This window comes from Hippocampus zosterae, chromosome 8, assembly GCF_025434085.1.
Source record: "Hippocampus zosterae strain Florida chromosome 8, ASM2543408v3, whole genome shotgun sequence".
In the NCBI taxonomy this organism is placed as follows: Eukaryota; Metazoa; Chordata; class Actinopteri; order Syngnathiformes; family Syngnathidae; genus Hippocampus; species Hippocampus zosterae.
Window position 1 is genome coordinate 12848846 of NC_067458.1, and position 144179 is coordinate 12993024.

At 41.0% G+C, this 144179-nt stretch overlaps 5 protein-coding genes and 2 long non-coding RNA genes across 29 annotated transcripts in view; 5 read left to right on the plus strand and 2 right to left on the minus strand.

The window, feature by feature from the left end:
• fam43a (family with sequence similarity 43 member A) overlaps positions 1 to 370 on the plus strand; it is a 2040-nt gene extending 1670 nt beyond the window's left edge. For 2 of the 3 annotated variants that reach the window (XM_052074642.1, XM_052074640.1), the window contains 2 exons: positions 1 to 102; positions 142 to 370. The exon at positions 1 to 102 is cut by the window's left edge. The gene's annotated coding sequence lies outside the window, so the exon portion shown is untranslated. Of the gene's footprint in view, positions 122 to 141 lie in introns of all 3 variants that reach the window. The other variant, XM_052074641.1, reaches the window with a different exon arrangement.
• A 56017-nt stretch (positions 371 to 56387) lies between these two features.
• Positions 56388 to 75576, minus strand: xxylt1 (xyloside xylosyltransferase 1). The gene is made up of 6 exons (XM_052074605.1): positions 75417 to 75576; positions 75058 to 75117; positions 73816 to 74418; positions 70906 to 71053; positions 64639 to 64771; positions 56388 to 59547 (listed from the first exon to the last, which is right to left on the minus strand). The coding sequence occupies exons 3-6, from the start codon at positions 74332 to 74334 to the stop codon at positions 59151 to 59153; spliced, it is 1197 nt and encodes a 398-aa protein (XP_051930565.1). The 5' UTR covers positions 74335 to 74418; positions 75058 to 75117; positions 75417 to 75576; the 3' UTR covers positions 56388 to 59150.
• LOC127606377 (uncharacterized) lies at positions 65486 to 66437 on the plus strand. Its single transcript, XR_007963776.1, has 2 exons — positions 65486 to 65817; positions 65922 to 66437. It is a non-coding gene; the product is annotated as an uncharacterized LOC127606377 (long non-coding RNA).
• A 331-nt stretch (positions 75577 to 75907) lies between the features above and the next one.
• Positions 75908 to 83620, plus strand: LOC127606326 (serine/arginine-rich splicing factor 11-like). Of its 14 annotated transcripts, none has more exons than XM_052074579.1 (13): positions 75909 to 77030; positions 77289 to 77558; positions 77730 to 79176; positions 79431 to 79540; positions 79610 to 79699; positions 80146 to 80192; positions 80281 to 80414; positions 80568 to 80649; positions 81152 to 81265; positions 82257 to 82343; positions 82486 to 82557; positions 82641 to 82818; positions 82901 to 83620. In XM_052074579.1, exons 4-13 carry the CDS (start codon positions 79457 to 79459, stop codon positions 83099 to 83101), a joined length of 1089 nt encoding a protein of 362 aa, XP_051930539.1. In that variant the 5' UTR covers positions 75909 to 77030; positions 77289 to 77558; positions 77730 to 79176; positions 79431 to 79456; the 3' UTR covers positions 83102 to 83620. The 14 variants fall into 14 exon arrangements, with proteins under 14 accessions (XP_051930538.1, XP_051930539.1, XP_051930541.1 ...); XM_052074581.1 differs by having other exon boundaries at positions 79063 to 79176; XM_052074580.1 differs by having other exon boundaries at positions 75909 to 76244; positions 76940 to 77030; positions 77289 to 79176.
• Positions 83471 to 103724, minus strand: ankrd13c (ankyrin repeat domain 13C). Of its 2 annotated transcripts, none has more exons than XM_052074566.1 (13): positions 103625 to 103724; positions 98529 to 98570; positions 94011 to 94115; positions 90320 to 90405; positions 89608 to 89653; positions 89102 to 89168; positions 88550 to 88694; positions 88282 to 88413; positions 88025 to 88186; positions 86867 to 86946; positions 86462 to 86560; positions 85784 to 85884; positions 83471 to 85385 (listed from the first exon to the last, which is right to left on the minus strand). In XM_052074566.1, the coding sequence occupies exons 2-13, from the start codon at positions 98542 to 98544 to the stop codon at positions 85255 to 85257; spliced, it is 1170 nt and encodes a 389-aa protein (XP_051930526.1). In that variant the 5' UTR covers positions 98545 to 98570; positions 103625 to 103724; the 3' UTR covers positions 83471 to 85254. The 2 variants fall into 2 exon arrangements, with proteins under 2 accessions (XP_051930526.1, XP_051930525.1); XM_052074565.1 differs by lacking the exon at positions 103625 to 103724 and adding an exon at positions 102437 to 103082.
• Positions 102988 to 103463, plus strand: LOC127606372 (uncharacterized). Its single transcript, XR_007963770.1, has 2 exons — positions 102988 to 103114; positions 103356 to 103463. It is a non-coding gene; the product is annotated as an uncharacterized LOC127606372 (long non-coding RNA).
• Positions 103725 to 106100: 2376 nt separating the features above from the next.
• On the plus strand, positions 106101 to 118713 carry cth (cystathionase (cystathionine gamma-lyase)). Of its 7 annotated transcripts, none has more exons than XR_007963767.1 (14): positions 106101 to 106379; positions 107957 to 108038; positions 109001 to 109096; positions 109178 to 109287; positions 109502 to 109636; positions 109737 to 109794; positions 110245 to 110322; positions 111905 to 112057; positions 112945 to 113066; positions 113309 to 113361; positions 113915 to 114081; positions 115644 to 115715; positions 116920 to 116977; positions 118344 to 118713. XR_007963767.1 is itself a non-coding variant. In XM_052074588.1 (14 exons), the coding sequence occupies exons 1-13, from the start codon at positions 106197 to 106199 to the stop codon at positions 116935 to 116937; spliced, it is 1308 nt and encodes a 435-aa protein (XP_051930548.1). In that variant the 5' UTR covers positions 106101 to 106196; the 3' UTR covers positions 116938 to 116977; positions 118344 to 118713. The 7 variants fall into 7 exon arrangements, 5 of the variants coding, with proteins under 5 accessions (XP_051930548.1, XP_051930549.1, XP_051930550.1 ...); XR_007963768.1 differs by lacking the exon at positions 118344 to 118713 and adding an exon at positions 117105 to 117577; XM_052074588.1 differs by having other exon boundaries at positions 113915 to 114062.
• The last annotated feature ends 25466 nt before the right edge of the window (positions 118714 to 144179 follow it).

The following is a 144179-nucleotide window of genomic DNA, read 5'->3' on the forward strand; positions in this document are numbered from 1 at the left end:
TTTATTAATTGGTGTGGAACCTGATATGGCATGCCAAGTGCATTTCCTCCAGCCTGCCATTGCAACATTTAACCCACACATACTCATAATATATGATAATAGGTGGTTGTATTTTTGTCAGGTTCCCCACCCCTGCCTTAGGTGGTTGTATTTTTGTCAGGTTCCCCACCCCTGCCTTAGTGGATCCAGACCTTTTTTCTTTTGTCTTTTTAGATGACAACCCCTTCTGTTCTTTAATTTTGCACTGTTGTCAACTTTACTCAAGTGTCACATTGACCACAATTTACATATTGTCTGTTTTTGTTATGTTGTCTAAAACATAAATGTCATATCTTTGCTGTGCAAAAGAAAATACAACTTTTATACAAGATGTTTGGTCAGATGTTTTAAAATATAAATATGTATTTTTTTCTGAAATAATACAAAATGTGGTTTGCTCTGTGAACCTCATTAATAAAAAAAAAAGACGTGATCAAATGTGTCAATTCATTTGTGTGGGAACGTACGCTCTTTTGTCATGTTTGCATCCAAAGAAAAGCACGTTTCTCCACTTTGGGGGAGTTTTTGTTTGGCATCCAAAACCAATTTTAAAAAGATTTTATTGGAAAGATACACTTTTCATTGTGCAGCAACTATACACTGAAAATGATTGAAGGCCATATTTGTATGGAATCAATATGGGTTGTAGAATAGACAGTCTGTTAATAGATATTCAATTATATTTACCTTCAATAGATTTTAGGGTGTTTTCCCCAATGGGAGCAGGCTGTTGAGAAGTTATTTTGCCAGGCCACTGAGGTCTCATTCATTGTCATCAGCCTCAGGGCATGGACAGAACACGTCACAGGCAGTTTGAACATTACGTGGCTCTGAATGACAGGCAACAGAAGCACTGGGATTAATAGAATGCTTAATGATTTTTAAAAAATTATTATTATTGTGTTATGTGCACAAAGTAATGTGCCACTTGATCATCATCGTCTGCTTTGGACAAAACAAGCAATTCCTCTCTTGAGTGGAACTTGTCCACAACTCAGAAATGACCCTCCCAAAAAAAAGGACAAAGTGGTTTGTGACCACACTGTAAAAAAACACAACATGTATTGTTTGGGTTAAAACAATAATTAAGGTTGGAAAAAAAATTGGGATATAAATGACTCAAATTTTTGGCAACATTGTTAGGTAGCACAACACAAAAAGCAAGTTGTTCTTACTTATATACTGTATCTACTGATATATATCTTTAAGTTGGGGTTCCATAAAAGGGTAACCGTTCTGAAAGCTTATTTCTTTATTGTGAAATTCAGAAAAGTCAATTTTGACAAGAGCAAAACTTAAAACATTCAGTCAAATTGCCCAATGTAAAATCTAATCAGAGTATGTTGCCTTGACATTTGTAGTTTAGCCAAACCTTTATTTTATTTTCATTTTTTTTTACAGTGCACCATTGCGTACAAAAAATGTAAATATCCTGTTCACTCACAATTGGCGAGCAACACAAATGTCAACGTCCACTTTGCCCCTCATTAGGCTCAGTGATATAACAACTGGACCAAAGCACACCCTATTGATATATTGATACATGTGGCACGACTTGCAGTACAGAGATGAAGCAGTGCACAGACACAGCAGAAAAAGCTGGCACGAGGGAAGCAATAAAGCCAAAAGAAGGAAAATATGCAAGATGGCCTTATCTTGGAAGGACAGCTGATAGAATCCCACTGGCCACGCTAAGTCCAACACTGAAAACAATATTCTCCCTCTCTATGAATTTAAGTAGAGATTCAAAGACAAAAAAAGGAATTTTGTATTTCAGCCACTGGCTTCATATACAAACAAACCCAGGGGTTGAAACTCTGCTGCCTGGCAGGACCTCAAAGTGAGTCATTGTTTGCTTGCATTGTGTTTTTCCTTTGCCTTTGTTGATCACCGACTTTGACATGATTGTCAATGCAATGTCTTTCCAGTGCAATGTGATTGTGGTTGAAGGCAAACTGCACATGTATCTGCGTCGACGAGGCGACATTGTCATGTGTCCCGCCAAATGTGATCTGTGGCCATGGCCCCGCGCACGCAAACAAAACACTTGTCGCCTGCTCTTGCCGTTAACAGCAGCTCAATACAATTCGAGTTGAAAGAATTTTTCCCGGACCTACATTTTCACAGCAACATCTGTTACACCTCAACAAAAATCAGCGTGTTTTCACACAGGCTTTGCTCAACTAAGGCCATATACAGACAGTGTAGCTATTAAAAATATGATGTGTTTGCGAGGACGAGTGCTTTTCAAACATCCAAAGGTGCCAATGTCTGTCCGACCTTACAGATAAAGAGAGTCCATCGATGTATAGTTGTTAAACAAACACCTAGATGTTTGCTCAACTCACTATTTGGCTTGGAAGCATGAAAGAGGCTTCCCATCTACAAGACAGTAGAAATCAAATATAAATCACTGGCTACATCAACTTGTGTTGCCATGTTCAATGTTATCGCTCTCAGTCGAGTCTTCAAAAAAGCACTCACGTGACAAAACTGGCCCTCAAGTTAAAAAATACAAGTTTGGAGCACTGGCATGTGTTTAGTCTTGTGTACAAAACATGGAAATAATACATGGCATATTTTAGAAGGATTTGTTCCCAAGAACAAACCCATCCATCCGTCTGTCATACAAACCGCTTATCCTCACCAGGGTCACGGGTGAAAAACTATTATTCACAAATTTAAATGTGAGTTGAATAATTAAAGGAACTATGAATTGTGATTTGTCCTTGTTTGCATCCATCCATTCTTTTTCTGTAGCGCATATCCTCATAAGGGTAACTAGTGCACTGAAGCCTATCCCAGAACTTTGGGTCAGAGGCGGTGTATACCCTAGACTGGTCCTTCACCAATTGCAAGGCACATGTAGTTTAGACAGTTTAGAACAGTCGTTCTTAACCTGACTTTCTCACACACACACACACACACACACACACACACACACACACACACACACACACACACACACACACACACACACGCACACGCACGCGGACGCACACACACACACACACAAACCCCAAATGAAAGAAGTGAAAATTTACTGCAACTTAATGTGACTTTTTCTGTTGCATTTCACCTTGGCAAATGGCACTCTGATATAATTTATGCAGCATACTCTACCCACTAACAGGACAAGCCGAAAGGGAAAAAAAGAGCACTTTTCTTGTTTGCTATGTTGTTCACTAGGACACATCCAGTGCAAATTGCCCACATTTGAATTCACTCTGCCAGCCCATCTCTTATTGCATGTGCTGTTTGCTGTCACAGCGAAACCGCTCCATAGTTGAACATTTTTCAACTCGAGGCGTGGTGCTTTGGCGTCAAGTGCCGTCCTTGAGCACAGCGACGCGTCATCGTGCCCTCGCAGCACATACACAATGAAGGGATTTGTCAACAGCACATTGAGCCCTGCTGTGTGCAGTGTGAAAAAGCACTTCTAGACAGAAGGATGGCTGCATGCACGTGCACTCATAAGTGAGTCAAGACATACATGCATACATATATATACAGGCAAAACATGCATGTTTTGGGAATTTGGAAAATGCAACTTGAGCACAGGGAACACATGCAAATCCCAAACAGAAAGGTAGCAACCCAGATTCAAAACTCCAACTTCAGAACTTTTTTTTGTACTATAAATGCATACATTTTCACAAATTTTCTGATCTTGTCCCAGTATTCTCCACAATGTGGGAAAAACATTATTATTACAATCGCTGAGCTTTGCATACATTTTCATGGTCTTTCTTTTCAGTTAAAAAAAAAAAAAAGAAGCATATTTTTAATTAAAACATTTTTATATTTCTATAAAATATTCATGAATTTCATGTTAGGATCTGATGAAGCAGATGTCACAGAGGCCTGAGTCAGAGCTGTCAAGCAAATGTACGGGAACATTTTCACAGATTGCTCATCGCAAGTTCATCCACACCCAGTGAACATAATTAGATGTTTCGTAGTGGCTGTTATGAAGAATTCCTGGCAGGTGCTGAGCTTGACGCTGTCATTTGTGACGACGGAGAGTGTAATTAAAACACACACACATTCATTAAAGGCACCCTTTGCTGGAGGTGATTTCAATGAGTCACAAAGGAGAATGATGAGAGGAATTACTGCATGTAGAGTGCTGATGGCAGCCACCTAGAAACAATGAAATCTAAAAGAGGCAACAACTCTTCTCCTTAATTTACACTTCTCTGTGAGACATCCTCAAGGACCTCACTGTGTGTGTGTGTGTGTGTGTGTGCGTGTGCGTGTCATTCAAATTTTAATTGAATATTTAGTGGTGTGCCTCAGTGAATTCCTGAGAAGTACCACCCACAGGGAATAATGGTCCGTCGATACTCCTTAAAAAATGTGCATTGCCTATGAAGTCATTATACTGTGCCTTAGCAATGAGTGTGGGAGGGGCGGGGGTGGGGGGTGATTTGTCCGAGATCTGCTTGGGAAAACATTACAGCTTCACTATATGAACAAAAGTATTTGGCCGCCTCACCATTCGTCATAATGGGCATTGCCAATGGTTGAAATCTGTGCTTTACGTAAACCTAAAAGTATTTGTTAGCGTTGAGGTCTGGCTTTTTGACGCACTAAACTCATTTACACTCACCTTTATGGACTGCTTTGTGGACTGGGGTATCGACATGTTGGAACAAGAAAAGGGTCTTTCCAGAAAGAGTTTCCACTCGGTTTGAAGTATGTATTTTTGTGCTTTTTTAAAATGTCGTCAATCTCTGACGCAGGGTAGGAAATGTGTGCAGGTGCAAAGCGGCTTCTACTTCCTTTCCCAGTCAAGCATGCACTTCCCAATACAGTGCACACAGTGTTCTTTTACTCCCCGCACTGTATGAGTGGTTGACATCTGAGAGGCTCTGACTATCATGATTTGACAACAGGTTTGTTCCACATACCAATAGCAAGCATAGGGCTAACCCCTGGGAACATACTGTTCCAGTGATGATGTTAACAGGTTTATCTTCAACAACACAATGTTTGCCAATCAGAACTGAGGAAACGTCTCATAGCAGGAATAAATTGTTGACAGAATCACAAGAATTAATCTCAGTTTTTATAGTGCTTGGAGCGTAATTACTTATATCCCCGTGTACATGTAAAATTACCAGGAACAATAATTGTAATATAAAGAGAATCAACTTAACAAAAAAAAATCACATTTAAGTATTCACCTTAAAAACATTTTCAAGTAACTTAATTTTAACATTGGTATAGAAAGCATCAAACTCAAGGTGCTGGTGCCAGATCCAGCAAGCTACATCATTTTATGGAGCTGCCAAAGGAAATTCCGTGCATCAACTTAATGTTTATGGCTAAAGTACCCAAATTGAAATTTTCTTCACTTTTAAAAGTGGTGAAATATTGCACACATTTTTGCTAACAAATCCCTTTTTAAAATAAAGGTACTATTTGAACAGACAGATTTTACTGGCCTCTGGTTGCAAAACTAATTATTCATCAATTTACTGAACAGGATAAGTGGGTGTTGAAAATGGACTGACGATGTAATATGACATTTATTTGTGTTCACAGTCAAAACGCCCCTCAGAAGGAAAATTATAAGCACGACGTGGACTGAGGCAAAAATGAGTTTGACAACCCTGCCTATTGCCATTTTTCTCCCTGAATATTACAACTTAATTCTTGTATTTATGTGTATTTATTTGGACGATATTCTTGTAGCATTATGCCTTTTTCTTGTCGTCATAATTGTATTCTTTTTAAGTTTATTTTTCTTGTCATGTAATTTTAAAAAATATATAATACAGATTTTAATATATATTTGCATGGAAAATTATGACTTCATTGTCATATGATTGTGACTTTCTCTTTTTTATAAAGATATTTGCGTCATATTGAGATATATTTTTCTTGTAAAATGTCAACTTTATTCTCAGACAGTCCAACTTTAGTGACCTAATTTTACAATATTATTCCCGTATCACTTCTTGATTGTCAGTGGCCCTTATATTCTTTCGTATTTACGTACACTTGGCTACATATTAAAGTAGTTCACTGCTTTCTGTCGCCATTTGAGTTTTGGACAACGCGAGGCCTTCGAGACATGATGCTGAGTGGCACAACTATCACAAGGTCTCCTTACAGAGTGTCTGGTGAAATAAGTGGTGTCTGTGTCCATGGACTCACCCCGACTAGGCTGTGAAACTTGATATGTGTCACAGTGTCCCATTCAGCGAGCGGCACACTTGTTTTCCACTTGCACCAACACAAAAGCGTTGCCCCTGGAGAGCCATAGATTTCAGCAGGGTTATTTTGGTCTTTCCGCTCACAGGGAGGAAATGGAATAATAACCTAGCATAGAGAAAAGAAAAATCACTGGCTGACCTCTCGGACGCTGACTGTCTGGGGGCGAAGCAACCTGAGGGGATCCTTTTATGAGTTGACCAAGATACCCATCAGTATGTTTTGAGCTTGCATTGTGCAGTAATGACAGCAAGGAGGGGAAGCAGGCTATGTGCGCGCTACCTCAGTTAACAGAAAGTCTGGCCTACTTTTCTCATGTTGAATCCTCATGTGTAATTTTCCTGATTTAAATGCAGACAGGAAATCTGTCCAGTGGGAGGCTTGTCACTCTTGTTCCACAGAATGAACCGTCAGTCTTTGGGTTTCTGCTAAGCAGGAATAGCAACTCAGGGGCAGTGCTCCTACTGTGGAAAGTAGCAGCACTGTACAGTATTTACAAATGTAAATACTCAGCCGATAAATTGACTCCATGATCGTGATGTGAAAAAGAAAGATAGCCGTTACCATTAAAGATAAGAGTGAGCCAGTCGGCCCTCTCCAACTCTTGCTCTTTTTTCTTCTTTGTATTTTACAATAGTGCTCTGCGGCACCATGCTGTCGCTCACAGGCCACTCTTGAAACAACACCACACATCTGTTTTGGGAGGAGACTTGTGATTCCCAGTGGTTATCTGGTTATATGTGATATGCGGTGTTGGTCATTTGGAGTACACCACACTCTATAAAAGCAGAAAGCACAAACAAAGCAAATTTTCTTTTTCATGCGTCGGCTCACATTTTAAAAGTCTGTTAAAATGTTTATGTCAGAGACATGTAAAAGTCCACACTGCTATAAAACATGACTTATCTACATTGTGCCGGGATGGTTCCATAAATGACTATCGCTGCAACACACCCCTGAATCTTGCACTTTGTGCTTGTTGTTTAATGTCTTCTGAAGATCAAGCTATTCCTCACTTGATTATTCATCAATAGACAAACCATCTGAACTCACTGACACTTTTACTGATGCACTACAGTATAGGGAGCAATTAGATTGGCATGGGTAGAATCAATTTGCCTTTTTTTTGGTTTGACTGAGCTGAACAGCACAGACTGCCGTCACCGATGGACGCGAGTTATCAAGAACACTCCATACAGGCTAACTGCGATCAACTCACTGTGGCAGTGAGAAGGGGATGTCGATAGAGAAACAGGCCGAATGGGTGCAGTCACCCGAGTAATTATACAAAAATATTTTTTTTAATGCACAGACACACGCGCGCATGCACACACACACACACACACTCTGTTGGATTCACCTGGCGCTTTAAGAAGGACGGGGCTGCCATTGACAGGTGACCGTTCGCGTGTATAAAAAGCAGCATCGTAGTTTGTTTCGTTAGTGAAACACTCACTTTGTCGTCGGCATGGCCCACTGGTAAGCTATGTGTGTGTCCGCTTTTCTTTACCAGATATGTAAAGAAAAGTGGACACACATCACTTTCCTAGGGAGATTTCCCTTTACAGGGGCTAGGCCTTTCGCCTCATTTGCTTTGTTTGTCTGCTTTGCATTGTGTCCATTGTGCTTTATGTTTGCCTGCTTCTGCTACTTCTGCGACTACTTCTGCTCCAACCACTAATACTGCTTTTGCTGCCAAGTGCTCCAATAAATGATCAAAAAGTACGGAACGAGTGATCCTTCTATGCTGACCGACGGTCCCTATTCAGAGGGCTGTGAAAAACGGAATTAACTGAATACGCACACACACGCACACACACAGATTCACACACAATGTAGACACAAATGTTTGAGCAGTTGAAACTCAATTCGGGTGAAAATTAAAAAGCACATATTTACAAAATTCCAGATAAACGTTCCAATTATGTTCAATGGCATCTCAGGCCAGAATCTCTGTTGCATCACACAGCAGCGAGAGAGTTATATGGTCGTGATTATTGTTGTGATTACAGCTACGTGCGTGGATTTGCAAATGTATCAGTTTGTCTTTGTATTTTCAACTGGCGTTTCAGTTCGGATCCTCTTGTATGACGTCTATTTCTATATGCTGTGTCAGAAAAGTTCAAGAACTAGCGTGACAAATGGTGTATTTAAAATTCTAACTACCACCTACCCTAACCCTTGGACTTGAACCCTTACCGTGAACCCTAACCCATTCCTAACTCTAACCCAAACACTTAATTTCTGCCTCTGGCGTGTAACACACTTTACCAGCCTTCTTTGCCATGCCTTCATGCACTCCTGGAAGAATTCTTCCGGGATCCTCAACCGCTCTGTTATCACGGCCATCTAAATGACATTGTGAAAACAAATTCTCTCAATGACCCACTTGAGCTTGGAAAGGGGAATAAAGAAATCACAAGGAATGGTTGGATGCTCAGGGTATTGTGAGCAGGCATGTTGTGTCATGCATGGTTGAAGCAGCCACAAGTGGTCCTGCCTCAACTCTCTCCTCTTCTCGTCCACTGAACAAAGCAAATTCTGCAGGCTATCTTTACCAATGTGCTGTTTGATTGTCTGGCCAACAATGGAAGGGAAAACTTGGGAGTCTATAGTTTTGGGTTTGAAATATATCTCTTGTGACACCAATCCTGACAGTGCTCTCAGAGAGAAAAACATACGCCTGTTGTTTGGCCGTTATGTAACATGCACGAGCTGGAGAGTCTTAAAAGCATCTTCCTTCCCCAAACCACAAGAGCAACAGGACTGAACTTTGGGTTTAGTCACATGAAAGGAGCAAAGACAGTTAGTTGTTAGAAGCGGGCAGTGCCAAAAATGTGTGCCCCTCCAAGGGGGAACGCAATAAAGAGCCCTTTAATTGCAGAGATCCTTGCAATGTTGCAACTCCATAAAAGAGTAGCAAGACTAAAAGTGTAAGCATGGAAAGTTGCCTCGGGTAAATTCAAGTCTGTACATAGTGCTTACAAATGATTGTTCTTGAACATCTCCATTTAATCTTTCCAAAAATAGCATTTAATGGAATTAGGCTTCTCACTCACAGCACACACATGTCGCATGGCACTGTTGTAGGCAATAGGTTAAAGAAGTACAACCTCACAAAAAACAAAGATAATATCTGAATTAACAAGTGCATCAGCAATAAGTATTAACCCATTTGGAATATTTGATTCAACGTTTCGACTTAGCTCACAAAAAATTAATTATTTCAGCTGTGCACCATTTGATTTGTGCTATACTCTCATTTTGTTTTCTTTTTTTATCATGATGGTACATTCTTAATTTCTTACATGCCTGAAATAAAACATGAATCAATCTAGTTATTGCCGTGAATACAAATATATCTACAGTACAATTGCAGGTTTATTTCTGGTTTGTTTGTTGCTGTCCATTTTCCATGGTACCTGCTGTCATTATGGTCACGCGTATGAGCTGGGGCCTATTCCAGCTGACTGCGAGCGAGGGGTGGGGTGGAATTGTGCATATATTTATATTTACGGTATTAAATTATATTTAGACTTGTATTATTCATATTCATTTTTGTTTAAAAGTCATACAAGAACAAAAAGTACATTAAGCTGTTTTTAGGGGACATTACATGCTTCCTGCAAACTAAAGTACACTAAAATAATAATCATTGCTATTATGATGATCAATTATCATTAAATATTTTTAGTAGTCATTTTAGTCATTGCAGAAGAAGGAGCAGATGTATTCCACAGTTGTTTCTAACACATAGATGAAGAAATGAAGAATGGCTCCTCACAGTATAATTGTCATTTTCTGATATTAAAATGTTTTTATTGTATTTTTGGTCATTTATTCAAATGCATTTATTTTTGTTCAATTCAATGTTATTTATTTATGTATTTGACTTGTGTTATTTCCAGTACTTTTTGTAGTTTACGGTTGTTTATCAGTGACATTAGAAAGACATGTTTCCTTGAACTTCACTCTCTAATTTATTTTGAAAGAAGAAAATCTTTCATCACATAATTCTTGTGAACTTGCAGCAAGCGGTATCAGCCGGCTATTTTCACCTCACTTGGAGACGAAGTGGCACAAAAGTTGAAAGCCCGGGCCACGTTTGTGTTCCGTGCTTCTTTTCAAACTCCTCACTGATATCATCTGTGTTGAAAGCACGTGTGATTGGCTGCACAGGGGTTTAGCCAGATGGCCGCTCATCTCTGCGAAGCCTCTGAAAGCCTCTTAAAACGAAGGGCACAAGCGCCAGGAGACAACGGAGCAACCGTGCCGCAACCGCTGTGGAATTAGCATGTCACTGGCTCTCAGGAGCCAAACACCGTTCAGGGAATGCTCAGCGACCTTGCCTGTTGCTATGGCCGCCTCCTTCACCTGGAGGCCAGCCAGCGTGTACTCATACAATGTGGGGCCATGTGTTACACTTCTGCTTTTGATCACAAAGGGCACATCCCCGAGTTTATAGCACAGCCTTTTGTTTGTTTAAAGAGATTGGAGCTGGGAGTAATCCAGAAGAGAGTGAACAGTAAATAGTTTATTTCACTGGGTCAAGTAGTGTGCTAATTGAATTAAACATTCTTCATCATCGTCATCATGAATAAAGTCACATGAGACGTCCATCGTCAGCAGTGGTGTACAACCAATGGTCCGTGGGAGGGTCCTGGTCCAATTAGGGCTCAACAAATTTGGAAAACGATGTCATTGCAATTTTTTTGCAAACATATCGCATAAGTGATACATCAGAGAAGAAGAAGAATGCAAACAAATCTGTGGTTTTATTTTGTCCCATTTTCATGTTTCGTGTGGAATGCACTTCTTAAGCGGCAATTTTATCTAGACACTGTAAAAATGAACATTTAAAATATTCATACATATAGGCCGATTAAAAATTTTTTTAAAAAATCAATCCTATCGTCCGACCAAAATAAAGCTGAGTCACTACTGCCAAATTGCATCCTGGAAGATTTGAAAATTGTATGCTACGACACTGCAATGTTGATTTTAATTTGATTAATTGTTCACGTTTTTAGAGTGGCCTTTTATTGTGGGCAGCCCAAGCCACACTTTTTTCCAACTCAGAAAATTTTGGGAGGAGCAGCCTGTCCCATGCAAATGAGACATTGCTCAAATCACACCCTGTTACCCTGATGACCAATAGGAAAGCAATTTTGATCACCAAATTTAGAATCTTCCAAGAAAAAAGGCCAGTGTGCAAACACCCACCATAAAGAGGAAATGCATTGATTTTCCCTAGTGGAGGCAGCACTTCATTATCAAGCTGCCAAATTACATATCTATACATGCAGAAGATACAACACCCAATACAAATACCGTAATGTCACACTTGATGAGCAGTCAAGAACCCCAGAAATATATTTTGGAGATATTGATAATTACATGCCTGACCATCAAAAATGCAAATACGTTTCTTTAAGATGTTTCTACAGATGGCAATAGAATGACATTCCCTGTCACAATCACAGCCTGTCGTCTGACATGATTTTAAATAATTCCCTCAAAACCAAACGTTCTTGGACCCCCCCCCCCCCAAAAAAAATTGCGTCCACACACTTATGGCCGCTTGTGTGTGAATATGCGATAACAACCATGCCAATGACATTCTTGAAATGGCCCTTGACCTTCCTTTGACATTCCTTACTTGTTTTTTGTCTCTTCCTTACGGCTGAATCATAAAGACCTCAGAGCAACTTCTCATTAAAGTGAGCTTGAAAAACACAAACTCCACAGGCACTACATTAAAGCAAACAATGGGAAATAATTGTGCATTTTTTGATGCAGGTTACTTGTATTGTTGTACTGATTGTTTGAGTCAACATTGAAACAACCACGTATGTTATCACTGTGGATAAACAGGTCTCATTTACTGCAGAGGCCGAAGGAAAAAGTAGGAAATAAACCAAACAAAAAAACCCAAACACATTTACCGTAGTCGACTAAACGTATATTTAAATAGATGAATTTATTTTAAATCAAGTACGGTACATACAAATGCATATACACAAATTCTGATGATTGGTATTTGCATACCGTGCTTATTGTACAAAGTATAAGGATGAAAAACAACCCCAAAAAACTCAGTCACAGCAAAACAACCAAATGAGATTTGTGACTTTTCCCCTCGATTATTATATGGAGATCTTGTAGCCTTGAAAGGTTCATCATTTACTCATTTGTCACAATGAAGACTGCCAACAAGTGTTCTTATTTATTTTTACATGTTTACAATTATCTTCATGTCTTTTTCCCTCTCCCTACCTTGTGGTTTCCATTCTGAACTCTGACTGTAAATTTCCCCATTGCGGGACAAATAAAGGATATCTTAATCTTAATCTTATCTGCTTTCCTCCCCTCATTTCTTTTCTTTATCGCGGCTCTTATGTCTGTGTACCAAACTTTTCATCCCAGTCACAACAACAACATAGCGTTCATGCGCGTGTGTGTTTGTGTGAGTCCAAGTTTCCACACAGGATGACAAAGGGAGAGTTGTAGTTGTGTGGCTTCAGAGGAAAGCCTTTGTCATTTCCTTCCCGTAATTTTATTATTTGGTCTCCTGCTGCAAACTGCCCCCTCTTTCCTCCACCTGGACACACATACAAACTAAATTCAAATGAAGTTGGGACCTTGTGTAAAACATTAATAATAATTAAAAAAAACAAAAAAAACAATGATTTGCAAATCATGATCAAAATATATTTAAGTTATAAAGAAGATATTTAATGTCAATGTTGACAACAAAGAATCATTAACGTAGACGGTACTTTTATGGCTGCAACATGTTAACCTTTTCTTTTGACAACATTCAATAAATGTGAGAGAACCGAGGACACTAATTGTTGAAACTTTGTAGGAGGAATTCTTTCCCATTCTTGCTTGATATGCAGCTTCAACCGTTCAATAATCCGGGTGCTCTGTTGTCGTATTTTATGTTTTATAACGTGTCCCACGTTTTCAAAGGGAGACAGGTCTGGACTGCAGTCAGGCAAGTCTAGTACCTGCACTCATTCACTACAAAGGCACACTGTTGAAACACGTGTGGAATGTGGCTTGGCAGTACATTTTTCTCCACAACCTGCAATGCTGTAACTTTCAGCATTAATGGTAACTTCACAATTTTAAATTGCCCATGCCATTGGCACGAACACAGCCTATAGCATCACAGATGCTGGCTTTTGAACTTTGTGTCCGTAAAAGTCCGGATGGTTCTTTTCCTCTTTGGCTCAGAGGACACCGGTGTCCACAATTTCCAAAAACAATTTGAAATGTGGACTTGCAGACCATTCTCAATGTGTCCAACTGTTCAGTGTCTGACACTGAATCACACAGTGTCGTGTGCAGGTTGCAACAGACAGATTGGAAGAGTCATAGAAAGGCATAGAAGCGGACTCCCATGGAAATTTTCATCAAGCACATGATGTAAAATTTGCTGGGCTGAGTGTTAGATTACAATGTGGATGGAGGACTTGTTATTTATAATTAATTATTTTGGCGATATTCCGCACAGCTTTCCTATGCCACCGAAAGTATTATGATTACACTTTTCCTCTTTGCTGTCACAGGTACCCATTCAGTGATTGTAAAGCACCAAAAGAAGCCGAAGAAAGTACAAAAACTTTCAAATGTTGTAGGACAACAGAGACATAGTTTTGACACAGTAAATTTTGACCATGACATGTGAAACAAATTTATATCTCATCAAGAAAGAGATGATGCATTTTCATGTGACCATTGGCACTGCTAATCACATCTTGTACAAGGAGGTGCCTATTGGTGATGGGAATGCAGAGGAACTGCAATACTCTGGCCTGAACACAAAAGATCAACACTAGGCTCTATAATCCTTTCATTTATGAAAATGAAATTGACAGATACTATTGTTTGCTCCAATAAGCAAAATACACTGACTTATCGTGACAGGAATGTTCCCAGTCAGGATACATTAGATTAAATGGGATTGTAGTTTGTGTGTGAGCGTGAGCATGTTTTGAATACTAGGTGTGAACATTGAGAATGTTTTTACTTTTGCTTTGACAAAATAGGCTGCCACAATCGAGTTTATAACCATTAAAACTTACATGAAATTTATAAAGCACATGCACACACACACACACACACACACACACACACACACACGCACGCAGCAAATATGGAAAATGATGTCATGTCAATCCACGACACTATCATGGTTCTGGCCTAGTCTGGAACAGTAGCGGATCCCAAACGCAGACATGGATAAAATTGAGTAAAAAAAAAAAAAGATTATTTACAAAATAAGGTTGCAAGAATGACAAAGTGAAACATAAATCGCTGGGAAAAACCAGGGCGAAATAACGCTATGAACAAAAAGAGCTTGCAAAAGGCAAGACAGATAAATAATTGTCCAAAACGACATGGAAAAGCCAATCAATGAAAAAAAAAAAAACGCACCAAGGATGAAAAGCCGTAAAGTGAAACAAACCAGAATACAAAATGGACTTCGAACGAGATCGAGAATGATGAAGGTCTAGAAAGTAGCTCTTGGACGTGAGACATGAGCAAAGCAAATATTCCGACAACTGGTGATGGCTTGGCAGTCTCTTACAACAGGTGACGGAGTGAGAGCCCTCCACTGCCACCTGCTGGAGACAAAACAAAACCGTGACAGAAACAAACATCAAGAATACAAAGGTCGCAATTTAAGGGAAATCCTGCCTTGTTACAAGCTGCACTTCATAAGAAATATAAGAGGCTTTACAATGGAACCAATTACTCCAAAGTGCTTGTTTAATCTGCCTCATATTTAATCCTAGCAGTGCAGAGCTAATGGGATTAACACTGTCATTTCATTTCAGCTAAATTGGGCAAAATACTGTACCTGAAGACACCGTCAGACATAACAAACAACATTAGCAACACATTCATCTCTGCATGAGGGGCCCCAAAATCAATCCATCCATCTATGTTGTATCCCACTAATCCTGTTCAAGGGCATGAGAAACCTGAGCCTATCGTAGCTGATTTTGGATAAAAGGCAGACGACACCCTGAACTGGTCGCCAGCCAATCGCCATACACGTTGAGACAAACAGGTACTTCCACTCACATCCACTGCATCACTGCGTGGGAATATGACGTGCACGGAGTAACTTCAGTGGCAAAATGCTATTTATATTTACTACAGAGGAGTTCTTCAACTGCCTGAATAGAAACTTGTCGCATACGTTATTTGGACAGGAACTCTACCCAGGAGCAAATCAACCGGTCAATGTGTGAATTGGAAAAACACTCCAAGTAATTTTGTGTTGATGCGCAAGGGCGGATCCTGGCATGTGCCACATCTGCAGCCACACAAGGCAACATTCTTGAGGGGGCAATGCTGGGAAGGGCAGCTTCAGCTTCTGCTGTAGTGTTGGGGAAGTTGTTTCTAGGCATCCTAACATCCCGAGCAACATTTGTAAATAGTTGTAGCTACACCCTCAACTGGATGCAGTTCAGAGTGTTTATATATATATATATATACACACTGTGTATAGTGGATGTAGCAGTCCCAAGTGATGGAAACATCAGAAAGAAGGAACACAAGAAACTCGAGAAATACCAAGGGCTCAGAGAGGAGCTTGAGAGAGCCTGGAAGGTAAAGGTGACAGTCGTGCCTGTGGTGGTCGGAGCACTCGGGGCAGTGACCCCCAAACTAGATGAGTGTTTGCAACAGATCCCGGGAACAACATCGGACATCTCAGTCCAGAAAAGCGCAGTGCTCGGAACAGCAAGGATACTGTGCAGAACCCTCAAGCTTCCTGGCCTCTGGTAGAGGACCCGAGCTGAATGAGGGACGGACACCACTCGAGGGGTGAGACGAGGATTATATATATATATATATATATACATAAATATATATATAAATGTGTGTGTGTGTGTGTGTGTGTGTGTGTGTGTGTGTGTGTGTGTGTGTGTGTGTGTGTGTGTGTGTGTGTGTGTGTGTGCAGTGGCGGATGCTGATCCAATGACTCGTCTCGTACACTGAACTCTAGACGCCCAGTGTCCGCGCGGTCGACGCTCAGCGTCCACACAGTTTAAAGCACAGTGAAGCTGCGGGAATGAATGAGGAGAGAGTCGCATCGTAAGCATTAATAAGAAACTGATTCGGAACAAAAGTTGACCGCGTTGTAGCGCATATTTAGTAAATGACATGTCAACCCAATTGTACGTACACACATATATTTGATCACTTACTTTTGGACATTTTAGGAGAAGCTGAGCTTCTGTTGCAGTCTGAGAGCAATCGCCTCTCTATAAATGAGGTCCTTGACTGGCTAGTGCGGCGGCAGCCTCACACTGCAGAGGTGCAGGGTTCAATTCTTATACATTATTTTCTTCTTTCTGATGCAACCGTATACAGTACAGTATACTAAAAAGATGTTTTATTTGCATGCACAGCAGGTCACAGTGACCAATGAACTATTTTAGTGTACCAAAGAAACAAACATAACAGGAGCGCAGCTAGATGAACATTCAAACTCTTCCTTGCTGCAATGTTCATCAATGAAAACATCCACAGTTGCTTGGCACAGCCAATGGCATGACTTTGATTGAATGTTCAAAAAATATTAAGAGGCAGTCCAAAGTTGCCGTCAAGCGCCATAAGCACAACGCTCCCTCCCATGGATGAACAAGGTAAAGAAGAATGACAATCAAGTTCGCTATTGCACAAGATATGAGGAGGCCACCAAAACACTGCACCGTTTCAAGTGTCGTCTGTTTTAGAGCAATTAAATACGGTGTGTTGATGATGTTGCCAACGACAACAACAACAGTATTACCAACAGGGTGAAACTATTACTCTGTTCAATTACTTTGGAGAAACGAATTCACACCCTCATGAAAGCTATACACGTCATCACTGCGTGATGAGAACTACTGTACTGTATGTACAAAGGTCACTTGAGTTGCAAGTCTGGCCACTTGTAACTGTTTAAATGTATCAGTATTTATTGATTATTATGATTTCTGGCAGCACGAAATGTTCTCTTGGTGATACAGTATCGTACCTTCTGTTGGGACAGGGGTTCCGAATCCCTCGTCCCCTGGTCCTGTGTGACGTTTGCACATCCTTCCTGCACTAATGTGGGTTTTCTCGAGTACGGTAACTGTACGCACGTTTCCTCCCACATTCCAAAAGCATACGTTTGCTTTATTGAAGATTTGAAATTATCACTTGGTGTGATTGTGAATGCGAATAGCCGGTTGTTTCCATTGTATATATTGTCACCCCGTTATCAGTCTAGGATGCATACCAGCATCATCTTTTAATCGGCTCCACCTTATCAAGCACCCTAATGAGACACCCCCCCCCCCCCCCCACACACACACACACACTATAAATCAAATGGATTGATGGATTATGATTTCATGTTTGTGTTTTGGTTGGTTAGTGGGGTAATGCAACAACTACCTGAGGTAATTCTAAGAAACTATTTCTCAAAATACTGCAAGATTGAGATTTTTATTTGTATTTTTTTGGAATCCTCACTGAATAATGCATGCGCCATTGGTAAATTTACACTCCAGGTTTAACTGCCAAATTCCAATTAACAGTTATGCCCACATTTGTAGATACAAGAGCATAACATAAATGAATGCTTGCTTGCCTCCGTGAGTGTCAGCCCAGTGATTGACAGGCAGTACAGACTGTACCCGTGCATCTTGCTTCACTGTGTCCCTAAACAAACTGCGTGTTATAGAAACTGGATGGAATTTCACAATGCGGAAATGTTTGTTAAAACTTCACACAGCAATGAACAATGATCTTCAAGCCAAGAGTTCTTCTTCAAATTCTTCTTTTTAAAGCCGGTGTACCATCAGCGTGGTCCCAAAGCTGCAGCAGTGTATGGGGCTTTACTATATGTGGGTATGCATATGCGCACACATACACAAACGTGTTTCGGGACCGGGTGAGCTTGAAAGAATGTGAGCGGGAATGTGCATGTTTGTTTTGTACGTGTATCTTCAGCGAGGCTCATTGTTGTTGAGCAAAGACTTCCTGTCAGCCAGAATAGCAGAAAATCTCTCATCTCCTCGAATGGATGGGAAACACGGCTTTAAAGCATTTGTGTTAGCAAAGCCAGAGCTCAACGCATTGGAACACACAAAGCTGACTCTGTCCAATATACAAGCGCAATTTTATAAACAGATCCACAATTCTATCTGTCGCCCGCCTTATTATCGGCTGTGCGAGTGTGAGGGTGAATCCCTTTGGAGGTTTCTTTGTCGTGTCGCTCCACAGTTCTCGCAATCAACAAGAGCAGAATCCTCCCCACAAAAAAGAGGTACAGCGCAACGACCAAACTGAACTCGATTTCTGAAGAAGCATTTTCACCATACAAATAAATGTCAAGTTAATTCATTTGACTTTATTTCATAGCACCCTTGTGGTATGAACGTTTAACACCTGGGATTCATTGCACTCAGTACTTAGTGTTGAAAGCAACTGTCTCTGTCATCGAATGCAAACTACATCAAAAATGTTTCCTTCTTTTCACAACTGTTCATTCTGTTAACGTTGTAACTGTTCGCTTGCTTATGTTTTATTGGATGATAAGTGAAGACTGTCAAAGATTTTGCACCATTGGTGAAACCGGATCTAAGAGACAATAGCTACAACATAGTGTCGTTACAGTTCATTCGTCTCCTTTCATTTACACTGTGTAATCAGTATCGGGGGTTACTGAAACTACCTTATATGGAATATACTACAAGCTATAGCAAAATATACCAGTATACTGTATATATTTGGGGGGAGGGGGGGGAGGTTGAACATCAACACTACTAATAGCGCCCATCTACATTCAGGTATACAAACCATTCCGGCTTGTATCTTTACAACTTCACCCACATAAAAAAGTCATTCCTGTCTTGCAAAAAAAAAAAAAATCATAAAATTACAATTTTATTTTCATAGTACCTCTCTTTTACTGTGACCTCGACACCCCAGCTGTCCAGTCACGTAGACATTTCGACAAGAGGCACTTTCTGCAATCAGCAGGATGCGCATTGGCTAGAAAGAGGAAGGAATGAATTTCACCATTACAGTGAAAGCACACACAAATTCAGACATGGCTCCCTTCCCTGTTAAAACAGCCAGATCATCTCAGTGAAATGGAACAGATGATTCGCACAGGAAATGGATGCGCGTTTTCGGACTCCTTAACACTGAGTCGATTGTTCCACTTGAAGGCCTCAAACACACGTGTGGACAATAGCGCCTCGCTGTCAACAGGAAACAGGACAGAGGTTTGGGGAATGTGTTTGGAAGGGGTGTTTGAAAGCTGGGTGACCTGCCATTGGCTACTTCTCTTCTCCTTTGTCAGCCTGTCTCGATGTATTTCATCATCTGCGCCTCACATGCGACCATTTAGATAAGAAGTGTCTGTGTGTGTGTGTATCTTACTGTATTTTTGGCTCAGTCTGTTTCCCTACAAGAGGATTACTGACCACACTCACAGTGCAACAACTTAACTGTCAGTTGGTGGTTGCTGTCGCGGTTGAATATGATAGAAAATAACAATTGGTTCAATGAATTGATTTCTACAATAATTCAGAGGGATCCATGCACGCTGTTGTTATGTGTACTATGAATTAAATATGACATCCACACCATACATCCATGGAGCTCCGAATCTACTTGGCTGTGCCTTGATCAAATCCACCACCCGAGCCACAACTTATATCTGCTTTTATCTGGTTTCATGTACTGTCTACTTTCTGTCACCAAACTGTCAAGTGCGCCGAGGCATGTCATAGAAAATGCTCTTGGTTGGCTGGAACCCTCAAAAAGGAGCAGCAAAGTCTGCCAAATTGCCAAACAAATGCAAACCAGACTTGCCCTGAGAAGACAATGAAGATGCGCCAGGCTTTCAGGTAAGCGCACATGCGCCCGTCTCCAGAATAAAGCCCGTTGTTTTTCATTCAACAGGAATTAGCTTCTTTTTCTGAATTGGGTTTCAATTAGAAAGGTTATAAAGTTACCTAAACAATCGCCTACTGTGCCGTTATTAAAAGTGCACATACATAGATACATACACGAACGACATTGTTCTTGATTTGCCATCATTTTACATGTGTCCCTTCCAAATTTCCTCTATCCTCTAACTGGTTAAATTGTTCTTTGACAGTTTTGGTTATAGCACCTCTTGCATTGGCATGCATTCGATAGCCTAAAAAAAGTGTTTCTAAAAGTTCACTTCCAACACCAGTGACAATTCCGTTTGACTCTGGAATGGAATTTTCTCAGCTTTGTATTCAACTTTCACAAAATCGTCACTGTAAAAATGACACAGCATCAGGAAGCAATCTGCGCTTCTCAAGTGTTCAAGGACACACGCAACACCGGCTGGCTTCCTTGTACATGACATACTGGAAAAGAAATGAAAAGCATCGTGAACACGTGCTCATTTCATTTAGCGAGCGATTGATTGTGCTAACTGAAATGTCTGACACATTCTATACAGTGAACATGAGAGAAAAAGAACACCGTGCAGGTGTCCGTGGGGTTGTGCTTTCCAAGTATGTTTGGCATTACAATACAGCGAGTTAAGAAACAATGGGCCCTGTCATGTATTTATTGATGACCACCATCACATGAATCCAATTGTGTCAGGGTGTTTATAACAATTGACATGAGGTGGAACAGATTCCCTATGCGAAAATGCTGCGAAATAAAATGCTCAGTGTTACCCGGTAAATATGACTGCAAGGGATATTTAGGACTGATGAGAGCATCATCGGTACCCCCGACCCACTCTTGAGGGTTTGTAAGACCTAAGACAAGATCAGGCAAAATCCTGTTGGACTGATGGCGCCACGGACACCATTTCTAGCTCCTTCCTGCTATCAAAACAACGCGCAACAAAAGCAGTTGCAATCGCACAAAACAGAATTAGGGTATTTCAATTAGGAAAATCTATATAAACTAACCACGTAATCTTTATTTAAAGAGCATTTTAACAACTGCAGCTCTACCAGGAGTACATTACAACGATACAACGGATAAATTGAGGAATGAGATTGTTATGGAACAAATGTAACTCTCGAGTTAAATTATCCCTATATGTTCTGAATGTATATTTTCTAACAGAGTATTTTTGCTATAATACTAGAGGGAGTCCCACTAATGAAGACAAATTGGGTGTTAACTCATACTTGGCCAGTTATTTAGATTCTGACAGGGTTTGGAAACGAACCAGATGGTATGTGGATGCCACAAACGCAGACCTGGACTATGAAAGAAAAACATTTATTTCGAAAAACGAAGGGCCGACAAAGTATAAACAGAACTCACTGGTGACAAAGAGCCAGGAAAACCAAGTATGAACAGAAAGCATTTGCAAAGGGGAAGGTAAATTTGACACCCGAGAATACACAAAACAAAATGGCAAAAGCCCAAGGACACCAAACTTAATTCAGACTAGAATAACTGGAAAACCAAAATACTTTCAAAACAAGGAACTATAGCAAAAAGAAGCGACTACAACCGCTAAGTCTAGAAAATATCTCTTGAGCATAACATCAAGCAACATCAATAATGCGACAATGACTCGGAAACTTGACAGCCCTTAAATACTTGGGAGGGCTTGATGGGGAACGAGAAACAGGTGCACCGCTGAAGAGGCACGCCCTCCACTCCAGCTGGTGCTGATAACAAAAATACAGAAACCATGAAAAACCATGACAGATTCCCGTTCCAGATATGCATCATAATATCTTGTGGTTTTTTTTTCTTCAAGACATTACACCTTTTAAATTGAATGAATACTGACAGCAATCGCTTCTTGAATTTGTGCTTGGCAGAATTAAACAAAAAAAGAGAGCCAAAAAATCATCTGTTATAGGCAACAGGCATATACACTTGGATCTCTGCTTCTATAGTTAGCAAAAGCCTGCCGTGCCTGGCTAAGGCTGATCTGCGTCTGGCTCCTGCAAGGCAACCTTCTCTGTCTCTGTTGATTAGGCAGACGACTACAGGGGTTTTGTCTCTTGGCTGAGACGTCGCCAAGAGCGATCTGCTCTGACTAGGCCTGCTCGTCTGGTCTATTTCGAGCTGCCGCCAGTGCAGGAGAGGAAAGAAATCAGAAGACTCCGGTCCTGGCTCGTGTCCCAACCTCCTCCGGAAGAAGTCCTCCAAAAGGTGTTTAAATCAGAGCAGCCTCTGACGCCAACGTCCTGATCATGAACTTGCGCTTTTGTTTCAAATGAGGTGGCGCTTTTTGATCAAATTCAACACAAAGAACGATTGAAGAGACAGGATGTTTGGTCATGGAATGATGCTGGCATCAGAACCAACAGCCTCTTTTGGTATTTTACTAATTTCAAGTTATCCTTCATTAATTGTGGACATACATGGTGGTAATGCAGGGACACCAGTGAAGAAGAGCATTCTCTTCTTTACTGGTGTCCTTATTCTTCACCATTTGCACCCACGTTTTCACACTCACAACATTTCTGTCCACCCGCAATGTCCTTGCCTGTACATCGTGTCATCCACTTTAATTACTAGTGGTTGCAAACAAGCTTAGCACACAGCTAGTTTCAAAAGCACGGGTGCATGTGCTTCCCTGCTGTGGATAGAAGTGGTGTCCTGTGTGTGTGTGTGTGTGTGTCTGGATAAGTGTGTGTGTGAGCAGTCTACACAGTATTCTAAGCCATAGGTTTAAGCAGAGGCCCGGCGGGCAAAGCTATGCATGGCTGTCCACAACTTATCAGACTTATCAGAGCTGTGCTCTGCTAATAACTTGCTGCAGAGGAAGGACTGAAGAACAGATTAAAATCTGAAAATGGGTCACTTTGGTTGATTTATGGTCCAGCCATCAGTTTTTAGAACTGCTTATCCTCACGAGGCTCACGTGCGATCTAAGCTGTCTTCGGGCGGTAGCTGGGGTACATCCTGAACTGGTCTCCGGCCAATTACAGGGCACACATAAACAAACAGACATTCGCACTCACAATCACACCAATGGACAATTTAGTATTCAATAAACCTACCATGAATGTTTCTGGAATGTGGGTGGAGATCAGCATACCCAGAGAAAACCCACCCAGGCACGGAGAGAACATTACTATTCGCGACAGATAGAGCTGTGGATCTATTCCTTCCTCATGTTGCAGCTTGATTGACAGAGCACTCCTGAATTGCTCGTCCGACTGGTTGTAATGCGTTCCCACCGCCTCCTCCATCTTCCCCGTTCACTACGTGTTAAGTTTCGAGATTTGTTCAAATGTACGCTACACATGCTGAGGTTTTATTCTCAGGCTCAAACCACTCTCCCATTGAAGGAAAATGGTTGGAGACTGTCAGTTTGTTATTATTTTCTTATCACATCTAAAATATTGCGCCGCTTACCAGAGAACTGCCAGGCTTCCCATTCTGTATATGACATTTTTAATGAAATGTTTTCCTGTATGTTAAGATTTCAACTCATATTGATCCTGGCTTCATTTATTTAATATTCATCTTGTTAACCAGCCAGAAACACTATTAAGTAGACTCAATACACGTTGGTGTCACACATTATGTAAAACTGACATCTGCCCTGCTGATGTGAGAAAATCCCATACTAACATTAGTGTAACATCTCTCTAATGTGAATGTTGGCAAAGTGAGATTATTGACACCACATGAGGAAAAACAAATTCAACAACAACAACGTTCCTGTTTTATGTTTTTTTCCATGTTGGCTTCCAGGACTTACAGTTGAGTGCAATGAAACATTTGTCACTTTTCTCTGTGCCAACTGACCCTCAGGGGCAGGGGGCGAGGCTCTGCATGCTTTCTGCACGACAACACACACCAGCAGTCCGTCACACAATGACAATATTCCTATCTCATTACACAGCACAAATCACTCCCATGCACATACTTCCACATGTTTTCGTGAAGTCTGACCCAGCAATTGTGCAAGAGTCAAAACTATTCTTATGTTTATCATGAATTCATGCAATGAATAACTGCTACTAATCAGTTTCCGTACTGGCTTGTACTTGGACCTGGTTTCAACCTTAGAGATGAATAGATACACAACAGGCTGTTAATAGCCAGGTTACTATTAAAATGGCTGAAAATGTATAGGATGATTACACTTGTTTGCTTATTGTCGCTGTCCACCCAAAACCATCCATCCACCTTTTTTTTAATAGCTCTTGCTTGTTATGTTCCTAGTTCTCTCCCTGCCTGTTCCCTGTTCTGACATTTTTTAAAATTCCACAGTCTCATTGCACCTGCTCTCTCTCTCGCACGCGCACGCGCACGCGCACACGCACACGCACACGCACACGCACACGCACACGCACACGCACACGCACACGCACACGCACACGCACACGCACACACACACACACACACACACACACACACACAAACCTGTTTCGAGATTAACAAGTACAACTTCATATTCACTCCCATCAAATGCTGACGTCGAGGAGCCATCGCCTCATTACCCCAAAATCTTTCTTGCTCCTCCCTCCTTGATGGAATTTCTGGTAGGAGGTGCTAGCACGTAAGCATAGAAGCGAAGAGTGAGGACTTGTGAATGTCCAATTAGAGGAATGAGATGAGCCCATAGTCAATGTAATCCGTTTGAAGCAACCCCAGTGTATATTCATCCCCATGGGACGGGTTTCAGTCAGTCATCTGTGAAACGGCAGTCCGTTGGACTGAGTAGATCCGTCGATCCAAGCCCGCTTTGGGATGATTTGAATAACTTGAAAAAAATCTGCTTCTGTTGATGCTTTGTCGATCCATTTTGTTTCCCATCACCCGTTAGCAAAATGGGAACTCCTCAGTGATGGATTGACGGACTTTTCGTCAGTACTGACGCAATGCCCACTATTGGTAAAAATTTATAAATTAGCAACATTATTGTTTCAGAGTTAGGGTTCAGAGTGTGTGAAAAAAAGTTGCATCATATAGTCCATAAAGTATGGTCATTTTTTTTTTTGTTGTTGTAACTGTATGCAGTATTTTTATCTTTTGTAGGTCAGCTCTTGATCATTCGTGAGAGACGACTGTGAGGCTGATCATGTGCTAACTGCATCAACACTGCTTCCAATAAAAGGGATCTATCTCTAGACACATTTACGGTCATTCTGATTCATTCGTTGCTCCAATCTTGTGAAATGGGAACTGGTCTGTCTTTAAGAGTGAATGTTGAGTCATGTTTCGTATCAACACAAAGATGCCATCGTTGTAATTGTTTTTAACATTTTGACCTCAATATTTCTTCATTTAAAGGAGACATAATAGGTATTTTCCCCAAAATTTATGACTGCTCCCAGGAGTATGTAACATGCTTTTGGCAAAATACCACAATGAAAAAGATTTACAGTGCACGATGCACAATTAATTTCTTGACTTGCCAAAATCACATATTTGAGAGGGTGACACATGTGTCACATACAAGTGCTGCTTACCAGAAGTTTGGTAATCCAGCAATTGAATATCAGTGCAACTCTGCTTAGTTTTACATTCCCGTAGAGTGCGTTACTCCTCCGTCCTCTGTAAATGAATGGTGCTTGTCAACAATGGCTAATTTAACCATAGCTATTAAAAATACTTTAAATGGGTTAAAATTTTGTATTTTTGTTATGTTAAGAAGATAAATGGAACTGAAAACTACAGAAAAAAAGGAAAACAAATGAAGAATGGAATGCCCATTGAAGAGTCAACTATGTCCATTTGTTTACATAAAGGGACTCATTCTGGCATGCATTTGAGTTAATGCGAAGTTTCACTGTTTGGAATGCAATTAATTTTGGACATATTCAAACATGTCATATATGAATATTTACTTTCCATAGTTGAATGTACAGTACAGTATTGTTCTTTCTCTAATATAGAATATATTGTGAATGCGGTAGCACTTGGCCAAAGTTTGTGAGCTGGAACAGGTGGTATCACTGTCTCCAAAATAAATAGCAGACAGATTATGCAAGAAAAAAAATTGGCCAAAATTGATGAAAGAGAGGCTCTTGAGTTTGTTCTGTTACATAATTACTTGATTTATGAAGCTTTTTTCAGTGTCAAAACTTTCTCTAGCCCAAAAAATGTTCAGTTTCAGATTCCACAATAAAGTATGAGACAAACAGTATGTGCACTTCTTCAAATGTGAGAGCTACAACATTTCGCAGTTAAACCGACCAGCTTTGGAATTCCAGCAACACCCCAATACTAACACTTTAGACTGGAATGAAACTTTTCACAGTGAACTGCTTTTTTTTTAAGCACCCAAGCTGTGACTATTTATTGGTTGCCAAGAAACAGATATCCCTTAAATCACAGCACAATGCAACAAAACAAGCATCTTCACTGTCAGTGTCCATTCAGCACTACATATTGTTATAAAACAGCAAATGACAACAAAACTCATTGGCCCACTTGCACAAAATACTATTAGAGGATTTATTGGTGCTTTGCTCCTGTTTATCTCGGGCTTTACAGAGAACTGCAAATGGAATGACTCAAAGGTAAACATGAGGTATATAATTGGACTAGCTGGTTCGCCGCCCTCCGGGCGGCTCATCAGCTAGTTCCTGCGGAAGGCTGGTAAGGTGGTGGTTCACCGCCCTGCGGGCGGCTCATCATCTAGTTCCTGCGGAAGGCTGGTAAGGTGGGCCTTCGGCCCACAAAAGTGTTGTTGCTTGGTTCAACTTTTTGTTCATCTTCATTGCTTATCGCGAAAATAAAGAGATGTTTAGCTCTACTAAATAACTAACAATTTCATTGCAATGCTTGTGGGTAGACAACATTTTTTCGCTAAGATGCCCGCGCGATCGTAGTGAGCCACTGCCTGAGCGGCGCAGTGGCGGCGCGCAGCGGCGTGGTGAAGTAGGTACGTTTTGAAAAGGGACAGACGGAAGGACAGACCGCGTGCGGGATGACGCGCAATATATATATAGATATACATAGAGTTGTATCATTGCATGGTACTGTTGAGGAAATCGAAATTTCTCCTGACACAGGTAGAATTATACTTGCAAGAAATATCAAGTAACCATGATTTGATTCCACACTGCGGCCACGTTCGATGGCGTAGACAAAAAAGTTTCACAATTTTGTGCGACCCACCTGTTGAGTATTCAACCGCTTCCGTCCATCCATCCATCCATCCATCCATCCATCCATCTTCTACCGCTTATCCGGGGCTGGGCCGCGGGGGCAACAGCTTTAGCAGGGAAGCCCAGACTTCCCTCTCCCTAGCTACTTCTTCCAGCTCTCCCCGGGGGATCCCGCGGCGTTCCCAGGCCAGCTGGTGACATAGTCTCTCCAACGTGTCCTGGGTCTTCCTCGTGGTCTCCTCCTGGTGGGACATGCCTGGAACACCTCACCAGGGAGGCGTCCAGGAGGCATCTGAATCAGATGCCCAAGCCACCTCATCTGGCTCCTCTCGATGTGGAGGAGAAGCGTCTCGACTCTGAGCCCCTCCCGGATGACCGAGCTTCTCACCTTATCTCTAAGGGAGAGCCCGGACACCCTGTGGAGAAAACTCATTTCGGCCGCTTGTATCCGGGATCTCGTTCTTTCGGTCACGACCCATAGCTCGTGACCATAGATGAGGATTGGAACGTAGATCAACCGGTAAATTGAGAGCTTCGCTCTTTGGCTCAGCTCCTTCTTCACCACGACAGACCGATACAACGGCCGCATCACAGCAGACGCTGCACCGATCCGCCTGTCGATCTCTCGCTCCCTCCTGGCCTCACTCGTGAACAAGACCCCAAGATACTTAAACTCCTCCACTTGGGGCAAGATCTCCCCCCCGACTGAGGACCATTGTTTCAGATTTGGAGGTGCTGATTTTCATCCCAATCGCTTCACACTCGGCTGCGAAACGCTCCAATGAGAGTTGGAGAGCCCTGTTTGAAGGAGCCAACAGCACCACATCATCTGCAAAAAGCAGGGATGCAATACTGAGGCCACCTTCCAATCGGAAGCCAACCGCTTCCGATTGGGTCTCATATTGCAACAGGAGTTTTTCATACTAATTCATGCAAAATTGCTACATCAACCCAAAATTCATTCATTTTCAGGCATAGGTCCTTGAGACTTTTTTGTGTGTTTTGTTACAATAGACATCCAATTTCGTGTCGATCAGTGAAACTGGTGTTTGGGGCTCGTTATTTTAAACTTTCTCAGGGGCGCTGATGAGTAAGTTTTGGGGGATCGTGTTGAGGACCCTTAAAATACATGTTCAGCAGGATACACGGCCTTGCATAAGATCAGTTCGTTTCCCGGCACGTAAATACAAAGATTCAAAGAGGGCCTTCACATGTCCTAAAGTTTGGGTCAGATATACATTTAGAAACTGTATTACCACACAAACACAGTACTCGAGTGTGGTTTTAACAAACAAAATGGTGCTAAACTGAAAGCTCCCTTTGTAAGCACTTTATCTCTCCTAAAATAATCGACCTCCCTCAAAGCAAATAATCAAGACGCCAAATAAAGAGTACAAGGTTTAAAGCAGGGGTGCCCATTAGGTAGATCCTGATCTACCGGTAGATCTAAGACAGGTCCCAAGTAGAGGAGGAGTGTCGAGAAAAAAAACAAACAACCATTTGTGTGTCTTTGTACATGTTAATAATATATTTTTGTGTTAATGTACACTGCACCCTAATAATCTTATCAGTCTCATTTTCACCCCAAAAAATATTTAAAAATAAAATAAAGCAGGTAAATCTTGAATGATTACGTCACTAGAAGTTGTTAGCAGTCTGGAATTGCAGCTTGTGATCAGAACTGTTGCGCTCTATCTTTTATTGTCATTATTCTCATTCAGAGTTTGCTTCGTGTACAATTCACCGAGGGCACGAGCAAAGAATAGGAATCTAGGAAGGCCCAGGGAAGCACTTTAAAACGGTACGTGTGAGCTACGATAGTTAACAGGCTGCAAATGTCCGTCGCATGCCTCAGTTTCAGGCTGTTTCTCATCAGGGCGTGCGTGTGCGTGAGTGCGTGAGTGCGTGTGCGTGTGTGTGTGGGTGCGTGCGTGCGTGCACGAGCGCGTGCCGGTAAGGGTGGATCCCGGGAGTTTAGTTGATCGAAAAGTAGATCTTCGATCCAAAAAGTTTGAGCACCCCTGGTTTAAAGGATTAAAATGCCACTCAGAAATGTGCTGTCTGTCTTCAAAAACACCTCTTTGAGAGACTACTTTATAATGCACTTTTAAGGTATTTCAAGGCATTCCCTGTCCATCTGTGAGGCATAGGTGTTCATTCTTATCACAGTGGCTTTGCACTCAATAGCAAAAAAGTTGACGTTGACAGTCAACTCTAGCCTGACATAAGTCATAAGCCCTGAAGAATGTGTACGGTATGTGTGAAACCATAGAAGCTATAAATGCTGAAAAGGAGCAACCCATTCGACAGATCAAGCACTACAGCAAATTGTGAAGATAGAAGAATGTTTGAAAGTCTGCAGTTTTCTTGCTCTCACACCGTAACCAAAAATCGAATCAAGGGGCCTCTCAGAGTGCGGTTGCGGGCCACATGCGGCCACTTGTTGCCCATACCTGATCTAGCACCTTCAACTGCTCAGCCACGCTATCGCAATTACATGACCAACAGTTGAAGTCTAACCCCCTGTGGCCTCCTGAAACTTGGAGGAATCCCGTATAAACTGCAGATTCACGATAATGCTGATGATCCACAACTGCCCATAAAAACTACCAGATAACCTTTATCAAGTAGACCAAGTCAAATGTAGCTCAAGCATCTTCACAATTTGTTCTAGTACGACTACTACTTCTACTTCTATCAGGTTAAGTTAGTGTCAGAGTTAGGGGTTGAGTTACGGTTAATAAAAATAATGCAAAAAAATTAACCGCCACCCAAAAATCTTTTTTTTAAAAACAAACTGTATTAAACATTCAATATAATGTATATTTTCCACATCAATGGAAAAAATATCCAGGTAAAACTTGTGAAAAAAAATCACCCAAAATATTGAAAAAAAGGGGAAAAATTGCTAATTGGTGGATGATGAACTGCCAATATGCAGAGGTCAACTTTAGTTTTAAATTGTAATATCTCTGAGCACCATTAGATGGCAGACATGTTTAGTGCCACTTAAATCAAACTGAATTGAATACAATTTTATTGGATCTTATGCCGCAACATGCACAGGCCGTATATTTTTTTGTGGATTTGGAACAGTATGCAGGACAAACAGAGTACTTCGATAATTTAAATACATTTTGAGTGAGTTGATTTTTGGGGGAAAAACGAGTGCTTGCACATCATGTTTTTTTTTCTTCAGCAGTTTTGTGCGGTCCTTAAATTGCCATTTTTATGCAAATGAGTCATTTGCACTGGATTTGTTTGTTTTGTTTTTGACTGTATGTGGTTATACAGGCATTGGAAAATGCACATATTTTGTAGGTATTCTGTCTGTATTTAAGTGTATTTAAGTGGCCCATCCCTGTGCTAGATTAAAACATTTGTTTGGGTTCAAATCCCACTGACGTCAGTGTGTTTTTGCGGGGGTTGTAGCTCATTTGTAAGGATTTTAATTTTGAAATAGAAGTATTATAATTAGTCTTGCAGTCACGGTCCTGGCAGAAGTCACTCTTACAGTCATTTCAGTGTCACATTGGTTAAATGTTGAGTACCGAGGAATTAAAAATATATTTTCTGTGTATGTTCTCAGTCGGGTAGAGTTGCTTGAACCTGTTTTTTTCTCTTGACTCAGACACATTCAGACCCCCCCCCGCCCCCCACCCCAATGGGATTGCAAGTAACCCAGAATAGACATGGGTATTGCGATATATTTATATATTTTTGGAGATGAGGATGTGCAAGATTAAGCAACCTGTCACAACCGTTACTGCGGAAGACCACAGTGTGCTGCTCAGTATCTTTGTGATCTGGAGTTATAACAATGTGGTTGCGGGCTATGTTCTGCTAAATCTGACAGTAACATAACACACACCGGCACACACAGACACAGTCAATTCTATTTCAAATTTCTCCTCCCAATACAAATCCAATACGTTGATCTCAATGAGCGGCATGACGACAAAAATAAAAAAGCGCACCAAAAATATAGTTCCTCCGCATCATGTTATGAGTGTCCTAAGATTTGACTGATCTTCACGCCTGATGATTTGTGAGTCTTTCTTTAAGCGTTGACTGTATTTGTCCGATGACCATCGTGACTGCAGAAATTTACAGCTAAATGATGAGAACTGTGAGTCATATTGCAACTCCGATCTTCACGCTAAAAACTACGGTAGAGAAATTGTTGTTTCATGTTTAGTTAGTTCACCCTAATACTTGAACATAACAGTAACTCTAAGCACCCACCCAACCCAAACATGTGCTTCTAAGCCTGGAGTGTCCTCTAAAGCTGAACCGTGATCATGAACACACACTGGGGACACGCATCTATTGAATCAGGGTGTCTGATGATCAGTGGCTGAAATATACGGTGATTTTGAGAAAAACTTTTGAATGCACAGCATGTTCAGAAAATACACCCATCCGTCTTCTAATCCGTCTATCTCCACAAGAGTCGCGGGCGTGCTGGAGCCTATCTAAGCTGTCTGTACACCCTGGATTGGTTTTCCAGAAAATACAATTGAAATACAATTAAAAATATATATTTTTAAAATTGAAAGGCTTAATCAATATAAAAACTAAAATAATAAAAATATCCATTCATTCATTTTCTATAGCGCTTGTCCTCACTGGGGTTCGTAGACACTTGGGGTTTGGTGAAACTGTCTCAGGGGTTCGACGAAGCCTGAAACCTCTGCCTGGAGGTTAAGACACACCCGAATCAACATGTCAATTAGTTGTGACACGCCCGCTTGGCCTTCATCGTCTGGTTCATTTTGTGCACAATTAAAAAAACATATACTTATGTCTTGAAATTGTATTTATGTTTCGTCTGTTTTTAATAAATGCGTTAAAAAAATGTATTTTTAATTTTCACTAATGAAGGGTTCGGTGAATGTGCATATGAACTGGTTGGGTTCGGTACCTCTAACAAGGTGAAGAACCACTGCTCTAAACGGAACTGACAACATGGGATCCACACATTTGAACGGGATTCTCCTTTATCACAAACAAAAATGCAAGTGAACAGAACGCTATTTCCGTATGTCTTACACAATGACAAAACTGCAGCAACAAATTGTCTGCTGACAAATAAAGTTTACCTGACTCATTGCAGGCGTGTGAACAAAACGTGTCCCTGAGTGTGACAGTCATTCAGGGAGCCACTCAATATTGTCCCACGTGTTCACACTGCTGAGAATTCCTCTGACGAGCACTTAATGGATTCTTTCACCTCCTACTGAGTCGACAAACGTGTCCACCCTGAAACAACACATTGCCCCTGCGCATGTTGTCTGTTCTACAACAGAATGTTGCACATAATAGGCTAGCACATCATTTACATGAAAACGGAGAACCTTTGTCTCAATTTTTTGTGACCCCATTTACAAAGTCATTACTCAAACACCGTGTTTATTATTAGACATTCTTCGAAGTGATCCGGGAGAAAATCATTCAGTGAGGCTAGAAATACCCACAGAGACAGGTGTACATTCATCCTTGTTAGAAATGTCACAAGACCTTTCGGTGCGCTGTACGCCTACACGCACGTGATATTTCTGCAGAAGAAAAACTCAGAAAAAGGGGGGCATGTCCTTGGCATGTGCACACACACATGCACACACGCACGCACACACAGACACACAGGCATCCTTATCAAATGCCGGAGCCAATTCAAATGGCTCCTCTCAATTCAGAGGAGCAGTGGCTCTACTCTGAGCTCCCGAACGAATGACCACCCATCTCACCCTATTTCTAAGGGCGAACCTCGACACTTCAAATCCCAGACTCTCTCTCTCTCTATATATATATATGTAGGACTGAACCCCCTAAGCCAAGTAATCACCAAGACAGGCTATGGATACCGCCTCAGAAATGGAGCTACAATCAGTCACCTCCTCTACATGGATGACATAAAGCTGTGTGCTAAGAGCGAAAGGGACATAGACTCCCTGATCCACACAACCAGGATCTACAGCAGCGACATTGGGATGTCATTCGGGCTTGAGAAATGTAGTCGGATGATGACCAAGAGAGGAAAGGTAGTCCGCACTGAATGGGTCTCACTCCCTGAAGGAACAATAGCAGACATTGAGGACGGCTACAAGTACCTCGGTATACCACAAGCTAATGGCAACCTCGAACTGGCAACAAGGAAAACGGCTACGGCCAAATACCTCCAGCGAGTGAGGCAAGTCCCAAGAAGCCAGCTCAATGGCAAGAATAAGACCCGAGCAATAAACGGCTATGCCCTGCCAGTGATCAAATACCCTGCAGGAATAATAAGGTGGCCAAAGGAAGAGATTCAGACCACGGACGTTGAGACCCGAAAGCTCCTAACCATGCATGGAGGGTTCCATCCCAAATCCAGCACCCTGAGACTGTACGCAAGCCGAAAGGAAGGAGGCCGGGGACGAGTGAGTGTGAGAGCCACTGTCCAGGATGAAACATCCAAGCTCCTTGAATGCATCAAGAAGAAGTCTCCAACGGATGACGTACTCAGAGAATGTCTCAGACAATGGGGAACAGAAGATGAGGCGCTGGAAGAGGGACCATCATTGGAGGACAAGCCCCTACGCGGGATGTACCACCGGACCATAACTGAAGTGGCCGATCTCAAGAAGTCCCATCAGTGGCTAGAGAGGGCTGGCCTGAAGGACAGCACAGAGGCAATCATCCTGGCTGCTCAGGAGCAGGCCCTGAGCACCAGAGCCATTGAGGCCCAGACACATACCACACCAGACCAGACCCAAGGTGTAGGTTATGCAAAGAGGCACCTGAGACGAGACATAACTGCAGGGTGTAAGATTCTGGCAGGGAAAGCCTACATGGAACACCATAACCAGGTGGCTGGCATAGTCTACCGAAACATCTGTGCGGAGTATGGACTGGAAACCCCAAGGTCAAAATGGGAAACACCTCCGAAGGTGGTGGAGAATGACAGAGCGAAGATCCTGTGGGACTTCCAGATATCGTGATCACAGATAAAGGGCAGAGGAAAGCCGTTGTAGTGGATGTAGCGGTGCCAAGTGATGGAAACATCAGAAAGAAGGAACACAAGAAACTCGAGAAATACCAAGGGCTCAGAGAGGAGCTGGAGAGAGCCTGGAAGGTAAAGGTGACAGTCGTGCCTGTGGTGGTCGGAGCACTCGGGGCAGTGACCCCCAAACGAGATGAGTGGTTGCAACAGATCCCGGGAACAACATTGGACATCTCAGTCCAGAAATGTGCAGTGCTGGGAACAGAAAGGATACTGTGCAGAAACCTCAAGCTTCCTGGCCTCTGGTAGAGGACTCGAGCTGAATGAGGGACGGACACCACCCGAGGGGGGGTGAGACAAGGATTTTTTTTTTTATATTATAATTTTGATGATTATATTGAGTAATGCTTCATAAGAAACAATCCAAATTAGGTTAGAATTGGCCCTCTGAAAAAAAATTGTATATTGCAAATATGATTGCATGAAATAAACGTTTCTATAATATTTGACTGTGGTGAAACACATCTGTGTGCAGTATACCGGTAGTACTGTATGAGCACGATAGCTTTCCCAATATGTCGCGCACCGTGATTTGTCCCCTAACATTTTTCCTCATAAAAATGCAGCTGTATCCAAGCAAATAAAAGAACATGGCGTGAATATACACTTCCTTGTATAGCTGCTTTTGTGTAACAATGTGTTGATTGTCACTTCCTCTCAATGCCAAAAAATGACCACACTTATAATTAGTGTACCAGCTGAAAGGGGATGTGTTCACTCCGGGCCACGCTCCTTTAAAAGTATTCTTCACAGCAAATCTAACTGTGACGGGGAGACCCTTGGGTGCACACTTGAGAACAACAACAACAACAACAGAGAGAGGAAACATCTGCGGAGCGGCTCATTGCGCATGCTGGAATGTAGGCATATGACTCACTGATGTTTATTTTGACTCGCATACTAAGCGCAATGTCTGATGTTTTGACACTTTCACGGAGCTGAATGAGGAATCCAGCAGCACAGCAAAATACAACCTCAATAGTAAAATGTGCGAATGAAGATCTCGAAATGTTTTTTAATTCAGTTGTTCTCAAACTTTTCACGTCAAATACCACCTAATAGAATACTCTACAACTACCAGGATAATGACCAAAATGTAAATACTGTTCCATAGTTGGGCGACATAAGTTAATCCAAAACAAGACAAAGGTTTGATAGTTGATGTCATGTTTTGTTCTTATGTACCTCCAGCAGGAGTGGGGGTGGTGTTGTCCAAGGGCTCTCCGGTTGAACAGAAACTCCTCCCCGGCGCTTTCTTCTCTCAAAGACTCACCCCAGCAGAGTCCAACTACGACGTGGGTGTTAGAGAATGACCCAGAAATATCATTCCAGAGCAGTATTTTGTGAGAATGTTACGGGGGGAGGTCAGGCAGAAGATTCAGGAGGCGCATGAAATAACCCATGTCCCCTATAGATGACTTTTTGCACTCATAGGTTCCTCAATGGGGGTACAAATCTAAGGTAGCACGGCATCCAGGAGTAAAGAGAACTATGCAAGTACCGTAATTGCACAAAGATTCTGGTGGCCGGAGCTTCGGGAGGACGTCGAGGACTTTGTCAAAGCGTGTTCTGCCTGTGCCTGTGGGAAGTCTTCCTACCAACCACTGACTTGCCGTTTGTTGCGACTGTTTCGACCTCCACCTCCATCACGGTACAGGACTTCATAACTGGTCTTCAATCCTCACGAGACAAGTCCATAATGCTTAGCATTGTTGACCGTTCCTCCATGTCCGCTCATGTAAACGCTCTTTCCAAATTTCCTTCCAATTTAGAAACTGCCAATGTGATTATTTACCATGTTTTCCGCATCCATGGGATCCCGGTGGGCATTGTCTAAGACTGGTGACCCCAATTCGTTTCTCAGGTGTGGAGGCGCTTTTATCGAGCCCTGGGAGCCACTGCGAGCCTGTCTTCCGGATACCACCCACAAAACAAAGGACAAACAGAAAGAAAGAACCAGGACTTGGACACTGCGCTCCGCTGTGTTTGCCTTCCTTAGTCTACGTCATGGGCCACCCATCGGCCCTGGGTAGAGTACGCTCACCACACCCTCATCTTGTCAGCCACGGGTTGGTCCCCATTCATGACAGCCTTCAGGTCTCAGCAACCATTGTCGAAATTCCATCTGTTCAGCTCCACTATCAGCAGGGGCCCACAAGATCTGGAGGGAGACCAGGTCTCAGACGACAACAGGTAATCAGAGGATAGAGGACCGATGATGACGTCTGGACTATCGCATGGCGCAGAAGGTGTGGATCTCAACCCAGGATCTTCATCGGGCTGGTACCTCGAGGGAATTGGGACCAGAGTTCACCAGACCGTTCGTGGTGGAGGCCATCATAAGTCCAGTTTCCGTTAAGAACCGGCTACCCTCCACAATGAAAGTTCATCCGGTGTTCAACGTAGCCTTGCTCAAGCCTGTTGCATCCAGTTCTCCATCTCACCTTCACCGCCGCGAGTAATTGACAGAGACCCTCTGTACACGGTGACTCTTTCTCTAGCGATAACCCACATACGAGTGATACCCGTGCCAGTGAGAGTGTTTCAATGTATTACGAGGTATTAAAACTACACGAGATCAGAGAAGATTTCCACATTTTGTTGTTGGAAATTTAATCCAAATTTGTTTGATTACTTTTTTTTCTGATTTGCAATAAATTTGCAAAAAACAAAAAAAAGTTCCAATTCAAACATGACCCCACTGAGGACAAGCACTATAGACATTGGTTGAACAATACTGTGACAAATTTATCATCGGCCATTAGATTTGAAGAAAATCTAATGGGCGATGTTCACTGCTGTTCCCACCACAGTGTTTTAACCTGATTTTCTTGACAGCATTCGAGGTAAGCATGTCCAGTTTAAGTCACAACAGTGTGTCAGCAGACAGGTTTACCTAGGATCAAATGATACAGCTATAGAATTAAAATTTGGATGCCCCACTTTCCCAACTTTGATCATGTTAGCACCTCAACTTTATAGCTTTTAGGACGCCATTTAATTAATCAAGTCATCTGCCCATCACGCAAGTGAGAGTTAACACTCGGTGAATGTCAAGATCACCACAGCGCAATGAGGACACAGCCGCTGCACGTGTCCTCGTCAGAGACACCTGAGCCTCGCTGTACACGTGCCTTATGACCGCTCATTTCAGCCATCATTTTTCCATCAGCGAGATGAATGTCATGCCAAATGTAGGTCAAAACACAGACCGAAAGCCTTTCATAAGAAACTGCTTTCCAGCCCAACTGCAAATAGGCGGATGGACCCTCTAGAGTGCCATTTTTCCGGCCTTATTTGAGACCGATGATCAAACTTAAAGGACTACTGTTAGCTGAGAAAGAACCATCTCATACAACCGTGCTTCAATTAACCAATTTGACAACTTTTGATGAAATCTGGTCATTCACATTAAGTTTCATTTTTGAGTATTCATAGGTGTAATTAAGAAATAAGGAAATATTCCGCATACATACTGTATAACGTAAGTTGTGTTTTGTTTTTTATGTGGGATTTTTGTGATCCCACCGAATATCAGAGAGCACTGGTGCAAAGAGAAAAATGGTGGTGACAAAAGACTAATAATAGAACTGCGGTATAGTGGGAGCATAGAGACAAAATTGGTACACCTATTTTTGCGCTGGCAGCTCAATAAAATAGAGAACAAGCAACAGAATATACACTGCAAAGCCAGCTATGTTTGAATGTCAAGAGACTCACCTCCCCAGGCACACCAGTAGTAATCGCCCTCTGTATATCTGCAGGCGAATCCCTGAGAAGTACATGACAAGTTTTAATATGCAGCTGTTAACTTCAAGAATTAAATGGAATAATTCATTAATATGACCCGCACCGTTTTGAGAGAAAACCTCATCAGCCGGAGACCGAAATGAGTCTCTTTGTGAACGTCATGTAACCAAACACAGAAGAGAGGTGAGTCGTGGCCCACGTTCGCAAGGCAGTTTGACGTCAATTTCAGTCGACAGCAGGGGGCAGTGCAGAATAAAACGTCAGTTCCCTGAGATGGATGAAAACAAGTGGATTAATCTGCCCAATTCTTATTCCCCAAATGCAACATTAATCAGATTACCAAATTCAGAGTTGCAAAGAAAAATTTTGACTTGAGTTCCTCTTTTAGAAATTACTGCACTGAGAACGCCAGTGACAGACGTCGTGATTGACAAGTTATGAATTACTCACTGACAAACCCTGTCATATTGGCGTTCCAGTGCTTTTCTGACAATTTTGGTATATCCACCTCTGGGGAAAAAAAAGCCCATCCCTTGTTGATTAAAAAGTGGGCAATACTTGCTGAGCGAAGGGACCTCAGTGGGGATTCAGAAACAAGAGGCCCGTTTGTATTTTTAATTGATTGTGCATTCCAAAACGTTAAAATTCAATGTTCCTCAGTGTTATAGTAACAATATACAGTGTTACAAATAATTCATGTTCCCAACATAGCAGCTGTGGGAACGGCTTGATCCACAGTGCTAATGCTAGCTTAGTATTGGTTGCAGGGCTATTTTATAGACACCAGGAAAACTGAAATGGTGAAAAATACTTTCACGCTAAATCCCCACAGATGAGTGCAACACAGTTCACAGTCTGCACGTTTTTAGCAATTATCATCAAACGAGCGGAATGCATTGAGAAACAAATCTCTGATTACACTTTACTGCGTCTTTAAGACGCAGTAAAGTCAGACAATACTCACTCATTAAATTGGAGACTGCGAAGTCATTTTTTGGAACCCCTTGCATATTAGAAACAAGAAAAACAGCACCATGTATGGATCTAGTGGGGCACGGCTCTGTAATATGGCTTGTCACATCCCAAAGCAGAACATTATTAACATATCCTTTTCTTGTTGTTTTGCAAAAGTGGCTAAAGTGTATTTGCATTGAGTACCTCACCCCAAACTCACTGACCCATTGCTAGAATCTTCCAACCACTCCTCGTTCACTTCTGCAATCCTGCATCTGCACTTGGGGCCGAAATAACCCCGCACCATCCGGCGGCTGACAAACGTGAGCTGCTAATCACACCGCCCTCTCTTTCTATTTTTTTCAAGCGTCACACACTGTGAATGAAAAAGGACGAAAACCTCTTTGTAAGACCGAAAAGCCTTTCAACCTTCACAAATGAGTCTACATTGTTGGCAAAGTTTTTTTCTGTCAAGTCTCCGGTGAATGGAAAATCAGTAAAACGAGAATGAGGACACACTGAAAAAGTTTTAAAATCAGTTTGATTCATGTTTTTTTGTGATAAATGAATCAGATACTGTATATCCTTGAACACCACGTGAACATCTAACATGTGGACATACTGTACAGCTTTCAAACAGGCACGCTTCTATCACAGCGGTTTTCAGTTTGTTTTCAAATAGGCAGGCCCTTCTTGGAAAGAAGTTGCTTCATACACAACAAGTACAACATTTATACTTACATTAGGCCGCTTTAGCAATACAACCACATTTCAGAATGGCTCTCGCGGGACTTTTTATTCTTTTCTCACTGGGAAATATTTGGAAAGGATGTGAGAAAAAGACAGCTGACAGGAAAAAACACACTGTTTTGTATTATTAATTCGCCGATGAAAGCAACCCATCACTTTCTGCCGACTCTGGTATTGTTCAAGAAGATGAGTCGTATGAGCTTTGCTGCATTTGCCTTTATTTAAAATAATATAAGGCAGTTTACTCTATTTTGTCTTGTCGGAAAAAAAAGTGAGTGTTTCATTTGTTATATCACAAGCGTGTTGAATTTGGGTTTATGTAACCCAAACACGATGCTTGTTGTCTGAATTCAAATGCTCCATTCAGTGTGAATGAGCCGATTAGAAACGCTGCTTATGTGATTTTGTCTGTTCAAAGGCTCATGCAAATGTTGCCACTGAAGGCTTAGCTTTCTTATTGTTGAGAAAACAAGCCAGTGGCGTAGACCGGTGGAGACCAACCACCTTTTGTTTAAAATGCATTCAAGCAATACTACTTTCCTAATACACGTATTCTATCTGCAATCTAGACAATACTCACTCATGCCAATAACATGAAACCTTTGCGGTCCTGGCGGGGGCGCCAAGAGATGAATCAAATGTGAACTACACATTTACTGTGCATGTATTGGCTGTTCAATGATACCCGTTTCAGTCTACTTGATGGCAATTAGGATTTTTTAATCATAAACTGTCTTTTATATTATCATCTATGTGCTGTCAAAAGGGGAGTTTGTAATAATAATAACAAATAAAACATTTTTTGAAATTCTTCTTAAAATAGCCAACGCGACCTGACAGAGGCGCGAGTAAAATCATCTGAAAAGAAAGAAAAAACAATGTTGCCCAGACTTGTACCGAGGGGGATATATTCCCTCAGAAACCATGCCACTGATATAATATTAGAGCGTCTTAATTCAAGTACTGTACATCTTTTTTTTTTTATTAGCAATTAACTTTTAGTTTTGAAGAATTTGGGGCTTTGGGGGCTTTCCTAAAACTGGGGCAGAATATCCACCTCCGGAAAAAAAAAAGATCATCCCTTGTTTTCCAACCACTGGGCATAAGACGAGAAAACAGAAGCCGACCAAAGAGACGTCATGCAACGGAGGATTCAGAAACAACATGTAACTAACATTTCTCCTAGACAGGTAAGGTTGTGTTTCTTCAATTGACCGTACATTTCAAAAGAGAAAACTTCAAACCGATATCATGTTGGATTCCATTTTCGGTGACGGGCAAAAATCCGGTGTGGGTTTGATGCATGTTGTTTACTCAGCAGTGCCCCATTTTTAGGGAACATTCATTTACAAGACGAGCAAGCAATGCCATCACCTCAACCGCTGTCCTGAAAGCTGGCATTGCAATGCATTGCCTATCATTATGGAGAGGCTTTGAGGGATGAGTTCCCACTGAATGTTTACGCATCCGTGGAGTATTCCTCTGACCTCTTCTCCTCTCCCCAGTGCATTCTTCTTTATTTGGAATATGAAGGGCTTTCTGCCTATTGCATCTTTCTGTCATTACACCATTGCTTTTGGGGGCCTTGTTTTGTAGCCTCCTGGGATTGAGAAAAAAAAAGGATGCAAATTGTATTCCTGAATAGAAAAAAAGATGTTTCTTGTGAGCACGTCCGCCTCACAGTGCAGAAGTGTTCGGTTCGATTCTGGTTCCTGCCATCCTGTGTGGAGTTTGCATGTTCTACCCGTGCCTGCGTGGGTTTTCTCTGGGTACTTCCTTTGATGTTCCTAAAACACGCGTGGCAGGTTAATTGAACACTAAAACTGTCATTAGGTGTGATTGAGAGCATTAATGGTTGTTCGTCTATGTGTGCCGTGATTATGATTGGCAGGCAACCAGTTCAGGGTGTACCCCGTCTACCGCCTGAAGATGGCTGGGATTGGCTCAAGCACGCCCGCGACCCTCGTGGGGATCAGAAAATGGATGGATGGATGTTCCATATGGCCGAACAGTAATCGTTCTGTGACCTCGGGTGTGGGGATCCTAGTTTACTATCAGTCTAGGTTTGGATGCCAAGTCTCCTCATCCAGTAAATAGCAGGCTGGGCAATCCCATCAGCAGGAAGTGCCATGCTGTCCAAAACTGTTTTCATCACTGGCTGGTCAAGTCAAGTCAAGTCTATTTATAGGGCGTGAGCTGAGCTGATTAGTCCTGTATGGAAATCCTGTAGATTAGAGAAAGGTGAAAGTGTTGTTACATGTGCAATATAGTTGGGGGTGGGGGGGGGGGGGTTCGCAGTTGTACACGTTTGTTGGAGCATATTAAGAAAAAGCCCAGACATGGGTAGAATATGCTAAAACAACACAGAAGTTAGCCATTAAAAGTAGCCTCTGCGTGCAATAATCAGGGAGGGGGCTGGGAGGGACGCTTTGTCAATGATGACTCAAAACAAAAGAGGATGAAAATAACTGTTCCAAACGAAAGCCCGCTGCTCTCTATAGACTGTATCATGCCTATTTGTCTCTATTGTTGTGCGTCAATGAGCTGATGAGTACCGAATGAAATTTCGTTTAAACAACGTACAATGAGAATGATGTCGTTTTCTTCACGTACCCCATTAGGGTTTACGTGAGGCTCAAGGCTACTTCAGCTGACTTTGGGTGAAAAGCAGACTCCACAGTTGCCACTTAATCACAAGGCATATCGAGATGGACAAACATTCACACGCATTTATTTCAACTACATCGAAGTTACCGGTATAGGAGTTCGACCACTGCATCACTGACGTCACATTTTGTACTTTCACTTCACTGCCAGTCTATGCCTTTTTGTTGTTGCTAATTGTGCTTTTTACAGAACTGAGTTCCTTCTGGCCAGTTCTTAATCTTTTAGTCTTGAAGTGTATTCACATTTCTGAGAGTCGCAAATGTTTTCAAGGTAAAATCAATTGAGGTTCTACATTGACAGAATTGATGCGTTAGGCAAGAATCCATTAGGTAATAAATACCTTTATTTCTTTGTTGTTCTTTATCCCGACTTGGCAGCATTCCAAGCCCTTGAGAAGCAATTCACCAGGAGCCACAGTTCATAAAGGTACGAAAATAAATAAATAAATGTCCATAATACTTCGCCTCCAGTCATTAGTCTTTGTCAAGATATCTCCAGAATGCTCTTCCTGGCACTAAACCGCCTAGTGTTTGTGTTTTTCCACTCTCATTGTTTTACTTGCGTCACGTTATTTTTAAGCATTGAGGCTAAATTTATCCTCCTAATCTTATTTTTCTAAATCAGGCGAGAGAGTGACAAAGCCATTAGTTTCACAGAGTTCCACTTCACCACCTGGAAACATCATACTGGTGTAATAGAACAACAAAAGTGAGTAAGTAAAATTAACCTAAATGGCTTTTTCCTTCATTTTTTGTGAGGTGGTTCAACACGCCATTTTTTCAGTTTAAAAGGTTAAATCTGTGTTATTCTATTGTTTATTAAATGGATGAAAAGTTTAGATTTGCAAATAACTTCCCTCTTGTAACAATGCATCTTTTCAATTCAATTCAGGACGTTGAAAATACCGGTACTTTGTTTTTCACTTTAAATTGTGTAAGGAATATTCATTTACAGGATGAGCAACAAAAACACACACATGGCCGATGCTGTCTCATCAATATATGAAATAGGTGATATAAAGAAATGTGATGGTTTATTTTTCCCTTTTTCACATTTTAACTTGATCTGCAATCTTAAAGGGAAGGTCGACTCAAAAATGTTCTTATATACACATATATATTCAATGCAACCTCACAAGTTTGAAAACTCTATGCTGATTAATGTTACATTTGTGGAATATGAATTACGGTAATCAGCAAAATCCATCTTAGGAGGCGGCCATTCTGCCACTTGCTGTCGACTGAAAATGACATCACAGTTGCTCAAGGCTCAGGGAACGACCAATCAGCTTGCGGATGTCATATGACCAAACTCTGAAAAGAAGTGACATTGTTTCATGCCATCTAATACTACTAACTACTACTAACTTTTGTGGTCATGAAAATAGTATTTTCAGGCTTAAGGTTTGCTCTTGATCTCATCTCTGACTTGGACTAGGACTGGGACTTTGTGGACTCGTATTTGACTTGGACTCGGACTTTTGTGACATTGACTTGCTTTTAAGTCGGACCTTTGTGACTTGCACTTGACTTGGACTCCATAAACGTGGAATTTGACGACAGCCCTGCTCAAAAAGGAAACATCCAGGAGGTATTATGTTTAGATTTCTTCTTCTGGATCTCACCAAAGGCAGACGCTTTTTTCCTCTGCTCTCTCCCTGCCTTATCTCCTCTGGAATGCTGACTTCAATCTTGTGTGCCTCGATCAACCTGAGCCTCTCACTGCATTTCCCTTAGAAATTTGAAAATCATGGAATTAATCAGCTGCGATCCAAAGATCAGACATACTGTAAGGGAACCGGCCCGTTGTGACACAACATTTGTGGCAGGATAGACAGTGGGCTCCTAGCGTTTTTTTCTGTCGAAGATGTTAGAGATGCCGACATCTTTGGAAATCTGATAACAGGCATTCTAGCGGTTAGAGTTGGCAGTTTACAGATTCATCGCATTTTTTCTCCCTTCATGAACCTTTTCTGACTCAAGATTTGGAGGTGCAGATTCTCATCCCAACCGCTTCACTTTTGGCTGGGAAACTCTCCAAGGTCACGGCTTAATGAAGCCAAATGAATCGGGGACATGGAACAGCTTTGGCAGAGTCCAAGCCTCACTAGAAATGAATCCGACTTGGTGCTGGCAATTCGGACCAATTCTGACACCAGTTGTACAGGGACGGAAAACCTCACATTACAGCAACCGGTCCCCCGTATTCCGAAGCCCACAAGATCTCCCCGGTGTGTTTGGGACACAAACCCCTCCACCTCAATAAGGTGATGACTCCATGACGTCCATACGTTAACTCATTTTACATATTTTTTTGTTACTTGATTGCAGGGGTGTCTAATTCATTTTTGTCGTGGAGCACATTGTAGTTACCGTTTCCCTTGGAGGGCCCTTATGAATTTGGGGAAACCGTATAGATGTTTAATCCCCTCCACATATTACACACAAATTAATGGACAACTAGTATTTAAATCAGAAGTCAAGAATAATGATTGTTATTGTGGAATACATATGACAATTTGAAGTTTTGGTTCAGACTTAAGGAAGCATCATGGAACTTGACATACCGTACTTGATTTGTTTTCACGGGCCACATAAAATGATGTGGCGGGCCAGATCTGACTCCCGGGCCTTGACTTTGATAGCTGAGCTTTATTGCATTTGTCCATTCATTCATTTTCCAAACCGCTGATTCTCACACGTATTTTATAATATTTGGGTCCCAGTAAGGAGCTGCATTTCTTATTCCAGCCAGAATACATTTGGGAAAACCTAAATTTGAGTGAAGAAAAAAAACTACTCAAAGAAAAATTAAAAGAAAGGAAAACATCTACTTTTGAACTTTCAACAGCTTCATATCAGTACATAAACATGGAGCACAGGAGTAAAAAAGTCTTATTATAACATTTGGACAGAATTAGAAAATGTTATGCAACTCCTCTCTAATGAGGCTTTGTGAGGGACTTTGTAGAGCATGACTAATGTGTGTGTGTGTGTGTGTGTGTGTGTGTGTGTGTGTAAAACCTTCATATAGAAACACTTCTACACGGAGTGAAAACACAAAGAGGGGGAATATAAAATGTGTATAATTGATATGATTGTTACTGTGGCTGCTAATTTGTGGAAAAGAATTGGATGACTTTGTGAGACAAATTTCAGTGGGACAAGGGGCCAAAGACCAGACAGCAAGCCCAAATAGTTTCTCACCATTCCCTCACAGTCATATTAAACCAAAAGCAGCAGCTTCATGAAATATCAGGTCAGGGTGTCGCTATCCCTGCACAATGAGGTCAGGCTGAACTCATAAAAATATGATGAAGACTCCTAAGACCTACAGTACATGTTGACTTTTCCAAGATGTCTGCTTAGACTCCAGACTATTGATCCAAGATTTAAAACCCAATCTTGCTCTTCCTTTCCCTCTCATCTCTACTCTCGTTTCTGACTTCATGCCTGTGAGCAAAAATCATTGGACCCTGCTGAATGACAAGAATAATATTGATAATTGCATTTGCACCATCAACACTCTATCAGGATTGGCGTGCTATTAATTCTCTTAGCTCAAACATTCAACGCCCAACGGCAATTTTGGTGCACTCTGAATAGCCGCCGAATGACAAATTTCAGCAAAGCTCTAAGTTTACAAATGGTCTCAGTGAACCGGTGCCCGCTTGGTGATTATTACCGAATGTGCCCTTAGTGCGCAAGTAACTGAAAGACTCATTTGGCTCCTGCTTGCCCTCACAAGCATACATGGGGTACAACTAAGGCACAGATACATCAACAGGGATTGTATTGGAACAGAATGGCTACTTGTGAACTGAAAAAAGGGGTTAACGTTTTTTTTTGTAACATAAAAGAGTACGTGAATAAATTGTTAGGAGTGGACTGAAGGGGTCTAGACAGATTTCTGACGGGGTATAGCCGCCTCTCGCCCCGGCGTCGCGCCGTGCATGCTCCAAGGCAAATAATAGGTTAGTTGGAGACTCTCTCGTCTCAAGTGTTGAATAATGTTTCCCTGACATCCTCTTTTCTCTATAGGCTTGCAGTGAATCACATGAAAAAGAATATTTTTTAGAATTGGAAAACCACCACATCCTTTGTTAACATGTAACTTACGTCTTAAAATCACCCACTCCTGACAATTGGTCCCAAACAACAGAAGCAGAGTTCAAAACCCTGAACCCTTTGACACAAAATCACCCAACTGCTGACTTTGACTCCTGCCTCGACTTTTCAAAGCAATTTTGCAGCTCACGTGCTGGAAAACAAAATTGCTTGAAAAAAGAATACTGACCCATTTTTAAACCTCTTATTTCCTGACCTTGGAGAAAGGAAACATTGAACAATCACAAATGGACAAGTGGAAATCTAACGTTGAAGCTCTAATATGTCAATCATAGACCGGAATATTTTTTTTTGAGAACAACTTTAAATCAGTTCAGGCTTGCATTTGGTTGTGTTTGACTGCATCAATTATTTGTCAAAAAACATCAAATTCAGTGGAGCAACAACGACACAAGTTCCAGATTTCTGGGCCAAGCCTGTTCTGCTCTGACCTTTGGTGTTGTGTTTTCTTAAGGATCCTTCATTAACTGCAAATTATTCAAAAACGTTGAACTAATCTAGAAAGAAATATCTGACACTGACTGAGTGACACCTGACAGCAAAAGACAATGATCCAAAAGAATAAAAGTCATATCTGTGTCAAGTATGTTGAAAGCTACCAGATAAAGTAGAAGTGACTTTCAGCTTTTCGCCAGAGCAAATCACTCGTGCAGTTTTTATGCAAGACACCATTTCCGAGGGTCGAAAATCATTTTGCAAAGCGATGGACAGATTTGATGAAGAACAGCATCAGCCTGAGGATGAGTAACATTACAAAAAATTGGATGTCCCTGAAAAGAACGTAGAAGAACTGCATGTACCGGAAAGGAAGAACTCAAAAATGACTCCATGTACGCATCCAAATGAAGAAAAGAAGAGCTTCGCCGGAACATTTTCGAATGACCCTGAGCTAAATCTAACTGATCTGTTTGGTAACTTGAATGGGTCTGTGCACAGGAGTTATGAGCACAATCTGACACATTTAGAGAACTTTGGAAAAGAAGAGTAGGCAAACAGACTTGTGATGAGTCATGCCCAATTTTTCGACACTTCCATAGATGAAAGCATCATTCAATTGTGTCAAAACCACCAAATTATCATGCCTACATTTATAACACAAATGTCTACATATGCCACACAATGAGTCACATTTTTGTAAGTTTGGTGCACTTGGGTAACAATAACAATAAAACCCCTCAATCTTGGATGCTGAGCAACAAAATGTGTGTTATTCTCATAGTACATAGTACAGTAAGTAGAGGTATTACTTATGAAATTAATTGGTTGTAGAAGAAATGCCTTAACTAGAACATTTTGTCAGTAGAGACGTGTTTTCCATGTAAATGCCTTAATCTGTTCCAAACTCCCAAAATTCAGACATAAATGTTTTCTAAAGCATAAAAATACATGTTACAATTAGATTATTGCACAATAACTGAGGGTTGTGCATAATGTAAAAAACAAAGAATGAAGAATAAAAATGGTCATTTAACTTTTAACCCCATCCTTATCGTTTTGCCCTTCTTTAGTTTATGCGCTCTCTCATAAGTGGTTTTTGACTGGTGCTTTGTAAACTGATCCAAGGAAGTTTGCTTTTGTTACCATTTAACAATCCTTCGAAAACGCTAAGGCAGCTATAGGTATGTTACGTTCAGGAAACTGAGCTGCGACTAGCACCCCATACTGTATTTTCTTACCTTTCATATCTTGAAATTCATTTTCTAACAAGAGGGATTTTTTTCCCGCTGAGGAGTTTCGTAACTTGAAATGTTTGTATGACGAGATGTTCGTAAGTAGAGGTACGACTGTATTGAATGGTGGCGATATAGCATTTCAACACAAGCTCCCACAAAGTAGCCAATTGGCAGCAACTAGCTTGCTATGCCTACAACCTAAAAATACCTTTACCCTTAGCATAGTTTGCTGGCATGCCCGCTTTTGACCTACTCATTTTCAGCTGTCAGTATGCGCAAGTAACACAGAGAATGACGGAAGAGCGAGGAGGTGATTCAGTGGATACGGCCATCGTGTTTGAGACGGGAGAGAAGAGCTTGACTCATTTTATATACTTGTTTTTTGTTTTTGAATCATTTATATTTGGCATGTTGTCACAGGGCATTTATTAATTGTCACATTTTGACACAAAACCTGGAATTTTATGCAGGGAATGTCACCCTGTTTGCAGAATTATAAGTAGTTTTAAGACTCATTCAGGAGGGAGAACACTCAAGACAATGTTACTTCCATGAGAACAGAATATAAACTTAAGAGTCAAAGTCAAAGTGCAGTGAAAGATAACAGAATATAAATGAAGTTGATAGGCTTTGCGGCCAACCACTCCAAGTTACCCTCGTTTTGATAATGAAATCTTGTGGAGGTAGTGAATAATGTTGACATTCAATCTAAAATAAAGCGAACATGACATAGTTGTCTCTACTCTCATAACATTTTCTGTTTTTCACTGAGAGGTTACCTCTCTGGGGGACAAAGGGCTCTTTGAGCGAGTGTAAACTGAGCGTACATGTGAGAAGCTGCCTTTCTAGAGTCTGTGCACAACCAACGATATTTGGAAAAAATATGCCTCAATACGACAATTGGCATTCCAACCATCATCATGTGTATTTACTTGTCTTTGTATTCTTATTTTTTGGCGATGACACAAGAGTGACGATGACCAAAAACAGATATTGAACTTTCTTACATATGTTCTGATTAGTACAACATGAGCAGTACAATTAAATCAGAACATTTTGGAAAAAAATACGTCAGGTCATGAACAGCTACAAATCTCAGGGTGTATTCTTATGCTACTTGTCCTATACTGTAGCCATAAAACCGCACTGACGGGTAACGATCTGCAAACACTTTTACGTTTTCTCTTTAGTGTCTATGAGGCATCTTCTTGAATGAGTACTTTTGTTTTAAGTTTGGTTAACCTCTTTTACACTAGTATGATGGTTAATAACGTTAACCAGTTCAAAAACAACTGCACACCAAACGAATGGACCCGCCCGGCCCTGAGCTCTCCATCAACCATTATTATCGACTAACAGCTGGTGACATCCATCGACAGTTTCTTTGGGAAGAGGTAAATGCCCAGCCAGCGGACAGAAGAGTAGCTTAGGACTTTCAAGAAAAGAAGGCTACGTTTGACAGTATCAGGAGTCCTACTTAAAATTCAGATTTATCTCAACGGGAGATCCCCAGGCACCAAGCCCACTTCTGCATAATATGCGACAATGGTGAGTCGTATTTTTCATGCACTTTGTATTTGCATCTTATTTCACTTTTCAAAACGCACTTCATGACATGAACTAGTAAGGTATTTAATTTTTTATGTATTCATTCATTTTCATTGTGTACAATGTGTCTTGATGGGAATGTGTGAATGTGTTTATGAGCCCTGTCAAGGAAGAATTTGTCGATCTATCCATCAATTCATCAGCTAACATGTTACTTGAGACATTGCTTCTATAATTACCGGTAGTTGTTCTCAAATGAGAATAACTTGCCAATCAGGAATGGGTTCCACTTTGGAGGATTCCACTTTATTTTTCATTTTTACAAAAATACAGGGTAAAATATTAGATAATAACGTTGTCTGTGAAATATTCGATCAACTCACAAACTACAAAATATGACCTACTTTGGGAGCACGTCGGTATAGTACGACTGGAACAGAAACGAAGACCGCACATACAATTAGGTCCAGAAAAAGTATGGACAATGACTGAGATTTTATGACTTTGCCTGGATATACAATCACAGTGAATTTGAAATTAAACGGTCAACATGTGATTGAAGTGCAGATTTGAAGTTTGGCATTGACCAATCAGGAATTCTATTCACTTTCGCGGTACGTGCACACTTTTTTCCCGTGTCTAGGTCTGTCCTTTGGTTAAGATGTTAAAAATATGTTTGAATTAATCAGAGGGGACAAGAGAGTTGAGAAGGACACGGGGGCATGATGGAAGGAAGACGACTGGCTAAACGCAGATTGAACCGGACAGAACCTGATAAGAAATGGATTCACAATGGGGAGGAAAATGTTCATATCTGAAGATTCACTGCAGCGGTGCCCCATTTATCATTCATCTGCAGAAAGCCTTAGAAAGCATTTGTGCACTTACACCTTTCCACAAAGTGGTGAGAACAGCATGTGGAGGTCAGAAAGAGTGTGTGAGAGAGAGAGAGAGAGTGTGTGGGAGGACTGGGCAGTGATAGAAGGACAAGAAAGTGAATGTAGGTCATCAATTTAGAAATGTATGTCAGGATGATGAGAGGAAGGACGGTAACCTCACAAAGCGAAGCGTGAGAATTTTAAAAAAGCACAACGAAACGTACAAAATTGTAAAAAGGGGGAAAAAACAAATGTTTCACAAACAAATTCATCCATCCATCCATCCGTCCATCCATTTTCTAATCCTCATATCTTCACGAGGGTCGCAAATAAAGTTGACCCCCAAGACAGCTATGGTACTGGCATTGTAACAGAAGATTCCGAAATAGATTATTTCAACCCATTTCAGATGTTTAAAAAAAGAATTGATGAATTAGCTGTCATTATCCCTATCATGATGATTTCTTTGTGTCACTGTGACCAAGAGTCATTTCATCCCAGCAGGAAGAAGAAGTTGTGCCGATGTGCAGTGGAAAACCACAGACTATTGTCTATTTGACTCTTGTCTACTTATAACCATTGTCTATTCAGTATTATTAAAGTCTCCTTGACGAACATGGCGACGACACTTGGAACTGAGAGTACAAAAGTAACCTTGGGCAAAATTACAGACATTTTTAGTCATCTTTCTATCTTTTCTGTGCAGCATAATACATATAAATGAATGAAAACATAACTAAAGAGAGGGTCGCACGGCAACTGGTTAGCACATCCGCCTCACTGAGTAGAGGTGCAGGGTTTGATTCTGGCTTTGGCCTTCCTGTGTGGAGGCCGCATGTTCTCCCCACGGCTGCGTGGGTTTTCCTTGGGTACTCCAGTCCCCACCCACATTCCAAAAACATGCATGACAGGTTAACGGAACACTCTAAATTGTCCCTAGGTGTGATTGTGAACATGAATGTAAGAATCTAACATTTAAGTCACAGGTTGAACCTGATTTAAGGTATGAGTGACATGCCGCATACATTCACAATAAAGACTCTCAAGCATGTTCTCGGGAAGCTTTTCAACAAACTGAAGTTATCACAAAGCATCCTCATCTTGAGCGAGATGAAATATGTAAGAAGTTTCATTCATGGCGCATGTGTATTCTTTGAATAGAAAAACATGGGTTCAACACACTCAAAGAAAAATAACTTCTTGTTGCGCTCGATTATTTTTCTTCATTTAACTCAGTTGCAAAACGAACGAGTGACTGAATGTCTCTTTCTTCTCCTGCACCGAAAGATTCATCGTCACATGAATTTGCGCCACAACAATGAAACATTGACCTACTGCATTGTGCAACCCCGTTCTGTGCACCTCGACATGGTACAAAGTTGCACAGGATGTACAAATTGACATTCATTTATTCTAGCCATTTATGCTCACGAGGGTACACATTTACATACACATTTAAATTAAAAACAATGTTTCAACATGCGATCTGTCCATTCAACATGTTCAAATAGAAGTTTAATTTTTTTTTTTTTTTTTTAATTTAGGTCACATCTCCACTCCAAAACACTCTATGACTAACAAACACTCTATGGCACTCTCTCGCCTTCCCTCCATCCTTCATGTAGGCTTCCAATTGAGAACACAGGCATCAGGCCAAGATCAACAAGTGTCATCCTAAATCAAAAAGCCTCTACTTGTCAGTATAATCAAGTTTGAGAACAGCATGTGCACAAGCGTGGTGGCTATTTGACTCAAGCGCCAATGATTCATTAGCACCACTCTAGCATAGAACGTGTGGAAACCAGCCACCGCCAATGAATGAGGACACACACAACTTGGTACACATGCACGGTGACAAGGTATTTTATACATGCTGCTGAAAATAGAACCTGGGTGTGTTGATGAGTGATCCACTATGGCACTCTGTGATGTGCTGGGCGTTTTGTATCATGCAGATAGTTCGAAAACATGTTTGTTCCAATGTTTTATGCTTTTTCATGCGCCACTGCTTTTTGCCTGTTTCTTCTGTTTTTTGTTTTTAACCAATTGTGACATACCGTTTGATGTCAAGTTCGGATAAGTGCAACCTGAGCAATCAAACTGCAGTCACCTCTGATGCATCCATCCATCCATTTTCTGATCCGCTTTATCCTCTCAAGGGTCAGGGGAAGGGGGGGGGGGAGTGTGTATGTGTGGGGGCGGGGCCAGCCAATCGCAGGGCAGACAGAGACAAACAACCATCCACACTCGCTTTCACGCCCAGGGATAATTTAGAGTGTTCAATCAGCCTGTCATGCATGTTTTTGGAATGCAGGAGGAAACCGGAGTACCCAGAGAAAATCCACACAGGCACAGGGAGAACATGCAAACTCCACAGAGGAAGGCTGGAGCCGGGATCGAACCCACGACCTCTGCACCGTGAGGTCGGCGTGCTAACCACTCGACCAAAGGTCGGGCCACCTCTGATACATATCAAATTTATAATGGCATATGAAAGAGGGGTCAGATTTTTTTAAATCTGAATTGTACTTATTGAAATGTTTTTATTAAAATGAAAAAAAAATCTGATACTTGACACATTGAGAAAAAAAATCAAACCTGCTCTGCAGTGTGAACATAGCTAGCTGCTAAAAGCAGTGGCACATGTCTGAAAAAAAATGTGGAGCATGGGAAAAAACCCACAATGAACTGAAAAACATTGAACTGAAACAAGGGAACGAAATATTTAGAGACAGCTGAACAGGACAAAGGAGGAAGTAAGACAGCAGAACACGCTCAATCAGCATAAACACAGGGAAACGCCAACCAGAAATTGACTATAATTCAACAAGTGCAAAAAGGCCAACGCAAAATGTCAGTCCAGAGGAGATTAGAAGATAATATGTCTCAATTAAAGTGGTTCTGGGTCCAAATTCTGCTCTTCACGTTACAAGTCTTATGATCAAGTGTAGATCTTTTTCTTATGACCGACTTATTTTGTATTGATTTGCAATGGCCTAAATACTGTCATGTGGTGCTGCGGAATTGGATGGATGTAGTGAAATTAGGTCAGCTTGTAATCATGAAAAATGGAGTTAGGCCTCTCTTCGACTGGCCATCTGCATTTGCATCTCACTTCAAATCAGTGTCAATGACTCCATTTCAATTCATGCCCAGCTCAAAATCTCAGAACCAAGTCTAATTTGTCTGACCTGGTAAATCCTCCGTAGAAGATCCTCCACTAGTGACCTCAGCACATCCGGTTCTTAAGTGTTTAACCCTTCCGAATAGACACAATGACAAAGCCTGGGTGGCACTTAATCACAGCTGGAGATAGTGTGCAGCTGCCTCGTTGCATGCGCTATAGCACACTGACCTACTTCTGCTTCTATTTGACGTCACACAACTGCAAACAATGAGCAGGTATCATGAAATTGCGTCTAACAGGCTTTTTCGTACTCCTTTCTGAATGTCTACCTCACAAAACAAGCAACGAATGGAGTGAGTAAGAATATGCATTTAGATTTGCAATTATAGTTTTTTTTAACCCTGTAATGCCATTCGTATCATATTAGCTACATGCATATTTATTAAGTAACCCATTCTTTATATTGCAATTCAATCATTTGTGTCAAATTGGTTACTGCAGGTTTAAATAAATAAGTCAAGATGGCGCCCGAGTAGGCAGCCATCAGCAAGTGCTCTCATGAGCCTTGCTTTTTTTGTTGTTCTTGTGTTTCTTTTGTCACTTTGTGTTTGTTGTTACGTCGTGTGGACTTGATGTGGACCTTTTTCAGCATTTTTTGGCCACGACATTCATCAAGGAGGAGACTCTGTGCTTGGTGGTTGCGCCTTCTCGGCAGCATGGGTATACCAGCACTGTTTTTGACTGGAGGAATGTCGGCGCCATTTGACTGTCGTTGCTGGACAGTCCCGGGGCGCTTGTGTCTTGCGCCTGTAATGGGCAGCATTTTTCACAGCCCCACTTTGTTCAGCGGAGAGATCGGTGCTGTTGAACGGTCTGCGGCTGGATGGATGGAGGTCTTGAGGAGCCGACGATGAGAAGAAAGGAGCGTTGGCGCGGAGTGCCGATGCGGATTTGGAGCTCGGAGTCGCGGCTTGGAGTTTGAAGCGGATTACGTGGGACAGGAGAAGTGAACTAATCTCTTTTCGTCAATGGATGCTACAGCTTTGTGTTTGCTTTCAAAACTTAGCTTGTAGCAGACGTGTGCACATTTTCAGCATGACGTCTCTGATCCACTGGAGAAAGGACACTTTGATCCTCTCCTCTTTCATCTAGAACTGCTTCAGACAACAAAGTGTATGCAGAAAATTGGTGAAGATTGAACGACTGTCTGTGTCCTATGTGTTGTCTTGTGTTATTTTTGTTATTTTGACTTCAAAATGGCGCCGCGAGAGTGGCTGCCTTTCCAGCAGCTCCTATATTTTGTTGTTCTACTTCTTACTTTCATAACTTTGCTGCTGTGAATTGGGAATTTCTCCATTGTGAGACTAATAAAGGTTTTTCTTTTCTTTCTTTCTTTCTTAAAATATGATTTTCTCTAAATCGTCATATCACATGTAATCTACATAATGCTTACTAAAATGTGATACAAAAAAAATCTCATAAACAAAATGATATAGCAAAAATATTTGTGTGGGTATTGTTATAAGGAACACCTCAGTTCCCCAAAATCTGAATTTTCTGGCTATTCTTTGATAGGTCAGGTCTTACAGAAGCTGAGAAAAAAAACATTGCCCCGCTCAAATCAAAGCATCAAAGAAAACAAACAAACAACAACAACAACAAGTTTATTCAAATTGAAAAATAAAATCATTTAAAATGAATTTAATTTTAATGGACTCCTTGAGCCAACACCTTATCGTGGTGGCAGGATTTGGGTATCCAATTGATCCTAGATGCTAAATTGGGTCACTTATTACAAACAGGTCTGAGGTGAGCGACCAAAGCACGATTCAAATATGATGAGACATTTTTTTAAAACTTGTTTTCCCTTACCTGGATGGGGGCCGCCGGGGCACCCCTGCGCCACAAGGCCTGGAGGTGAGGCTTTGATGGTGAGCAACTGGTGTCTCGGCCTACATCCATCAGGCGTCATCAGCACTGGCTAGAGTAGGAGTGGGACGTTGTTGACCTCAACTCGTGACATAAAATGCTCCTCAGTGGAAGGGGTCATGGATGAGTTCTTTAGCATAGAGTTCTTGAAGGCTAAGGATGTTGTGGCGCTGTCCTGGTTGACATGCCTCTGCAACACCGCATGGACATCGGGGACTTCTGTATTGGCAGCCCGAGCTGGTGGTCCTCCTTGTCGTCCATGTGCTTTAAAGCAGAACTTTGATATGGTTAACTCATCCAAAGTGAAGTAAATACTGTGTTACAACACCCAACTCAATTGTATTTACAGAGCACTTTAAAACAGCCATCGCTGTATACAAAGTGCTGTATATAAAGCAACGATCATCTATACACCAATAAAGCAATAAATCAGTAACAAAGACGGCAGAAAGCAGCAAACAGTAAAACTAAGGTCAAGTCTGAGTCAATACAACACTGCAACCGAAATACAATTTGCGCCTAAACAAGGGGTGTCAAACACAGTTCCCGGAGGGCCGCTGTCCTGCATGTTTTCCAAGTCTCCCTGTTGCAACACACCAGATTCAAATGATCAGATCATCAGCAAGCTCTGCGCAAGCCTGACATTGAACCTGTTCATTGGAATCAGGTGTGTTGCAACAGGGAAACTTGGAAAACATGCAGGACAGCGGCCCTCCGGGACCTGAGTTTGATAACCCTGGCCTAAACACTCTGAACGGGGCCATGTCCCATTCATTTGTCCCACCGTCTTTCGCATTTCAAATCGCCCAATCAAATGATGGCCAATGACACACATTCTTTAGGCTGGGGAAGTCCAAATCTGACTTCCAGGAAGTTATCAGAGGAAGCGACAGTCACTGACTGCCTGGGCAGAATATTGTGAGACACTTCAAAGCTACACTTCAAAGCGTACAGTTAATTTCGACATGAAAATTGGCGTCATGAGGTCAAGTCAAGTCAAGTACAACTTTAATGCCGTGTCACGATCTCCGTGGTCTGACGGAGTCAGAGGTTGGAGTGTTTGCTAAAGTTCGACGTGGAACCGGTATTCCCTCAGCAAGAGCATTCAAATGTCCTTTATTTTCTGTTATTTTCAAGGTTTGGTCTTTTGGGACTGGTGTTTATTTTAATTTTGAGTGGATTCAATGCAAAAAATGTTTAATAACTCGTCAGACTTTGCACTGACTTTTTTGATCTCAAATGCGTTGCAACATAATGGCAAAACTATGCCAATGCTGCAATGTAAATAATCATCCAAAGCCGAGGACAAATACAATTTCCTCTCATTGTCCCTCACGGACCTCAAGTTTATAGATCATTCTAAATACCAACACATGGAAGATCAAAGATCCTGACTGTAGTTATTCTAAGCGAGTGACAGAAATAGGTCAGCTCTTGTTTGCGAGCGAAAGAGGGTGTTTTTTTTTAAATAATGAGAAACAAGGGTTGCATACTAACTAACATACATAGTTTGTACCTTCTAAATGAATGTATGTGGAAACAAGTGCCCCGTCGACCTGTCCTCTGCACAAATATTACATGTCATTTAGTGACACAAACACAATGGATATTTTCCGAAAAGCTGACCACACAATCATCCGTCAAAGTTCAAAATCATACTGAATTAGAGTCCCATGGCTGACAGCTAATTCAACCAACACCATTTTTTAATGGTTTTTCTGTTGAGGAGAGAATCAATATTCAAGATCGAGTATTTGCATCTTAGATGAACCTATTATTACAAATGTTCAGTCATTGCACAAAAAAGACAACTAGGTGCCAGCACAGTGCAGCCAATCATCTGAGAAAACTATAACAATAACTTCTGATCGCTGTTAAAGTTGATATAAAAGGTGCCCCTTTTCTGTGACATGAAAAAGACCTCAGAATAAATAGCTTAAAAGCATTTTTCATCTTTCATGGAACCTGAAACCTGTACATCTCAAATCTTTTGGAGAGAGGACATTTGACAAACAATTGACGTGGCCGTGCCCACTCTCTTTACGTGTGGCCATTTTCACAATTTACCATTCACCTTCAAACTCATGATAAATGGGAGTGTAAACGGCGCCTCTGATTAACCCCAAATAAAGTTCAGTGTTCTAGTGGGCTTTTCCTGACATTTGTTGCCTTTCTACCAGAGGCTAGAAGGTTTTGTGCTAACACTGACTGGTATTTGGAACTCTTCATCGGCCCAGTTCTAGCTAAAGAAGAATAGCCCAAAAGCATGATGGTGCCAAAACCGTGTTTCACCACACGTATGGCGTTCTTTTGGTGATGAGCAGTGTTGTATTTGCGACAAACATAACTTTTGGAATGATGGCCAAAATGTTCAACATTGCTTTAAAGTTTTGGCAAAGCATGACTGAAATTTCACAAAGGGATGCATACAATTGTTTTATGGTCCGAGTGAAGCAAGTTGGTGGCAGCATAATTTTGTTGGAACTGGGGCCTAGGTTACAGTGGAGGGAATTATCGGTAGAAAAGGTTCCAAATCGGAATCCGTCTTTGCACAAAACAATTAGTCTTCTCCTAAAAAGAAAAAAAAATGTCAGGAAAAGTCGACGAAATGAATTAACATTCTGTGTCTCGATCAGAGCCACTTTAAATTGTGCAGGTGTGCACCGAGTGAAAATGTGTTATATATTTTATACGCCCTGTACTATAAACTCCCCTGCTCGAGAGAAAAAAAAACATGTTCCAGTGTAAGTCGGAATACAGATCCGTCACTCTGAAACATTCTGAAAAAGAAATGAACTGATGCTTAAAAAAACAGCATGAGTCAGCATAAGTGCAATCAAGACTTCACAATCGAGCCTTTTTAAAAAAAAATGAACAACATTGCTCAGCTTTAGGGTTCATTTGTGAAAAACGTATTGATTTGAAATGTTTCTTTTCAAGAGTGTTTGGTCGTGTGACTTCATGCACATCCTCTACCAGCCAACATCTCAAATATTTAGGTGATAAATATCGAGCGCTGACATTTATTTGAATCTGAGAGATCGATCAAAAGTGGGTCACTATTTTTCGGGGTGGTGATGGGGGGGTCAGTTAATATTTCTCAGTAAAATGCAGACAAAAAGCTAACAAAAAACATTCAAACATTAACAACATGTGACTTGAAGTGGAGTTTTCACGTGTAGTCGACGGAGGCAGTGGTCCAAGTTGGAAGGAAAAGTCAAGGTCTTAGCAGCCCGTCGACCAGCAAAGGGCAGTGAGTCAGTTACAACAATACCACCGTTGTTTTGTGAGCTACGCAGGACAGCGTCTTAAGTGATATCAAAAACTGCATTTTCAGTATCTGGGATTAATCATCTGGTATGGGGCTGTTACAGTTCCCGTGGTAGATATAGATGGGTCCATCACAGCGATAATACAAGTCAAAGACATCTCTGTAGCCGTGGTCTCTCCACCAAGTGCACAACTGTCGGTTCCAACCACAGGCCAGGGAGTAAAACAGTTCTGGGTGCTCCATACTGATCATGGTAAAGAAGTCCTGGTCCCCGAGGTGGCCCCTGATGCTGTACTTGTCAGCCAGCTTGGTCACGTTTCTCGTATCCAGCAGTTGGTTGTAGAGGGCGGAGGCCCTCATTGCGCCGAGGTCCAGTAACATCACGCCACTGTTGAAGCCGGGAAGACCCTCGGGCGGAGGGTCACCCACTCTGGTTTGAGGGTTTTCCTTGCGGTACTGCCAGAATGTGTGTCTGCGTGTGAAGAGGAGATGTCAGCTGACAAATGTCCAGTATGCTGGTAATGCAACAGTTCTGTTGTCTATGTCTTCAAACTTGGTGTTCTCATCGACATTTGTAAAGACGACCCCATGAGAAGAGTTCACGTAAGAGTGTAAATGGTATGGAAATCGTTTCCCACTGCACAGGAAGCGCGATGCGATATGGACCAAATTTTATATCCCAATATAGGTAATTTCATATCCTTGCCCAATGCCTTTGGTTAAAATGAGATAATTAATTACAGTATGAAACATGTTTTATAGAGAAAACACAATGAATATAAGACAAAAATACAGTTTGTGAGAAAGTATCTTGCCAATTTAAAGAGCACAGAGTACTACCTGGAGATATTTGGATTGCTAATGTGGCAACAGCAATAAACAAAGATTGGTTAAATGCTGTTATAAGCAGGGGAACAGCGGTGAGTCATTTGTCAACTAAATTATGATTCAGCAATTTTTTTTAATGAGCTGTTAACTACGAATGTGTTTGTTTGACCACGTTCATAAAACCGAGCAGCAACTCTGCTCTTCTTCCATTTGCTGAACAAAGAGCACAGTGGGTAGAAAACCGGAAGCTAGCAGGTCCAGGAGTGCTTGCGGTCCATGCCTGCTCAGCAGCCTTCAGTGCCGACATACCACGACTGACATTGGTTAATGCGTGGGCATCCATTTGGACATTGTACACTTTTAGAAGTCTGCTTTATTGTCAGCAAATCACAGACCAGTTTGTAACAGTTTAACTTTAGTTAAGCTTATCATACCAATTTTAAGATTCCATCTCAGAGGAAAGAATACATTTTGACTTTTCAAGAAGAAATACATTGTTTATAAGACAACACTGTTGTAAATATAGTTCACACACATGATTTTTCTTTTGTCCCGTCCAAGATATTAGATATATTTTTTGTTACTGTTGCGATTGGCAAACCAGTTCAGGGTGTGCCCCGCCGACTGCACCAAGATGGCTGGGATAGGCTCCGGCATGCCCGCGACCCCCGTGACGATAAGCGGATCAGATGATGGGTGGATGCACGCAAGGAATTTGTGGTGTGAAAAGAAATCTTTTGATTACGCAGGATAAGCAGTACAAAGAAGGGATGGATGAACATTTCTATGGGTCATTCTCACTCAAACAGGACAGTTTCTAAAACACATTGAAGCAAAAATGGAAATTACGTCCCAGTAACAATGTAAATACAAAGTAAAATGTGAACTTTGTATTTGTTACAGAACTGTAACAAATATTTGTATTGATATTGGAGTGCATCAACATCCAATATGCTGTATTTTTATAAAGCTCACTATCATGAGATGTATGCAGAAAATTGGTGAAGATTGAACGACTGTCTGTGTCCTATGTGTTGTCTTATGTTATTTTGTTATTTTGACTTCAAAATGGCGCCGCGAGAGTGGCTGCCTTTCCAGCAGCTCCTATATTTTGTTGTTCTACTTCTTACTTTCATAACTTTGCTGCTGTGAATTGGGAATTTCTCCATTGTGAGACTAATAAAGGTTTTCTTATTCTTATTAAACGTCTTATTCTTATTATCACCTTCGAAACACGGCCCCTTGCTCGTCTCTTTCTTTTCAGCAACATAAACATACCCGTTTAAAGAAAGTCATTTGTGAAATGAAAGGTTGATATGTCCATCGATATAATGTGCTTTCCACGAAGGTTGTTTGCCCGTCTGACAATCAATGCCCTTTTCTCAACTGCTCCTTCCAGGTCTTAAACTGTCTGTCTCTGTCACTTTCCATTCTGCTCTTGCCCTTGCAATCTCTCTCTCTTTAACATGCATTCTGGACATACATAGATTCATTTCAATAAAAAAAGATGATTTCAGGCGAGTGTTTTGAGTGCACCATGATGAATTTGCATCTAAAAGGCACCACGGGATGCGTACTGAGTGGTCCTTTGTGTGAACAATATGAAGTTGTTCTCATTTACTGGCTGGAGCTGATATACCTGCTTGCTCAACTGACCACGTTTCGTGATAAATTAGCACGTGGCCTCCTAAAGTTTCTCGCTCTGCTGTGTTTGTAACACTTCCATAAATGGGCCTCATCTCTTGGGCTTTTAAAACATGTTAAATGGAGCTGAAGTGTAAAGACATGAAGCCCCCCGCTCCCCAACATACACATACACACACACACATCTATTGAACTTCTCAGTTGCAGGATGTGGTCTGAATAGCAAGAGGAAGCATTGTCCTGAATAATACTCTGTCCATTAGCACCCAATACGAGTGGGAGCTCGCTGTTGAAAACAGGAAAGTTCTCCCGAGGAGAGGATGCACACTATGGCTCGCCAGTACATACGCAATGCTCTAGTTGGCTGTATTTCAAATGCTTTTCAACCTGTACTCAATTCAATACACTACAAAGACAAGAAAATTCATGTTCAAACATTTTGAATCTGATGTCTGCAACACAAACCGACAACGCTGGGACGACAAAAGAATGCTCGAAAAGCGCACCTGTTTGGAACATTTCCAAAGTGGAACAAGTTCATTACAGATGCACTCGCAATTGCAAAGAATAGAGTGATTTCATCATCTAGGGTCCATCAACTTATTCAACGTGTCATGATTGCGTACCAAAGGGGCAACGGCAAAAGCCTCAGTTGTTTGCAAGCAAGGATGGGGCAAGGTTGACCACACTGTGAAAAACTATGTGAGCAATAGTTTGGGTCTGTTTCTTAACCTGCAAATGCAAAGAAGATAAGATAAGATAAGATATCCTTTATTCGTCCCACACTGGGGAAATTTACAGCCTCCAGCAGCAAGAATGTATGTAGAAAGAAGAAAGGAGAAAGAGAAAAAAAAGATAGCGATTCAATCATTTTTGGTCCATTATATCATCCAAATGTGAAGCTGGACAAATCGCTTGTCTGATGAGTCCGCATTTCAAATTGTGTTTTTGGAAATCATGGACCTTTGGTCCTCTGGGCCAAAGAGGAAGAGAACCATTTGGATTGTCCAACTTGAAAGGAGCAAAGTGTAGTTATGTAATGCATTTTATATGACATTGCTAATGCGGATCGAATGCAGGCAAAAATGTAATATCCTCAGTGACGTGGACTACGTATTGGACACTTTTTAAATTTCCTTCAGAAACTATTTGCAGGAGTAGGGTTGACCTTATAGGACTTTGTTACCAAGTGTGGACCACAAAGACTTGCTCTTTGTGAAATACCTGTTTTACTGTGTTAAATGGAAGGGGTGTAGTCACAACAGGACGGCAGATGATTCAGCTATCTGCTACAGATACACACGACCCAAAAAAAAAATAAAACACCATTCAATAGCTGTGCCCAGAAATGGTCTTCACATATTTAGCTGTAGACGTTTAATAATTGTTATCCTTTAAAAACCTCGAGACCAAATTTAAATTTGATACAATGATCAAAACCTGGAGGAAATGAGCAGGCCATGTGTTTGCTCCAGTAAGCAGCTGCAATAGTAACTTTCCAGGTGATCTTACTTCACATCGTCAAATCATATTTCCCAGATACTAAGTTGTACATGCACTAGCGCACCGTCAAACTGATGCCCATTTTGATGGGCAGTGTGGTTGGGGGGAAAAAATGATGATATACTGTAATGGTTGCGTGACATGCAGATGTTGGAGGGGAGTGGGAAAATAGGAGAGGAGTAAAAAGCTTGTAAAGTGAAAAGCCTTGGCATACAAATAAGCACAAGCACACGATAACATTTTATCATCAGGGAAGACGACGTTTTGCAAAGTTTTTTTTTTAACTTCCTTGATCATAAAGTCAGTGTGTAGGTGGATTTAAAAAAAATGCCCAGAAATTGGAAAAAAAAAAAAGTTCAATCAAATGCACGTAACCCGAGTCTTGACGACTAATTCGTGCTTTCACAGTCATGCATCAGCATTTAATTCTTTCATGTGAGCAATGGGAGGGACTTTTCTATTGACAAAATGCAAACAAGCCAAAACATACGGACACTTTTTTTTCATACAGTTGATGCAGCAGGAGAAAATTTGTAATCCTTGATTGTGGTTTGTCAGGTTAGAGCAGTGAGCAGATTTTTGTTAATTTTAATTTATGTTAATTTACTCCAGAAAGGGAACAAAGACACAGAGGGCAAACGTCAATCAGAGTGTGGCAACAAAAGCCTTTGCTGGTTAGAAGCGTCTCTGTGCCAACTTCTCAGTAATCTCCCGAGAATAAAAGAGCAGACCGACATCACGCCAGCAGCACAGTGGGTGTTGATGAGCAAACACCTGAAGAACGGTCAAAAAAAAAAGCAGCAGATACACTAATTTGGCAAATGCCAATGCCATTCAAAACACAAATGTAAAGTACTTTCAGAAAACGGAAAACCTCACTCCTACTTCTGTAGCTAGTAAATAAATAAATAAAATACTCACATCATAGTCTGACTGATATGATAAGAACTAATAAATATAATCTCAGGTCACAAAATAATATATGTTGATCTCAGGTCTCAAAACAATGTATGTTGAATGAGCAAACGTTTGCATATTACTGGATACTTTTTATGGACAAAAACTATAAGCTCTTTTGAAAGGCTGCAAGCTAGAAAATGATGGTCCACAAAACCTGATTGATGCCACTTGAGGTAAAAAAAACCCCATGACATTTTGGACCGGTTGAAGGGGAGAAATGAGAGGAGCCGTGTGTGTGCGTGTGTGTGTTTAAATGAAACGCTTAAGCTCATGGAGGAAGCAACCAACCCTCAAATAATTTTTTCCTCCAGCAAACTTTGCGCCTAGAGTCACGCAAGCTAATATTAAATAAATGATACTTTCTCAATTCAATGTTATCTACGGCCAAGTCAAGACATCCGCCTCAAGTTTCTGAGGTTGGGAGACCTACGGTAAATTGTCCTAAATGGCGAATGGGCGTTTGTTTGTCTTTATGAGCCCCAAGAGTGACTAGCCACCGGTCTAGGATGCACCCAGCCTCTCATATCTGTGAAGCTTTCTAAAGCTAGCTCGATGGCTCTATGGCGGCATCATACCGACAGCACTACATAGACCATCACGAAAATGTTCACGAGACAACGTGTGCTACCTGTACACCGGCTGCATCTCCCTGACGATGCCGAGTACCGCTCCTGGTGGGAAGTGGTCAAATTCCTGGAAGAGGTCCCTGATGTTGGTCCTGTACTTCAGATCGATGTCAAGCTGCACAATGCGTGTCAAATCTGAAAGAAGGAAAAAATAATCGCAATGTCTATGACTTGGGAGCAGCTGTGCAAACAAGCAAATCATCCAGGAAATAAGAGCCAATGTGGGGGAGTCAAAGACGTTACATAAAAGAGTTATCAGAACTCTTAACCGAGAACCCCAAAGAGGAAATGCCATGAAAATGTGCAAATCAATAAAAGGTCAGGCAGGCATATAAAAACCTCAAAGTGCATATCGACCAGTTTCAAGCACAGAGGTGCTGAGTGATGAACACAGTAGCTTGTTTGGGAAGAAAAGTGTATCCAGGATATTCAGGTTTCATCTGGACATTGTTTCAACTTCCTGTTTTTTTTTGTTGGCATGGTAACAAAACGGGAATTAGTCAGTATTTGTGTCATGGACAGATCAGAATTATTGTACTGATAAAAATCCCAATTAGGGCATGTAGTTTTAGGAACGCCGTCCGTTTTGCGCATAGTGGATAAAAAGTATTTAAAACTGATCTGAGCTTGTGCTTGTAGCTCATCGTCATCGCAATAACTGCATGTGCAATTTGACTTTATCGCAAATATGTGCAGTAAATTAAAATTGAAAATCTATACCTTTATCTTACTTTGACCAATGAGATGCAATCTTAAATGCACAGTGCCAGTCAATCACAGAAAAGTATCCAGGGGCATTTATAACATTCAGCCTGCTCGCGTGATTTGAAATCATTTTTTCCTCTTTACCTAACTCAAGAGGCGACCCATTTTGAAGATGTGGATGACCGAGCTAGGGGGAGGAGCCCAGAAGAATCCTTTCAGGAGAAGAATGACTTGGAAGTTTGGATTTCAAATATCATCTTCATAACTTTTCTGACGTAGCTCAAACGTGAAAGGCGAATCACCGAAAAAGGGCTGCGCACCAAGAGCAACAACCTGTTTTCTATGCTCTCCAAACAAGGAAGCGAGCTACACATCACCATTGTGCGCTCTTTCAACTGAGAAATGCTGTCACTAGTGAGTGGCTCTGTTGGCTTGCACTAACACAGTTTAACAACTAGGAGTGGAACAGGAAGCAGGTACAGTTATTTACTTGTTATAACACTGAGATGAGGTAGCACTGATGTTGGATTTAGAACAAAAGGGCGAAAGTATAGCTAAACTGTTTTTTTTTTCTTTCAAGAGTTTTACGTGGCACCAGTCTTACGAAACTTACGGAACAAATGGAAAAATCCACGTTGATGTCACGCTGAAAATCACCACGAATTGGTCGAGCATCCACTTACCACTGCAGCTGTCAGCCATAATAACACAGCGTGCAACAGTTACAAACTGAGTCAGGTTCTAAATTGCATTGCGAGTATAAGTGGTTTAGAGAATGAATGAATGAATGCATGAATGAATTTAGATTTGTTTTTGTTTGTCGCATTGATTGAATGTACGTCATATATTTTTTAGAGCAGTACAGGTGGAGCCTGCTGGCAATTTTCAGAAGATATGATGTATATTTTACACAACAACAATGACACCCCCACCCAAAAAAACAGGCTATAACTGGATTTTCTTTTGGGTCATTTTTGTTCAACTAAACATATCTATCAATCATTACTCAAAGTCTCTCGGACAAGAAACTCTCGACTTGTATGACTTTTTTTTTTAAAAGAAATATCATGAAACAAAATAGAATAAAGACAAATGAGTCTTTGCTTTTCTTGTGTTGTAACGCTTTCTGTGGGAACGTTGATGTTTTATTGGATGAATAACGTAATTAAAGAAGAGCGGAGTGCGCTAAAGGCTCTGGTCAGAGGAGATAGCCCTCCGCAGTAACACCTAAATTGGCCACAAAACAAAAGGCACACTGTTATCTAAGCAGACTTTTTTTTCCAGGAAGAATGTGGGTCAATCTCATTAGGTCCTAAAATCCCCCCTGATGTGAGCACTTAAAGGCTATTTACTGAGGGTCATTGTTTTCTGTTTTTACCAATCCTGAATAGACGCCATTTTCCAGAACCGCAACATCACATGCAGTCACTTTCAAACGTGTATCCTTATTTGGATTTATGGCACGTCAAGGATATTTTTCACTGAAATCATCATGGGCCCACTTAAAAAAAATAAAAATCCAAAGCTCTCTTTTTTTTTGTCTTCATTCACATAACATTACAATATGCCTCATTTTATTAGTTTTTTTTTCGCCAAGATTTTGATACGAAGCTCTGAGCGCCGATTTGCCTAAAATATTCCAAAACCATGCACGATGGGTTAAATGAACACTTTAAATTGTCCGGACGTGTGACTATCAGTGTGAATGGTACTTTTGCTATGTGTGCCCTGCGATTGGCTGGCAACCAGTTCAGCTGGACAATTACAGCTGATCAAATTGGAATTGGCTCCAGCGGTTTGGATACCGGATGGATGGATATGCAGTGATTACTCAATTCCACTTCTTGAATCCCCATGCATGATTTATTTGCCTTGTCTAGAGTTTACTTTTTCTAGTGCCATCTGTTGTTTGGGAGGACATCATTTTGTGCAGTTAGATTTGAAAAATAGGGATTTTTTTTATTTCGTTATTTTAAAGAGGGGAGTACATACGGACAGTCTAACACTATCAACGTCAATTTTACAACACATTACACTTGCTGCCCAGCATGGTCTTGACATAACAGTAACACACATATAATAATTGATGTTAGCCCAACAATGCTAATTCTAGCCACACGCCCGCTAGCAGTCTATTTGGGTTAAGTGGAAAGTTTTAGGCTTATGATTAAAGTTATCACAAGCCGATTGTGGAGTAACATTAAATGTGGAAGATATTTTAAGAGGACTTGTTTTAACTTGAGTGTGGTGAGCGATGCTAAATTATGGATTGGGACTCAGACATTGAATAGAAGACTTGGACTCAGACGGGGGTGCCAAAAAAACAAAACAAAAAAAATCATCGGAACATTTCTGATGATGCTTGTCGTCATGTTTTAGTCATCAAACAGGCATGTTTGTCTTGTCACCATCACCCCAAAACAAAAAACAAAAAAGAAAAAAAGTTTGTTAACAATATCAGTCAATCAAGCTCAGTATGAACCAAACTCATAAGTCAGCACTCAAGAGCCAGCATTTAAAGTATTTCTGTCTGACCCCAAATAAAGTTCAGATGCTGTTAGCACGCGTTTCCAACGTCACATCTTACTGCACAAGCCTTACTTGGTCTGCACAGGGTTTCCAAGGTTTTGAGAGGGATCAAACTGCTCCAAAGCATCAATCAATAGATAAACGAATAAATAAATAAATAAATAAATAAAAATCGCTCAAACACGTGGGGAAAAAACTGTGCTGTGGTCCAGTGAAACCAAAGTTGAAAAGTATGTACACGATTACACCACAACAATTCTGCTCATCCCGAAAAGAACACCATTATTTGCGGTGAACGATGTTGATGGCAGCATCATGCTTTAGGGCTGTTTTTGTTCAGCTGGAACTGGAACAAATGGAACGTTACTTGAGAGAAGAGCGGTGTGGGGGCTGCTGAATGGGGCATCTACTTTAGTAATCAATAGTTGTTTTTTGTGACACTAATGTATTAGTTATTGGGGAGTTTACAAGGTTAAGGTTTCTGTTTTGTTTTTGACAATTTTACAATGACAACCACTTATCATGTTACTATGAGTAGTAAGTAGCACGCAGGGCTGTCGTCCGGACTCGACACATCCTGACTTGACTTAGACTCGGCCATTGTACTCAACACCTTGTTGTGAGGGTTAATTAATCATGCTTTATATTCATTTAATTACAAGCATTTCCTTTGCGAACAACTTATCCTCATAATAATCGAATCGTGTTGTTTCATTGAGCTTCACAGCGTGACCACTAATTGAATGTTGGCGGGGACCAACTCACATGACTTGCATCACCTCTGGTCTAAAACATGTTGATTGGGTCCAAAACTCGACAAACACATTTAAGAATGCTTAGTGATAAGAAGTTTGACGACAAAGCGACCGGAAAGGTGAGTGATGTCAATGGGATCTTGTGCCAAAAGAGCAAATGATTATAAAATGGAAAATAAAGAACCCTACTGACCGTAACAAGTCCTTGCATGTTAAAATCTCCAGAGGGGATACATGGAAAACAAAAACTGTTTCCCTGCAACCTTGTAATGAATCATGACAAATTTCCATCGTCTCAATTAAACTCATGGCAGCTAACAATAGCTTGAAGCCTGATATTTTCAGATGTTTTCAAGTTTTAGCAATCTGTAACTGTCACCGTTTCTCTGAAAGTCATAACCGAGTCACAACATTATGGCCTCGCCGATGAACAAAGTCTGCCTCATGCGTATTGACGGATTTTCAATGGGATACAGGGTGTCATTTGCAAGGGTCCAACAATGTGCGAGTCTCTGTGTGGGCATCAATTTCCCTTTGTGTTTCCCATTATCAGTCCATGTGTTTTGTGTCGACTGTGATGACAAACAGTTGCGCCCATGATCAATATCAATTTTATGAGCGCTAGGTTACGCATCAACTAGCACCTGTAACACAATCAGAATTTCTTTTACGACGGATGTTCAACAGCAGTAGCATGTTTAACCCAGAAGAGGCAAACCTTATATTTCACATTTCAATGAAATGACAACACCGCAGCTGTAAGATGTCATTGGTTCAAGTAGAAGATGGCTCATTTTTTATCGCCGCAATCTATCGTAACACAAATGAGCAAAAGTGTCCAATTTTTCATGTTTCGTTCGAAATACGACATTCGTCTTTGACCTCAACTGTGTTTGAAAAACGGATCATGTCATAAAATAGTCTGCTTTTGAAGGAGAATTTATTTGAAAATTTGCATGAACATCAAGTGCAGAAACATTTTGGTGATTCAAAAAAGACATTCAAAAGATAATGTGGATGCCCTGTTGCCATCTGGTGATTCATTGACATTTATTTCCAAAAGGCACCGGTAAATGAGGCAGGCAGCAATGAACCAACACATGTGCAGGCAAAAGACCAAATCCTTCCTTCTTGACTTCCCAGTTACCTCAGGGCACATGCTCTGCAGCTACTGTACCTGCCTTACGAGGAGAAGTGCCACAAATAAACATATATATTAAATTCTAAATAATATGAAAGACGTTCATTTAATTAGCATCAATTATGACGCGCAAACAGCCAGTAATTCGGCAGTCGGTCTCAGTAACAGTCTTAATTCTAATATTTATTTTTCTTCAAATGAACAAGTGAAGATTGTTTTATTCGAGAGCAAAACTTGCACATAACAATAACATTAACATTCACATTAGTAATGCTAATGTTGCACAAGAATGGTGTGATTCAGGACCAGCAAGGCCTTCTCAGCGGGCGTAAACACCAACAGAACCACTGGTTACATCAATCCATCCATTTTCCACTTCTCCTCACAAGAGTCGCGCGGGGTGCTGGAGCCTATCCCAGCCGTCTTCGGGCAGTAGGCGGGGGACACCCTGAACCGATTGCCAGCCAATCGCAGGGCACACAGAGACGAACAACCATCGCCGCTCACACTCACACCTGGGGACAATTTAGTGTGTTCAATCAGCCTGCCATGCATGTTTTTGGAATGTGGGAGGAAACCGGAGCACCCGGAGAAAACCCACGCAGGCCCGGCCGGGGTGAACATGCAAACTTCACAAAGGGAGGCTGGAGCTGGAACTGAACCCGGTACCTCTGCACTGGACCACCGAACCGCCCCACTGAATACATTTACAACCTAAATTCTAACATTTGTTCCATATTTGTTAATCCCCAACAATCTCATAACTATTTTGTGGCCTTTCTCTGGGTTACTCCAGCTTGAGTATACAGTTTCATATTATATTTTGGGAGGGGAGGGGATGTCAGATTTCAGCATCTTTTTGTTGCCATGACAGTCTAATCTACCCAGGCCTTTGATTTAGGAGTCCTGTCTGATTTAACTGGACCAGCAATGGGATGGTCAACATTAACAATGACAACATTAACAATAGCACTTGTTCTCATTGGTCCCGAGGTCCCAAATGCACAGACCATTAGTGCCCAAGAAAGGTTTTGTTGCGCTGATACCAGAGTACCAGTAAAAGGATTCTGAATTTCATTTCATAAAATATTCATCAACCACTTTCTTTCGTGCAAAAAGTGGCTGGGTATTGCACTTACTTTGAGGCAAGATGCGGTGCATGGCGACAGAGAGGAAGAAGATGGCATCGCTGAAATAAGACCAAGAGCCAGCGCTGAAGTGCTTCTGCAAGGCTTCCACAATCGGGAACAGCTTGTGAGTGAAGGCGTCTACATCATGGAACAACACCTGTGTGGAAAATAACACAGTGCAACCTATGTCAAAGTAAAAACTACAAACGTTATTTCTGCATCATAATGAATATTCAAAAAGAAGAATGAACTAAATAGCCAAGACCAGAGCAAATTAGCACAGGGAACAGATATAAATGGTCCAATTTCGAAATCTCGCAAAAGTTCAAAGGGGAATGAAGACCTTGTAATCGTCTCAATGTGCACGCCCTTTTTATCGGCTGCTGTTTACTTAAATCTATGAAGTATTGATTGCAACAAAATGTACAAAACATCTCATCTGCTTTTGTGTACTCGCTTATTTTTAGAGCTTTTCACTCTCGCAAGAGTGCCAATTGGCCGTGTTCGTCAATTCCAGCACTTCAAAATATCGGAGTGTAAAGACAATTATTCACAAGCTATAGAAAAGAGCGGAGATTGATGAAGTTTCTTTCATGTATCTCGACGAATATAGAATATTGATTGGTGGCTATTTTCACCAAAGTTTTAGTGGACGGGAGTGATGCACCATGTGTTCTTGTTTATTTATTTTCTCTCAAAGTGGAACATTGAGCAAGAACGTGTCCTTGCTTTTGCCTTGCAAGACACGTTTGGAATCCCTCCCAGCACACGTATGGTGTTATCGAGCCAACACTGCCCCCTCGTGCAATAATTGCCATCAACTCAAAAGCGCTTGAAATAAAATAAATATTGGAACGAAGATAAACAATGGTGAAGATAAGATAAGATCATCTTTATTAGTCCCACACTGGGGAAATTTGCAGTCTACAGCAGCAAGGTGGGGGTGGGGTGGGGATAAAGTGTTTAATTGCAGAAAATAAATGTTTCAGAAGAACTGTACACAGTTCAATATAAGCGCAATACTCTATAAATAAATTAGACAATTAAACATTAGCAACTAGGTCATCAATTAAAAGGGGAAAAATTACACCATTTCGGTTTTTCATGTTTGTGGAATTAAAACGGTGTCATTCATTCATTCATTCATTCATTCATCTTCCGAGCCGCTTGATCCTCATTAGGGTGCTGGAGCCTATCCCAGCTGTCTTCGGGCAGTAGGCGGGGTACACCCTGAATCGGTTGCCAGCCAATCGCAGGGCACACAGAAACGAACAACCATTCGCACTCACACTCACACCTAGGGACAATTTAGAGCGTTCAATCATCCTGCCATGCATGTTTTTGGAATGTGGGAGGAAACCGGAGTGCCCGGAGAAAACCCACGCAGGCCCGGGGAGAACATGCAAACTCCACACAGGGAGGCTGGAGCTGGAATCGAACCCGGTACCTCTGCACTGTGAAGCCGACGTGCTAACCACTGGACTACCGGACCGCTAAAACAGTGTCATATAAAAAGTAATTAAAACATAAACAAATATATAAAACCAAAACTGATTGATGTACATTTTTTTTTGTTAAATATTTGATGATACGCTGAGACATAAAAGTGAACTAAGAAGAGTACTGTGTCTGGGTGTGTCGTGAACAGATCAAAAAATGATGGTCTGACTGACTTAAGACACTACTGGTTATGAACAGCATGAAGAACAAGTTTGTGCAGTGGTGTAAGAATTCTTGAATGCACAGCACAGGAAGACGTGGGACATTCTCAAACGCTTCATGCGAGTGGGAAAAAAAAACGCTTAAAGTGGCTTGATATTTGAAAACCAACCATGACCAATCGCCACCAAAATTCCTATGCTGACCTCAACGTCTGAAAATATCAAAGCAATCGTCACAATATTTTGAATTTTATGGGTACCGTATTAAGCTTTTTCCTCCCCATACACGTTCACCATTGAGAAGCTTATGTGGCTTATTGTTGAAAAACTACAACATATTGCCACAAAAGCTTTTGGTGAGTCTCAAATACTTCCCAAATCAATCTCTGAAAATATGTGAACGACTACCTCATTATTTCTGATTTTATAGAGGTACCATAGTCCTAATGGGAGAAGATACAGAAAAATGTATGGATTAATTGTTTAGGTGGCACAATAGGACTTATTCTAGCAATATTTCTTGACTAAAGAAAGCAGCACTGGACAACTTTCGTGACATGATGGTCAAATGGCATGCACTGGTCAAAAGTGAAACGGATTCTTTGCAGTGCATTTAGTTCTGGCGAAGTGCGCCAACAAAAGTGAGTAGCAGCAATGACACAGGACCAAATAAAAAGATCTTCAGTTTTGTCAGCGTTCAAGTGAAGAAAAAACTGTTTCATCCATTTTTTTTTGTAGTTACTAGAAATTCACAAAGGGACGCCAATTGGTACGTTTGTGGTTTTGCAGAGAAAGAGCTGGGTGTATTCAGCACTGGAGTGTAACATATAAAAGCTGCTGAAATCTGATGCAGTTTGCAGAGCTGTTTAAGTCCTTAGCGTTCGGTTTATTAATATCAGTACAATATTACAGAGTGCCTATTTTGCTAAATAAAAATAAAACATTGCAAAAATGTTTTATTTTTTTGTGCTGGAGGGGGGTGGAGGAACAAATTAATACCATGTTTTATGTTGAGAGGGAAGAAATTTCGTCTGTGCTGTATGTTTCACATACAGTAAATTTGACAATAAGGCTTATCCAATCCAATCCATTTATTTCAGTGAAATACGACTGATTTGAGTTACATGCAGTGTCGTGGAACAAATATCATTTGTCTCTCAGGGTACCACTGTACTTGCATGCAATCTAATGCAAACATACTTTTTTGTTTGATATCGAAAAACCACATGGGAAGCAATGCAAATATTTGTAAGCCTACCTCATACTTGAATGTTACATTTTTGAAGAATTCTTGAAGCATCTTCTCTCCCAGTACTTTACTGACCGGATCACTCACAAAATGAAGCGCCAACACCTCTCCTTCCAAGAACTGTGCATACTTGACCATCGACAACATGGCCACCCTGAACTTGTCCTGGAGGTTTTGGCTTTTGTCCACTTTAGTGAACATCATGAGAACATTGTAGCGTTGGGCCAAAGTCTCGTCGCCATTATTTCTGGATTGAAAAGCATCGTTCTCTCCCATTTTCTTCTCCTTGGATCTAGCAAGCTCAGAAAATCTGGTATCTATGGTCAGGTCTGCATCATTTCTGTTGGTGTTGCGGCTTGCCTGAGATAGCTTGATCCTCTTGGTAGTGCTGGAGAAGTTCTGATTCTCTGAGCCAAAGTAGTAGAACGTCACCACAGCCAGAACACAGGCCAGAATCAGCAAAAACTGGAGGGATCTGAACATACTGACCCTGGCCATGATTACGTATGCTAGTCTGAGGATGCGCATGTCTGCACATTTATGTGAGGAAAAATGGAGGCAAAACTGTCACCAAGTTTTTGTCACTGTTTGAGGGGCAATTCTATTCAGTCCCTGAAAAACAAACATGCACACTTTAGTTCAGGTGCAAAGACAACACGAAAAACTAAATTCAATTAAATTCATACACACGAAATAGTAACAAAAACATTACAGATCTTCCTCTCAGAAAATGCAATTCAATATACATTTATTCCAAGAACTTTTCATTCATAAAACACTTCTAACTCGAATATAATTTAATTAAGAGATACAAATAATCAGCCTCACACTCCCAATATATAATTCATCCCAATAACTGACTGTGACAATGATAGAATTAACCAGAGAGAGAAACATAAAAACTAAACCTTTATCTAAACCTTTTGCATTGTTCTGTGGGCACAGAGTAGAAGTGGCCGTAGCAAGAGAAGCAAAAAGGATCCATGTAAGAGGCTTTCAAGTAGACTCCTCTGTGCTGATTTAAGACGCTGGATCTTAAGCTTTCAATCTGTTTTTCTTATGAAACGGTTTCCGCCACAAAATCATGCAATAACACTTCGAAAGGGAAGCCAAAAACTTGGTGGTGTCTTAATATGAATGAATACGTGACATAAAAAAAGTGATCAAGATGACTAATTACAGTGATCAATAAAGGGGTCGGACTGCATGCACAGCAGAGGTAAAGTAAGATGTTTGTACGTATTCGCTTACATCTTGAAGAATTGATGCTCTCTGCAGTTTCATCTTGACAGCTTGTTTTAAGGATTCACACTAAAAAAACATGCATATTAAAATGTGATGCAGTTTTACCATGGCATCAACAACATCGAGTTGTACTGTCTTTACTGAGCGCCACCAATCTATCAATCGATATCCTTAATTTAATCAGAAAATCACCCTGATTTGGGCAAGAAGCGAAACACAATTCAAGGCAATTAATAATACTATATCATAAAAGTAATACAAAGTAGTAGTCAACAAGCTACTGCGCTCCGCAGGGTTGCAGAACTCAACAACCCACATGCAACAGATACAATTATGAGAAATGTGAAGCAAATGTGTATGTATACCTTGTTGCCATAAAAGAAAAAACAGCCCTGTCGCCTGCCCTTGCCAGGCGACGAGACTACGGTTTTTCGATGGCGTATTTTGCAACAGCAGCAAGCTAGCAAACGAGGTATCATTTCACCGCGCCCACTTTTGACGTCATCTGTGTTCTGTCTTACGTTGCGTTGAATTTTATTGGATAAATTATAATCACTTCGGCAACAAATAATTCTTACAAATAAAAACACACGGCACTTCTTTTTTTAATCAATTTGAAAATTTAAAAGTAAAACTGAGGATTTTATTCGTATTACAAAAATAAAGGTACATTAAACGTAAACTAGTCAAAGCTGGAAAATGTTAAAGTGTCCCACGAACAAACGAAAATTAAGCGTTTTATGACGAATTTGAATTTACAAATATTAGTAAATTTGTCCTCTTGGTCAGCAATACCCGCTTGCTGAAAAGCCAACTTCTACTCCTACTGTAATTACGGTATTATTACGATCTTGTTCATGTACGTGAACGTAGCATTCTTCACAGTTGCTCTGTACGCATCATCATTGTCTCGGTCTCTACACATGATCGTGTATCATTTGTCGACTACAACTATATTACTTTTTGTATACGTCTAATGCTTGATGAACCCATAAACGTTACCCCACCCGCTTTAATGTTATTCATGCATTTAGTACCGCAGATTTGCTAGTTCGATTAAGATTCGCTGAGATGACTTCCAGCACGCACGTCATTCAGGTGACAAATGTTTCCCCGAGCACAACCTCGGAACAAATGAGGACTCTCTTCGGCTTCCTGGGAAACATAGAGGAGCTCAAACTCTTTCCACCCGAGTGAGTATCTGAGGAGAAGCTTTTCTGTTTCGATGGGTTCCCCCCGAAGCACTCTTGCAGGCCTGGTTGGAAGCTGAAGCTAATGCTAATACGTACGTGCAGTTGTGTCAAATCTGAAGATAACATCGTTTACTGGACTGTACGGCCTATTTTTTATGTACAGCATTCCCCTTTCCTTAACTTTAGTGTTTTTTCTTCGGCGATTTTAATTAATAGACTGTTTTAAAATTTTGTTTAACCATCGTCCAGGAATGCCCAACAAACACACCGGACATATCATTAGGTACACCTGCATGATCCAATCAATACAACTGTCGAGTCGAAAAGTGTCTCTAAAATAAGAATGCTCACACTGGATTTATATTTTTATATAAATGTCATAATACAATATCTCAATCATAATTGCAATCATATAACAACATGGAACAGCGTAGGCCAACTGTCTTTTTCTTGTTTAGAGTCTTTGTTTTGTGTTGTTGTAGCAATATGTTTGTTTGCTGTTTTTATTCCATCAGGACACATTCACATTGTTTCTGTCTAATCAAATCAAAGTATGTTTGTCCTTTAAGGTGACTGCCTTCAGTTAAGAAGATGCCTTATCGGGTTGTCCCTGTTTGTATGCTTTGCACAACATATGTGTGTTTTCTTCCAGTGACTCTCCCTTGCCTGTGACTTCACGTGTGTGTTTTGTAAAGTTCCTTGAGTCTGATTCGGTGGGAGTCTCCCAGCACTTGACCAACACCGTCTTCGTGGACCGGGCCTTGATTGTGGTGCCGTTTGCAGAAGGTTGGTGTCTGTTTCCTGTCTCTGTCCTCTGAACGCATGTCACGCGATGTGCATTTATTTGATGATTTGCAAACACAATGACAGTGACCATCGTGCGGTCTTGTTGTTTCTTTTGTGACAAATCAAATATCGCTAACGAGCAGTATGAGGTGTTACTAATGAGTTATTTGGCAATAGGAAAATGTGAATTTGTGTCAATTTATGTCTTGCGTTCTAGCTGTAAACTTCTCTCTTTGTTATTTGTTGTGGTTTTCATAGTGGACAAGTCAATTGCAGAGAGCCCCTCCCTTGCTGGCCGAAAGTGGTCATCTACTGCCAACAGGAGATTAGAAAAAATGGCACCATGCTCGCAAGGCCCTCTTGTCTCTCTCTCTAAACTCTTTTTTTTCACCCTCTATTCAAGGAATATTCTCTTAGCTACAGTTATGCAAACTCATCATCTATAAGAGCAGGATTTAGGCATCTCAAGTTGTTTGTAATCATCAAATCAAACGAGGGCATCCCTACAACTTCATGTGCTGAATTTGCGTAAGTGTAATATTGACCACACAAATACAGCGATTGTAATTCAGAAATTGCACTTATTAACCCACAGACCAAGTAATCTTTTTGCCTGAGTGTCTCCACACGTAACTCTGAAAGGGTTGAGTGCCTCTCCAATTTTAACAGTGGTGTTTCTTTTGTTACTGTGTTTTACAGTTCTTTTTCCTGGTTCAGCCATCCCTATATACCACGCCCTGCTGCAAATGCACCAACCGTTTTGTCCTCAGCAGCCTTATCCTGTTTCTCAAGTGTCTGTTCTGGTGTTGCTGTGCATATGTGTGTGTGTTGAGTGTACATGTCTCTTTTATAATATGAAAATTTCAAATGAAAAAAAAAACATGGACTGTTTTCAGATTGCACAACCATGGATTGACCTTCCCCATAAAAGCTCTCCTATTTTGAGCCGACAGGTTTTTTTTCCCCCCCCAGCTTTGGGCACGTTAATGTTTTAAATTTAAATTTGCTGGTAATAAACCAATAGGATTTTTTTTGTTTTTATACATACTAGATTTTGTTTAGAGTTGACAGATCCGAGCTGTGTTGTATCTTGTTGCCAGGTTGGTTATTGTTTTGTTACTATAGTACCCTGTTTCCTCTAATAGTGGCTGCCACCTTAATTTACACTATATTTACCGTAATCTGTGTGTGTCATCCAATTTAACATAAATACCTGATTGGGAATAAAGTCTTCTATTTTTCCAATGGTAGATATTTTGTTGTTTGAAAGCTCAAATAATTCAGGTTAAATTTTCCAATACAGCCAGTCTCAAAAGTCATCGCACTTATACTTTTCAAACATTTTAGGTATTATTCAGCCAGATGTGAGGCCATCATTGTTTAGCATCTTAGTTTTTGTAAGTGCTGCAAAATAACTACCCACAAAGAAATTTTTCTGTTCCTTAGTGCAGTTCAGCACCCGTTTGAGAAGCTTTGTTGCCGTCACACTTCTACAATGTGTCGTGCAATTTCATGTCTGGCAAAGCTGGATCTTTTCTTGAAAAAACATTGCAGTAGAAGGCCTGCATCTGTGCTAGCACCACTGAAGAAAAAAAACGTAAAACTTGAAGTCAACCAGCATCACAAAACTGATGTAGTTTGACGTTGAGTTTTCCTCAGTAACTATCAAGTCAAGTTCAACTTTGTAGAACCAAGTATGTAGTATTTTTTTCCTAAAATGTCATGACAAATTATTTGTGAACGAAACAAAAAACAATAATTAAGGAAAATAAACACCTATATCACTCTTACGCCTGAGTGAGTGCAAAACACACACACACACTCCCTGGCCACTATATGAGGAGTTAGGGTATTATTGTATTTTTTTTAAAATATTATTTTCAAAGTAACCAGACGCAAAAGCCCAGAAAAGGTAAATCTGAATGAGCCTTTCCTGTTTGTGTTTTGGTAAGCACTGTTGAAATGTTCCCCTGTTGACACCCAAATCACAAACTTTGTTTTCTGTATCTCAATGTTTCTGTGTGCTTTGTAGCGAAGCAGCCGGCGCGAGTCGCTTGTTCATAAAACATCTAATGAAAGTTGAGAGCACATCCCACGGGACAACCGGCTGTGCTTGTTTGGTTCATGACTTAGAAAACAAGTACAGGTGATAAAATCTTGGCAGTGTTGAACACAGTTTGTAATTGTGACTATTCAACTCCTATCTGCTAATCCTACAAATCATACTGACAAAAGAGCAATACATCAGGGATTAAGATTTACAGACAAGACAACATGTGCATTTGCATTGGTCTTGGCTATAGAGCAGTCAAACTGTGGTGGCTTGTCTGCAAGTCTTGTCTTGTGGAAGTTGTGCACTGTTTCCCGTTTGCCCCGTGCTGAAACCGCCTCTTTCTCCAGGAGTCATTCCTGATGAATCGAAAGCTATGTCGCTGCTGGCTCCGGCCAACGCCGTGGCGGGAATGATGCCCGGGGCGGGCCTTCTGCCAACACCCAATCCTCTGGCTTCTGTAAGTTCCCGCAAATGCATCTAGCCAGCTTCTGCTTAACATTTCAAATGACCAAATGTCACATTCCAGATGGGAGGCTCGCCGTTTGGTAGTCTCGGCGCACCCAACTTGGAGCAGATGGCTGCAATGGGAATAGCAGGACCGAACATGAACCCTCAGGTCAAGTAACAATTGTCATTCATATGTGAGCAATAACAGTCTGTCTTATTGATTGATTGAACAGATAAACACAACATGAAAGATTGTTTTGCAAGAAATTTGTCAAGTCTGTGTGCAAATATTTTTTCTAGTATCTTTGAGAATTGTGGTAGTAAAGATATAGGCCTGTAATTTGTACGAAAGTGTTTTGTCTCCACTCTGGTAATTCGGAATAACTTTTGTTTTAATTTTTGACGGGGAAACTGTTTTGAAAGATATGTTAAATATATTTGCGAGAGGTTGCACAATATATTTTAGAATACTTTTTATTAATGCCATGTCACTATTAACAGTCAGTGGACTTTTAAATTTGTGTGTTTTAGCAATATTTAATATTTCTATGTATTTTACAGCACTAAGGAACATATTTTCACTATATTAATCTGTCCCAATGTTGTCGATTTTAGGCCCTTTCTGCAGACTTCCTGAAGCTCATGCAGTCCATGGATCAAAAGTAAGAAGCCGCATAGTACAATGGGCTGTTTTTTTTTTGGGGGGGGGGGGATGAAATATTAAAGCTACTGTAATTGGGCGCATTGCAGGTTGAATCCACTTGCAGGTGGGCTGAACCTAAATCCCGGCTTGAAGAACGACAGCTCCAACAAGGAAATTGAAGAAGCCATGAAGCGTGTTCGAGAGGCGCAGTCCCTCATTTCTGCCGCCATTGAACCTGGGAGTGGGTGCTCAGAACTGCAACACTTGATTAAAAAAAAAAAATTACATACTACCTATGAATATTCAGATCTAATTTGATCTGACCTTTTCCAGTCAGCCATGGACTGTAAGTCCCATTACATTGACTTCATTATTGTCTTTTTTTTTTTGGTAGGTAAAAAAAATGACAAACGCAAACACTCTCGTTCCCGCTCACGGTCACGCCGCAGATGCTCCAGATCTCGCTCAAGACACCGGTAAAACCACTTATTTTTCTTTTAGTGGTAGAAAATACTTTGCCTTCATATGTAATTCCACTTAAGACCCTCCACTTTGGTGTTGAAATAGAATTAATTGTGGCAAAAAAGTAATCCTTGGACAAAGTTTACATTGTCACTGCTAGTTAACCTCCATTACATTGCAGTAAAGGTCCATTTAAATACTAAACTATGTTAAAGTTAAGTTAAATTAATGGCAAGAGTAAAAACAAGAAACCATGACATGTGGGGACATCATCACATGCTGAGATTATTGTGCTATACAAATGACCAACATTTAGTATTCCACTTTCATGGAACAGTTGCTCAACAAAATAGCCCAGTGATCAAGAATTATCAAAATTGGCACACACTGAACCTGTAACAATCCGATCGCAGGTCACAATTCAAAACGTCAACATTAAGGTGAAAACTTCACCTGAACATTCAAATGTGTCAACTGACTGAATGACATAATTGTAACTATATTCTTATCTGGCAGGCGCTCGCAGAGCAGGTCTCGGAAGAGGTCACGTTCGAGGAACAGGAGGAGGTCCAAGAGCCCACGGAGGAGGAGTTCCCACTCCAGAGGCAGAAGCCGCCGCAGCAGATCCAGGTCAGCGTCTCAACTAGCACCCAACCAATGCATTACCTATATACGATTTTTGCAAAAATTGGCAGATTTGGGGAGGGATGGAGGGCAATTTTTTGATTTTGGGGGGGGGGATACATTACAATATAATGACATTCAAACATCCCTCTCCCCTCCAGAATCAACAGAAAATAGGCTGAGTATTGTTGATTGCATCAGTACAGTACTGCGTAAGACAGTAAGGTTCAAACATCTCCCACACCAAAAAATAAAAACAACAGCAACAAATCAGCAAGTTTTACCGATTGTTCTCTGCTGTAATTAAATGCCAAAAGACAGTATCATGAACCAGTCAAATGTTCCTTACAAAGTTTATATACCTGTAGTTTTAAGCATGAAGGGAACAAAACAAAGCAATTTAATTAATTCCAATTTTTCAAATCAGCCGATTAATCAGTTCTTGGAATTTTTCTGCAAAATATCAGAATCAGCCTAAAAATCCATATCAACAGGGCCGGAGTCACAACATAACTTTGTGCATGGCTTCTTTTCTTGTGTATAAACACTGCAGTTGTCAGTTGATTTGTATTGGCTGCATTAATGGTGGTTGAAGCATCCAACCAGCCATCCATTTTCTATAGCACTTATCATTGGGGTCACGAGTGAGTTGCAGCCTATGCGAGTTGACTTTCAGAAAGACTAGTCACGAGCCAATCGTTGAAACACATATGGACAAATGATCATTTCCAAGACAAATTTCAAATCCTCGATGAACCGAACATGACTGATTTGGGAGCGGGGGAGAAACTTCCTGCTGGCATGGGGACAACATGCACACAGGAAGCCCAGAGCTTACAATTTAACCCCAAATTTTAGACCGTTGAGGCAGACACGCCATCTACTTGTACACCGTGCTGTCCGTGGCTCAAACAGGTCCATGGTTTGTCCTGACATTCGTGGCTTCGTGTACTACAAGTACTCATGGAAGTCATATTGGTGGCTTTTGTGCATGTAGGGACAGGAAGGAGGAAAAGTCCAAGAAGAGGTCAAAGACGCCACCTAAGAGTTACAGCAGTGCAAGGAGGTCTCGCAGTGTCAACCGGTAAGAAGTGCAAAGCATTATGGGGGTTACATTCAAAGGACAGCCAATAATGGCAGGCTGTTCTTCAGTAAAAGATTGTTACAGTGATCTATTGATTTGTGTTTTCGATCAGTTTTTCAAATTGTCTAACCTCATATTACAGTAGATATAGGCGAAGCCGCAGTGTATCCAGGTCCCCCAAAAAACGCTTGACCAGATCTCCATCGCCCAGACGGTGAGCTCCAACGCACTTTTTCTTATGAATTAGCCCACGACAACTAAATAATGACACAGAGTGTGTTCGTGTCTGTGTGAGAGAAGGCACAAGAAGGAGAAGAAGAAGGACAAGGATCGTGAGAAGGAGCGAGAGAGAGAGCGGAGGGAGCACAGGGACCAAAGTAGAGAGCAGAGAGAACGCTCTTCCAGCAAGAAGAAGAGCAAAGACAAAGAGCGAGAACGTGACCGCAAGTCAGACAGCGACAAAGGCGATGTGAAGGTTTTTTTTGGGTCTGATTTGAATGTTATTTTAATGAGCGCGGCCAACACAGCCACGTGACATGAATGCGTTTTGTTTTCAGGTGACGCGGGATTATGATGAAGAGGAACAAGGCTACGGCAGTGAGAAAGAAGCGGAGGAAGACGAGGAGAGGAAGAGCGATTCTGACTCCTCCTCGCCCACTGGACTCGACGAGATGGAGAGAGGCCAAAGCCACGCCCCCAAAAAGTCCAAAGTCAACCAAGATGATCACCACCAAGAAGACATGGAAATGAGCGACTAAGATTCCCATTTACAGGAAGGACATTTTTAATGTAGGCAACAACGGATCTGTGCCTGATCCACTGAAGTACAATGTGTGGTATTAACTGTAAACATGGAGGTGTAGAATGAAGGGCTGTAATATACGGTATATGGACATGGTCATCGTTTTAAAAATTCTTCTGTCCTTTTTGTGCTCGTGTCAATTTTCAATGAAATCCCACTAAATGTCAGGATGATTTATCGTGACAGCCATACACCTTTTCTCCCCTCGCTATTCAGCATTACCAATCACACATCCAGTTCTGTTTACACTTTCAGTCCTTAATACGTGTGCATTGAAGTGTAATGCAACGGAAAGTAATAAAACTTGTGAAAACTGTTACCATCGAGTGTGCGTGTGGTTTGATTTACTTCTCAAAAGAACAAACAAGAGAATTAAGAGATTTTTTTTTCTTTAAAAACATCTATATACAAAAATAGCAACTTCCACCATATTACAATCCAGTATGTTGGATCAAGTCAGGTGACAAAATGGGAACCCCCATATCCCCCCGCACAACTCTTGAGTTGAATACAAGAGGACAAACACCAAAAGGAAGAAACTGTGACTCTCAAGAACATGAACAGATTGTGCAGAAGGCTTTCGTTTGTGTAAAATGAAAGCCAACAAAAATAACAATTCTTCGTTCCTCACAACAGCTACTCATTATACAAACTAGTTTTGGCGCAGATAAAGGTGACATAAGAAACAAACTACATGGTACCATAAAAAAAAACTGCAGCATTTATAGCACTGCCTCTGCTTCAGAACATTTCACACGCCACCTTTTAAGCTTGAGAATTGTGCATTTAAGAAGGAAAGCAAATAGCTCAGAAGTTACATGTGCCAAAAGATTTAGTAAATTCTAGAAAAACAGAGTGCTAAAAAAAAACAATGTACAAGTACAAGGTGTTTTCCCCTCAAATTGATATAATTTGAAATACAAATAACTGAGTCACTCAGGCTCAGGCAAACAAAATTACAGAGGCTTCATCATGAGAATTAAACATTTCTCAAAATTCTAACATACAGTATTTGAAGGGATAATACTTTACTCGAGATTATATCATCAATTTCACCGTTTTTCAAATGTTCAATATGTGCACCGCTTGAGACAAGTTGAATTTTTGCCTCTTAGAATTAATTTTCTTGTGTTTTGTCCAAATTTCCATTCAAGCTGGTGAATGTTTTACTTTAAACAGGAATACACACGACACTCTTGTTTTGAGATAGTGAGTAGTGGCATTAGTTGCCCTGAAAAACAGCAAATGTCAAACAAACACTAACAAACTTGAAAATGAAGTTGAAAATTATACTTGGTTCATTTTTAGATACTTTGTAAAAAAAATGAAATCATCCATCCATCTTCTTAACCATCTACCCTCATGAGTGTCGCAGGTGCGCTTCAGTAAGAATTGACTTATACTATTCGCCTATGAAATGTCTCATCTTTGGGGCAACACCCTGTACAGTACCTTTTATTTTTAATTAGTGTGAATGCATCTGAGGAAATGCCTAACTGTGTTAACACATGACAAAAGAAAAGTGTATCCACACCTTTGCATCATACGATTGCTGCGTGTTAGGAGGCCAGAACCACAAACACTTGTCTCTTGTGAAAATCACACGCAACTCCTGTTTCCATCATTTGGCTTGCGTATTCACTGTCAAAGATCGGAAGGGTATTTAAAAAAAAAAGAAAAAGGGGTGGGGGGCTGGCGCTGTGCCACATTTTTGGCACACCCTTCCACAGTGTTATGGCTGTGAAAAGATGGGAGCTAAATACAGTGCAATTTGGTGATTGGGTGACATAAATTGTGATTTGTTCCCCCAATTAACAAAGCTTGCTTTCCAATTGCCAGGAAGAAGATACTGTTAAATACAGTACACTTGTAAAAGTTAATGTTGTGTCCCAATGCCACTATCAAGTGATCCCTTCTGTCCCACGTGGTGGAAACATAGCTTTACATACTGTACTAGGCATCATGTTTTTTTTTTTTTCTTCAGGTGGCTGTGGAGAGACGTTCATTTAGCATTTAGCAGGTAGGAACCGTAAGGTTGTGGGGGAGGAGTTGGATATTTTTGCAGCGTGATGTTGCCTTCATAAACATCGACCCCACCGCCAGAGTGGGTTAAAGGTCAGGGAAGCGGCTGGGGTCTTCTTTGTACTCGCTAGGGATGGTAAAAATGGTTTCATCAAAGCTGTCGTAGCGAAACTCCTGAAAAGTCACGGTGGCTGTGATGGTAGGAAAAACGGGGATGTCTGCAAGAAGAGAGGGAACATTTGGTACTTCGATTTTGTTGAAACACTATCGACTATCATGTACAAACGTCTCCTGTCAAATGTCTTGAATTGAATGACAGGAAGCTTAAAATAACTGACGGACTAAGCATTGATGGAAGCGGACTGCCGTCGAATCAGCACTACTCAGGATACCCAGAGCTACTGAAAGTTTTTCTCAGGCTGTCATTTACAAAAAAAATAATAATTTTCTGATGACTGACGTAAACGCGCCGCATGTCTTGTGTGTTTCCGTTAGTTCGTCGGGGGCGATGAATAACAAAGACGAAGATCCGATGGGGTTGACGATGACGCAAGCGCGGTTAAAATAACGCCGACGGCGTGACGGACTGCCGATGACGGATGAGCGGCCTTCTTACCGAGTTTGACAGGAAAGCCAGGAGGGAGCTTCAACTGCACAAACTCCCTGAGTTTATTAAAATGCTTAAAGGGTGCGATCACCTCCAGAACATTCAATAACCTGAATACAAAAACGAGAACAGTGTCAGATGTCACAACTGTGCCACTCAGATACATACAGGCAGGTATACTATATCAGCCATATTTATAGCGTGCTATGTTTCATTCATTCATTCATTTTTCCGAACTGCTTTATCCTCACGAGGGTCGCAGGGGGTGCTGGAGCCTATCCCAGCTGTCTTTGGGCAGTAGGTGGGGGACACCCTGAATGGGTTGCCAGCCAATCGCAGGGCACACAGAAACAAACACGATTTGCGCTCGCACTCATACCTAGGGACAATTTGGTGTGTTCAATCGGCCTGCCATGCATGTTTTTGAAATGTGGGAGGAAACTGGAGCACCCGGAGAAAACCCACGCAGGCCCGGGGAGAACATGCAAACTCCACACAGGGAGGCCGGAGCTGGAATCGAACCCGGTACCTCTGCACTGTGAAGTCGACGTGCTAACCACTCGACTACCGGGCCGCCACTATGTTTCATGACAGTCAAATTTACGAGTTGTATTTGCCAAAAAAGTCACACTGGACTAACACTGCAAAAGTTTAAGTGGACACAATAAATCCCACGGGGGAACTTACGAATCGATGCTCAGGGGGAAGTCTTGACTCATGGCTATGGTGGCCTTGAAGTGTTTCTTGCTCTCCTTGCAGAGTTGCTCTCTGCCCAGGTGAGGAGCTCTGAGCCGAGATTCAAAACAACACTCGAGTTAGTACGTCTAACGTTGACGACGCGGACATCCTGTCGAGTCAGGTCAAGCCGTTTTCATGAAGAATATCCACATAATGTCATGAGGTTTTCAAATGGACCAACGTCAAGTTTGTTTCTCCCCATATTTCCCTGGCTGCTCAAACGTGAAAAGATCAGGAAATTATTCCAAGCATTCATTTTCATACCACCACTTGCATGTTAGCTGGAGAACTATCCCAGCTGAGTTTGGCCTAAAACACCTTCAAATGTCCGCCGTGTCTAAAAGGGACACCTACTTTCCATTGTCAGCAGTGATGTACTCTTCCCAGGATGTGGTGTTGGGTGAAGGCGGGGTTAGAGATGGTCTCCTCACAGGCTGATGAGTGCAGCAGGCGCGCAAAGACAGAGAAACACAAATCAAGTTCAATGTCAGTCAACAGCTACACAGTCTCACTTCATCAACGCGGTGTGATTTCACTTCATGTGAAACAGGTTTTCTTTGAAGCCAACATGTTCAAAATTTTGTGTTGACGAGAGCGACTGTTTGCAACCGTGAAACGTTTTTTTCTGTGTCAATTGATAACTGGTAAATAATGATGCTGTCTTTACAGTACAGTAATCCCTCGTTTATCCGGATTAATGGGGACCAAAACCACCCGCGATAAATGAGAATCCGTGAAGTAGCGACCAATTAACATATACAGGTAATTAATTAATTAATTAATTAATAAATAAATAAACAAACAAACAAACAAACAAATAAATGTTTTGTTTGTTTTTAAGTCCGCAAAAAAGACAGTGAGAAGCTGCAAAACAACAGCGAGTCACATAGACCAACATATGCAGTACTGCAGTGTTTTTCAAACTTTCTTGAGCCAAGGCACACTTTCTTTCATTGAAAAAAATCTTGCGGCACACCACTAGCTGAAAATGTGAACACCCCCCCCCCCCCCCCGGTTATAAAAACGGTTATATTGTTACTATAACCGTTTTTATCATTGAAGACTGATGTTATAACAGCTTGAATTGGAATCTAATGATCACAAAGAAAACAGTATTTTATCATCTTTCATATTTATTGTTTTACCGTCGTCCTGCATTCATGCGTCACAAATTAGCATGTCTCTCATCGAAACACAAGGCAATTGGCTAGCTGTTTCTGCTCCTTAGTGGTATTGGAGGGTACTACATGATTACTTTCTGGGCCAAGCATACAAATTAGATATTTTCCCGCGGCACACCTGACAATGTCTCGCGGCACACTTGTTGAAAAACACTGCAGTACTGTACTCAATGTATATGGAAAAAATATATTTTTTATGAATAGGTATAAAAATCCGCGATGCACTGAATCACTGTAAAAGCATACGCGTGGAAAACGTAATATGGATTCTACACGACGTGATACGTTTTTTTCTGCCATGCGTCAAGCTGATCCGTAAGATGTGACTCACCTCAAAGTTTTGATCAATGAGGTTCCCTCCTTTGCTCAGACTCTCCATGATGGCTTTGTTCCTTAAGATGTCCTCCTCGCTCAGATGCTCCCGCCTCTTCCTGGACTCCAGCACCAGGCCGTTCACAGAGTAGAAATCCGCCAAAAAGTTTCCGACACGCTCCTAAGACAACGAAAAATGAAGTCAGTTACGAAAAGGAATCAAGTTTGTTTTTCTCCCCACATCTCCAGCGACGGTGTTGACAAGCCGTTACCAACCGTCTTGTCTTCTCTGAAGAGCCAGCCGGTTTGTGCTCTGGAGAACGTGATGGACTTTGTGGAGAGCGTGGCCGAGTACACGTCACTGCTCATCAGAATGTCCACTTCCTCCTCCGTCTCCATCTCTGACTCCTGTCGATGTCAATTGCAAAATGTCAACCCAAGCAGGCACACTCAGTGGGATTTTGTTTCTTGCAATCAAGCTCAATCGATTCGTTTGTGAACGTGTGCCTAATGAAAGGCCCAGTGAGTTTAGCGCATCACAAACCTCATGGTGTATGCGCTGGTATACTTTCTGCTCGTTGTCCAACACCACAAAGGACTCCGAAGGGATTGCGTTGCCGTTGAAGATGAAACTCAGATCACCGCGTTGACACTTCATATCCGAGAAGTCGATCAGGGTGGTGTCCAGTCTATAGACGTGTGAGGAAGCAACATGGGTGTAGTGAGAACACACTAAGACAAGTCAAACAAGGAAATTACTTTGTGTAGCACTTGGATGTCTTACACAGCGAAACAGGAAGACGACTTTGTTTGAAATTTGTGCTTCATCATTACTGCAGAGTGTCTTTACTAGCATATGAGACAGCCAGGGAAAGTTTCACAAGTGACACGAAAGCAGATCACACTCCAACAACACACACTCCAACACATATTTTGTAAAACGTGGAAATGTGCAATCAAGATAAAGTCATCGATTTTTCACATCAGCTCCAGATAAAAAGCCAAAGGTTTTTCATTGTAGTCAGTGCAATGACAATCACATTTTTTATTTTTAGCTCTTCTATTAAGTTGATTTACATTTAGTGACATGACTTGCCTGATGTTGAGTCCCTGTTTGTAGATTTTACAGGCATCCGACGGTAGAATTCTGGAGAGCAGAGGCACTGCAACAGTGGAAGATGAAAGATGTGCAAAACAAATTGGGGAGGACATTTATAGAGAAGGCAAGATTCAATTATGAGGACAGCTGTCCTCTTTAATGCCGCAGTAGCAAATGCACCAACAGCAATCTGTCACTGAAAGACGAAATATTTTCGAACCCAAGCCATTTGCGGTCAACGAAACTGAAAGTGAAAATGTGTTTGATGTTGTCGTACCCTCAGACGCGCAAAACACGCACATTTTGATGTAACCCCTTAGAAATAGATCCACTGCGCATTCATTTACAGATACTTTCATTGTCTGTGATAAGAGGAAATAAGGATGGAAGAGCCACGCTGACATGGAAAAGCAATGACAATAAACACTCCATCTCTTCGAACCGTGCAGTTTATAGTGTTGACAGTCTTATGCTCTTGGTTTAAATGGGCGTATTTGACTCACCCCAACTTTGGAAATCCCATTGAAGTACCTGGTAAAAGTCTCCAAGCTGCAAAAAAGGTGACACGCATATTATTTGCAGTTAAACCCTGAAGAAGAAGAATGGACTGTCAATTTGACATCAGTCGTCTACTTGGGATACCATCACCGAAAACTAATGTGTGGCATGTGAAGATGGGAAGAATATTTACGTTTGAGCCAGAAATACAAGTACCCTCAACGGTCAAAATTAACTCATTCTGAATTCAAGGAGCCCAAACTCGTCCTCTGCATAGTGACGAAGAACGAAGCTCAACCTAACGACTTTTGGTTGTCTTCATCATCACGTCTAAGACAAGTTGAGCTCGCGGAGAAGCAGAATTCACCAGAATGTAAACCTGAGAGGAAATTCATTCATGGGATTGACGTCTCATATTTGGCCATCAGCGCCATGTCCCTTTGAGGTGTGGGCTGCACTTTGACATCTTTGACCTACGAAGCTACAAGTGGAATGACGCATCTCCTGGCGCTACAGATGGTTTGACCCGCATGCATTGTGAATGAACTACAACTGATGCTAACAGTGACAACAACCACTCATAGATAATTTTTTATCAAATTCCATCACGTGATTAGAAATTGCAAAGCAGAAGGACCGCAGAGTGGATGATTGAATCAACAGCTCCAAGTCATATTAAGGTACTGAAGGAGAAGAAAAAAAAGCACAACAACATACCTCTTTCAGTGCATTCAACAACGTTGGCCTTTTGTCCTCGACACTCTCCCTGGACTGTTGCTTCAGCTTCCTCAGCAGCGCCGTTACTGGACAACAAAGGCGAAACATGAGCAATTCAATTCATGAAAACAGAAGCCACCTACTGTGCATCATAAACCCTGTGCCACAAATCCAAACGTTGGTCTCAGTTACAGAGCGCATGAGAGATGGGAATCCTCCAGTTTGAAGGCGGATAGGGCAAAGTCAACGATTCATCACATTCACAAGGAAGAAAAGCAGAATGGCTTCGAAAGGCTTGAGGTGCATACGCGTACAAACTGATCTTTGTGGGTTATGAACATTCAGAATTGACACAGTCATACGCCTCTTTGGGCTGAATAACAAACCGATTCCTCATAGACAACTGCAGAATTAACACAAACATGTTGACGCTGTTGCGCGCCGTCCTGCCAGGCCCACACAAAGTGAGTGCAAGCTCTCAGTGTGAGCAAGCTGGCAAGTAACTCACGTACACACAGAGAGCGACAAAATGCGGGTGCCTTTATGGCTCACGTGCCTAATGAGTGTGGACAAGCCCGGCTGGGGGTCCCCCTGATCCCCTGGGGGTCCGTGAGCAAGATGAGAAGCATCTGCTCACGGACGACCAAGTCGCCCCATACTGTAGCACTGGAAAACCAGTCTGCAAACTGCGTCAACATTCAACCAAGCACACTCACTTCACACCAATTTAGTGACAATGATGATACCAGGACACTTTCCTGGTATTAACTCTTTAACTCCACAAGACGTACTTGTACGTCTTTTTAAAATTAGGCCCCGCCTACCAAAGACGTACTTGTCTTTGGTACGCAGCGTACATTTATGTCTTGTGGGATCACAAGTGTATATGCCAGATACATGTGTGGGAATTCCCCAAATCAATCCGTCAAATTAGTGTAGGTTTAAAAAGTATTTCTTTTCTTCATTTTTGTCAAGCTGCTGCGCCTTCCTTGAATTTCCCTGGCATACGAGAGAGAAAAACTGAAGTTCAGCAGCCAGCCTTGAGGCCGAATCAATCAAGTGCCAACTAACACTCCTAATTAGTGTGTCACCCAGGAGCAGAAGCATCTCCTCTCATGAGCAAACAACAACATGTCCGGGACTGCCTTAAAAGTGCTCGAGCTGACAACTGTGACAGCTGACAGTGTGGCGAGAAGGCAATTCAGGGCACAAAGTGACAAACCTCCAGAACAAAAGCTATAAAACTAAAACGTATTTCCGAGACAATACTTTCCTTCATTTTGAGCTGAAATCCAAACAAGAAAAAGTTAAATGACACATTGGGAGATTGGTGAAAACAAAAATTGGTTAAAAATAACTTCAGACAAGAAGAGCATTCATAAGATGTTTTTCTAAAAATAATTTGCCATTACAGTTCAAATGCAGCCTGCTATGACAGTTCAGTGCGACGTCGCGTTTACAAAGGGCGGCAAGCCCAAACAAACATTTTTATACCTGTATGCACATTGCAGCTAGCCAGATATTTAACTTCATTTCTACAGGGAGAAAAGTCATTTTCCCAGAGCACCTTTTATCATGACATGATAACAAGAAAGTGGAGGAGCGAGATTGTGACATGGCATGTCGAAAGGGCCCATTTTTTTTAGATAAAAGGTGTCAGGAAGCCGTCCCAAAAGACACATCATCCTTAGGGAACTCAAGAATGTAAAAAGGTGTGAAAAAAGAGCACTTAAAGAGATATCTCCACCAAGGCCAAACAACAATGTCTGATATAGCATCAGATAACTCCATACTTGCTTCGCTTTAGAGCTGCCATTAACAAATCTCACTTATTCTATCGATTATCCCGTCCACACAGTTTACTTTTTTTTCCCCGGGAAAATATCAGACAGTGAAAAGCATGCCTAAAACACTTAAATCATTGAATCCCAGCCATTTTCACTGGAGCAACCCCATCAATCCCAGCGTTTTACTGGATTTTGACTGATCTCGCAAGTCCCACAGAATATTTTCTTCTAATGCTATATAAACATGGAGCCTACCAAAATAAAGTTTGGACTGGACTATCTTCTTTCAGCAGAAAAAAAATTGTCTATCTGTCTTTTTCCATTCTTCAGCAATCGGCATTACAAAATGGCTAAGTTTCATGTAAATGGCGATTCCTGGGCAAAAAATTGAGAAAAAGAGCTTTTCTAAAAGCATGCATTTCAATCATGTGAGGCACCACTGCCACCTACTGGTCACTTTTTTACATGATTTACAATGCAAAAGGCTTATTCTCATTCACAGATTGCATCAAACCCTCCTCTTCTCTACGACGCAAAAAAAAAAATAAACAAGACTTAGACGTACAAGTATGTCCTTGGTAGGCGGGGCCTAATTTTAAAAAGACATCTTGTGGAATGAAAGAGTTAAGTTTGAAAAGTTGATCAGGTATATTTCGACTGCACTCACTTGAAAGTAAACATGTTTTACATTAATTTAATTATACTGTAAACCAGGGTCCGGCGTCACACTCTCTTACTGGCTTAAGTGCCCCTCGCGACCATTCATGGGTGCTCTGATGGTTCGGTCGCAGTGAACGTAAGGAGGACAGTCCAGCCATGGCTGTGTCACTCATCTGCTCTTCATTTCTTTTTCATACGTTTCCCACAATAATTACATCACTTTACACTGCCAGTAATCACCGCTTACTGATGCGTTGATAAGAGAAGCAGGGAAAAAGTTAGGCTCGGCTAAATTCGCTGGAGAAGCGTCAACTAGCACTGATGGAATTAATGGAAGATGTTTTGCTCCAGTGAAGTAATGGTGGGACTCACAGTGATGAGGCTTTAGCTTTTTCAGTGCAAGTTTACTTAAAAAGTACCATTACTATTAGCTAATGAGTTTTAAAAAAGTGACTATACAACATTCAAAACATCTTTATTTATATCGCAGTTTCAAATTTCATAGAATGAGCCGGCGCCTTGTAGCGGCGCACACATACTCGTACTCGAATTGCCAAGTCACCGCTGCTTCGATTTGAAAGAATTACATAAAACTTTCTTCTTTATTTTTGTCCATTTTTTTTTAAGTGACCCATAACCAAATGCATCTTTTGTTCTTTTCTTATTCCTCCCTGTCAACCATTTCTTAATGACTGAGTGTGTGTGTCTGAAACAAAAAATTCTGAGACTTCGCCAAACTCAAATCAATTACGGGTTATTCACACCACAGCTACAAATAATGATGATATTCGTAAAAGATTAAATGGAGTATGATTTTTTTCACATAAATTGATGATGATTTTGACCTTTATTTGATAACACTCTACCAAAACGGTTTATTTTTCAAAGTGCATGTCAATTTTGTAAAAAAAATAAATAAATAAAGTTTCGAACTACTATAGACTTGCTTCAAGAACCTAACTGACGGGTGGGGATTAGAGGGTGGAATTGGGGTCTTGGGATAAATCAGCCAAAGAGCAGAGAGAAAAACAACTAACCAATTTCTTTTCATCCACACCCCAAAGGCTGGAAGGCCTTGAGGAATGGCGTGCTCAAAGCAGGCCTCTTGGGAGGCAGTAGCAAAAGGAGTACGTTCTTGGAATTGCATCTGTTGATTGCAACTGTTTTCAACTCCAGTTCAAATTTGAAACACTTGAGAGAATGTCCTCATCTCACAGGACAACGTCAAACAATCTGATACTTACTCATCTGTCTATCTCCGTAGCTAATAGCCTCTGCAAGGGGGCTCCATCCCTGAGCATTCTTCACCTTCACTGGTGCATTGTGGGCCAGCAACAGATGGGCACACTCTGTCGGAGGAAGGGAATCAATCAGCACATCAAAACAGTGTAAAACACAAGCAACTTACACCCCCCGTTTATAAGGATTGTTTGAACCGTAAGTTCATTTAAATTATGATCCCCAAAACGGCTGAATATCATATAAATAGCACAAAAACCACAAATGTGTGTTTTTGAGCAAAATTAGAAAAGGATTAGAAAGGACAGGATAAGTTATTTAATAAATACGTAAATAAGGATAAGTTATTAAATAAATGCGTAAATAAGCTGTATCTATTTTAAAGTCCCTTTTTTTAACTTTTCCATTTTACCTAATACAGATCTTACACGATATTTCTGGTAAAAAGCAGTGAGCCTTGAAATGCTGTTGCAACGTAATTTATTTTCCATTCTGTCAACCTACAAAACGGGGCGATCATCACATAGGACCGCCATCCATGAATGCCGACGCATGCGACAATTGTACGCAAAAGGAAATACGACAAGGAAAGAGCAAACGCACTACAAAGAGTGTACTGGTTGACAAAAGCTCATAACGAGGAGTTGTCAGCTAAGGAGTACACACATTTTGCGCAGTGAGCAGAAAGAGGGAAAAAAAAAACAAACAAAAAAAAACCACACACACACACCCGCCAAAATACCAATCCTGTTGTTCCGGCTCAGCTGCCTGTTCTGTCATGATGACGTCACTCATTAAAAAGGTTGGCGGCGTCTAGACAGCTCATTGGCGGAACACTAAGCAACAAAGTGCACTCATCTGCTAAATGTATAACAATGTTCATTTAATGAGGCTGAACTTGCACGATCAAAAAGGCTATTCCGCCACCTTTTTAAAGCACTGAGACAGATACATTGAGGCAAATAAAGTACAGCAACTCCACACTTAAAGTGCTTCTGCATCAGAATTAGTACAACTGTTGTTGCAAGCCACTTTCCACATCCAGCATCGTCTATTCCGAAGATGAAACCTTTCAAAGCAGGGTAACACAATGATAAGCACATCAACTGCCTATAAATTATAGATGAGTAAAAAGGTCGGACGCTCATCGCTCATGTATTCTTAAGAGTGGAGAAGGATCTTTATTTAGATATAAGACAAAACTAGTAAGAGCGCATGTTGATAAAACGCCGGTGCTTATTATGATGCATAAAAAACAGTCGCCATATTAGAAAAGGGTGCCGAATGCTGCAAATGGTCAGTCGTCCGCTTTACTATGCTGATATGCTAAGACGCTGATAGAAGAAAACGGGTTATATTATTTCAAAATAAAGGCTGAAATGTAGTCAGCGTGTCAAAATTAAGTGGAAAACGGAAGAGTTATGCTTGCAAATGAGAAGGAAGGTGACATGCTCAAACCAGCCTGTCACCTGCACCTTGCTCAACGAGGCAAAACTTGTCGTAAAATCATGAGCAGTTTGTTTTAGGGCCATTGGCAGTAAAGCCTGATGTAATACTGCATTATTTGAACCATTAGGCGCACTGGATTATTAGGTACAATACCAATGAAAGGGTCAATTATTTTTTTTCCCCCATACAGTTTCATCCATAAATTGCACCTGATTATAAGTGAAATATTGTAGCAGTTTATTGTAATTGTACCATATGTTTATTTAATAGATTAAGTACTATGATGCGAGGTTCAGACCGGCTCCGGCATGCTTTTGTTTGCTTAACAACTGCGCTCGATTTGCTTCAAGCGGAGGAGAGGGGCACCTTGCAAATAAGTTTGAACATATCTTGTCAATCTGGTAACCCATTTTTTACTTGTGCATTCATTTTGGCTCCTAGTTTGCAGGACAAAAGAATACAAACAGCTTTTTAAATAACCTCATTAACACCACATACACACTATAAAAACTAATTAGGTGATCATTTACCTGTAAATCTACCTTAAATTGAATGTGAGACCCAGCTACAGGCTCCGGGAGTCTTTGTCCGCCCATCGATCCCTGAGGGTGGTCTCTCGCTAATGGAATTAGGAAGCTTTGCGGTGTTGCCAGCAGATCAGACTGCAGCTGCCATGAGGGTTTTATATGAGAAGTAAAACATCAAGCAGCTGTGCCCCATGCACCGAGAAACATCTGTATTTCAACTCAGGGATGAGGCAGCTGATAACGGGGGTTTACTGCTCATAAAACACACGCGCACTGTGACGTAACTCTCACATATCCTGAAGCTTTTTACCGACATATGCTATCCAATGTTGTGTAAAGACAACATTTAGCAGACACATATTACATAATCTGAGAGCTATTTCTCGTTGCCTGGAGAACTGCTCGCTTTCACTGATGCAGCGTCGAGATTTTACTTGGGATTCGTATAAGTGGGTGTTTCAGCATCATATAATTTAATAAGATATCATTTGAGGCACAGATTTCGAAAAGTAATTTTTAGTTTTATTAATTTACCGTAGCAGCCATTTTGGTGTTGTGAAATACTAATGTTGAGTTGCTTATCACGAAGACATTAAAATATAATTATTTGATTGTAAAGTGTCCTTGAGTGTTTTGAAAGGCGCTTATAAATGAAATGTATTATTATTATTAATATAAAGAAACATGGATGTCATTTTTTGTTGGATTGATGACCAGTCTTATCTGCAACAACCAATCACAGCGTTACTGAAAAAAAGGTCCGGCACACAGACGTAACACGATGACTACGTCAAAAGTTTGCATGTGTGATTCCTGCACATTTTTCAAAGTGTGGCATTGTGTAATGTGGTGAGACGCGTTTCTCTCGTGAAGTCACATAAACTTTGTAGTAAGCGGCTCTATGAAGAGGAAAACACGGCAAAATCCCTAAAACTTGGACGCTCATGCGAATATTTTCAGAGGTTGATGTGAGGATAAGTAAATTGATTGCAGTGTTCATACATTAGGCGATGTTTAGGTTCCTTTAGTGCGGCGTAATACTGTCATGATGCCTCACCCTGCGGAAAGGGAGGAGCGACGTATTACATTAGTGTCGGAATTATGCAGCCAGATTCATGGGAGCCACAAACTCTTTGGAAATCTAAAATGAAGACACATGTGCTTTCCTTTTTTTTTCTAATTCCTGTCGCAGACAACTGTTGAACCGGGTCGAACCTATATGTCAGCTTTATTGTATGTGGCTTTAATATTATCAACTCAAGTACAACTTTATTGTAAAATGTGCTGTACGCACATACCAGATTTCCTCCCTCTTAACAGACTAACAGACAACAAGAGGAGCCGCTGCGGGTGCCCACGCATTAGCCATTAATTGTGCGAATTATATCAGAAAATTGACCTACAGTGACATCGTGCAATCAAAAGCAATTCTTCCGTATTAATTTTTGCTCGATGACACATCCCCAAAGAGCAAATGAAGGAGGTATTTTCTCAATTTTGTTTCCCTTTTCAATATCCAACACGCATGGAATAATCAACCTAGTCTGTTTCCTGTAAAAGAAAGTCAGTCCGTTGAATTTACAGAATACATGCAAGTCATGGCGCATGGTCAGGATGGTACCATTTCTGCCTCAATTTTAGCCAGGAAACACCCTGCTTATGATGGAATTTCTGCAATATTTTTTAAAATATCTTTCATAGACTGTAGTCATTCAGTCAATGACCTCAAAGAGGATAAAACCTTGCAGGATGTCTGCACTTACTGAGTGCTTCTATTCATTAATTTTTAATATACTTGTACATCCCAGGGGGTTGGAGTGGGACAGTTAATAAAGATACGCAGAAGCCTGCACAGACAAACAATTTCTCTGCATCCCCAAAAGGGCAGCCACACCCCGATGACTGTATGATGTCATGCCGCAGCCCACCGTCTGTCTAATTTGAGAATCCCTGGAGGAAATGGCAGCAGCTCAGGCAAAAGACAGACAACCTCATTAGCACAGTCAATTCTACCGTGTCCAATCCTACTCCGCTTTTTGAATTGTGTTTAGTCTATGGCGGAAAAGTGGAATCAATTGTATGCTGAGCTCCATTGGAAGAACAAGTCTGAATTCCATCTCGTTGTGGAAACATGCTCGAATTGTTCCCCGAGAGGATGCATTTTTCAATACTGCGTTCCACGGCTTGCTGGCACAATCAGAAGGGCAGTGAATTATTATTTTAGACTCAAGCTTTCAGTCCAGCTTCAGCAAGTCAACTGAAGACAAAAAATAATTTCAAGTTTACACTGTATGCTTGATAGATCATCACATATTAATTGTGAACATCAAATGTTATTCTGGGGGGAAGTGACATTAACATCCGACTTGATTCAAACATGCGCACGGAACAAATTAAGTTTGAAACTTCAGGTTCCACCGTACAAATCATTTGTAGATTTCTTTCATTTGTGAACAAAATTCATTTAATTGCCAGCATTGTCAAATGGATGAACATCTCACTAGACAATCAGAATGGTTGACATGGATGTAAATGTAACCGGCTCACCTTTGTGCCCCAACATGACAGCCAGATGCAATGGTGTGTTTCCTGGAGAAGACAAGAAGACAAATTGATTGCAGTGAGTAAAAATAGACTATAACAACAACGAGTGAGCAATTACGTTGTAGAAATTAATGTGTTGTGCATTCCTATCCTCAAAAGATGTACAGCTGCGAAAGTACTGCACACTGTATTTAGCAAGGAAATGGATTGTTAAATGAGATTAGTAACTAAACACTGAAGTGCAAAGGGAAGAAATTCCTCGAAATGCATTCTTGGAAAATTGGCGCACCCCCCCCCCCCCCCCCACCAAGAGAAAACCAAGCAGCGCTCACAGAGCTTCTCTAGGATTAGCAGGAAAACGCATTCCAGAGTAAGTTGGTTCTCTTTGGCAGAAACCCAATTGTGGGTGACAATACAAACTGAAGAACTCCAATATAAAACAACTTGCTGATTAAAGTCCAAAAGTGCTTTAGGAAACAAGTAAACACAGATCTCGCAGCAGGCGCTTTAAGTGGAATTTTATGAATGGAATGGGAACAAACATCAAAAGGCTGATCATTGTGTGTCAGCATGGTGGTACTTGGAGCTTCACTGGTATTTCTTCGCCACAGAAAACCACCACCACCAAAAGGCCTTTTTAAAAATCCTGCCATTTGTGGTATTTATTCACAGATGAACTTTCAACAATACAACACTCGTCTTCATTACGGTCACGAGTAACTGGAGTCAAACTGAGAGGTGGAGTACACCCTGGACCGGGGGTCGGCAACACGCGGCTCCAGAGCCGCATGCGGCTGTTTACCGACATCTAGTGGCTCCCTGGAGCTGTATAAAAAATGTTTGAAAATGGAAAAAGATTTTGATAGTAGGCTAAAATAGCTCAACATGCGTATCTACATAGATGTAGATACATGTTGCAGCTCCGAAAAAGGAGAGTTGCGGTCTTGTTTTTTAAAAAACGTACACTTTATTTATGCTTTAAACAGTCTCGACAAACACAGACACGTCTGCGTCCGACTCCGTGCCTTCTCTCTTCTTGTTCGACTCGAGCCGTTCAAAGACAGCCTCCGAAAAAGGGAAATTAATGATCACTTCACTGACACTAAGAAAAGCGAAAATAATGCACCAAAACAAAAAAATCAAGCAAGGAAATCACAAAATAAATTCTATTAGGGAGTTTCTGAACACACAACAAAGGAATAAATAACAAACAATTCTGAGACAGTCCAGTCTCCTACATACATACAGCATGTGTTTCCTTCACTGTAAGTGTTATAGAAGGCTTTCAATTTTTTGCGGCTCCAGACTCATTTGTTTTTTGTCCTATATAGCCCTTTCAACATTTTGGGTTGCCGACCCCTGCCCTGGACTGTTTGCCATTCGGTCACTGTCAAGTCTTTATTTGTGGGTTCAGTATCAGAGTCGTCTTTTGTGGCCAAGTTTGTTAAAACACATGAGGACTTTGTCTTATGTATTTGTAGCCTCTTCTAGTACTCTCGAAACTTCTAGGGTACTGAGAAATTTGACAGGTTAACAGTTTGACACACTTCTGAAATAACAAATTTGTTCAGATTACCTTAAATAATATTTTATGTAGGAATGTCCAAATCCAATCACGTGATTGGAAATCGGGGCTGATCACGAGATTTTCAGCCGATTCGGTATCAGGTGAAAAAGATTGGTTGTACTATTTTCTGACCACTTGAAGGTCACAAGCTATATAATGATCCAAGTGCAATGCATATCTTACAAAATAAATAATAATAAAACTGTAGTAACTTAGGTTTATATTACACAATGTTGGGTTTTTTTTGTAGCAATGTAGTTCGCGTGACACGCCCACACCCACAGACATGTCTCCTTCGCTGTACAGAGCTCTCCTGCAGGCAGAGACAGAGAAGTGGGTTTGTCTTCATAGCTTGTTTGGAGGGAGAGGCAAGCCAAAAGATGCTCCAAAATAGGTGTGCCTTGCCGGATATAAAGAAGGCTCCTCTCAAAGCGGCATCGTCAAAGATTTCGTTGAGAGAGCTGAAGGCACGACGGACAGCTTTTTTTTCTCAATGCCGTTGCTGAGGCATTGGAGCAGTACTCGATATTGGCAGGTACTTAAAACCAAAGACTCTGACTCAGACTCAGGTGCCAAAAGAACTAATTATAATGATTTATGTGAATCAATTTATCTTAATGAGGGAGAGAGAGTAGTGGCCTAGCCTTCAATTATACTTATACAAATTTCATTGCATTGTGAGGCAAACTAGCTCATTCCAAAGGTATTCCTTGAAAAGTTCTTCACAGCAATTTTTCTATGTGAACTCTGAGTCTTGCCGGAACAGAAAAGCCCCATCCACAAATAGTTCCCACAAAGCCAGAAGCATACAAATCTCCATCTTGGTCAGACAAAGAATGTAAATTCAAGGGGGGATTAAGGCAGAGGCCAACCCTGAATTATACAATTTGAATTTATCATCTACCTCAAAGCATACTGGTTGCACTGAGAAGTAGTAGTGTTTAATAAAGGTAAAGAACCTGTGTAATATGACATGCCTGAGAGGTTTCAGCTCCAATGCAATGGAATCTGAGCCACAGACTCTGAGTCACACGGACACTTGACAGTTGAACAAAACAAAAGTTGGCGCTCCAACACAACAAAGATCCACACGGCTGACCTCTGCTTGTGCTGTAGTCTGAGCTGTGATATGAGGACAGGCCACATTCCAGTAGAGACAAGAACAACAAGGGTGTGTTTGGTCGGAAATGCTGTTTTTATCTGAGCAGACTTTGCCTTGCTAAATCGGCGCTGGCAGGTGGAACTTCCACAACTTTGCGAGGTGATCATAAACTGAAAACTCACAAACAAATGAGATATGCATTTCCAGTTTGGGGGGTGATTCAAAAACATTCCATTCATCTATTTTCTGTGCCCTTTTCCTCAATTCTTAGGTTGAATTCATCTTTTCTAGAGTGAATATGTCACTGGTGCATCATCTTAGCTGTGCCGATATTGTTTTACAGGTATACTTGTCAAATTAATATTTGTGGCTCTATTGGTAGTAATTAGCCTCGCTGAACAAAAGCACCTGAACAATGAAAAATACACTTTCTTAATGATGTAATGCACTACTTCGGCAACATTTTTGATCGAATGGGGATGCACTAATCATGAAAGTGATGTTATGTATGTCATCTTGCTAGTTCGCTAATCATTTTAAAGAGATATCAGTAGTAGCAATTTATTCTTGGCATTTGTTGACAATCACGGATGTATGTTTCCAGAGAAGACCGACCACAATGAAGATGAGGGTAGGCACGAGAAGCCCACATTCACAATGACAACATTTACTAATTTATTTAAACTTGTCATTTTAGTCAAAAGACGGAAGTCGAGCCAGCCGGCAGTCTGCTAAACTTTGACTTAGGTCGGGCCTAAAAACACAGTACATTTTATTTATTTGATGTTCTTGTTGTTTTTTTAGTTATTAAATGTGCATTAAAAATGACCATAGTTTCTAACTCACACCAAAAAGCCTAGTATTCCTGAAGTAGTATTGTCATCTATATACAGTACATTCATCAAACTATTCGACACGACTGAGACAAATGAGGCTTGACGATTTTTTGCATCTTTTGAGGACCACTGCTTGACTAGAATACGTTATTTACGAACTGTAATTTCCTAATATTCTTTTTTTATTACTTAAAGCGACTTCTACTCATTGTATTTTGTGAATTAGCTTTTTTTTCATGTGCATTCTTAAATGACATAGTGTTCCATTGTAAACAATGGTTTGCTTTACAGTATTTCTCCAAGTTGCGTTGGCTAAAAAGCAAGCTTGCCGAAACTTAGAACGGTTGAGCAAAATGTGTTTTGGGACGTTCCCATCATGCTGGTTGTGTCGCACAGCAATACTCACCATGCATATCTTTCTGAGATATGTTTTGAGTCCGTATAAGCGAAGAGAGGCGCCGCACATCTCCTTTGAACACACATTCGTGGACCGGAAAGTCTTGTCCACTTCGGATAATGGGGTTTTTGTTGTTGTCGTCGACGACATCGGCTAATGACAGCGTACTGTTGGCATTGACATGCTGGTTCTGCTTCTGCTGTTGCTGCTGCGTGGAGGCTGACTTGACCAACTTGTGGTTGCTGAAGAGTCGACTCGCCCTGCTCTTGTTATTCGTCTTGGATGTGGTAAACGTCCCGATAGCTGCCTCTTCGCCGGGTTCCAACAAGTCATCGTCCTTACTAGGTCTGTGATCCTTCCGCAGGGATCGGATCTTCTCTCCGGTCATTTTTTAAAGCGCTGACGTGAAGGGAGCAGAGGGTGACGAGGACCCTCCGGGCCAACTGATGCAATTCGCCAGCAGGAAGTCTTCAAGCAACCAATGTTAAGACAAGAAGCCGAAGGACACTTTAATTGGGGGCTTCTTGACGAGAACAAAACGCCGCAAATTTCCTTTTTTCAGTGGTTAGTGTGTTAAAAATACAAAAACTACGAGACGCTCGTTATCCTCCCGTCGCTACTGTCAGCACAACACGAGCGCCTCTCGTTGACTTCGCTTGGTGTCTTCCGCCTTGAGCTATCGCGAGAGTTACACCAGACATTACTGACGGTGACAAGTCACAAAAACAAACTGCATGTATGATTTAAAACGAATTAAAACACGAGTAAATGCACCATTAAAACTTTTTAATTAATTCAATTTTATTTGATCCATTTATTTATCTATTGTTCTACTTCTTCCTTTCATAACTCTGCTGCTGTGAATTGGGAATTTCTTCATTGCTCTCGTTGACTTCGCTTGGTGTCTTCCGCCTTGAGCTATCGCGAGAGTTACACCAGACATTACTGACGGTGACAAGTCACAAAAACAAACTGCATGTATGATTTAAAACGAATTAAAACACGAGTAAATGCACCATTAAAACTTTTTAATTAATTCAATTTTATTTGATCCATTTATTTATCTATTGTTCTACTTCTTCCTTTCATAACTCTGCTGCTGTGAATTGGGAATTTCTTCATTGCGAGACTAATAAAGGTTTTCTTATCTTATTTTCTAATTTGTTTCTGCTCACCAGGATCACGGGTGTGCTGGAGCCTCTCTCAGCTGTCTGGGGGCAGTAGACCGAGTACACCCTGAACTGGTTGCCAGTCAATTGCAGAGAAACAGTCATTCGCTCACAATCACACTTAGGGACAATATGGAGTGCCTAATCAACCTGTCATGCATGTTTTTGGAATGTGGGAGGAAACCGGAGTACCTGGAGAAAACCCACGCAGGCACGGGGAGAACATGCAAACTCCACACATAAGGCCCGAGCCGGAATCGAACCCTGCACTCTGAGGCCAACGGGCAAATCAGTTGAACACCACCATTATTTTATTTAATTCATGTAAATAATGACAAGGAAATTGTTAAATGATTGTCTCTTAGCCTCTTCCATCTTGAGTGATAGGCTGGGTACACCCTGAACTCAATGTCAGACATTTACAGGGATAACCATTCATCCATACTTCAGAACTTTGAGAAGAAAGGGACAGGAACATGTGATTGGGGAACATGAAATTACACGTTTGTGTAACCTGTAAAGCCAGTCTAACGATATGCTGGAATCGGTGCCACAGTCACCACCTACGGCCAACGTTGGAGCACACACTTACACACACACACACACACGCGCGCGCGCGCGAACACACACACACACACAAGCAAAAATGACAAACACCAGCATACTGTCAAACAAAAACGCTGCAAGTAATGCTGCAAACGGCCAAAGGAGGGTGAAGTGTAATTTGGAATTCCCTCTCTATTCCTGTAGGTGGCCTTAGAATGTCCACCTGGCGTCAGTGACACGATTCTATTCTATATTTGCTGGTCAGGGAGAATTCAGTTTCAGCAATGTGTGCAATCCTATAATAAGGTAAAGTGGCAGTTGTCTTCCATCACCAACAGCGCTGGTCAAGATCTCCTTTTTAGGACTGAAGTAAACTAGTAGATTGAAAACCGCAGCTGGTGCACAAAGCCATGACATCAGCTCCTTGCCAGGTATAAAAGATACGGGCCTGACAGGGGTTGGGGGGCTTTTTTTACATCCATGCCTTGGGCCACTCAACTTTTTGGAAAGACTTCACTCTGACATTGGTTGAATAAAATCTTTTCCCAATCAGCCGTGGTCCCTGAAGTGCTCATTCGTCGGGAAACAGCCACCGATCACCGAGTGTTTTTTGAAGACCAGCGAAGCAGCAAAAAACATATACAGTACCACAAGGGTAAAAAAACATAAACGTAAGACAGACATACAACAATCACAACAACAAAGTGGTGGCAAAAATAAATGAAAAAAACCCTGTGGAAACACAAAACACACTAACCCAGGAGCGACGCAGGACCAGTCCTGTGAGACCAGAACCTCCCCATTTTCTGGTCACATGTGACGCTCGCCATCATCCTTTGTTGTGTAATTCTACTTACTGTAGGTTTTGCATGCTAATTAGAGGTTCTACAAGCTTTTACAAACAAATACGGTTCGAACCATGTAACTATGCTGCTGTAATATAATATAATAAAAGTAAATACATGAAGTAAAGTGTCTTTTATTTTCTCCAACAGATTCTCCAATTATAGCACCTGCTATTCAGGCAATTCCTCTCAGGTCTTTCCAGAATATCTGGTCTCACAGGACTGGTCCCGCGGTGTCCCCTAGTGGCCTGGAAAATTTATATAAATTTATATATGGCATAAAAGTGCATAATTTGCTTCTACCCGTCTTTTTTGAGTCGGTGTGTTTCGAATTGCAGAAGCTTTTTTTCTTTATTTTGTAGTTTTTTTTTACGGTTTACTTCCACTTTGTTGAGGTGATTGTAGCATTTCTTTCATGTCTTTTTTTGCATTTATGTGTTTGTTTTTTGTTTGCATCATCCCTATGTTTGCAGTCGTTGACCGTTTGTATCATTGTGGCATTTCTTTCTTGAAATATTTTTCTTTTGCAGTTATTTGTTGTGTTTTTGGTTTGCATCTGTGTGTTTGTCTTTTTGTTGTTCAGCTTCGTATTTTTTTGTTTGCGGCATTCCTGTGTTTGTAGCTTTCCGTGGTTTGCAGCACGTCTGGCCCTGTCAGCCGCTGTAACCAAAACAAAGAAAACAACACAATTGTTTTATTACACTGGAAAAAATAAGCTTTTACAAGTGTGATACAATAGGAAATAATAACACTGTATCTTCATTCAAAGCTGAACTCGGTAAAACGTGCCAAGCTCCCCACACCGATGAAAACGCAGCCACATGTTCATCTCTTCAAAGAGCAGCCACGCGTTACATCGCTTCTTGTTTCAACTTGTTTTTTAAAATTATTTTACTGCATTCGTTTAAATAATTCGGATTCCTAATTGTATTTTTTTCAAAATAAATTCAAAAGCATTTCATACTGATGTTGCAGGATGCCCGGCTGCAATTTAGCATCAGACCATTAAAATTTTATATTTTCAATCGACAGCAAATGTTACGCTGCAGCTACGTTTTGGTCACGTGTTAAGACGCCCCTGTCGTCCACCAATCGAGGCGAGGCAGAGCCGCTTTTCATAAAAAATGATCTTCCCCCTCTTCAGCGCTGCGATTACGCTGTCATTTCCAGTTCAGGGCTTTCTGGTCGTGTCAAGTTGAGCGCATAGCTATGGAGAACCACATCGAAGGTGCATTGAGCGACGTGTTTCCCGGGTACGGCACGGCTTTCAAGTCGTTCGCCACCGATGCCATCCACGTCGGCCAAGAACCAGAGCAATGGAAATCCAGGGCCGTAGTTCCACTGATATCGCTCTCAACCACGTTTAAACAGAGTGAACCCGGAAAACACTACGTAAGTACTGTACAGCCATATTTATACTGTGTGAATACGTTGAACTCATAACGATAGTGAAAGTTCAAATTCGAAACACCTCTTTTCTAATCAGTCAAGCGTTGATTTGGGGGTAGGAGATTGCATCAGATTAATGATGCCTCTTGGGTCCTTCTCACGTCCATAAGGGGCCGTGATTCCACCTATGTAACATACAACTATGCATCATATTTCAGACAGTTATGAAGGTGACGTGCGCGCTGCTTTCGGCTTGCTTGCTTGAAGTTTACTGTAAAAATTGGCTGAAAGTAAAGGATAAAGAAATATGAAAGATGAGATTTTTTTTCTTCAGTGGAGGCATCACAGAATAATTCCAATATGTCCAATGTCTCTTTGATGAGGTGATGAAAATACACCAGTGCATACGTCAAGTAACACATTTTCCAAATCCACTTCTGCTAGTTTACTGACCTTTGACATTGTTTTGATGATTCTGGTATGCATGACCCCACAAGCGTGCCCCTGTTTTACATCGGCCACACGTCCTATAAACAAAGTCGGAAAGCCCATTATATGGCTTGTGGGACGAAGGCTGACGTCTGTGGAGTATTGGGTGTATTTAAGTCAAGTCAAGTCAAGTCAACAGTATTTATAGAGCACTTTCTAACAGCCATCACTGGATACAAAGTGCTGTACATGGAGCAATTTAACATGCACAATAAACAGTAAGACAAATCGGTAATAAAGGCGGCAGAAAGCACCAAACAGTAAAATGAAGAACGAATCTAAGTCATGCTGAGTCGAGTGCCAAAGAATACAAGTGTACAGTATTTATGTAGTCATGAAATTCAACTGCTCTATCTGCTTTGCTTCTGCACACATGCTGTTCACAGGAACATTAACATGTTGCATCCAAGGCAAACAGTAACTCGTATGACGTGAATTCACAGCTGTAATATGTAAACGCGTGGTTTCATCACTTCGAGATAAGACAAATTTGCACAGACGTCAGACCTTGGAACCTTGAAGGCCCACAAAAATAATTCCAGTAAATTATTGTGTCCTGTCATTTAGCCATGATATGCAGATTAATAGGGAAAATAAAGCAAATACTCGCCTTAGCTATGGGCCAATTAAAAGCTCAGATATAATTATAATAAGTCGTGATGAATAAATAATTTCAATAAATTTGGTTAAAATAATTCTTCAATAACAATGCATTGCATAATACATTTGTTTTAAGTCCCTCACTCTATCACTCCAACACTTGTTGCTTTGGACTGGCAAACAATGAGATGGTTTTGTCCCACAAACAATGTTGTGTCTGTTTTTTATTTTGAATAGGGGCCCAACTTTGTTTCTCCAAGGCACTTCTTTCGCCATTGAAGAAGAAAATGCTTTGCAGCTGTATTTTGGAAAACTAATACCAGAAGTAATGTGGGTTCAGTGATATTAAAAGTAAAATTGAAGGGATGCATTCCTCTGAGGTCGCTTCAACACACTGGCGCAGGAGAATCTGCTTTATTTGACTTTGTCGTTCAGTTGCATGCATTGTTTAGAGTTTTTGTAATGTATGGTCTGTTTTTTTAAAAATACAGGGCTATGAATACAGCCGCAGTGGAAACCCTACAAGAGACTGTCTTGAGAAGGCCGTGGCAGCGTTGGATGGGGCAAAGCACTGTCAGTGCAACAATGTGTAAACATGTAGACTGAAGTGGAACATCCGAGGATGGCCATAGTCCATTCCAGTATTCTTTTTCATAGCTTGAGCTATCCATCTGTCCATTTTATATTGCGGTTGTCATCACTCTGGTCGCGGGATGAGCTTGAGCTGAGTGTTTGGCGAGAGGCGGGTAGACAGTACTATATACAGGGAAACAACCATTCGTGCTCACATTTAGCTGTCAATTTAGTCTTTGATTAACCTAACGTGAAATATTATCTAAAATCTGTGAATTTGAAAAATGAAATGACAAAAGCATTATTCAATAAACCATGTTCAATGTACAAAGTTTTAAATTTTACTACCGGTAATCTTGTTTTGATTTATAAGAAATAAATGGGGGGAAAAACATTTTAACAGACCAGTTTTAGGAAAACTATCCATAAAACCCATTGAATGAAATCATGTTCAAACTGCTAAACTACAGTATATTGTTTTTAGGAAATAATCATGAACTTATAATGTTATGGCTGCAACTCTACACAACACAACAAAGAAGCTGGAACTGAGTCATGTTTACCACTGCGATTGGCTGGCAACCAGTTCAGGGTGTACCCCTCCAACTGCCCGAAGACAGCTTGCATAGGTTCCAGCCTGCCGGTGACTCCCACGAGGGATAATGCGGTTTGGATATTGGATGGATAGATGGATTCTTTTTTTTTTTTTAATGTTCAACACAATCTCCCAACTTCATTGGAATAGGGTTTGTAAATTAACATGCGTGACTTCATGTGCGATGGTAGTTCAAAGTTAGTGTTTTTTGTCTGCGTTTAGAGAAATATATTCCAACGGTCTGATTAAACACAAAAATGTAGCACAGCAATGGCATTTCAATGCAAGGTGCCACTGTATTTGTATAGATAATCATGACTTGACGTTCTTTTTTTTTTGTTTACTTTTTAAAAAAAATTTTCTCTAGGCCTTGCCGTGTCTTCAGGGCTTGCTGCCACCCTGACCATCACTCACATGCTGAAGGAAGGGGATGGAATCATCTGCATGGATGATGTTTATGGAGGTGAGTACTCACTCAATACACACTCATGAGTAGATTACATTTCACGAAGTGGTAACATTCTATTCTTTGCAACTTTACAAGGGACAAACCGCTACTTCCAAAAAGTGGCTACAGAATTTGGGCTGCAGATCACCTTAGTCGATTGTACCAAACCAACGCTACTGAAGGCGGCTCTCAAGCCCAACACTAAAGTAAGTGCAGAATACTGTTTGTTTTGGTCACCTTCCAGCAAACATTTCACATCATGTTTACACAGCTATTTGATGGGGCCCAATGAACAAACAAAACTGTTTGTTCATTGTCTCCGTCATCAATTACTCTTTAGCTGCAGTATCAGAAGGCACGTGTTTTTCAGCATCTGCCTGACTCACCTGGGTTGTTATGTTTTTCTTGCTGCTTGTGCAGATGGTGTGGATTGAGACGCCAACCAACCCCACTATGAAAGTTGTCGACATCCGTGAATGTTCCGACTTGGTGCACGATCACAACAAAGACATTGTGGTTGTTGTCGATAACACCTTCATGTCTGCATTCTTCCAGGTGTGACATTGAAAAGTGCAGTTGACCAAATTCTAGTTTAAAGTCAGTGTGCAAAAATGTCTCGATGATTTGTTAATCTTTACTTTGTGTCCTCTCTCAGCGTCCTTTGGCTTTGGGAGCAGATATTTGCATGTACTCGGCCACTAAATATATGAATGGTAGGTCCGGTTGATCTAATTCTATTTTATTCATAAAAGGGTTATTTGTCATTCTGGGCCTCTCTACATAAACATCAGTTATGCTTATTTAGTTTTCAGCAGTAGGCCTTTGTTTGTTTTGGTTGTTTTTTTAACTTTTTGGAGAAGGATAAGGTTAGGGTTTGAAGCAACATGGATTAAAGTGTTTACGTTTTATATATCGTATTTGTCCAAAGAAAAGAATGCATCTCCAAAAATAGACAAACTGTTACCTGGCTTCAGGTAATCATGTGTCTGGCATGGTGAAGCAACATGAGGCTCATTATCCACGGTTGGGAAGGAGCATCTTTTACAGTGACCACCGTACTTAAAGCATAAATGTCATTCACCCTGCATATATAACTTCAAATATTTGCTGACATGCATGGATGTCCTTTGGGTTGAGGCACATTCTGTCTGTGTAATCGGCAGGTCACAGTGACGTGGTTATGGGCCTTATGTCAGTCAACCGGGAGGATCTGTACGACCGACTAAAGTTTCTACAAAACGGTGAGTGAAAAGATCATGTTGCCATTGTGGCCAAGTCCTCAAAAACCCTGCCTAACTGGTGTGCTTTTGAGTGAGATACCGAAACGGCAGTCTGTGCTCCACTATGAGGGGTTGAACCCAGAGGACACATTTTGTATGTATGAACAAAATTATTGGCACGCCCCTGTTAATGAACGAAAACCCCACAGCGGTGACAGAAATAACTTGAATCTTGTAAACGTGATAATGTATAAAAATGTAATGAAAATTAACCATTGAAAATTGGACATGGCTTTTGAATTGTGGTTCAATAGAATTATTTTTAAAAATTCATCCAACAAGCCTGGAAAAAAACGATAGTACCCCTGTGAAAAGATCAAAAACAATCTGTCCAACCAGGGTGTGCCTTTTAAGTAACATCAAAGGTGTCTTTAAACTTGTACTCAGTCTGTTGGCCCATTTAAACAATAACAAGCATTCGCTGTGCTTTGCCGACATGGTGGGTACCATACTAAACATGGACCAGCGGAAGCGATGGATAGATTTGTCTCAAGAGATTCGGAGAAGGACATTGAGACAAGCATGTTGAAGACAAAGGCTACATGACCATCTCCAAGCAGCCTGTCGTGACTACAGTTACACATGCTATTCAAAAATTTAAGATCAAGGAGGAAAATCGATGACCAATTGAAGAAAGTGATAATATGAATGGTCGCCAAAGATCCTTGAGCAACTTGCAAAGAAATTAAAGGTGAACTCCAAGGTCAAGTTAGATCTGTGTCAGAGTGCAGCATCTGTTGTCATATGAGCTAAAGGGGACTTGGGAGATGGCCACGAAGGACACCATTGTTCAAAATAAATGATAAAAAAGTGAGAATGGAATTTGCCAAACTGCCTGTTGTTGTTGCAAAGCTTTTGAGAGAATGTCCTATGGACAAATGAGTCTAAAATAGAACTTTCTTGCAAGGCACATCAGCTCTCCATTCACGGATGCAAAATTGAAGCATGGCAAGAAAAGAACAATGCCCCAACTGTGATACATAGATAGAGGCACATGGAGGAAATCTCAATCATCTTACAAAAAGTGTTTAATTTCCTCAAAAGGTTGTGTATAACATTAAGTTGAAGGTACTGCTATTTTTGTCCAGGCCTGTTTACCGGTAATTTTTTTTGTCATTCTCTTGAATCATGATTTAAAAGGAATATATGCTTCTGACTGCTTGATATTCATAATTAATTTCTGTCTGTGTGTATAATAAAAGTTCTCTCTTCGGTTTTTAAGCATACAAATTATGATGAACCTAGCAAACACCAACTTGCATACCGTGACTTTAACATTTGTAGAAAAACCTTTGAAAAGCTGTCCACGTCTACAAAGGTCAAGGGCCTAAAGTTACGATATATCAAGATGGTGCTTGTACAATCAAAGTCAGTTCATGCTTTACTGTTTGTTATATTTGGTGTACTGGAGGAAACATCTGTTGGACCTTTCATAGCAATGGGTCAAAGTATCAGTATAAACATGTTTGAATGATGGAGGCTTTTTTTTTTTATAAATGCGTTTGTAAAAGTGTCTCCCTTCATGTGTGTTTCTTCATTTTAGCTCTGGGATGTGTGCCATCCCCTTTTGACTGCTACCTTGTCAACCGCGGGCTGAAGACTTTGCATCTGCGCATGGAGCGCCACTTTAAGAACGCCTTGGCCGCAGCCAAGTTTCTCGAGGATGATCCTAGAGTGGAGCGCGTCATCTACCCAGGTTGAGTGTGGTAATCATGCAGCTGACTCCGAATAGTACATGATGACATAAGGGAGGCTTTTTCGGTCAATTGGTTGTACAGTGACCAAAGGGTGTCAGGATTGAATCCTGGCACTACTTTCCATTGTAGGAGTGTCCTATTGCAGGCACTGAACCCTAATTTTCTCCCAATGGGCCAGCCAGCACCTTATATAGAAGTAGCCGCCCATTTGGGTACAAATGTGTGCATAAATGAGTGATTGGGAGTCTTTGCTGTAGATAAAGTTCTGGAAGTGTACTTTAAGTGTACCCTTAAGTGCATTAATAACCTCCATCCATCCGACATTCGATATTCGATATTCTTTTTTTTGTGGCATTTGGACCCTATCTGAGTTAACCTAACATGCATGTCAGTTGTGGAAGTAAGTTGGAGTACTGGATAAAAACAAAGCAAATTAAAAAAAAACACTGAATCACAAGGAGAGAATGCAAGCTTGTATCCATAACACTCACTGTTTTAATGGTCACCTTAACACATTTTGGTCCACAAACCCAGCACCACTATGGCTATATTGTAAATATATTTTCTCTAATGACCCTCTGTATTTATGAAACACATTAAATGAACTAACGAGCATTAATTGAATGTGGAATTTAATGAATTCTTATGAAAAACTTATTGACCCTTCCTATCTTCACTTAATTGACTCGTAAGTATTATGAAGCAGTTGTTAAATGTTGCACGGAATTTAAGAGGCTTGTTAAACTAATAAGCTGTCGACACCGTCAAATGAGGACCTTAATAGCTTAGGATGCCAAGATCCTCATAGCAAATGACAGAGCACCTATGCATGCGGTAATGATACTGTTGTCTACTTTGACAGTTTCTCCCCCCTCTGTTGTGACAGGTCTGCCCTCTCACCCGCAGTATGATGTGGTGAAAAAGCAATGCACAGGATGTCCTGGAATGATCACCTTCTACATTAAAGGAAAACTCCAACATGCCAACACCTTCCTCACCAGTCTCAAAGTAATTAGCCATAACATTTTCCTTTAGCAATTCAGGACTGTCAAACGGTAGCTATACAAACATTGGAAGAGCTTATTAGTTACGTGTGCCTGTTTCTCTTGCAGCCCTTTATGATGGACAATATTTGTAGAGTTATGTTCTTCATTTTTTATTTAGGGTCTTTAAAACTGATCAGCGGTGATGCATTTTGCAATGGCCATATACTACTATGATGCCACCCACTGACTTCTTTTTTTCTTCAGATATTTGCAGTGGCCGAGAGTCTTGGTGGTTATGAAAGTTTAGCAGAACATCCGTAAGTAGAATTACATATTATTGACTATTGTGAAAACAGTAATTGGTCAGGGCTCGGCGTCGGCATGTTTGCATGTTCTTCCCGTGCTTGCTAAATTACTGTACGTGGGTGTGAATGATTGTTTGTCTGTATGTGCCCTACAAGTAGCTGTAAAAAAGGGTGGAAGGAAGCATGAAGTGTTTGAAACGGCAGAACTGTAATTTCAGGCAAAATGCCACAAGAGGGAAGCAGAGACCAAACTAAATATGTTTTTATGCGCTGAGAGATTTCTTTCTACCCAATGCTTGAATTTTAAGCACATAAACTGAAGTGACTTAAGTTGACATTGTTTATTTTTCTTCCCTTTGCCTTCCCTGCCGTTTATTCCTAGTAATTACCAAATAATCGTTTTACATACTTTGTATACAGTGCTTATTTGATTGTATTGGTCCTGGATAGTTTTTGACCCTACGGAAAGTTGGATGAACCCTGTTTTGTTGGCCACACACACACACACACCATGCGTTGAAGCAAGTGACTCACCCCAAATTGCCACCATCTTTTGCCAACGCAGGGCAATTATGACTCATGCGTCGGTGCCTGAGAAGGAAAGGAGCATCTTGGGCATTAGTGACACTCTGATCAGGCTCTCTGTGGGACTGGAGGATGAGGCGGATATCATTGATGATCTGGATCAAGCACTTGCAGCCGCTGCTGATTCTGTAAGTTTCAAAAAAGCAGGTAGATACTAGCTATTTCGAAAAAGCCCAATCTTTAGATCCATAACCAAAACTGAAATGTGAGGAAAAAGTATTTCAGAATGATGAATGGTTTTGCCATCAGATGCTTTTCCTTTCTTTTCTAATGAGACCCTCTGATTTCTGCCCACTAATTAGTTAGTTTTTTTTTACTGTGTTTTTAAGGCTGTGTATGCCAGAGGATAAAATACTTTGCTTTCAGAAAGGTTCATTTTGGGTATAAATTGCGAATTAAATGGAATTGTTAAAGTCACATTGTCGAGGGCTGTGAGAATGTGTCTCGACACATTCTGCAAAGTTATACGGTGTGTTTATATGTATGCCACACAGTACTACTGCACCGTCTTACTGTCTGATGAAGTTTTTTTCTGCCATTTTTTATCTCCTGGCAGCAAATTAGCGTGCAGCTGGTGCCGCAGTATAGATCAAAAGACTTTTTTTTTCAGTTATGTCACATTTGCATAATTATCTGTTAGTGGGCAGAATTTGTTGCCCATTAAAAAAAATGTGCATATATGCAAAGAGGGATTTGCTGTATCACACAGCAGAAAAAAGGACTGGGAGATTTGACAGGAACAAAGTGGCTTTAACAATAAATCATTAGACATTTGACATTTTTTTTATTACTGTGTCATGCGAGGAAGAAAAACAACAACAGCAGGAACAGAATCATGTCAAAAACAGTTCTCCATGCTTTAAAGTTGTTCAATGTCAGTAAACACACACTCTCTTGGGTCCCCATAAAGTGCACAATATAAAGGAAAAGAAAATTCACTTCCACATCATTCCTGACAAGCATTTTACATAATCTGTTATCTTTTATCAACACCGGTGTAGAGCGGCCTCTTGTGGTTAAATGTGAAATGATATATTCATGTGTTAATAATTTCACCCATAAATTGCTCCAGAATATAAGTCGCACCCCCAACCAAACTATGAAAAAAACTGCTGCCTATCGTCCGGAAAATACGGTATTTCATTTCCATCTCAACTCAAAAGATCCAGTGATCTGCGGGGCACAGCTTCAAAAAAACACAGTCATGATTAATCAGTGTAAAAGGATCCTTGTGTTTTTATTCAAGCTTGTAACTAACCTCAAATTGCGCGCTTGTACTTCTGAAAGCCCCCCAACCCCATCCCCCAAAAGGCAAATTTGAGCATAAAAGCTGCACTTTAAAAGTGATAATTAGGCTCAAAAACGCCACTGTGGAAATAACAGCCGATTTAGCATTTTGCTTTTATTCACTTGATCTACTCATGTCATCACCACGTTTGTCTAAATGAAGACAAATGAAGGCGAGAGGAAAAACGTGATTGCTCTGGTCTACTACCCCTGCAGCCATTTACTGCTCCAGACCATTAGTCAGAAAGGTGTCTTTTTGTGCACCCTAGTCATAGTTTTCTCGAGTTTCTTTTTTTTTTCAGTTACTACTCAGAAAAGCCCTCAGAAAACACTTTCTGATTTTGTATTCACAAAATCCATTTGTAGATTCAAAGTCCCATTTGTAGTACTCTTTATGCCTTCGTGTTGTATTTTTGCTGCAGAAAGACATCAAAGTCTTTTCAAGGCCAGATGATGGCCCCTCAACAAGCGTCTTCCCAGAATTCTCTTCTCAGGTTCTGTGTGCACTTTTTTCTCTCTCTCTCTCTCTCTCTCTCTAACTGTGCAGTGTTGTGCACCATTGCCGTCTGCATCACATCTGAATTACAGTGGACCCTCAAAAGTTCCAATGCAATCAATAATTCCGGACATGCGTCATCTCTTACAGGAAACAATGTATATTAAAAATAACCTTATTCCAGATAATACCCTTAGGTAGTAACCTTATGTACAAGTAGTATTGTAAATAATTTAAGTGTTCAAATAATTTAACCATCCATTTATTAAAAAAAAGGCCAAAATGATAAAGTTTAAACGTACCCTTTGTTAATCATTCTGGTGAGGTCTCATGAGTTTTGCTGAAATCTCGCATGATACCCTGAAAGATTTGATCAGTGAGTGTTTCAATATGGTATGACCTGATGGGGATTGCAATTTTGATTTTCCACTGTACTCTAAATAACCATCTTCAAGCCAAACCATCCATGTAGAGATAATGTCATCCCACCACCCCCCACCCCCACCATTAATTGCACAATGTCTTGGATGTCATTTAACACTTGATAATAGATTTTAGCACACAGCTTTAATTGTCCTTGAGTGAGCTGATTTTGGCTCTCTTATCACCGTTTCCCACTCACTGCCACGCTGCCATGAAGTAAAATACATTTCCAGAAATTGCCCTGCTGACGCTCTCATGCAGCAGACTTCAATATCCGACTCACCATTCAAATAATATATGCTGAGTCCTCCCTGAGCACATTTGTAGCAAATGGGAATTGGATTGGCACATGTCTGCGGTAGTGTGAGAATGCACATGTGCTGAGCAAGGCATTAAATTGAAACAGATGGTGGCGCCGACTGAAGAAGTTGAGCATTCTCATTCTACTTTTGGGTCTCAAACTTGGCTGGTGAGTTCTGATTTGGGACGGATGCCATCCTTAATATAATCCTGAGCGTCTGTCATTCCGGTGGGCCGGCTGTTAATCTGCATGTGATTCGCAAAGCACCGCCCCCCAGCCCCCACACACCCGCCTTTACGCATCAAGCAAAGAAAGGAGTTCACGGCTCATTCTCATTTTTTTTTTGGTGTGTGTGCATGCACGGAAAACACATATTAGCAGCATCTTTTTAAAATGTTTGCCTGTTGCTTTGTGGATGAATATTATGAATGAGTGTTGACTTACATCCATCTCTATTGTCTTTTTTTTCTTTTTCTAGAACCCAAAGAAGAACTAGTGTCTGCAGGGCTTGTTCTTCGGGATGAAAGCGCTTAAATGTAGGTGACTGACGCATACCACCACACGGTTGCCTAGTTGAACGCACAAATAGAAAATGTGACTTATTATTCATAACAAGATACAAAAAAATAGACATGTTGTGATTTCATTTTTCTTTTGTTGCAGCTTTTATGGGAACAGAGCAAGATTTATCTTATCTGAGTTTACTTGTTTTTTTGTGTGCTCGTTTTGCAATGCTTCAAATGAGCTAAATGAGACAAAAATCTTGGGCCATCAAGATTGAAGAGTTTGTTGAACACGAGATTCTTACTAAGTGCATCAACCAATGTATGTCTCATTACATAACATACCAAAACATCCATTCTCTTCTGCCACTCTGAATGTATCACTGACCGCGCTCGTGCTATAACACCAACTCCGCTAAGAGAAGCGCAAATTTCCGTCTTTCCTGTCAATCATTTGATGACAGAATCTTACTTATTATAAAAATGTGTTCATACCAAGAACAGCTTTCTGGATATTCATTTTGAAACATGTGTGTGCAAGAATGACATGATATCTTCATTTGACTTGATTTGTCATGAATGTTAAATGCATTTTCTCCCATTTAATAAAAGATATGCTTGTTAGATGAATAATGTTGTTTTATTAAAAAAAAGTTACACATTTGTGAAACAATACAGTACGGTAATAATAATTGTTATGATAATAATGCTGTTGAACAAATGTTAACATTTACAATGTGGTCAAAACACATGACAGCATTAAATAAGGTTGGGCATGTTCAAATGCTAAAATCGTTACATTAGCTCTGCATACACCTATGAAGGGAAATATTAGCACTGGCACTACAAGGTGGGTGGAGTCCTGGCTCGTCCGCCAGTATTCTAATTAACATATTAAAGCAGGAAGTAATCTGCTACCATGGCAACAACAGCAGCAGCTCTTTGCCCGATGCCAAGCCACTGTACCATAAACATGAGGATAAAACTGATTTTTAATGCCCACTTGTGTATATATATATATATATATATATATATATATCATTATATAATTTTATATTTTTTTACATGTTATCAAGTCAAGTCAACAGTATTTATAGAGCACTTTCAAACAGCCATCGCTGCATACAACGTGCTGTACATGGAGCGATTTAACATACACAATGAACAGTAAGACGAATCCGTAATAAAGGCGGTAGAAAGCACCAAGCAGTAAAATCAAGAACAAATCTAAGTCATGCTGAGTCGAACGCCAAAGAATACAAGTGAGTTTTGAGGAGGTCATCTTCTTACTCTTACGGCAGATAATTGCCAGTAAGAGTCATTGAAGAGACGTAAATACACTATATTTAAATCGGTTTTCCGGAACGTAACAATCTGTATGTGACTCGCTTTCTAACAGGAATCATCCAAGACAAACAACAGGAGGGTGAATGGGAGTTCAACATCCCAATGTGAATTTGCAATCCTCTCAATCTCCTTGTGCTTTAGCAATTTGAATTCACTCCAGCTCATCCTGTATTGACATTCTCTTGACTAAGTTACTCACTGAGTAACTTACAGGTGGATTCGAGCAGATGTTGCGTGTTCTCCCTGTGCTCTCATTGGTTTTCTCACCACACTCTGTAAATGGCTGAGCACAATCCCGATAACTTGTTTACATGGATGATAATGAATACACATGGAGAAAATAAACATGATTATGATACAGTGTTACATGTTGACGTACATGTACTCTTCAAGTAATAAAACAATTTAAGGATACTCTAAAATGCTTCATTGTTCAATTGTATTTCCTGATGGATTTTGGGGTGGCTTCTGTCGCAGCCATTATATACATTTTATATATTATTTGCAATCCTTGAAAGTTGTCAAAGTAGTGAATTTGCGAGCCAAGACTGATATGTCTGTAAGGCAACTTAGTTCGCTGATGTTGATCGGCCACAAGCAGCCTGATTTAGTCGAGATAAAAGTGAGTAGTCATGTTGTGGCCATGTGGGATTTTTCGGGTGTTTGTTTAAAAGAATGTGATCCATCATGCATTGTCACAGATTAAAGCAGTGAAATGTGGAGCCAAAGTCTAGACTCCAAGCAAACGGTACTTGTTGAGAGTGCCAGCTGTTGCCTAACTGAGATGGACAAAGCAGCTTCCATGTGCTCTCGATCACGCATAAAGTCAGAGATGACACTTGGATCATCCACTCTGATTGGGATATGAGATTGCTGCAGCTTTGGGGGCAAGCTGGTGAGCCAACTTGCTGACTGGCAGCTCGAAACCAGTTTAGCGACGGTGCATGAGTTGGAATTCCACAGTACATCAATACCTAAAAGTTACATCATAATGACAATAGAAAAAAAATAATAATAAGGGTGGCCCGGTGGTCGAGTGGTTAGCGCGTCAACCTCACAGTGCACAGGTCCTGGCTCCGGCCTTCCTGCGTGGAGTTTGCATGTTCTCCCCGTGCCTGCATGGGTTTTCTCCGGGTATTCCGGTTTCCTCCCACATTCCAAAACCATGCATGGAAGGTTGAACACTCTAAATTGTCCCGAGGTGTGAGTGTGAGCGTGGATGATTATTCGTCTGTGTGTGCCCTATGATTGGCTGGCAACCGGTTCAGGGTATCCCCTGCCTACTGCCCGAAGACAGCTGGGATAGGCTCCAGCACCCCCCGCGACCCTTGTGAGGATAAAGCGGACTGAAAAATGGATGTATGGATAATAATAATAAACATCCTAAACCTTTTCATTGGCGTTTGATAATTTGCCATAGAAAGTAACCCGTATTAGGCAGTAGCACCCAGATAAGTTGGCGTCCGTGGCGGCTACTGTAAATATCCCCAGTCTACTGGTTGTCTTGGTGAATGTGATGTGTGACCTATGAACTCATTGTGTCTTGTTCAAATGGCACTCTTGGTCTTCGGGATACACACCGAGAAGCAACAGTAAGATGTGTATGCACTGTGGTTTGTATTATCCGAGTAAAATTACAGCGAATACACAAAGCATTCATGAAAGTCCACTTTGTCATCGTTTGCATTCCCACCTGGCTCCAAGACCACTTAAGATTTATATTACCATTTAAAAGTTTAGTGCAGGCCTATGTTTGCTCAAACTGACACAAATATCCGATAAAGAACAAGATAAATACAATGTTACACCATACATTATCCTGAATGTTAATGTCATATGTATTGTCCATGTCACATGACGAAACACTTTTTTTTGCCCATAACCATATTACGCAATTCACAATATATTATTCTATATTGGAATGAAAACTGTTATATTAGTGTGATGATATCTTTGCTCAGCCACATTATAGATTAATATTTCACATGATTCAGCAGCAGTATCGAGATCTGATTTTGATGCTCGATACTGCATCATGAGCAATTCCTGTGTTTTGTCCCACACACACATTGCATTTTGGTAAATATACTGTACAGAATTGTATTGATCAAAAACTTTGCATACTGTGTCATAAAGAACTAAAAATGGTCATGACATCTTGTGACGTGACCAAAAAAAATAAAAAACATTAATTCGGCAAAAAAATCATTATGATCTGGTTGCAGTTATATCTCGTCGCCAAACATATGCAAAGAAATCCGATGTTGGTGTATTTTGTCATCTTATCTTCATACGTTGTTTAAAACACCTAAAACGTGTTTGGCTGCAATGCTTTATAGCAACTGCTCATGTTGCAGATTGAAGTCACATGAATAAAATTAAGTCATTTCTCCTGCTCTTTCTGGCAACACACCTATTTGTCTAACCAGGTGGACTCTAATGCTTTTGACAAGTATAGATGTAGCTAAACACTAATGACAGATGTGAAAGCTTTCCAACCTGAGTCTCTGCGTTTCCCGGAAAAGCAAAAGAATATAATCAAACCTGTGCTGAGTGTCAAGAACAGCAAATCATCCACTTTTCCCTGAACAACAGTGGTTCAGAGTGCTGAGGTCGTTGAGGAAAGTCTCACACATCAAACTTTGTTGGACTGCCATTACAAATATTGTCATGCTCAGTTTTTTTTCCCCTGTGAAAAGTACATTTATAGAGGTTAAATGTTAGACAACATAACTTGTCTGTAGTTGGAAAAACAAGTGATTGTGAAGCTAAAAAAGGATTCAGAACCATTGCACAAACATTGGCCATAGCCAATAACATTTGGAAGGCAATTTCTCTTTTTTTTGGAGTAAAATTTCATTCGGAATGTCCTGAAGAATAAATCACCCACTGGTATTCTATGCAACAGATGATGAATGACTATATCAAGGAAATCAATAGCAGGTAATGACAGAGACGTGATGAGAGCTGTAAAGAAAGACCTTAAAACAAATAGCTGGCTATTTCCACAAAAAAAGTGACACAAAATCAACAGCATGTTTTGTTTTTGTTTAGAATTCTGTCATGTTTGTGTTGTGAAGTGGTAGGCAGAGGACACCAAAAAGCAGGAAGGCAAGGAGAAGGAGCAGGGTGGACTGAGCAAAATGCATTCACAAAAAACACTTGCAGGGTACACTAGAGAAACTAAATCAAAGACACAAATAATGTCCTGAAAACCACAGGAAACTAAAGTAACAAACAAACAAAAATTATGACAGGGGCACATAGACACACATTGGTGTAAACAAGACTGGCAGAACTCAGGGAACTAAATACAAGCAAAGTGATGAGACAATGAGAAACACCTGGACAAGACAAAAGGTTGAGGGAGCTGATTGGTTAAACACAAGGGACCCATTTGACGATTACTGGCAATTATTTGTCTTAAGAGTAAGAGGATAACTTGTAAACAGTAAAAAAAATATAACATTATATAACGGTGTATATATATATATATATATATAATGTCATGGAGACAATAAGGGCACATGGGGGGGTGGGGGGGGAACAAAACCAAATGCAATCTAAACAAAAACAAAACACAGTGACACAAAATCAACCGCCAAATCAGCAGAAGAGTTCATCACTGGCAATAAATACATGGAAGACACAGAATAAGCACTCCAGCTGCTCTCAAGGGAGTACCCCCCCCCCCCCCCCGCCCCTCCAAAATAATAACCGAAAGTCTGTGGCAAAAGCCTGGAAAAGCACCATTTGAAGATTTCCTGATGCCATTTGGTCACATTGTTGAACTATTCATCCATCCATCTATCCATCCATTTTCTAATCCGCTTATCCTCACAAGGGTCGAGGGTGTGCTGGAGCCTATCCCAGCTGTATGGGGAAGTAGGCGAGGGACACCCTGAACTGGTTGCCAGCCAATCGCAGGGTACGCATAGACGAACAATCCTTTGCGCTGCCACTCGCACCGAGTGTTCCATTAACTTGCCATGCATGATTTTGAAATGTGGGAGGATGCTGGAGTACCCGGAGAAAACCCATTCAGGCACGGGGGAGAACATGCAAACACCACACAGGAAGGCCAGAGCCAGAATTGAACTCTGCATCTCTGCACTGTGAGGCAGACGTGCGAACCAATCGACCACCCTGTCACTCAAGTGTTGAACTAAATATTCAATTAAATTCAATACAGTAATTGCAAAATTTTAAAAAAACAACAACACTGCTTTTGCATAGCACAAATGACAGAAAAACTTGAAATGAATCTTATTGCAGTAATTTTGACTTTGTATCCCTACGTTATTATCTTGAGGATCAGATTGTTACAATATAAACATTGTCCTCTGGCTGTACTTCATGCAAAATTGCCTTTGATGTCCTTGTTAGGTAAAGTATCTTCTCCCCCAAATGTGTGTTTAATGTCTACAATACTGAGGCCAGTTAAACATTCTTGGGACATGGTTGACCTCAAGTGTTTGCTTATTAACTTGAGCTTTGTAAAGGACTTTCTTCTACGATTCCATAAATGGATGCAAATTCCCCATACAAATGCCAGCGATTGACATTATAGAATGGAAATCTATTTTTGGTCACAAATTGTTTTTTTTTCTTTTTCATGAATACTATCTTCCATACTCTGCATTACCTCCACATGTACAGTATACAGTATCATGTACTGCATATGCGTATGTTTATCCTCACTGTGCCAATTGCTTCGTATTTAAGTGGAATGAACCATGTCCTCTGCAATCAATTCATGTATGGACCCGAAACAGTCACACCGTATCAAGATTGTTTTTGTTTTGTTCACAGCCTCAAGACAAGTGCACCGCTTCTACATAGAGGCTTTTACGACTCACTCATTATCAATTGAAGGTCAATACATGTCCATTTTTTATTTAACATGGGAGTTAAAATCTGTGAAGTGGCACAGCACGACAAACTTTCAACTGCGAACAAGCATGGGAGTAAGCGAAGCAGAAAATTGCATCTTGTTTCCCAATATCATGAGCGCCACCCCCATGTATCTTTTTTTTTCCTAAATCATCAGTGCACCACATGCTCACACTGCCTTCCTGAAACGAAATTGAGCAAGAGGTATGTGTCAGATTAGAGAAGAAAATAAAGTGACTCCTGCATGAGGTCGTAATAACTTGGAGGAGATGGTTGCTTGAGCGAGTTAAGCTGAAGGGGATGTTTTCCCACCTCCTAACCCTGTGGAGGTGAGCGGCTGCATCAATTACTCACACACTGAGCTAGTGACTTGTGTCTACGTTTGTATAGCTGTCAAGATCTGATATATTTGCTTGAACTTGCCATCTTTGCTATCAGAGGCCTATTATTAAGTCACAGCATGACAAAATACCCCATCACTGTCACATCTAGACAGGGAAAAGTGCGACATTCACTCTGGATTCACCAATCAATCAGCGGGTGAGAGTGTGTGAATGATGCACTGAGTGGCAGTTGTTCCCACATCAGCTGTGATGAAAGTCAGGGAGATGGAGCCCGTCCAGGCTGATTTTGGACAAAAGGCAGACTACACCATAGTTCTGATCGGTTGCCAATCAATCACATACACGGAACAAAAAAGTGTGGTACCCCTCTGTTCAAGAAAGAAAAAATAATCAAGGAATAACGACCTGCGATTGGCGGGCAACCGGTTCAGGGTGTCCCCCGCCTACTGCTCCAAGACAGCTGGTATAGGCACCAGCTCCCCCCACCCCGTGACCCTTGTGAGGATGAAGCAGTTCAGAAAATGGATGGATGGATGGATGGATGGAATAACGACAATAATATAGTAATAATAAATTAAACATTAAAATTAAGCATTGAAAATCAGACATTGCTCTTGAATTATAGTTCATCAGAATGCTTTGAAAAAATGAAACAGGATTGGACATCATTAAGTTTACCCATAACTTATTTTTTCTACAATCTTTTGAGGCAGTCACTGGACAACTTTTGACAACTCTCTCCTTTGATTCCTCTGGCCCTTGTTTAGTATGGTACACGCTATGTCACCAAACAGCACTTTGACGTGTCACACTTTAAATACTGGCTTCAATTCTGAAGACGTGTGTGTGCATGTGTGTGTGTGTGTGTGTGTGTATTATTATTATTATTATTATTCCTATTACATGTATTTTCTTATTTGATTCATATTCACATTCACACTGTCATTGAATGTGAATCCACATTGCCTTCTCAGAAGTCAAGTGATTGCACCACTATATCCATCCGTTTTTTGTAGTACTTGTCTTCTCGAGGGTAACATGGAGCCTATCTCCAGTGAGAGGTGGGGTACATGCCTGTCTTGTCGGCAGCCTCTCTCAAGAGAAATATAGACAAATGACCATTCAAAGTCACCTTTTGGTAGTTCATTCTTTCATTACAAAACCAGGAATTTGTGACAGTAAATGTGCCAACCATTACGATCGTGCTGCCTGGAATCTATATTTAACTTCAATTCATTTATTCTTCGCACAAGGCCTTTCTGGGTGTTAAACATTCCACTGCACGATGAAACCTTTTTTCTTTTAACGTGAGTGGATTTCCACGAAGCTCAAGGGACTGATTTTTTTTAGGGTCTTGACCTAAAAAATAATTTTAGGTTGAGACCCTGATTCAGTGGAATATTTTTCCAAGGTTCAGCCAAATGATGTTTTTGTTCCACTGAATTCTGAGAAACTATGACTTTTTATTCACCGGTATTTATTTATTTTTTAACTGTTGTGGCTAAAAGTATTTTACAACAATGATCGACTCTGCTCCAACAACTAACATGTGTACAGGTACCGGTATATCAGTCGGCCTAACAACTGATAGAAATGGACTGCTTTCACATAAAACTTTCATGGATACGTTTCTGCCATTGCATTAACTCCGGTTCAGAGACAACTTATCTGCGACCCACATCATAATGAATTGTCATCTCTGTGAAAATGTAGGCCTTTGAGGAAACAGCATCGCATCTCTCCAAACATGTATTTGCTCTTTGAGTGATCTCCTTGAGTCTCTTGATAGAATATCTGGTAGGAGGAACCCGGATTCATTAGAAATAATGAAAAGAGATTCACCGACAGTGTTTCGTCCCGCTCCTCCATGGAACCTACAGACCTCACACTTGACAAGGGAAAAAACAAAAATCAGCATGGGTGTGCATACTGCTGTGAGTGTGTGGTGTGCTATGGATGACCAACACCGTACGTTACAAACATAACAATATTTTCATCCACAATCCCGAGTCTCCTCCTCAGGGCTGACTTGTGAGAGGAAGCATGGTGTCACAGTGCATCTAGAATAACAGATTATGAAAAGCCAAACAAAAATTGCTTGTCAAAGGAGAAATCATCGAATTTTCTTGCTGGCTAGTATGTAAAATTGGTGATTTGCATCTACAGGACACTGATGTGTCCTTTGGCGATTTAACCCTTTCATGCGTCCTGTAACCTGATAACTTGATAAGGTGTCCACTGTAGTAACCGCTGTCCCTAAAAGGGTTAAAAAACGTTTTTATGTTGAGACTTGATGTAATCTGATTTCAGACAAATCTCACTGCTCAAACGCGAATGCTTTCGCAATTTGGCACGAAATGTGGCGTAAACCCATTCGGCCTTTCTCTGGCAGCATAAAACAAGACCCTTGGAAACTGTGGAGCACCTAGAGTAACACAATCCTCACAAAACAGAAAATATGTCTTCAGTCATAAATTTGAACTTGTTTTCCAAGAGGGTGTAGTTGCTTCACAGCTTTGAAATGAATATCATATTTTCACAGAAGGTTCACCAATTTCCAAGTACCGGTACTCCAAGGCAATCATTTGAAACAAAGCAATCAAATGCTACCAAAAAGAAGTGCACTTAAGCAAAGAGCGTTAACCAAGGTGGAAAATTTGGGATTGCCATCAAAACCTTCAGAGCGGGGAAGTGCATAAGAGTTGATTATTTGCAAATATGCTGGTTGGCTTGATGGATTCGTAGTTGATTAATCGTGTCTGGAAGAGGCAGAGGCAAAATGGCATGCCCTGGTGATCAGCAATCAGCAGAGGTGCCCTTATTTCAGTTTGAATGAGTTTGTGTTCTGAAAGAGAAAGAAGACAGACATGACATCAGGGCAGCGATAGTCTGCATGATTCAACAATGCTATACAAACAGGAGTTCCAAATATTCAGGGAGCTTTTCCCATTGCACCGTGATAAAAAATGAGTTGCATAATAATTATAAATAAACCTTCCATGAAAAATATTCTTTGCCGTTTAAACCACAAGACCTCAGTATACCTCATGATCCTCAAAATGAAGTCAGTGCGTGTCTGGACTGCTTTTGCAGATTGTATGAAGATGACAGGTTGACCGTGTGAATGAATAAGAGATTGAGCATCACTGAAACAATTGTGTTGGAACATTTAGCTCCCATTGCACAAACTGTAACTCTTTAACAGTCGTAACTGTCCATATATTAAGATTTTTTAATTTTTTTACATTTTAAAAGATACGATGGAAGATGACTTTAAAAAAATCTTCTGTAGCAACTAATGCTTTTGAAATCAATCTGCAATATTTTGAATTGTTTATACAGTAACCTTTAGGCTGTATTCGTGAGCCACTAGTCTCACAATGTAAGATAAAAAGAAAAAAAAGGATCTGCCAGAAGTGATTATGTAAATTCGGTCCCTCGGGCCAGATCAATGGAGACAACATTGAGCGACGATCAGTTGACTTGCAATTCAATAAATACACAGGGTTTTAAATCATCGTCCATTCGTTCCTCAAGTGATATATTACAACAAAATTCTCCTGTTTGTTTTGCTCAGTGGCCTATTCTATCTCGTAAGACAACAGTACTCAATGACAAAGATAAAGAATTCTATTCATTTGATCGTGAAATATTTGCTGTTTAAAGTGCGGGAATTATACCGCTATTAGCATGACCATTCGAGTGAAAAATGTTCGCCGGGATGCATTCGACGCATTAACCTGTTGAGTCGCACCATCTTAAATGCACAAAGTGCTTTCCCCCACATGGGCGCGACGCTGGAGAAGAGCCGCTTTACAAAGATGGAAGTCACACTCCATTACTGCTGAATTTGCATTCCTGACACAATCTGACATCACCCAATTTACTATGCTATTAGAAAGAGCCCTGCATATTCTTATGGACACTGCAGCTGAAATCAGACTCAGGGAAATTTGTTTGTCAGTACACAGCGTGAAATTGGAATAAATGCCCTGTTTTGGCTTTCTCTCAAAGAGTATTTATTCTTCATGGTCAGCAAAGTCTCACCATTGAAATGCTGCAGTTTGCCATTCTACTTTGTCACAAAACAACATACAATACAATTATTCAACGGTACAGAGTGCAGTGATAATGCTCTCTTTCAGGTAGCCCACAGATCAGTTACAGGCCCACGCTGAGGATTTAAGAATACAAAACAAAACTTTGGGAATCATCATGGTCGAGTGCAGGGGTGTAAAACTCAGGTCCTGGAGGGCCGCTGTCCTGCATGTCTCCCTGTTGCAACACAACTGATTCAAATGATCAAGATCATCAGCAAGCGCTGTGCAAGCCTGACGTTGAACCTGTTCATTTGAATCAGGTGTGTTGCAACAGAGATACTTGGAAAACATGCAGGACAGCGGCCCTCCAGGACTTGAATTTGACACCGATGGTCTCGTGGCTTGCACATCTTCCTCACAGTTCGAACTGTGAGGATTCAAATTCTAAGTTTGAATCTCCCTCTGCTTGTGTGGATTGTCACTGGGTACTAGGGATGTGAATCTCAGCACTGAGGACGATTCGATACACATCACGATCCACTGCCAGCGATGCGATACTTAAGCGATACATGGAATTTTCTGGCGATACGATGCGATACGTTTCACCGTCGTCACGATGCGATACGATTCGATACACATTAAGTTCAAATCAATGCGATACGATACGATACAATGCAATTTGTTGCGATATTCTGCAATTAAACAAAAGCTTTTAAAAAGATGGAATTCAGTATGGTATTACAAAAAGGATACCAGTTTATTCCTTATAAAGAGTAGAACTTGTAAAACAACTTATTTAAGCCCTTTCACAATTGGGTTTTGTGCAAAGAAAATGTAAACAATTTGGCACCTGAGACTCACAGCTGTTGCTATAGTGTAAACACAAACAGACTATTCTCACTGAGTGTCTTATATGAAATATAATAATATATACATGTATATGAATCTCTAGCGCAAGATGTCCACCCATCCACTGTAAGTGCAACTCTTTGCGCACTGTTCAGCGACACAGTAATCTCACTTCTTACTTTGTTGTACACATCGGGAATATGTTTGTAAGTGAACACAGACCTGTCTGGTATTTTATACCTGGGTTCCATAACGTGCACGAGCTGTCTGAAACCCTCGTTGTCCACCACGCTAAGGCTGGAGGTCTTTGCATATGAAATAAGCAGTGGCCTTAGTTATAGCCATTGCGCGATCACAGTGAGTTGCAAGGGGACTCCCAAAATAAGAGGCAATTTTTTTCTGATCCTGACCTGGTTTACCAAGAGTTTCTCCGGTGTCCGACGAGGAACTGGGCGGGGAAGCGGGAGGGAAACTTGTCGGTGATCTGGTGCCATCGTTTTAAGTGGGTCTGCATATTTGTGGTGCTGCCGTTGTATGGCTTCTTAGTGCGACATTCCTTGCAAATTACGGAGGTTTTATCAAGCTTTCCGTCTTTCTTTTCGAAGCCGTAGTATTTCCAAACATAAGATTTGAATGTTGCGGCTGCATTAAATATAGTAGTTTCCTTGCTGCTGCGTGCGCTAACTTCCATAATGTTTCGCTAGTTGTGTACTGGACTGTATGTGACGCACGGCTACCGTCCGTATTCAACACAAAACGCAAAGCAATGATGGTGCATTCATTGCACCTAGGAAAGGGCAGATATATGACGTTTAACATGAATAAAACGGCGCTTGAATCGGATTTTACCGATACCCATCGTGATGCATCGTGATGAATCGCGATTTCACCCGTCAATCGCGTCGTACCCAGTGAATGAGCCGATGCACTCGGATCGCGCACGTGCTCATCGATGTATCGATTAATATCGATTATTTTCCACACCCTTACTGGGTACGCCAGGTTCCTCCTCCATTCCCCAAAATTTAAAATTGTCCGTCGGTGACGGGGACCTTGAATGGTTCTTTGTCGATGTGTGGCCGAAGATTGACTGTCAACCAGTACAGGAGGGTGTGCATGGACTTTCGCCCAAAGTCAACTGGGATCGACGCGAGCTCACCCATGACCCAAATGAGGACACCTGGTATAGAAGATGGATAGACATGACCATGCATCATTGTGAAGGGAATCATCAGCAATGCAAGAATAAGCAGCCGCAGAAGGTTTATGTCTTGCCCCCAGACAAAACAATTCATTCCAAGGATATGATATTTGTCTTCATCGAGCCAATTTTCATCCCTGGAAAAAGCCCAGCGGCCCTCGACGACAACGCATGTCTGGGCAGCTCACAATAATTGCATGCTCCTCCTTGTCGCGATGCACAGCGCAGCACTGTGCCGAAATTGACCAATAATAACGTTTTCCTTACCCAAGGGAGTGCAGCAGCCCACACTGCTGCTGCTTCAGCTGCTCGGGTAACATGTGATGTACACTTAATAAGAACCCACCAAAGACAATCATCCACTCATTAGGCACGGAAGCGATGATTCTGAAGATCTTCCTTGAGAAGTACACAAGCTGTCAGATTCAGACTTTAAGAACATCAGAAATCAGAAAATCCAAGCAAAGCCCATTTACACTCAACAGTTTGTCACTGGTTTGTGCCCTAAGTAAAGAATTATGTCACGCATACCAAATTGGAATTATATTACTTTGAAAGCATATTTTGTGACTTGAGGTCATTTTAAACTCCATCCATCCATCCATTCTCTGAGACGCTTTTTCCTCAATTCATACACATGTAAAACAATATGTAACCTACTTTGTAAATCAATTCCGCGCATCTTGTAAGATATCCTTCTTGTCTTTGTGTGTAACAGTGACAGTAACAATATGTTGTGGATGACAAGAAAATGAATACACGAAACAAACAACTGTAAGTAATTGTAATAAGACAATGGCAAGAAAATATATGTGTTGGAAAACGTGTTTTTATTTATAAATGACATTGAGTGTATCGACTGGCCAAGCGGACCGCGGCTTCGGTGGTCGCCGAGGCAAAAACCCGAGCGTGGGAAGAATTCGGTGAGGCCATGGAAGCCGACTAACGAACGGCTTCGAGGAAATTCTGGTCCACCATCCGACGTCTCAGGAGGGGGAAGTAGTGCACCACTAACACTGTGTACAGTGGGGATGGGGCGCTGCTGACTTCGACTCGAGACGTTGTGAACCGGTGGGCAGAGTACTTCGAAGACCTCCTCAACTCCACCAACACGCCTTCCTTGGAGGAAGCAGAGCCTGGGGACTCTGAGGTGGGCTCTCCTATCTCTGTGGTTGAAGTCACCGATGTGGTTAAAAAGCTCCTCGGTGGCAAGGCCCCAGGGGTGGATGAGATCCGCCCGGAGTTCCTCAAAGCTCTGGATGTTGTGGGGCTGTCCTGGTTGACGCGCCTCTGCAACATCGCGTCGTCAACAGGGAGAGTGCCTCTGGATTGGCAGACCGGGGTGGTAGTCCCTCTTTTTAAAAAGGGGGACCGGAGGGTGTGTTCCAACTACAGAGGGATCACACTCCTCAGCCTCCCTGGTAAGGTCTATTCAGGGGTGCTGGAGAGGAGGGTCCGTCAGGAAGTTGAGCCTCAGATTGAGGAGGAGCAGTGTGGTTTTCGTCCCGGCCATGGAACAGTGGACCAGCTCTACACCCTTAGCAGGGTCCTCGAGGGTATGTGGGAATTCGCCCAACCAGTCTACATGTGTTTTGTGGACTTGGATAAGGCGTTTGACCGTGTCCCTCGGGGAGTTCTGTGGGGGGTGCTTCGTGGGTATGGGGTACCGAACCCCCTGATACGGGCTGTTCGGTCACTATACCACCGATGTCAGAGTTTGGTTCGCATTGCCGGCAGTAAGTCGGAATCGTTTCCAGTGGGGGTGGGACTCCGCCAAGGCTGCCCTTTGTCACCGATTCTGTTCATAACCTTTATGGACAGAATCTCTAGGCGCAGCCGAAGCGTTGAGGGGGTCCATTTTGGTGGCCTCAGTATTACATCCCTGCTTTTTGCAGATGATGTGGTGCTGTTGGCTCCTTCAAACGGGGCTCTCCAACTCTCACTGGAGCGTTTCGCAGCCGAGTGGGAAGCGGTTGGGATGAAGATCAGCACCTCCAAATCTGAAACCATGGTCCTCAGTCGGAAAAGGGTGGAGCGCCCCCTCCGGGTCGGGGGGGAGATCTTGCCCCAAGTGGAGGAGTTTAAGTATCTTGGGGTCTTGTTCACGAGTGAGGGCAGGAGGGAGCGAGAGATCGACAGGCGGATCGGTGCAGCGTCTGCTGTGATGCGGACGTTGTATCGGTCTGTCGTGGTGAAGAAGGAGCTGAGCCAAAGAGCGAAGCTCTCAATTTACCGGTCGATCTACGTCCCAACCCTCACCTATGGTCACGAGCTATGGGTCATGACCGAAAGAACGAGATCCCGGATACAAGCGGCTGAAATGAGTTTTCTCCGCAGGGTGTCCGGGCTCTCCCTTAGAGATAAGGTGAGAAGCTCAGTCATCCGGGAGGGGCTCAGAGTCGAGCCGCTTCTCCTCCACATCGAGAGAAGCCAGATGAGGTGGCTTGGGCATCTGATTCGGATGCCTCCTGAGCGCCTCCCCGGTGAGGTGTTCCGGTCATGTCCCACCGGGAGGAGACCCCGAGGAAGACCCAGGACACGCTGGAGAGACTATGTCACCCAGCTTGCCTGGGAACGACTCGGGATCCCCCGAGGAGAGCTGGAAGAAGTAGCTAGGGAGAGGGAAGTCTGGGCTTCCCTGCTAAAGCTCTTGCCCCCGCGACCCGGCCCCGGATAAGCGGTAGATAATGGATGGATGGATGGATGGACATTGAGTGTAATTTGAAAACATGTACGGCAATATAGAAATTCTAAAAAATACACTATATTACAAATAATTATAATTCTTGGGAGTTATGCAGATATGATATAAATACACTGTATAGATAATTATATATTATAATTATTTGTATAAAGAATAAAAATGAATAAATTACATACACTGCTAAGAAAAACAGGAGAATAAACAAAACGATTACTCATTAAAAAAAATATATATATTTTTTTAAGTTAAAGCAACCACACACTCATTACGCAAGTGTTACAGAGCAGTGTAATATTGTATGTTTAATGCAGGCATGTTAAGCTCAGGGTCCTCGAGGGAGGACCATGTTTGGACACCCCTGGTTTAATGTCAGAGTAGTCCTGTTAATGGTGTCCAATCAATTCTACTGTTGGTGACATAAAATGGCTTCAAGTCACCATTGTTCTTCAGATTATGTCATTACAAAGTAAAATTAAATACTGTACCCAACAGTTTATGCAGGATTATGGGTTTAATAGAATACAATGAAATAATCCTGAGGAGCAAATAGAGTATGTGTTTTCCCGTGGTCCCTCCTTGGCTTACTGTCACCATCTGTTGTCAGGTTCAGGAACATGGATATTGGTGATTTGTGAACTCAACCGTGCAGCCAGGAGTTAAATATTCAAGTTTCTCTTTGGTGCTAATTTGTTTAAACAGAAGCATGGGCTCCTCAGCGGTGCAGCGGGTCCATCTGTCCAGCAGGCATGTCACGTCCAGGAAAGCACTAATCACCACAACATTCACACTGCTTACTGTCACCATCGATTGTGATTCTTCAGCGCTTGAATGCTGATGTCCAATTTGTGCTCACTAAACATACAAGCAAAGAATATACACCATGGCCAACTTAAAACACAAAAGTCGTTCCACAAAAATACAGCTTAAAAGGACAGTGACTGTGAATTTTTAGGATTCAGATTCAGAAAGCTTTATTTATCCCCGTGGGGCAATTAGAGTTGTGCGAGAACGGCTTATTATAGAGACAGTCAGAAAGGAAAAACATAGGATGAGAGCAGGGCTTATCACTTGAGGTCTTGAGGTAGTGGTTCCAGCAACAAAACAGGATTGCACATCGAGCAGTATTGCACAGTAAGGACACAGTAAAGACAGCATTGCACAGTGAAAACAGTATTGCACGTCAAAAGTATTGCACCGTAAAACCGTATTGCACAATGGGGTGTGCGAGTCTGTGTGGTGGATAGGGGTGTCAGGGTTCCTTGGAATGGATTTCGCCCTTAAACACCATGAACATGCCTTAGAAATAAAACAATTAATTCACTTCCAGATTTAATTTAATTTAAGACTTCGGTGGAAATTTTAGATCGACAAATTCCACTCCCTGAATGTTCTTTGCCAAGCCTTCACTAGAGTCATCTTGACCTACTATTTGTGGGTCTCACTGTGTTCTTTTTTTATTGTCTGCTGGAAGAGCAAAGAATGCTTCATTGGCTTGAAATCATGCAACTGACATGACCATTTACAAATGATTTGACTTGAAATGTGTGAAGGAAAATCTAATATTGCCTCATGAACCTGTGCACAATTGCTTCACAGTATAGTTCAAGTACTGTCATTGCCAATCTGCATTATGAAATATTTTTATGGCATTTGTCTGAATGTGAGAGCAGAATATACAGTCTACACTTTCTTATCAATATCTGTATTATTTTCTCTATGTGTCAGTCTACGGTATGTGTCTTTTTGGATCTGTCAACATATACCGTAATCAATAAACACCAGTAAGCCAGTTCCATTAGCCAATTAGGCCCAGATCACTACTTCATCCACCATGTTTGATATTATGTGGTATGCTTTGACTTGTCACTCACCTTTATTTAATCTCTTGGACCACTGATATTGCCCTCAATTACAATGACATTGAGCAGACAATCAAAACAAAAAAATGACAACAAAGAGACAAACAATACTGACTTAACAATAGCCTACGTACAAATATAAAGCAGAAAAAAGCAGGGACTCAGAATTGACCCCTGTGGAACACACTCTGTACCAGGTAAGAGGTTCCATGAGCTGTTCCCTTCATTTGCCATACTTTCCTCTTGACCTTTCATCTGTCCAAGTAGGAGGTAAAGCGAAAGCAAAAGACGATATAGATATTTCTTGCACATTAATACATAAAGATTATACCATATAGTTTTTAAACAGGTTATACAGAGATGCGACAAAACAAAAATGCTTCATTTTACTCGCTGAATATTAGCTTTGCGACATTCACTGTATTTGTGTTAAATTTGCACAGACAGGTTTGCATTAAAAAAAAAAAAATATATATATATATATATATATATCAGTAGGCTTATCTTTGGTTGTATTCAGACCTACAATAGATCTACAACAATTTTGAGAAGGTCACTGAGCACAATCACAAGCAAGCCATTTGAGAGGATCCAATCCGTCAAAGCTGGAAATCAAATCATACATTACTTTCTTCCATTCTGACTCAAAAGGCATGAGCAAACTCAAGCAATTAGTGTCCATTTGTTGGAGTATTGGCTCATTGGAATTCAGTTCAGTCTCAGGTCAGGACCACGAGACCTTTTTTTTCAGTCATTGTAAGCTAAATAGAGACGCGATGCCGGGAAGTAGCAAGACCTATGGCTGTGTAGTGAGGCAGGAAAGGACATTTTGGATTTTTGTGGTAGAGTCAGCAGAAGAAGATGAAAAAGGTCTCCTTTTGTCAACAACAGCAAAAATGTTTAGGGTGTGATTATACAGCTGATTATTTATTTATTTCCTCCTTTAAATACAAGACTTACATGCGCTTAGTATTGATTTTGTGGTGCAGCTGCAGTGACACGCTGAGATGTGATGAAAACGTTGCAGCTGTGGTTTGCTAATGGTGAAAGCCGATGGCCAGCTCGCGTCTTAGTGTAATTGGTTTATGATTTACGGAATCCTGTGACTCAATAACGCCACTTAATGGAAAACCCAGCACCGCGGTCAACTTTGATGTGCCAAAGCAGTTTTATTGCAACTTGAGTGCATAGTTTTGAGTTCAGGCCTTTATTGATTTACTGCGGCTGGTTCTCCATTAAATCCCAATTTGAAAAATCGCCACGTGTCCCTCCTGTTCTTTGGCAGACTGCATTGTGTTTAGCATCTTCAAGGTCATTACGAGCGTCGTCAAGTCAAACGGCGTTGCTATGCAGGGCTCAAGCACATCCATCCATCCATCCCTTTTCAACACCGTTTATCCTGGAACATGGTCGCATGAGGTGCTGGAGCCTATCCAAGCTGACTTTGGGCGAAAGGCACACTTCAACCTGAACTGGTCGGAGGGAACAGGCTCAAGCACAACAACGTGCAAACATTGTCCATTAACTAACCAATTAGCAAGACCTTGGTTGAGGAATTACAACAATGTCGGTGGCATTAAATAGGTAAGCGTATACTCATTTCCATGTGATCGTGTATACCAAGCTCACTTTGTGTGCAAACAATGCTGCATTTAGACTGCTGCTGGGGGAAAAACATGCTCATTTACTGGAACCTGTATTGCAGAGTAAATAACTCTCCTGCAGGATATCCATAGAAACCGCAGCTCCACAAGATTAGCCAAAGTGACAGGTCGCCATGGTCCGAAGCTGAACCAGAGCCTGGCTGATTGTGGTCCATGACTCCTCGATCTTCAGAGCCATTAGACGGAAACTTGTCAATTGAGTCCTTTTCTTTTGATTCCCAGAGAAAGGTTGGGATGTATAAACACACACAGACAAGGTTGTAAAGTAGTTTGATGACTTTATTGAGCCATCTGTTCGAAGACATCAAAATTCTTCCGTGACTGAGTCTCAGATGCAGACACCTGACATTTGTTTGGCTCATTTAGACCAAATCTCTTTGATATTTATGAGCATCGGAAAAAAAGAATGAGTCACACTGACCTTTCAACATTTTCTTACCGTTTATCAAATATTGCTCTTATATTCATATTATGGCTGACCAAACTTGGGAGTGATGTACCTTTTCTTTGAATTTTTTTAATCATTATTGATTTAGAGCCTGAACACAACCAATGGCTCCAAAGCAGAGTTTCTTGAAAATTGTACATTATTTGCTGGCATGCAGACTGTGAAAATGGAGGATAAATATCACGTACGACAACAATCAAAATAACAACATCTGCTGGTAGTCGAGGCGACAGCCGGTGACAAAGGACATTAACAACATCTGACGAGAACGGAGATTAAACATGAGTAATCAAATAGGATTCATCAGTACACAGTGCAATGACCAGCCACAATCATCATCATAACATTAATAATAATTGTCATGATGCTCATCATAAAATATTTTCTCTCTGGCCCCCCTGGGGTGAAACAAAATTGAAGATTGAAAATAACGCCTTTTTTTGCTTTGAGCTGAGCTATGAGTGTTGACTCGCCAACACTGAGTTACGCAGCAGTTTTCTGTGGCCTGTCACTTCCTGTTTGCACCGTCACAAATATCAGATTAGGTTTCTACAATTGAATTAAGGCAGACTGTTCCTTCACAATATTCTTTGCCATTGTGCACAGGTTCATGAGAGAAGATTAGATTTTGCTTTATACATTTCATGGGAGCTACCGTTTGCTGTCAGAATAGAAAAGAAGCATCGCATACAAGAACAATAATGGCTTGGATAGCAGCCAAAATTGTACAAAGACAGCAAGGGAGTCTCCATGAGTAACAAGAAAACCCACATCATCTAGTGAGACCGCTCTGATTGTCATTTGCGACAGTGCAGAACTGAGTGAGGACAAATGTTGCAATTGAACCTGCTTACAAGATAACAATCTGTGTTTATTTGAACAAGTTCGAGGACATAAGTGGTTGAAATGGACAAAAGAGGCAAGTGCACACAACATGGGATGAGACGCTTTACACTTTACACTAAAAAAGGTTGATTTATCAAAACATTGTTGAGCCAGCAATAGTTTAGGAACTTGGCACTTCCTGTTCCCGCCGCATTTTCAAACCCATTTCAAACCATTTCTGGTGCACTACTTAGCTTGAGTGACCTAACAATCGTTATAGAAACAGTTAGAAGCCTTCCCATGAAACTTTTTGTCACCACATGTAACACTTGTGACTGCGTCTTAAATGTGTTCTTTTGGACAGACAGGATGTAGTTAGTTACAGGGTAATAGTTACAGGGTGCTATTTCTAGTCATGCATTGCATTATCGCTAGTTTTCGAATTCTTGTGACTTGGTGACACCCTTAGTTGTAAAGACAGTGCAGTCAGTGCAATATATAATAACATTCGTACTACATTTATATGGAAAAGTGAAAAGAGAGCAAATGTACTTTCTTTGCTCATTTCAAGACAGAACTGTAGGCCAGAGGAACTTAATGTGCGGCCCACTGTGGAATCGCCAAATTGTCCAGCCATGGTGTCTGACCATTTTGTTTCACTTATATTAACATTTTTTCCGTGATTTACTCTCCCATTCAAATACATGCATTACAATATTAATATCAACTTAATTAAAACATATAAAAAATAAGCCTTAGGACTAGATATTTTTTTTTTTAACTTCTTTCTATTTCCTTTGAAATATAAATTGTGCTGAATGATGATTGTCTTTTTCTGGTTGTTTTTTTTTAACTTCCCTTTACTTCCTGCCAAAAGGTTTATTATATGTTTATATGTTCAATAAATAAACAAACAATAATGCGAAGAGTTTAAATTGCCCATAGATGAAAACAATGATGCCCTCTGATTGACTGGTGACCAGTTGAGCATGTATCCAGCTTTTGAGCCTGAGCAGGATACATGGTATCAAACAAATTCTAGCTAAATTTAAACAGAATGGAGAAAAAGGTGGTATTATCAGACAGATTTTAAGAAAGGGGTATAAAACTTTTAACGAGCTTTAGAAATCATCAATTTAAATTTGCAGGCAAGATGCGGTTAGAGGACAGACTCTTTCCCTTGGGTGGGACATGAGTCTGTTATCTTTATTCTACTCACATTTCCAAACTCCACACAGACAGCTCTGGCACTTACAGATGGATTTAAGAAGGGGCAGTTACACTAAGAATACTATGTAATCTGAGATGGCACCGGTCCACAAGGTGTTATCCTCCTCGCAGACAGAAAATGCATTCTCATCCTTGGACTAGAAACATCCAGATAATGACTTCCAATCATTCTGATTTTGCAGGAAAATGCCACCGTAGGGAGTGCCACCTGTTTCGAAACACTATGATCCTACTAAAACAATGTGACTTTTGGAAATGTCCTTGACTGGGCTAAACAGGTGAACAGAGTGGCACACGAAATTTCATTTATCAAACCACTTCTCCCTCACTTTCCACACAGATGGCACATTTCTCTCGCTTTAGCACTCCTTGCTCATCAGTAAGACATTGTGACTTTTTGAAGGTGATACTAATGTGGACTGCGCTCATTTTTCATTCCTGATTTCTCATCTCTTGACACACTTTAACTTTGGAAGTTAAAATAACACTTTTAAAAATGTAATTCATTATACTGATTACTATCCGTCCTAGTGAGATTGAATTTACATTCTACAATATATTCTGTGTTGCAAACCGGATGCAGGCATTCAAGAGCTGTGAGAGAAGTGATACATCTCATTCACACTAACCCTTCAGCCGAATGATACAGTATACATAGCTTTGTAATTTTGATGCATGCAATAAACACAGTCAGTTTGCCTGTACAGTACTTAGTTTCCTGCGTTCTGTTGTTGAGGGGTTGGTATGTTTGCACTCTCAGTTCCAGTTAATTGTTACATTCTCAACTCCTTGTCCTTGTGTTTGTGACTTTGAATCTTGTTTTGGGGCTTTTAATGCAGCAATCTCGATATTTCCATGCTTTTAGTTTTTAAAATAAACTATTGTTGGAGAATGCTCTTGTCCTCCTTTCCTGCTTCCCATCCACACATACTGGACATTTTTACTGTTTAAAAAAACATATTAGTCTCTTTACTTCATTTCATTCAAATGTTGCATTGTCCTATAAACATGTCAGTTGTACTTTATCCATCCATGCATCCATTTTCTGAGTCGCTTATCCTCTCGAGGGTCACCGGCGTGCTGGAGCCCATCCCAGCTGTCTTCGTGCAGTTGGCGCGATACACCCTGAACTGGGTGCCAGCCAATAGCAGGGCACACGTATACAAACAACCATTCACACTCACAATTGCACTTAGGGATAATTTAGAGTGTTCCGTTAACCTGCCATGCATGTCTTTGGAATGTGGGAGGACACTGGAGTACCCAGAGAAAACCCACGCAGGCACGGGGATAACGTGCAAACTCCACACAGGAAGACCGAAGCTGGAATTCAATCCTGCACCTCTGCACTGTGAGGTCGACATGCAAACCAGTCGACCACAATGCCGCCCAGTCGTGTTTTATGTATTGAAATAAATTCAACAATTGAAAAACATATACGGTACTATAGTTTCTTAGCCAAGTCAAATTCATTAACAAAAAAAAAAATTCCATAATGTTGACTCCTTTTATCGCATCCATCTGATCAAACTCATAAATTATGGTGCAGACAACTCAAATAACATGGCTAACATTAAAAAATACAAATATACTTTTTGATTCATTATTGATTAATTTCCAGCACATCCACTTCCGATGTAGCTGTTCCCTTTTGTTTTTTGTTACAGTGGTATGGTACCTCAAGTGTTGAAGAAACAAAACTAAGCTAAGAAATGTGGCTTTAGTCATCATGCGATCGTGTTGTCTCAAATCACAATTTCCATCGAAAAATGATATTGTTCAACCCTACAACACAGGCCTGTAAAAGCTGCCCATTAAGTTTCACGCTTCATTTCCTCCCTGACATTTTGGTAAGTCAGTGGCACACTCAATGGGGTGAACATAATCACCTAATAATAAGCTTCCAGCATTCTAAGTTGCATTCCATGATATCACTTTGACTCATTAGTTTCCTTCAACATGCACCCCCACCCCCTCAGAGGCCATGCGGTCTCTTATTATTTTCATATTACAATGAAACACTTCAATTTTATCAATGGAATTGCTCGATGAATAAATATAACTAGGATTAAATTCACGGGTAGCTTGCTTGAATTTCTCAGAGGCATGACAACTGAAAAAGAAACACCTTTTAATAAGTGTTATCACACTTGGCAGAGACCATTGCTCTGTTACGCTATTTTTACTTTACACTGGGGAGGAATAAAACACAATTTAATTTAGATTGTGCCATCAAACGGTCCTGTTTCCAAATGTATTTCTTCTGTTCCGTAAGATGACTCAACGCTTAGATTTGATTTCAGCAGCTGGGATTGACAGCTCTTCACAGTTTACTCTCGGATGTCCGTCACTATTTGATTTGAACATTGCCGTATTTAAAAAACAACAACAACAACAAACTCTTACCAATGTCGCCCAGCTGAATGAATAATGCTTGGATACGCTCATTCAGGAAGTGGCAACCCGAAAGAATGAAGAGTTTCCTTCACATACATATCAGTGCACCACATCCACTGAATCCTGCATCCAACACGCATATCTGACACTGGAAAAATATCAATGCCCACCAAAAATGTAAATAGGTATTTTTCTGACCCATCACCGGTAAGTCAACTTGGCTGTGCACAGCTCAACGTATCAACACTTTGTGCTATTATCTTTGGAGAGGCAGAATTTTTAATACAGTACAGATATTGCATTGGATCTCATTGTGTGAACCTAATGAAGTGATTTGTGTACATCGTGTTTTTATGTGGCCTTCATTCATTATTTAATAACCTTAGCAATCCATCAAGCTTTTTCTACAAAAAAAATAAATAATAAGATCGATCTGTGGACATTTTTCATTCTTGACAGATCATTAATGTTTCATTCAATTCTTTCACGAAATCTTTACTTATCGAAAGGAGGAGGCCATTTTGTTGGAGGTTTATTAGAAGAGGAGAAATGTTTCATGTAAAAGCATTTTGTAGATGCTCTTGTACAATAATGCAATTGAATTCGTCACATCACAGGTTTGCATCAGTGCTTTTGAAACAGAATGATAATTGTGACATGGAGGAAAGCACTGAACACATATACGACTCTATACCAATCTTTGCGAGGTAGATTAACTGTGAAATGGTGTTTCACTTATCAAGTGGGCTTCTGGAGTAGCTATTTTTATTGATTCTTCTGAGACTGTATGTAGGTATTAAACTTGTCATTGTGTGAAGTTGTCATTGGATTATAGTTTTTCCATTTGGATTCATTGTCGTTAGAAAATACGTGTTTAACGTCGGTGGAATTTGTCCCAACGTTGTCCTGCAAGGTGTGTTCAGAAATTCCAATGGTATTTTCGATGCACTGTATCTCATCAAAATCTGCTGACTCATTTGAGAACTGTACAGTACAATGACTTGGATTGAATAACAGCAATAGCAGTGGCAAACAGTCAGCACAAACGTTGAAAAGTTTAGCCCATCTTTTGAAAAAAAAAAAAAAAAAAGTCAGCATTTTATTATTCTCTTACCCTTCGTTGTGTAACAGCAGACCACCACTGGAACTTGTTGTGACGTCTTGCCAAGGAAATACCTACAGCAGGGGTGCCCAAACTTTTTGGACCGAAGATCTACTTTTCGATCAACTAACCTCCCGGGATCTACCCTTACCGGCACGCGCACACACGCACACGCACACACGCGCGTACGCCATGATGAGAAACAGCCTGAAACTGAGGCATGCGACGCACTTTTGCAGTCTGTTAACTATCGTAGCTCACACGTACTGTTTTAAAGTGCTTCCCTGGGCCCTCCAAGATTCCTATTCTTTGCTCGTGCCCTCGGTGAATTGTACACGAAGAAATCTCTGAATGAGAATCATGACGATAAAAGATGGAGCGCAACAGCTCTGATCACAAGCTGCAATTGCAAACTGCTGAGCGCTAACAACTTCCGGTGACGTAATCACGCGCCACCGTAAATTTAAGATTCACCTGCTTTCTTTTATTTTTTAAATATTTTTTTTGTGTGAAAATGAGACCGATAAGATGATTAGTGTGCAGTGTGTATTAACACAAAAAATATATTACTAACATGTACAAAGACAAAAATGGTTGATTGTTTTTTTTCTCCTCGACACTCCTCGGATCTACTTGGGACCTGTCTTAGATCTACCGGTAGATCAGGATCTACCTAATGGGCACCCCTGACCTACAGCACACCGCGCCCGTGAGAATAGGCATTAAGTCTTGACATGATTTCTTTTTGAAAAACAGGGTCGAAAGAAGAGGGATGGCATTGAACTCCTTTGGTTGTGTAACTCTCCGAGGAAACATTTCAAAAATATATATAAACACCTTTGAGTTTCAATTATGGAAAACAGGTTGTGCGAAGGGCAGTGATTTTAGTGTGATTATGTCTTGTTTTTCTCTTTCCTTCTCACCTTGCAGCCATCAAGTGTAAATTATTTACGAATGGCAGATACACAAACATTGACTGCGTATGGTGCATGAGTTGACAGTTAAGTGAGACCCCGTAAACCCACCAAAAATGGAGAGTGAAAAGAGAAAATAATTTCATCCAAAACAACACTCTGTCCGTGATGAGTGTGTTAATTGTCAACGGTTAATCTTGCTCAGAATCATCGCTTGCAATTCCCTCAATGAAAAAGCATAAAATAACATAAAATAGCAAGAGCTTGGACTATAAAATGAGCTACAGTATATACGGATACGATTATAGCAGACACGTTGAGTTTAATAACTGATGAGAAAAAAAAGTTCATGTTCACTGTAAATGACCGTTGTGTGCGAGCAGATCAAAAAGTGTATATTACGACTGCTACTGAATAGTAATCACAGAATAATTAAATTCAAAGTTGATTTCTGAGCAAAAAGGCTCTGTCGAAACTGCTGCTTCAGCAGTAAATTATGATGCTGCTCTCTCACTTTAAGTGTCATGTCAAACTTTTTGATTCATGGCGCTAACAGTTAAGCTTCATTAATATTTAATCTACTTTTAATACACTTTGGTAAATTCTTAGCATGGGCAATTGATTCTTAAATGCTGTTGATTACTTGGAATTGTGTGTTTATTTCTTGAAGCAATCTCAATGTGTTGGAGATTTTAAGAAGAACGTTTTGGCTAATCCTATTGAAATGCATGTCTGAAAAACGTGATCACTGTCAGATTCTTGTCATACGTTCCATATTCAAAAACTGGGACACACAAACACACTGACTGCTGCAAAAATGTAATTTACAGTCGTTTGAAATCCGCCTCCTTACCGCACAAGCGAAACAGAGAGACACTGTGACGGTTCCCTGGTTGCGAAGTGTCGTTAGGAATATTGAAAAACTCATTACATCTGGAAGGCAACTCAATTATAGAAGAGGAGTGGCCAATGTATTATGTAGAACAAGCGAAGCTGTCATTCCTTAGATTGAAAAACAAATGTCCAGTTTACCATTCAATAAGTGAGATAAAAACAGACTGTAAATCATTTTGCATCTACCGATGACGTCGAAAGAAGGCACTCTATGCCAAAGCAGTCTTAGTCATTTACAATGTATATTGAAAATAATAAATACAATGTGATATTTAGAGCTCATCTTCTTCATGGCCATGACTTTTCAAAGCGCGTCCATCAAACGTTGGCCCTTTACCATTTGCATATTGACGCTGTCCTGTGCCCATTGTGCCCATTGTTCTAATATATAAGGAGAGAGATTCATGACCCGCTCAGTGGTTTCAAGTCCTTGAGAAAACGTTCTGTTGTGAATTGGAACTATGACAAAAAAACACACTTGATTTATTGCAACAATAAAAAGTAATAATAATCTGACAAACTTT

Excerpts from the sequence above, each read along its gene's own strand:
- xxylt1 (XM_052074605.1), bottom strand. The coding sequence starts at position 74,334 with ATGCGCATCCTCAGACTAGCATACGTAATCATGGCCAGGGTCAGTATG. Across the intron at positions 71,054-73,815 it reads ATGTAACATTCAAGTATGAG|GTGTTGTTCCATGATGTAGA; the intron begins GTAGGCTTACAA and ends TTTTCCACACAG. Across the intron at positions 64,772-70,905 it reads GCACCGCATCTTGCCTCAAA|ATTTGACACGCATTGTGCAG; the intron begins GTAAGTGCAATA and ends TCCTTCTTTCAG.
- LOC127606326 (XM_052074573.1), top strand. The coding sequence starts at position 76,123 with ATGACTTCCAGCACGCACGTCATTCAGGTGACAAATGTTTCCCCGAGC. Across the intron at positions 79,700-80,145 it reads GACCGAACATGAACCCTCAG|GCCCTTTCTGCAGACTTCCT; the intron begins GTCAAGTAACAA and ends TGTCGATTTTAG. Across the intron at positions 80,650-81,151 it reads AGATCTCGCTCAAGACACCG|GCGCTCGCAGAGCAGGTCTC; the intron begins GTAAAACCACTT and ends CTTATCTGGCAG.
- ankrd13c (XM_052074565.1), bottom strand. The coding sequence starts at position 102,815 with ATGACCGGAGAGAAGATCCGATCCCTGCGGAAGGATCACAGACCTAGT. Across the intron at positions 94,116-98,528 it reads TGTCATGTTGGGGCACAAAG|AGTGTGCCCATCTGTTGCTG; the intron begins GTGAGCCGGTTA and ends TTCCTCCGACAG. Across the intron at positions 88,414-88,549 it reads ACCAGCGCATACACCATGAG|GAGTCAGAGATGGAGACGGA; the intron begins GTTTGTGATGCG and ends TGACATCGACAG.
- cth (XM_052074588.1), top strand. The coding sequence starts at position 106,197 with ATGGAGAACCACATCGAAGGTGCATTGAGCGACGTGTTTCCCGGGTAC. Across the intron at positions 109,288-109,501 it reads CTCTCAAGCCCAACACTAAA|ATGGTGTGGATTGAGACGCC; the intron begins GTAAGTGCAGAA and ends CTGCTTGTGCAG. Across the intron at positions 109,637-109,736 it reads TCATGTCTGCATTCTTCCAG|CGTCCTTTGGCTTTGGGAGC; the intron begins GTGTGACATTGA and ends GTCCTCTCTCAG.